The sequence below is a fragment of the Mus caroli genome, unplaced genomic scaffold, assembly GCF_978045245.1.
Source record: "Mus caroli unplaced genomic scaffold, Mus_caroli_1 scaffold_7, whole genome shotgun sequence".
In the NCBI taxonomy this organism is placed as follows: Eukaryota; Metazoa; Chordata; class Mammalia; order Rodentia; family Muridae; genus Mus; species Mus caroli.
In genome coordinates this window covers 98,317,195-98,461,373 of record NW_028227262.1, presented here as the reverse complement: position 1 = coordinate 98,461,373, position 144,179 = coordinate 98,317,195, and the positions used below count along the sequence as shown (strand labels likewise).

The 144,179-nt window shown below is 43.9% G+C and overlaps 1 protein-coding gene, 2 long non-coding RNA genes and 2 pseudogenes across 3 annotated transcripts; 2 read left to right on the top strand and 3 right to left on the bottom strand.

Annotated features, from left to right (window-relative positions):
* Positions 1-3,646, bottom strand: part of LOC110295603 (crooked neck-like protein 1 pseudogene) — a 6,941-nt pseudogene extending 3,295 nt beyond the window's left edge.
* A 35,710-nt stretch (positions 3,647-39,356) lies between these two features.
* On the bottom strand, positions 39,357-42,938 carry Npvf (neuropeptide VF precursor). Its single transcript, XM_021165817.3, has 3 exons — positions 42,718-42,938; positions 40,983-41,362; positions 39,357-39,408 (listed from the first exon to the last, which is right to left on the bottom strand). Exons 1-3 carry the CDS (start codon positions 42,853-42,855, stop codon positions 39,357-39,359), a joined length of 570 nt encoding a protein of 189 aa, XP_021021476.1. The 5' UTR covers positions 42,856-42,938.
* A 27,059-nt stretch (positions 42,939-69,997) lies between these two features.
* LOC147003985 (uncharacterized) lies at positions 69,998-118,177 on the top strand. The gene is made up of 3 exons (XR_015047521.1): positions 69,998-70,131; positions 71,155-71,290; positions 118,091-118,177. It is a non-coding gene; the product is annotated as an uncharacterized LOC147003985 (long non-coding RNA).
* Positions 118,178-126,920: 8,743 nt separating this feature from the next.
* LOC147003984 (uncharacterized) lies at positions 126,921-131,737 on the top strand. Its single transcript, XR_015047520.1, has 3 exons — positions 126,921-127,343; positions 129,884-129,932; positions 130,560-131,737. It is a non-coding gene; the product is annotated as an uncharacterized LOC147003984 (long non-coding RNA).
* Positions 131,738-135,330: 3,593 nt separating this feature from the next.
* Positions 135,331-138,567, bottom strand: LOC110295607 (aurora kinase A pseudogene; annotated as a pseudogene).
* Positions 138,568-144,179: the final 5,612 nt, after the last annotated feature.

Genomic DNA, 144,179 nt, shown 5'->3' with positions numbered 1-144,179 from the left:
TCTTGCTCTCCCTCTCTCTCTCTTGCTCTACCTCTGTCTCTCTCTATTGCTAGCTCCCCCTCTATCACTCTGTCTCTCTCTCTCTCTCTATTGCTAGCTCACCCTCTGTCTCTGTCTCTCTCCCTCTGTCTCTGTCTCTCTCCCTCTGTCTCTGTCTCTCTCCCTCTGTCTCGCTCTCTCTCCCTCTGTCTTGCTCTCTCTCCCTCTGTCTCGCTCTCTCCTTCTGTCTCGCTCTCTCCCTCTGTCTCCCTCTGTCTCTTTCTCCCTCTGTCTCTTTCTCCCTCTTTCCCTCTGTCTCTTTTGGTGTATTGCTCCCTCTACCTCTGAGTCTCTCTCTGTATTGCTCCCTCTCCCTCTGAGTCTCTCTCTGTATTGCTCACTCTGCTCTCTTTGTCTCTCCCTCTGTTTCTCTCTCTCCACCCTTTTCCCCCTCTCTCCCCTGTTCCCCCAATGTCTCTCTCTCTTCCTCTCTCCCTCTGTCTCTCTCCCTCTCCCCCTCTGTCTTTCTCTGTCTCTCTCCCTCTCCCCCTCTGTCTCTCTCCCTCTCCCCCTCTGTCTTTCTCTGTCTCTCTCCCTCTCCCCCTCTGTCTCTCTCCCTCTTCCCCTCTGTCTCTCTCCCTCTCCCCCTCTGTCTCTCTCCCTCTCCTCCTCTGTCTCTATCTCCATCTCTCTTCCTCTCACCTTCTGTCTGTCTCTGTCCCTGTCTGTTTCTCTCCCTCTCTCTGCCTCCTGTCTCTATCCATCTCTCTCCCTCCCTCTGCCTGTATCTGTCCGTCTCTCTCCCTCCCTCTGTCTCTCTCCCTCCCTCTGTCTCTCTCCCTCCCTCTGATTCTCTGTGTGAGTGTCTGTGTGTATGAGAGAGAAAAAGTGCACTCACAAGCAAACACACATGACAAACATCAATCAGAATTTACTAAGGCTTAAATAGCATTTGTTTAATTTTCTTTACTCCTTATAGATTGTTTAATATCAAGATGGGAATGATCTAGAGTTTTGTACAAATACCTTGATGGTACTTACATTTGGTTTTGAGAATTGTAGACTGCATATGGTTCAGCTTTGGGGAGATTCATCATGAGACCTGCTAAACTGGCCTTCTAGAACCTCCAATGTCCTGTAGTCCAGGACATCTTCCCTCAATAAACCTGTCAGATGGAACCAATCAGAAATTAAGACATCAGAGACTAGAACAATTGTCATGTCCTTCTTATGTCCTACCCAACTCTCATATTTTTCCCTACCCTTCCCTACTTACAAAATATCTCAACTCCCATATTCAGCAGGAAGAAGTTAACAAAGTTGTCATCCCAGTTCCTGGGATTGGGGGCTGAAGATGATTGTTCTAGTTGTCTTTCTGGGGAATTTAGAATGGCCCCAATATTAGTCCCCTATAGGTTTTAGGATTGATAAAAATCCTTAACCAATCTGTTGGTGGTCTTTTTGTCTTATTGACAGTGTCTTTTACCTTACAGAAGCTTTACAATTTTATAAGCTGGACTCCAGAAAATCAAATATCCCCATTAAAAAATGGGGTACAGAACTAAACAAAAAATTCTCAACTGAGGAAAACTGAATGGCTGAGAAGCAACTGAAAAAATGTTCAACATCCTTAATCATCAGGGAAATGGAAATCAACACAACCCTGAGATTCCACCTCACACCAGTCAGAATGGCTAAGAACAAAAATTCAGGTGAGAGCAGATGCTGGCAGGATGTGGAGAAAGAGGAACACTCCTTCATTGTTGGTGGGATTGCAAGCTGGTACAACCACTCTGGAAATCAGTCTGGTGGTAAATTAGAAACTTGGACATAGTACTACCAGAGGATCCAGCAAACTCGCCTTCAAAAGTTCTCCAGGATTCCAGCAGCATAAGCCTCTCTGCTTTGTCCTCACAGTGTCTCATGGATCTGTTGGCTTCTTGATAAATCTGTCTGCATTTCGCCACACTTCCTTCATTCCCAGAAGAGCACTCAAACTGAGCAAAACTGATCCACACCTTGACGTGCTGTGTTCTCTGAAGCAACCGTCGGTAAAGGTTCCGTGTTCTCTCGGGCTCTTCCTGCTCCATCTCAAAATCAATATAGGATTTCCAAAGTAGCTCTGGCATATCCAAGCGCGGCTGGCTGATGGCTAATTCATAGATTGCCTGAGCTCTCTCAACGTCACCAAGGATTGTCTCTAACTCTGCAAACTTGATCCACGAGGCACAATTTTCAGGTCCGAATTCCAGAAACTTCTCATAAAGCTTCCTGCATCTGTCAAACTCTCGAAGCTGCAGCTCCAGGGCTATGTAGGCTTTGAACAACTCGTTCTTTGGACATTTGCCTAGGGAAGTGCCCAAAGCTCTTCTGGCCAAAGGCAGCTTCTTCTGTCGTATTTCAAACTGGGCGTAATATAACCACATTTTGGCAAAGGTGAACTTTGTGTGAGGAATGAGCTGCAGAGACGCTTGATAGACGCGTCTCGTCCTCACGGGATCCTTGGCCTCCAGCTCTTCATAGAGCGCATAGTTAACCCAGAGGTAGATGTAGCGCTTCCAGTGCCTCTTCTCCAGCACCGGTGGCACACTGGCGATGGCTCTCTCATAGACTTCCCGCACGGTGTGGGCTTCTGCCTCACTTTCCACCAAGCGTAAGTAATCAAACCACGCGTCGTAATTGTGCGGATTCGCCTTCACTTCTTCTTCATAGTGGAACCGGCGTTTTCTCACTATGCTCTCTTCTACAGCCCTCCGGTCACCAAACTTCTTCTCAAAGATGGTGTAGTTTGTCAAGAGTTCTTGGGCCTCCTGTTTGGAAATCCTATCCAGGGCATATCTGTAGATAACTCGCACCCTTTCCAGTTCTTTCTGATTCTCCTCAAATTTTGCAAAGGCCACATAGAGGTGTTGGTCCATATGCTCCTCGCCGAAAAACTGCACGGCTCTCTCGTAGACTTTCCGCGCACGAGCAACACAAGCGTGCCGCTCTTCAAAGCATACTTGATCCAGTTCTTCACAGCAGGGTGCACGAGCACAAAGCGTTCATAAATGGTGCGGGCCCGCTCCACCTCTTGGTATCTCAGCTCCAAGTTGATGTACGAGTGCCAGGCCTGCTCCTCAGGCTGCCATTCCATCCAGCGCTCAAACACCTGACGAGCACCAGCGACGTTGCCCAACAGCTCCTCCATGTACGTGTACTTGTACCAGAGCTGCTTGACTCGGGGCAGAGTTGTGATGGCACGGTCCCAGATGTTTCGGGCATGGTTGACCTGGCGGTTCTTCATCTCCATCTCTGCATATTTCAGCCAGAGGGTAAGATTGCGGTAGTCCACATCTAAAGCACGCTCGTAGATGGATCGAGCCCTATCGAGCTCCTTCAGGCTTTCCTCCCATTGTGCGTATTTGATCCAGTTGCTGATCACAGTCCTCTTGTGTCTGAGGTTTTCTTCAAAGGCCTTTCTTCTCCGGAGTTTGTAATCATTGAATTCGTCTGCGTCTGTGATCTTCTGCTGAGGTGGAGGCGCGAGGAGCTCGAGTTCTCTCTCTTTCGCTTCCCTTAAGAGCTGCTCTGCAGTTATCTGCACCTCGGCCGCAGCTTTGTTTTTGACCTGGGCCACTTTAGGAAGGCGCTGCTCTTTCTTGGCCACGGTGGAAGACGCCATGACTGCAGCAGCAGGGGAACGCAGCAAGTCCCAGGATCTAGGCGTTGCTCACACAAACCAGGTGCTCCCAACTAGGCTGGTTGTTTCAGCTGGCTCCCTGTAGAAGTCCTTTCCAACAGCAGTGCTGGCAAGGAAATGCAAGCAGGTGAAGCACACTGAATGAAGTTCCCTTCCTCTGCTGGCCTTATATTGCTCTCCAGCAGAGGGCGTGGCCAGGATTAAGGGTGTGTCCCACCCACCACGCCTGGATCTGGGACTTGTTTGGTCCCAGGATGACCTTGAATTCGGATATCTCCTGGCCTTAATCTCCTTATCTGGCCTTAATCTGATAGTAAGGGTGTGTACGACTTTGCTTGGGCCTAATCTCCATACCCAGATCCAGATCTGAAACTTGTGTCTTTCAGCTAAAGATCTGGATCAAAGGGGACCCCTCCAACTCTGGACTGTGTAGGTCATCCCAGATAGATCCACGTTGACAACCAGGAATAGCCATTCCACTTCTGGATACAGGGAGGAAGTCCCCTGCCCCTCTTTCAGTCAATGTTCTGTCTGAAAATTCTTAATCACTGTTCCACAGGAGATTTCTGTCATGCCTGAGCTTGTTTCAAAGAATATTCCTGCTCTTTTGCCCTCTCAAGCTCTCTCTCTCTCTCTCCCTCCCTCTTTCTCTCTCTCAGTCTCTCTGTGCATGTGTGTGTGTGTTTGTGTGTAAGAGAGAGAAAAAGAGCACTCAAGGGTAAGCACACATGAAAAACATCAATAAGAACTTATTAAGGCTTAAATAGCATCTGTTAAATTTTTTTACATGTTATAAATTGTTTTGTATCAAGATGGGAATGATTTAGAGTTTTGTAGTTTTCAACTTCCTGTGGGAGAGAGGTCAAGCTAAAACTTTTTCTGGTTCCAAGCTAAAGGGTGTAATTATTTATGGAAAACGGCTTTGTGTTTGTGGTTGGTTTTTTTGTTGTTTGTTTTTTTTTTTTTGAGATTGGGTTTCTCTGTGTAGCCCTGACTGTCCTGGAACTCACTCTGTACAGTAAGCTGGCCTTAAACTCAGAAATTCACCTGCCTCAGACCCCCCAAGTGCTGGGATTAAAGACATGTGTCATCACTCCCAGCTTACATGTGTCATCACTCCCAGTGTTTTTAGATGAGGTGATTAGTCTCTGGACAGCTTCCAGAGTTTTGTGGTTCAGATATGACACAGTGAGACCTTATGAAGTACTAGATTCAATAAAATTCACCAAAAATGTAGATTCTTTGTGCCATCCTTCACATGGCATGAATGAAGACTTGGGATCAGTTATTCTTAAAATTGGGCCATAAAAACATTGTCATTTTTATACTCAAACAAGGGTCAGATTCATCATGAGACCTGCTAAACTGGCCTTCTAGAACTCCCAATGTCATGTAGTCCATCCAGGTCATCTTGCCTCATTAAACCTGTCAGATGGATCCAATCAGAACTTAGACATCAGAGACGAGAACAATTGTTGGCATGGCCTTCTTATGGCCTACCCAATTCTCCCATTTTCCCTACCCTGCCCTCCTTGAAAGATATCTCAACTCCCGTATTCAGCAGGAAGAAGTTTTCAAGAGTTGTCATCCCAGATCCTGGGCTTGGGGGCTGAAGGTGGTTGTTCTAGTTGTCTTTCTGGGGAATTTAGAATTGGCCAGAATGGATATTAGTCCCCTGTAAGTTTTAGGATTTGAAAAAATCCTTTCCTAATCTGTTGGTGGCCTTTTTGTCTTATTGACATGTCTTTTGCCTTACAGAAGATTTGCAATTTTAAAAGCTGGACTCCAGAAAATCAAATATCCCCATTAAAAGATGGGGTACAGAGCTAAATAAGAATTCTCAACTGAGGAAACCTGAATGGCTGAGAAGAACCTGAAAAAATGTTCAACATCCTTAATCATCAGGGAAATGGAAATCAACACATCCCTGAGATTGCACCTCATACCAGTCAGAATGGTTTAGAACAAAAATTCAGGTGACAGCAGATGCTGGCAAGGATGTGGAGAAAGAGGAACACTCCTCCATTGTTGGTGGGATTGCAAGCTTGTACAACCACTCTGGAAATCAGTGTGGTGGTTCCTCAGAAAATTGGACATAGTACTACAGGAGGATCCAGGAAATTCAGCTTCAAATATTCTCCAGGATTCCAGCAGCATAAGCCTCTCTTCTTTGTCCTCACATTGTCTCATGGATCTGTTGGCTTCTTGATAAATCTGTCTGCATTTCGCCACACTTCCTTCATTCCCAGAAGAGCACTCAAACTGAGCAAAACTGATCCACACCTTGACGTGCTGTGTTCTCTGAAGCAACCGTCGGTAAAGGTTCTGTGTTCTCTCGGGCTCTTCCTGCTCCATCTCAAAATCAATATAGGATTTCCAAAGTAGCTCTGGCATATCCAAGCGCGGCTGGCTGATGGCTAATTCATAGATTGCCCAAGCTCTCTCAACATCACCAAGGATTGTCTCTAACTCTGCAAACTTCATCGATGAGGGACAATTTTCAGTTCTGAATTCCAAAAAGTTTTCATAAAGCTTCCTGCGTCTTTCCCTAGGACAAATGCCAAAGAACAAGTTATTCAAAGTTACATAGAACAGGAGCTACAGCTTCGAGAATTTGACAGATACAAACTGCCAAATTCACACAGGAAGCTGACAAAGAACCTAAACTCAATCTTCTGGCAATGACCAAGCTTTGGTGGAAACCACAACAAGGAGAAGCTTGTCTAACTTTGTGACCTTGAACTGAGGACTGTGGTGATAGGAGTGCTTTCCCAGAGCCAGATTAATGGCTTCTGAGAACTTTATTGATTTTCTCTAGGCTTTTATTTTGTCCCATGTTAAAACACCTTCTCAGACCCCAAAACATTTTCTTAGGTCCTCACAACTAAAGCTTCAGTATTCTCAGACCATTCAATAACTTTGCACTGTTTTAAAAATCCAACTATCAGGAGACACAGGTGGTTGGTGACAGGTAGCAGTCACTGTAATGCAAGTTCCTTTAAAGGAAGTGGTATCTGTTTGGTGAGTTCACGGATTTTCTGAGCCTGGTAACAAGAGAAACTGTGTCTAGACGTAGTAGTAGTCCTAGCAGTACAAGTGCTGTGGCCCCAGTCTCATACAGGAGGAGAACAGAGGAGGCAGCTGAAGCCCTGGTTGCTGTGATTAAACTGAGGACCCTGGCCACTACCAACCTAACCTGAGAAGGCGGCCTTCCACCTGAACTTTCTTCTGTAGAATGTACAGATCACGTAGCTTCTGAATCCATTGATAAACAACACAAACTCACCAGCCATCTGGACAGTCACCCAGGGTCCTCTGATCATGAGGGGCAGAAGTCACAGGGCAGTGGTCGTCTTCAGCTACCAGCCACAGAAGATGGGACAGACTTTCCTGTGGAGCAGGAATTTTGAGAGATTGGCCTACCTTGTCTATGCAAAGCAGGGTATCAACTCTCCAGTGTCTTTTTTGTCCACAGTTTGGACAGTGTCCTGTCAGCATGCCACCTTTGCCACATTTAAAGCAAGTTCCAGGAGGATTTCTGATCCCTCAGTCTTCTCTGGAGATTAGGGATGCTGCCAGGAGCTGGCAAGTCTACCAGAAAATGCTTCTTATCAACCCCTTTAAATGCCATACTCTGCAGATCTCTCAAGCATTTGAGGACCATTATTATACTCATTGAAACTAAACTACTTGCTTTTCTATAGCCATTTGTTTTAGTCTTAACTTTGGAAACATACAGCAAGCTACCTAAATAAGGCTTTTGCATGACTACAAATATAGTCCTGAACACACGAAAGAACTTGGTCATTTAAAAGATGACTAACTTCCGTGTCATAACTATCCTTACTAGCTTACAATAATTCTGTAGCTTTCATAAGACTAGGACTTACCATTCCATCCCCGAGCTGAGAGTTGGTGGTAGAGTGTCTTCAGTCTGGCTGGAAGGAGAGAAAGGCCAGAGGAGGCAGGAGAGACGAGAGATGTCCACGTGGGTCACCTGGATGCAAGAGTTAGAGCCATGGGCAGTACACAAATGGGGAGAGTGAACCAGCAGCTGAAGAGACAGAATCGAAGTCACAAGTGATCCATACATATCTTGGAATGGTGAGATCAGCAGCTTGGTTAGGAGCAGACATTGTAGTGGGCATCAGGTGTGTGTGCTAAGTGCTTACAGCAGCTGGCCTTCTCCTTTGCCACCACCTACTCCTCCAGCTTCCCCCTTCTTGCTTCACCCCAGCAACTACCCTGTGCTCCTGCTAAGATCCTCACTTTGCAACAAACTTAACAGATAGGGCATTTACAGAGTTTATGGAGTGCTTGGAGTAAGGACAAAAGAAACAGCAAATGGGGGATTATTTTTTCAAGTTTCCTAGGACCCCAAGGACTTGGGGAGGACTGAACAAACAGGCAGAAACTATTCAGAGTGTCATCATGAGCAGAGGCCAGAGACTATAAAAGCTGGAGGAGACCTAGAACTTGGCACTGTGAGACCTCGAATTAAAGTGATTCTCCCTGAAAGGTAAATCTCCTAAAACATCCCCCCAAGCTTGTTTTCCCTGATCTCTAAAAATTCAGCCAGAAGAATGCTCTTTGTTCTATATAGCCAGCAAAAAGCTATATTTGTTTCAATACCTTACAATCAGAGATGCAATAATTGTAAAAAGACTTAGCCAGGTGCTTGCCTGGCTCCCTGTGCCAAGGGCGCCCCTCCCTCCAACAGCTAGAGAAGAGCAGTAGCCAAACTCCTCCCAACTCCTCCCAATTCCTCACGTTTTCTTTAAAAGTGAAAGAAGAAAAGCTGAACTCTCCATGAACTCTTCAGCTCAGGGTCCTCTTACCCCTCCCATCTGGAGATTGTTCCCGGAACACACCTGAACTTTTTACCCCAAGGTACCCCCTCCCAATTGGAAACTGCTTCAGGAACATTTTTTAGATAAGGGGTCTCCTGGAACAAACCTAGTCCTACCCCTCCTAACTGAGGACTGTTCCAAGAACATTTTTGAGATAGGGGCCTCCTGGTACTACCCCAGAATGTTCCAATAGATCGAGTACATTGCCAAAATATAGGACACGACCCCTTGGTTATGTAAAGCCCCTTGGCAAAGCCCCTTGGTGACGTAAAACTTGTACTTTTCCCCTTGCCCTTTTCTTATAAAAGCCTGTGAAAATTTGGGCTGGGTGCCGAATCTCCTCTGCACCTTGCTGGCTGCATGAGTTTCGACCCCAGATGTCTGGTATATGTGCTTTTTTTATGTGCTTTCTTGTCGTTGCTGTATTAAATCTTACTCTCTATACATCTTAAGTTCGGTCTCAGTGTCTTCTTGGGTGCGCGGCTGTCCCGAGGCTTGAGTGGGTGTCTCCCTTTGGGAGTTTTAGAGTCTTTCATTTGGTGCATTGGCCGGGAATCATCGCAACCACCCAGAAGTCCTGAACCCACTCAGAAGTAAGATTTTCTGTTCTGTCTTGGTCTGGTGTCTGTGTTGTCTGTGTTCTGTTTCTGGAGGCTAGGTAGGCCGTTCTGTATCTGGTGCGATCGCAGTTCTGGTTTTGCGTGACGCTCTGTGCTCAGTACGAGCACCAGAGACCACACTCCGGGAGGGAGTGCGGGGTGGATAAGAGCAGACGTGCCCAGGTGTCCACCGTCAGATCTGCCCCTGGGAGACGTCCCAGGTGAGATAGGGGAGGACCAAGGACGCTTGGTGGACCCCTCTGGAGACCAGGAAGGTCTCAATCTGTCGGCCTTGGAGAGGCCATCTGATTCTGTAAGTTGCCTGTGGGCGACGCGAGGTCGCTGCTGTTTTTGGTTTCTTTTTTTGTCTAAGTCTTGTGTCTGCTCTTGTTGTGTTTGCTATTATTCTAGAAATGGGACAATCTGCTGGGTGTGTAGGTGTGGAACTGCTGCATTTGTGTATTCTGAGATTGTGGGTTTATTCTGGCAGCTGCCACTGTGGACCGTAAGGACCCTAGTGGCTGTGAGAGGACGACTGTCTATGGCCTCACAGTCTGCACCCCAAAAAGATGTTCCAAGGGAGACCCTGGAAGGAGTGCCCAGGGTACAGAACAGTCAAAAAAGACCTGGCTGTTGCCTGGCAGAGTGAAAGAGAGAGAGAGTGTTCTCTCTGCCAGAGCGGGAGTGGATGTGGAGTTCCACCCCCGTCAGAAAAAGGGAGTCGATGTGGAATCCGACCCCGTCAGAAAGTGGCGTTTGGCTGGTTGTGTTTTGGTCACGTGACAAGACTGTGTGTGTGTGTGTGTGTGTGTGTGTTAACCCTTTGTCGACTGTAGACTTGGACTGACGTCAGGACAGAATTTGTCAGCAATGGTTTTAAAAAAAGGAAAAAAAAAAAAAAGAGAAAAAAAAACCACCAGGCTGGTCCTCCCCAGGCTGCTCAAAAGAGCTCTGAGATTGCAGAGCTGGGCTAAAAATTTCCGGCTTTGGCGGCGCAGTTGGGGCTTTGATAACAGCAGTGGCGCTGAGGTTCTGAGTTCTGCAGACACAGCAGCGGTAGAGGCTGTCTGTGCCCCGCAAGCGAGTTGTGAGATGCTGGTGGTGAGTGCGGCGGCCTGCCGGTCCCGGAGTGGCCGTGAAGCCTGCCACAGCTGGGGAGGGGCCGACTTCAGCCGCCGTCCCTCCTTTGGCCCCCCCAGAGTCTACCCGCACTCCCTTGTGCCTGCCTGGCTGCGTGCTCCCTCCCCAAAGACAGTGCAGAGAGCACCGGGTGTCTATCAGGTAGTTAAATAGTTAAATTGCTGCCTCTGCCTGTCAGTGTTTGTTTGCCACTCCCAGGAGTTTACGCCGGCGAGCAGCGGAGACTCGGCGCTGGGCTCTTCACATCAAAGGATCTGTTTTCAGCCTTTGCCTGCCTCCTGGGTGGGAGAAAGGCTCATTCTCCTGTCCCCTGTATCCTGTCTCTTGTAAACAGAAAAAATTGTGTTCATTTTGAGATATCAGTGGTCTGGTGCAGCCAGATGATGTGAGAGCTGCACTCCCTTCTCTGCCCCGTGTGTTTTCTCTTCTCAGGCATCGCCCTGAGCTGCTAGCAGTGAATCTGTTTTAAGCTCCGGTGAGGGAGATATACAAGGTAAGGAGCACCTACGAGTCTAACTGCCAGGCTCTGATGAAGGATAGAGGTCTGCAAAGAAGAACTGAGAGCAAAGCTTCAGCAGACTCAAAAGAAATAGGTTAACAGTAAAAAGAGGTAAACTATGAAAAAAGTTAAGTGACAGAATATAGATGTAATAATTAGATAACATTCAAAGTAAGCAAAGACAAGAAAGAGATATATATAGATAGAAAGAGAGACATTATATGAGATCTCCATTGCAGTTAAGAAATAGGAGCAAAGAGAGATAAATGACAAAGACTAGAACCTAGCAAAGTGACACTTGCTAATAATACTAGCACTTAGAAATGATCTGTAAAAAAAATGCTGGTCACAAAAGTCAGGGAGACTAGAAAACTTAGTACCTGGCAACAAAAGCAAGCTTTTGGCTAAAGATCAAAGTGTTTATTGTTAAAAAGAAGAAGAGCACTGGGTGAGAGACTGTCCTAACAAAAAAAAGAAGAGCCCCCCTCATGACCAAACCCTTCACCTGTTCGTGGCTAAAAATAAAGAGATAGCAGAAGGGGTGCTAACACAGAAGCTGAGTCCTTAAAAGAGACCGGTGGTTTACCTGTTGATGCAGCTAAAAAGAGACTGTGTTTCATATTTCTCCACTGACCAATGCAAAGCAAGTTTAAACGGTTCCTGGACACTGCAGGCCTTTGCAAACTGTGGATTCCAGGTTTTGCTGAATTGAAAAGATAAACAGCCCTTCGTATAAGAAATAAAGAACAACCTTGGATGGCCTTAGATGCTATTGAGACTGCCCTAATGTTGTCCCCAACTTTGGGACTCCTAAATGTGACTGAGAACAAAAGTATTGCCAAAGAGGTTCTTACTCAGAAATTGGGACCCTAAAAGACCAGTGGCACTTGAAAAAATTAGACCTGGTGACTGAGAGATGGCCTGCTTGTCTGCACATAGTGGCTTTTGGTCAGGGACACATGATCCAATTGTTTCCCTGACTGATGGACACATTATTAGAGCTTTTTGTTGACAGAACAAGTGACCTTCGCTTCCCCTGCTAACCTGCTGAGTCTTCACCTACTCATCACTGCTCTGACATTCTGGCAGAAGGAACTTCGGCTCAGAAGGCTGAACTCTTGGCACTAACCCAAGCCCTGCGGTTGGCTGAAGGCAGAGACATCAAAGACAAAGAAAAAATTCTGGCCCTCCTAGAAGCTCCTGAATGAACTGGGTGAGTTGGGGTACCGGGTATCGGCTAAGAAAGCTCAGCTATGTCGCACCGAGGTGACCTACCTAGGGTACACCCTCCGGGAAGGAAAGCGGTGGCTCACCGAAGTCAAGAAAAAGACTGTGATGCTGATCCCAACCCCCACCACCCCGCGCCAAGTACGTGAGTTTCTGGGGACGGTGGGCTTTTGCAGACTCTGAAAAGAAAAAGTCCCATTCACCTGGACTGAGGAACACCAAAAAGCCTTTGACAGCATAAAGGCAGCCTTGCTTGCAGCCCCCGCCCTGGCTTTGCCAGATTTGACTGAGCCTTTTACCCTATATGTTGATGAGCGGGCTGGAGTAGCCCGCGCGGTTTTGACTCAGACTCTGGGGCCCTGACAAGCTTACTCTGGGTCAGCATGTGACTATACCCACTACCAGAATTTGTTGCTGAATGATTGAGTGACTTTTGCTCCACCTGCCATCCTCAATCCTGCCACCTCCCCTTGGCGGATGACTCCACTCCTGTACATCAATGTGCTGATGTCCTGGCTGAAAAAACTGGAACAAGGAGAGATCTGACTGATCAGCCTTGGTGTGCCTGCCTGGTACACAGATGGCAGCAGCTTTGTCACAGGAGCAGCAGTAGTAGATAGAAAGCAGCTCATATCCATGGGGCCATCTACCAACAGAGGGGGCTACTTACCTCGGCAGGTAAAGATCAAATCAGGCCTTGGCCTGAAAGTTTAAACTGGTACACGGATGACAGTAGCCTCATGGTTAAAGGTAAGTGGAAGGCGGGGACAGCAGTGCAGCGGTGGACAAAAAAGCAAGTGATCTAGGCCAGCAGCCTCCCTAAAGGGACTTCAGCCCAGAAAGTTGACAACAAGAAAAGTCTACACTGACAGCAGGTATGCTTTTGCCACTGTATAGAACAATATACAGACAAAGAAAGCTGTTGACATCTGCAGAAAAAAACGTTCTCAATATGGATAAATGAGACTGCTCACATAGTCATCAAGAAGATTATTAGAGAAAATTTTTCCAAGAGTGCCAAAAGCAATAGTGTCAGATAATGTTGCCCAGGTAATTCAGGGTGTGGCCAAGTATTCAGAGGTCAAAAATTACATTGTGTGTATAGACCTCAGAGCTCAGGACAGATAAAATAAATTAGTTTAAAACTTTAAGACAGACCTTGATAAAATTAATCGTGGAGACTGGCATGGACTTGGTGTTCCTTCCCTATGCCCTATTTCTTGATTCAGTTTTACTCTGTTTAAGATCCTTTATGAAACTCCTATGCCCATTACTGTTTTAAATAATGTGTTTAAACCTATGTTGTTATAATAATGATCTGTATGTTAAGTTAAAAGGCTTGTAGGTGGTCTGGTCACAACTGAAAAGGATTGGACTGAGTACGCGGACGACATCGCGCCAGGGATCCCAACAGCTGAGACAGTGAGTGAGCTGAGTACCCCAAGGACATCTCACCAGTTCCAGCCAGAGATCTGATCTACGTGCACCTGCATCATGCCCAGACCCTCAAGCCTCGCTAAAAGGGCCCCTGCCTAGTTCTGTTTACTAATGCTTCTTATTCTGTTTTTGTTCCCATGTTAAAATAGAGTAAATGCAGTATCTGAAATTCTAAGATTAAAATTATTTACTAAAAGAAGGGGGGAATGAAAGAAGAAAAGCTGAACTCTCCATGAACTCTTCAGCTCAGGGTCCTCTTACCCCTCCCATCTGGAGATTGTTCCCGGAACACACCTGAACTTTTTACCCCAAGGTACCCCCTCCCAATTGGAAACTGCTTCAGGAACATTTTTTAGATAAGGGGTCTCCTGGAACAAACCTAGTCCTACCCCTCCTAACTGAGGACTGTTCCAAGAACATTTTTGAGATAGGGGCCTCCTGGTACTACCCCAGAATGTTCCAATAGATCGAGTACATTGCCAAAATATAGGACACGACCCCTTGGTTATGTAAAGCCCCTTGGCAAAGCCCCTTGGTGACGTAAAACTTGTACTTTTCCCCTTGCCCTTTTCTTATAAAAGCCTGTGAAAATTTGGGCTGGGTGCCGAATCTCCTCTGCACCTTGCTGGCTGCATGAGTTTCGACCCCAGATGTCTGGTATATGTGCTTTTTTTATGTGCTTTCTTGTCGTTGCTGTATTAAATCTTACTCTCTATACATCTTAAGTTCGGTCTCAGTGTCTTCTTGGGTGCGCGGCTGTCCCGAGGCTTGAGTGGGTGTCTCCCTTTGGGAGTTTTAGAGTCTTTCAAAAGCACTGTGCTGTTGCTGCTGGGGGTCTAACTCCCCTGCCCTGCACCATGGAAAGAGCTTGTCCTCAGCTAGCTGATAATAAAACCTCTTCCAGTTTGCATCAGGTGTGGTTATCTCTCTAGTCATTGGGGTGCTGGCCAGCTCATCCTGGGACTTGAGCAGAGACCCAGCTTTGGGGGTCTTACAATTCCAGGACTTTCAAATGAAGGCAAAGTTTGAAAACCGTGCTCAAAACCTAAAACCTCACACAAGGGAAGTGGTCAGAGGCAGGGGATCTGCTCGGCTTAGGGGGGCATTTCCTCTCACCTGTAGGCATAACTCACCAGTTGTCCATGATGGATGAGGTGCCCAGAGACCTGGGGAAGGCAAGGCCATTGCAGGCACAGATAAAGTAAAGGTTCTTAGTGTGGCTCAGTCTTGTTGAGTGGAGTGAGCAGTCACCAGGATAGTTCACCAGACAAAGGTACCTTGGCAGGTTGGAACCAAGGTGTGGGGGTGTAGTGGCTATTCCTGGTTGTCAACTTGACTATATTTGGAATGAACTACAATCCAGAATTGGAAGGCTCACCAGTGACCCTTATCTGGAGGCTTGGAGATCCTTATCTGGATCTTGGTATGGAGATCTTGAGCCATAGTGGCTATGGATTCCAGAAGATTAAATCTCCGAGTTTAAGGAGATTTAATCTGGGCTACACGTTTCATCTGGGATTAAAGGTGTGGTGGAACACACCTTTAATCTGGGCTACACCTTCTGCTGGAGACAATATAAGGACATTGGAAGAAGGGAGTTTAGCTCTTGCTCCTTTGCCTGCTTGCCGTGTGAGACTGAGTAACTGCTAGATCCTTGGACTTCCATTCACAGCTGCGACTGAACCATTGTTGGGAATTGGGCTGCCGACTGTAAGTTATCAATAAATTCTTTTACTATATAGAGACTATCCATAAGTTCTGTGACTCTAGAGAACCCTGACTAATACAGAATTTGGTACCAGAAGTGGGGTGGTTCTAGAGTAACAGAAGTACAAGGATGAATCTTTTAAAATACTGGAATTGGCTTGTTGAGCCACCAGCACTTTCAACTACTGAAACCTCTCCAGATTCTCTCCCTCCTGGGAGCTCAGAGAATTTTGAAGACCCATGGTTGAAAGTATATTTCAAACTTAAAGAAGCTAATGCCCTTGATTTTCTTAATGAATTAGGTGATTCAGTGCACAAAGCTTTCTACAAGATGGGGAAAAAATCAGAACATGATTTTACTGGCTGGCTGCTCTTAGTATCTGGGGAAAAAATGATGAATGAAAGGAAGGAGTTGTGTGATAAAATCGAACGGCTTCAGACACAAGTAAACGATCTAAAAGTTGCTAAGTGTGTCCTTGAAGAGAATCTTCTCTCTTGCAGCAATAGAGCTCAAGTTGCAGAAAATCAAACTGAAACCCTCATTGTAAGGTTGGCTGAACTACAGCGAAAATTTAAGTCTCAGCCTCAGAATGTGTCGACAGTTAAAGTAAGGGCACTAATTGGCAAAGAATGGGATCCTATAACTTGGGACGGGGATGTGTGGGAAGACCATGTTGAAGCTGAGAATTTTGAATCTTCAGATTCTCAAGGGTTTGCCCCACCTGAGGAAGTAGTACCCTCAGCCCCACCCCTTGAAATAATGCCTTCCCCACATGAGGAAATTAATTTTGCAGAGTCTGATAAACCAGCAATGACTTTCACTACTGATGTTTCTCAAGGCCCACCAATAGTTTCTTCTAGACCTGTAACCAGACTCAAAGCAAAACAGGCTCCTAGAGGGGAGGTAGAAAGTGTAGTCCATGAGGAAATTCGCTACACTACTAAGGAGCTTAATGAGTTTGCTAATTCATTCAAACAGCAACCTGGTGAATATGTGTGGGAATGGATTTTAAGGGTGTGGGATAAGGGTGGAAGGAACATAAAACTAGAGCAGGCTGAGTTTATTGACATGGGCCCTCTGAGTAGAGATTCTAGGTTTAATACGGAAGCTCGCATGGTTAAAAAAGGTGTCAAAAGTTTGTTTGAATGGTTGGCTGAGGTGTTTATCAAAAGATGGCCTACTGGAAATGACTTGGAGATGCCTGATATTCCATGGCTTAGTGTTGATGAAGGGATTTTAAGACTTAGGGAAATTGCAATGCTAGAGTGGATATATTGTGTAAAGCCTAATTGTCCACAATGGGAAGGTCCAGAAGATATGCCCTTCACCAGCTCTATAAGACGCAAATTGGTGAGAGGGGCACCAGCACATTTGAAGGGTTTTGTTCTTTCCCTTTTCCTTGTGCCAGATCTTAGCATTGGAGATGCTTCTGCTCAATTAGATGAATTAAATTCACTGGGTTTAGTTGGATTCCGAGGTAACAAGGGCCAGGTGGCAGCATTGAATCGCCGGAGACAAGGTGATCCTAGTTATTATAATGGACAGCGTAGGCAAAAGAATGTTTATAATGACAGACCCAGTAACGGTCAGCACAGGAAAGGTGAAATTTATAATGGCATGACTCGCTTGGACCTTTGGTACTGGCTAGTCATTCATGGTGTTTCCAGGAATGAAATACATAAGAAGCCTACTGCATATTTGTTTGATCTGTATAAACAAAAAAATTCTCAAACAAATGAAAGAAAGGCTACATTAGATCGTGGTAAACAGCAATCTCGGCCAGTGAATCAATTTCCAGACTTGAGCCAGTTTGCAGATCCGGAACCCCTTGAATGAAGGGGTGGCCAGGTTCCCCTGAGGAAGGATCCTGATAAGACACCCAAAGGTTTTGCTGTTACCCTTTCTCCAGTTCTTCCCCAGAGGGACCTACGGCCTTTTACAAGGGTAACTGTACACTGGGGAAAAGGAAATAATCAGACTTTTCGGGGTCTGCTGGATACTGGTTCTGAGTTGACACTGATCCCAGGAGATCCCAAGAAACATTGTGGCCCTCCAGTTAAAGTAGGGGCCTATGGAGGGCAGGTGATTAATGGAGTTTTGACTGATGTCCGACTTACAGTAGGTCCAGTAGGTCCCCGGACACATCCTGTGGTGATTTCCCCAGTTCCAGAATGTATAATTGGGATAGATATACTCAGAAACTGGCAGAATTCTCATATTGGTTCCCTGAACTGTAGAGTTAGGGCTATTATGGTTGGAAAGGCCAAATGGAAGCCTTTAGAGTTGCCTCTGCCAAAGAAAATAGTGAATCAAAAACAGTATCGCATTCCTGGAGGCATTGCAGAAATTACTGCCACTATCAAGGACTTGAAAGATGCAGGGGTGGTGGTTCCCACCACATCGCCATTTAACTCTCCTATCTGGCCAGTGCAGAAAACAGATGGATCATGGAGAATGACAGTTGATTATCGAAAACTAAATCAGGTAGTAACTCCAATTGCAGCTGCTGTACCAGATGTAGTTTCATTACTTGAGCAAATTAACACATCTCCTGGCACCTGGTATGCGGCTATTGATCTGGCAAATGCCTTCTTCTCAGTACCTGTCCATAAGGACCACCAGAAGCAATTTGCTTTCAGTTGGCAAGGCCAACAGTATACCTTCACAGTTTTGCCTCAAGGATATATTAACTCTCCTGCCCTGTGTCATAATTTAGTTAGAAGGGATCTTGATCGTTTGGATATTCCACAAAATATCACATTGGTGCACTATATTGATGACATTATGCTGATTGGACCAAGTGAGCGGGAAGTAGCAACCACTTTGAACTCATTGGTAACACATATGCGTATCAGAGGATGGGAAATAAATCCAACCAAAATTCAAGGACCATCTACCTCAGTGAAATTCTTAGGAGTCCAGTGGTGTGGGGCATGCAGAGATATTCCTTCTAAGGTGAAAGATAAGTTATTGCACCTGGCCCCTCCTACAACCAAGAAAGAAGCACAACGTTTAGTGGGGCTATTTGGATTCTGGAGACAACACATCCCTCACTTGGGTGTGTTACTTAGGCCTATTTATCAAGTGACTCGGAAAGCCGCTAGCTTTGTGTGGGGCCTGGAACAGGAGAAGGCTCTTCAACAGGTCCAGGCTGCTGTGCAGGCTGCTCTACCACTTGGACCATATGACCCAGCAGACCCGATGGTACTTGAGGTGTCTGTGGCTGATAGAGATGCTGTTTGGAGCCTCTGGCAGGCCCCTGTAGGTGAATCACAGAAAAGACCTTTGGGATTTTGGAGCAAAGCTCTACCATCATCTGCAGACAACTATTCTCCCTTTGAAAAACAGCTCTTGGCCTGCTATTGGGCCTTAGTGGAAACTGAACGTTTGACAATAGGACACCAAGTTACTATGCGACCTGAATTACCCATCATGAGCTGGGTACTATCAGACCCTGCAAGTCATAAAGTGGGACGCGCACAGCAGCAGTCTATTATCAAATGGAAGTGGTATATACGTGATCGGGCCAGAGCAGGTCCTGAAGGCACAAGCAAGTTACATGAAGAAGTTGCTCAAATGCCTATGGTTTCTACTCCTGTTACAATGCCATCTGCTGCCAAGCATGCGCCTATAGCCTCATGGGGTGTTCCCTATGATCAACTGACCGAAGAGGAAAAGACTAGGGCCTGGTTTACTGATGGCTCTGCACGTTATGCAGGCACCACCCAGAAGTGGACAACTGCAGCATTACAACCCCTTTCTGGGACAACTCTGAAAGACACAGGTGAAGGGAAATCTTCACAGTGGGCAGAACTTCGGGCAGTACACATGGTATTACAGTTTGTTTGCAAGAAGAAATGGCCAGATGTACGATTATTCACTGACTCATGGGCTGTAGCCAATGGATTGGCTGGATGGTCAGGGACTTGGAAAGATCACAATTGGAAAATTGGTGAAAAAGACATCTGGGGAAGAAGTATGTGGATAGATCTCTCCAAATGGGCAAAGGATGTGAAGATATTTGTGTCCCATATAAATGCTCACCAAAAGGTGACTTCAGTCGAGGAGGAGTTCAATAATCAAGTGGATAAGATGACCCGTTCTGTGGACAGTCAGCCTCTCTCCCCAGCCATCCCTGTCATTGCTCAATGGGCACATGAACAAAGTGGCCATGGTGGTCGAGATGGAGGTTATGCTTGGGCTCAGCAACACGGGCTTCCACTCACCAAGGCTGACCTGGCTACAGCTGCTGCTGATTGCCAGATCTGCCAACAGCAGAAACCAACACTGAGCCCCAGATATGGCACCATTCCTCGAGGTGACCAGCCAGCAACCTGGTGGCAGGTTGACTACATTGGACCACTTCCTTCATGGAAAGGACAGCGTTTTGTTCTTACTGGAGTAGATACTTATTCTGGTTATGGATTTGCCTTTCCTGCACGTAAGGCCTCTGCTAAAACCACCATTCATGGGCTGACAGAATGCCTTATCTATCGTCATGGTATTCCACACAGTATTGCTTCTGACCAAGGAACTCATTTCACAGCCAGAGAAGTACGACAGTGGGCCCACGATCATGGAATTCACTGGTCTTACCACATTCCCCATCATCCTGAAGCAGCTGGCCTGATAGAAAGATGGAATGGCCTTTTGAAGACACAGTTACAGCGCCAATTAGGTGGTAACAGCTTGGAAGGCTGGGGTAGAGTTCTTCAGAAGGCAGTATATGCTTTGAATCAGCGCTCCATATATGGTACAGTTTCACCCATAGCCAGGATTCATGGGTCCAGGAACCAAGGGGTGGAAAAGGGAATAGTTCCACTTACTATCACTCCTAGTGACCCTCTAGGAAAATTTTTGCTTCCTGTCCCCATAACTCTAGGTTCTGCTGGCCTAGAAGTTTTGGCTCCAGAGAGGGGAGTGCTCCTACCAGGAGCTACAACAAACATTCCATTGAACTGGAAGCTCAGACTTCCCCCTGGTCATTTTGGGCTTCTAATGCCCTTAAACCAACAGGCTAGAAAAGGAATAACCGTGTTAGGAGGAGTGATAGATCCAGATTACCATGGGGAAATTGGATTACCTCTTCACAATGGAGGTAAGCAAGATTATGTCTGGAGTGTAGGAGATCCCTTAGGACGTCTCCTAGTACTACCATGTCCTGTGATTAAAGTCAATGGGAAACTACAACAGCCTAATCCAAGCAGGATGACAAAGGACGCAGACCCATCAGGAATGAAGGTATGGGTCAATCCTCCAGGAAAAGAGCCAAGACCTGCTGAGGTGCTGGCCGAAGGCGAAGGAAATACAGAATGGGTAGTAGAGGAAGGTAGTTATAAATACCAATTAAGGCCACGTAACCAGTTGCAGAAACGAGGATTATAAAGTAATATGAATGCCCCATTGTAAATTTACAAATGCGTTTGCGATTGTACGAGGGATAGTTATATCATGTTAGGCGTATTCACAACCTTGTTATTGTTTCATGTGAACATGAGATATTATTTGTGTCAAGTTGACAAGGGGTGGATTGTAGTGGCTATTCCTGGTTGTCAACTTGACTATATTTGGAATGAACTACAATCCAGAATTGGAAGGCTCACCAGTGACCCTTATCTGGAGGCTTGGAGATCCTTATCTGGATCTTGGTATGGAGATCTTGAGCCATAGTGGCTATGGATTCCAGAAGATTAAATCTCCGAGTTTAAGGAGATTTAATCTGGGCTACACGTTTCATCTGGGATTAAAGGTGTGGTGGAACACACCTTTAATCTGGGCTACACCTTCTGCTGGAGACAATATAAGGACACTGGAAGAAGGGAGTCTAGCTCTTGCTCCTGGGCCTGCTTGCTGTGTGAGACTGAGTAACTGCTAGATCCTTGGACTTCCATTCACAGCTGCGACTGAACCATTGTTGGGAATTGGGCTGCCGACTGTAAGTTATCAATAAATTCTTTTACTATATAGAGACTATCCATAAGTTCTGTGACTCTAGAGAACCCTGACTAATACAGGGGGCATGACAGACAGACAGAAGAAGACACACACCCGGAGAGAGCTTGCTGGCTGGGACCTTTTAAAGGGTGTGTGAGCCTCATCCTGGAATTGTGCTACACTTGCTAGGTCGGGTGATATCCTAAGCTGCAGCAGCTGAGCTGATGAGAGGCAGGGCTGTGGAGCACCTCACTTACAATCCTGCTGAGCTCCAAGGTCGAGTCCCAGAGATTCTACACCTTCAGACCTGAGTCTCTGCTCCTCCTTCCCTGACAGTGAAATGGCGGAGTTTATCTTCCTGTCCCCCAAAGCTTGGTCGCTTCTGAACTTTCAGTCCTTACTGCAACCTTGACAGAAACTAATTTAAAAAACAAAACAGAACCCTGAGGTGGAGGTGCACACCTGAAATCATCACTTAGAAGGAGGAAGTACAGCACCAGACAGCTGAAGGCCACTCTCAGCTCCAGAGACTTTAGGGCAACCACGGACTCATTAAGACCATATCCAAAGAGAGTGGAGGATGTCAGCATAAAATGCGACCAGACTTAGGTCTGAGTTTGTTATTGAAAACAACAAAGTCCCCATCTGGACTTTTGTCTGTTATTGTGACAAAATGCCAGACAGAAATGGCTTCAGAGGGTAGTTCCCACCAGGGGAAGACACAGCGACTAGAAATGCTTTGTCTGCAGTGCAGAGAGCTTGTGGGCAGCTTATTCACATCTCAGGTACATTGGCAAGCAGGGAACAGGACTCAAGACAGGGTTGAGTATACTCACCTTCAAAGCCTGCTCTGGATGGTCTACATTTGCCAGATAGGCTCCATGTCCCCAAGGTTTCATAATGGCCCTAAACAGTGTCACCAGCCGAGGGCCAAAAACACTCAGACATACAACTTGGGGGATATTCATTGTGCATTTACCCCTAACTGCAGTCTTCTAGGACTGTCCGTGCTAAGTTTCTCTGTGTTGGGCCTTGGTCCCATTTAGTCATGGCTTGAGTGTTCCTGGGAAGAAACTGAGCCTGACAGTTGGGTGATGTCTATTTGACGAAGATTCATCATCGATCTATGCCTGTGCGTGGTGGTAACAGTGGGGAAGTTGCAGCAACTCTAGGTTAAAATGTATGTTAAATATAATAAATAAGTGGGGAAAATAATTCATAGCTGATTCAGGAAAGGACACTGGCATAAAGTTTCCTTTCAGGGGTGAGGCCATTCCAGGGCCTTCCTTGACCTGGGAGAGCATTAGAAAGCATCAGGGCCTGATGCAAGGAGCAGCTTCTCTTTAAAACCTAGAGAGTTCCTCCATTGGGGACCCTGTGCTCCATCCAATGGATGGCTGTGAGCATCCACTTCTGTATTTTCCAGGCACTGACAGAGGCTCCCAGGAGACAGCTGTATCAGTCTCCTGCCAGCTAGCTCTTGTTGGTATCTGCAATAGTGTCTGGTTTTGGTGGTTGTTTATGGGATGGATCCCCAGGTGGGGCAGTCTCTGAATCTTTGGTCCTTCAGTCTCTGCTTCACACTTTGCCTCTGTAACTCCTTCCATGGGTATTTTTTTTCCCCTTCTAAGAAGGTTTGAAGTATCCACACTTTGGTCTTCCTTCTTCTTGAGTTTCATGTGTTTTGTGAATTGTATTGGGTATTCTGAGCTTCTGGGCTCAGTGAGTGCATATCATGTGTGTTGTTTTGTGATCCGCTTATCTCACTCAGAATGATATCCTCCAGATCCATCCATTTGTCTAAGAATTTTATAAATTAAGGGGCTGAAGGGGTTTGCAGCCCCACAGGAGGAACAACAATATGAACTAACCAGTACCCCCAGAGCTCCCTGGGACTAAACTACCAACCAAAGAAAACACATGGTAGGACTCATGGCTCCAGCTGCATATGCAGCAAAGAATGGCCTGGTCAGTCATCAATAAGAGGAGAGGCCCTTGGTCCAGTGAAGGTTCTATGCCCCAATATAGAGGAATGCCAGGACCAGGAAGTGGGAGTGGGTGGCTTGGTGAGCAGGGGGTTTAGGGAGGGGATCGGAGTTTTTGGAGTGGAAACCAGGAAAGGGGATGACATTTGATATGTAAATAAAGAAAATATCTAATATAATAAAAAAAGGAAACCTAGAAAGGTGCATCATCATGAGTGAGAACAAAAGACAGCAATCAAGAAAGCCCCGCTATAGGAGGCTTGCGTGGATATGGGTGGGCAGGCACGGGCCAGAGCATCCTTGTCAGAGAAATCCCCAAACAAGGGAGATACTGGACTTGTATAGCCTTTCAGGGGAACTGGATAGTTTATACCAGGTGATTTAGTTCAACATAGCCCACGTGACAGCAAGCATAGGAGAGCTAGGTACTGGGTAGGACTGTAAATTAGGAGCTGTCAGAGCACAACACAGGACAGCGCTTTACTCTCTATTCAGAGATAGAATGGCAGAGGGTTATGGGTCTTGATTTGGTTTTTGTTTTTGGCTGTGGGATCTGGCTTCTTACAAGCTACGGCTATCTTAAAGAGATGGGCCTCTAATGATGTGGCTGTAACCCCCAGGTAGTATTAGATTTACGTTTTTAATTTAATTCAAGTGAATGTTGTTAGGGTTCAAACCTGAGACAAGCAGCTGAAGTGCCTTTTTAATGTATCCAAGCAGACACTGGCTGCCAGGTTCTCCCTGTAGTCCCTTAGTCCCTACCTGTTCCAGGGCCCTCCTTGTTGGCATGCCTGTCAGCTATCCTAAACTCTTGAGTCCGGGGGCCCTGGGGGTGCTCTTTCCAATACAATCAAACCATTTTGTTTCCTCGCCTTATGTACCTTTGTTCTCCTGGGTGCTGTACCTGGTTCCCCTTCCCTTCTCTCCCCTTTCCTTTCCCCATGTCTCTCATCTCAGTCAGGTCATGTCCACTGTGGACTCTCCCAGATGTCTCTGCCTATGGCGATGCTCTCCCACACATCTATAAAAACTTTCTCCCCCACCACACCTAGGGGCCATCATGTCCTTTCCCTTTTTATTTGTTTTTTCTTTTTCATTCAAATGTAAAGTGTAGAATTTTTTAATTATTTTCTTTCTTACTTTTTTCTTTCTTTTTATTTTGTTTTTGTTTTTTCGAGACAGGGTTACTCTGTGTAGCCCTGGCTGTCCTGGCACTCACTTTGTAGACCAGGCTGGCCTCAAACTCAAATCCGCCTTCCTCTGCCTCCCAAGTGCTGGGATAGAAGGCGTGCGCCACCACCGCCCGGCAATTATTTTCAACATTGAGATTTTTAAACTAAACTTTAGAGGAAAGGGATACCATCTCATCTTTTTGAAAAAAAAAAAAAAAAAAAAAAACCAAACAAACAAAAAACCAAACAAATAAAAAAACCAACCCTGTTCTTTGGAAATGCATTCCTGTAGTGACATTTTTGAGTTTTAGAATTTTGGTCTCTTTAGAAAAAAGAAATATTATAAGAGTGACTTTTGTTTTAATTCCAGGTGTGGCAGCTCTAATCCCATGTGGGGCAGCTTCGGCCTGTCTGCAACAGCTGACCATGATTTGCCTCCTGCTCTAGCAGAAGCGTGGTTTTGCCAGCCTAGGATAATTCCTGTGATGGTGTCGTGTTTGGAATTCTGAGAACTTTTCAGGGGGTACATAAATGTGAGGCCCCGAGAGGCGGGGTCAGTGGTGGTTGCTTGCTGCGAGTCAGTGGCCACAGCTAAAGAAGAAAGAAAGAGAATGACATTAGATTTAGGCATTTCCCTAATTCCTGAATCCCCTCTCTGCTTGTTTCTCTATCTAGTGTTAGTGGGAGAAATGGAGGCATAAAGGGTGGGAAAAGAACCACAAGTTAGCAGGGACCAGCTACACCTCTCTGAAAGGCTCTCAGGGACAATGTCAGGCTTGGCTCTGTATGTCTGACCAACACTTTTGATCCCTAGCACTTAACTCATCTGCCTCAGCTCACCAACACAAGTGACCTGCTTGTAGACAGTCACGGTGACTCCCTACTTAGAATGCCATCGATGGCATCAACACCCTGTACCCCCTTCCGCCTCAGGCAGTTTGATCTCTTTCTCACTTGCTAAATTTCCTACCCTAGCAGTCCTTCACGGATGGAAGTAAAATTTAGGTAAAATTCCCAGGTGTGGGATGTGAGGCTGCTTCGGACTGTCCGCAGCAGCTGACCGTGATTTGTCTCGTGCTCTAGCAGAAGCGTGGTTTTGCCAGCTGCAGATAATTTTTGTGTGATTGGTGTAATATTTGGAATTCTAAGAACTTTTCAGAGGATACATGAATGAAAAAAAGTATGCCTAGACTATTGTGTCTGGGTTGACAAAAATCCCAGATCATGATAAGACCATTTATCTTCACTTAAAGAATGTGCAGGACATATATAATAATTTAAAGCTTGAATTATAGTCCATAACCTTTCTTTTAAATCTTATAGAGACCTTTAACAAAGTGGCATTTCAAAAATGAATTAAGTTTTTGAGGGAACTTCTTGGCAGATAAGAAGATTTCTTAAAGAAATCTTAACTAAGAAAAGCTGGATCTTACTCTCTGCCTGGAAGATGTATTACCCTCTGTCAGTTCTCTTTAAAAATTTGCATTTAAAAACCTGAAACACTGTAGCTCATTGCTTTCAGGACATCTATCTACTCACTGGGAAGTCAACTAGTGAGCATGCATATTCTGCCTTTAAAATTACACTGCAAATGGATTAAATGGCTCGCCCCCTCGTTTTTTAATTCATTTAGATCGTTTTTTAAAATTCATTTAGTTTTCCTCAACCCCATTCCCTCTCTCATCCATGCCCTGCTTCCACTAAAACCCTTCTTTCTCCCCACCAAGTTTTACTCCTTCCAGGGTGTGACCCACTGGGTTTAATTAGAGCTGTTTGCATGAGTGTGGCTAGGAGGAAATTCACTGGAGCACAGGGTAACTTGTCAGTGCCCACACTACTGAAGAAAGCTCTCCCAGCAACTGCCCACGGCCAGGAATCCCTTACTGAGTGTCGGGGCCTCCTGAGTCACTTTGAGCGACTTTTTTTTTTTTTTTACTTTCTTTTTTTTTTTTTTAATTAGATATTTTTCTCATTTACATTTCCAATGCTATCCCAAAAGTCCTCCCATGCTCTCTAAAGAGATTCTTTTTCTCTCTCTCTTGAGGAGCTGTCTTAACCGATTTTCTATTATTATATCTGGATATAGTAAACTGGCTAGTTTTGTTTGCTTGTTTTTGAGACATGGTTTCTTTTTCCAGTCTTGGCTGTCCTGGAACTCTCCATGTAGAACAGCCTCCTTCAAACTCACAGCCTTCACCTGCCTCCACCTCCTGAGTGCTGGAATCAAAGGCATCTGCCACTATGCGCAGCTGACTAGCTAATTTTTAAAAACAGAAAGAGCCTAATTTACATGATTCAAATATAAGAGATCATGTAATGTCTTTTCCTATATCTGGCCAGTTTGATTTGCCAAAATATCTTTGAAGCTTATCGATGTTTTGGCTTATGATACTTTCTCAATATTTTTTTAGGGCTGAAATTTTCACCATATATGTATCAAGTTGATTAATTTATGTCATTGATATAAACATATGTATGGCTTATGTTATGTGTGTAATACTATACAATATGTAGTATATCTAACACAATATATTAATTATATATTAGCATATTTATTATATTATTAACATTTGTTATATTATATGTGTTATATATATATACATTCATATACAATACATATTATATTTCCCACTTTAACACATAACATAAGTCAGTCATACATATATTTATATTAGTAATATAAATTAACCAACTGTGGTACTGACCATACAATGTATATTACACACACACACATGCAGTGAACATGGGAGTACAGATATCATATCATTGGGGATAGTGTTTTAATCCTTCAATAATGCCCACAGGATGGACTGCTGGGTCACAGGGTAGCTCTACTTCTTTAGAAATCTCCATACTGTTTAACATACTGGCAATGACACACCTCCTCCGTTGAAGGCCACACCTCTTAATACTTCCCAAACAGTTCTACCAGTCCAGGAGCAAGCATTCAAATATATGAGCCTACGGGGAACATTCTCATCCAAACCACGGCACACTGAGTCAGAGTCAGCCCCCTTCCCTTACTTTGCTTTTATTACAGCTACAGAGGAGAGAATAAGCTAAGACCCCATCGTGGCTCATTCCCGTGATGCCAGCATTGGAGAGGTAGAGGTAAGACGTAGTGTCTAAAGGCCAGCTTGAGCTATGGAAGATCCTACCTCAAACAACAAGACCAGCACTTGTGGAGAAGGAGAGGATGAAGGACTGGGCACATGTTGAAGTCTGTCTGTGATGAGGGCCCTCTAAGATGCTGGCTAACACTGCATCCGGTGAACAGGCATAGTCTGTCACAGCAGTCCAGGAGGAGATGTCCTTTCTACTCCTGCCTTGATCTGGTGTTAATTAATGGCATTTAGGAAAGTCATTTAGCTTGATGTCGTAGAGGCATTCTATGCCAGAATTGTCAGCTTGGCCACAAGACCTGCCTTAAAGGGAGGCCTAGGTGCCTGGTACCAACTATGATGCAAATCCTCCCATCTCTACACTCGGTTGAGAATTTGGATGGGTAGGTATTTTATTAAAAGGAGGACAATTCTTTTCTTCAGAAGAGTTGTTGGTGTGGTCAGAACATAGGATGCTAGTTTTCCCCCTGACTGGGGATTCTTAGTACAGGGGAAAGAGATGCTGGTAATTGCCTTTGGATAATAGACACAGATTGTGGTGGGGACAGAATTACGCTCAACCCTCCCCTGCTTCATATGGTGAAGTTCTAACCCCAAGTGCAACTTATATCTAGAGACAGGGTCTCAGGAAGAACTTGGGTTAAATGGATGAGGAATCTGATCCTATAGGAAAGAAAGAATTAGCGCTAGAGAGGAAGGAGCTGTCTTACAATGCGTAAGCACCAAGGACAGGATATGTCAATTACAGTGAGAAAAGAAGGCAGCTATGGGCAAGCCAGCAAGAGACCCCCTCCTCCCCCCAGAGCTGAGCCATCCTGGCAACCTCTTCCCAGACTCCAGTTGCTCCAACCGTAAAATATATATTTCTTTTGTTCAAAGCACCAGTCTCTTGTGACTGGGTGTCATGGTGCCATATTGTCCCAGGAGACCAATGCCTATGAAACTGCTTAGAAAACCAGATATCAGTAGTCTTCAAACTCACACTCTCTCTCTCTCTCTCTCTCTCTCTCTCTCTCTCTCTCTCTCTCTCTCTCTCTCTCCCTCCCTCTCTCCCTCTAAATCATCATTTCTTTTTGTGTGTGAGAGCACATGTGTATCATGATATGCACATGGAGGGCAGAGGACAGCCTGCAGGAGTCGGTTCTCCCCTTTCACCATGTGAATCTCAGGGGTCAAACTCAGGCTTATGTGGTAGCTACTTTTACCCCCAGCCATTTTGCCAGCCCCTCTCCTTATTGTTGTTAGCATCTGTTAACCATGTAAGTGATGGGCCTGATTAGGACCTTTTCCAACACATCTGTACTTTGAACATTTTGTGTTAGTGTAAAAGCCCTGCTTTTAGCAGCTGATTGCTCTAAAATTAGAGGAGACAGTGCCACGCTGTCCCACCCCCAGCCTTTCCATATCATCACTCTGTGTTCTCTAGTGTGAGTGTGAGTGTCAGCCATAGACCTAGGAAGTGGAGAGAGAATTGTTCTGTTAAGGAAAACACTTTAGAACTGAAGTGATTTAGGGTGGTGGATAAAGCCGTGCAAGTTAAGATCTGTAATGAGGTTCGCTTGGCAAATGAGAGCCTCATGTGTCAGAGAAGTCACCAACATCAGTGATGGATAGCTCCTGCCTCCTGACAGCCCTCTTCCTCCATCAGCCTGCTACCATGGGCTTCTTGCTGTCCAGTGATGTAGGGCATGGCCAAGACTGACAGGGAGGGAAGGAGCAAGGAGCAGTTGTTAAAATGTCACCCCATTCAGATGGAAGTCCAAGAGGGACCATTTACCATGATGTGTTTTAGTTAAGGAGAGAGAAAAAGTGAAGAGTTTGTATCTTTGAATCAAAGTAGCACTTTAGTTACTGAAATGGGAATGGCTTCCTTGAATGGGAAACATGTTAATCTGGTCACCAAGATACATAAGAAGAAACCAAGAACATGTTTGCCACATCAGAGCTATCATTAACTCATGGTACCGCAAGTTCATGTAACAAAGATTCCAGGGTCAATAGCTGAGCATTTATAGCTCTGTAAACTCAGTGAAACCCAGTTGTAGGGGAAACAGCACCTTTGCATTGCAGTGCAGACATTGTAACATAGAAAGGACCTTGCTTGTGCTCAGAGGCTGCTAGCCTGAGTTATGCAACCCACCTTTCCTGGAGGATTTGTTAGACTCGAGGGATGGTTACTTCCACCATCAGTGAAGTGTTGAGTCAAGGAGACTATATACTCATTTAAAGTTAAACAACCCTTTGTATGTGCAGTGTGCTGTACAGAACACAGGACGACCTGGAGGACCTTTCTTTGTAGTGGAGACTCATTTTGGCTTGAGTGGTAATATACAAACGTGAAACATTTCCGCCCCCTAGTGGTTAAAAGTAATTTTGCAATGTTGGCTCTATTTAACACTTTACACTATTAACTTTGGAAGTGAAAATCTCATGATGCACTGTCATAGCTAATTTCTTTTATTGCATATTTTACAAAGGAAGAACAATAGATTCTGCTTTATTAACCACAATGTACCAGTGCCTAAAAATCTGGGCAAGAAGTAAAATCAATTTTGGGATAGTTTTCCTTCAGGATTAAAATAATATTTTTCTATTTCTTCAAAGAAAATGTTAATTTGACATCAACCTGGTTATAATTTAGTTCTGTTCTTGATTCTAGTAGTGGTTTTCCTGTTTGGCTCCTTTCATATTTTAGTTCCTATATTGAAGATGAGGATATGGGTAATATTCTCGCTATTTCCTTAGATATATTCAGGAATATGTGCATCACATTCATGTTATGTTATGAGAGGAAAATGCTTCTATGAGGAACTTTTTTGTTGGTTGTCTTTGGACATATTTTGGGGTAATCATTAGTGTAGATTTTTCTGACATCAAGTGCAAAGTTTTCAGTTTTAATTGACTTTAATATGAAGCAGACAGGAAGTAATGTAATGAGTTAGGTTGTAATGAGTTATAGCGTGAATGAGTTCTCAAGTTCAAGAGAAAAGCATTGCCAAACAGCACACCAGCAAGCACAGCTTTTCATTTATGAGAAGTAAACTACTCAGTCTGTTTTCAAGGCTGTCCTTAAATGTCTCCTCATATCTGACAGGCTCACAGAAAGCTGTGCTCACCCAGGCATGCCTAGGTGCTCCATGAGCTTGGGACCCAGGTCAGTTGAGACTGCTAAGAACCAAGACTGAGTAAAAGAAGGGGAGGAAATAGCATAGCGTCCTCTGAGATGTGCTAACGACATTGTAGAAGAATGGTTAGGTGACAAGTTTTGTTTGTTTGTTTGTTTGTTTGTTTTTGGTGTTTGGAGACAGGGTTTCTCTGTGTAGCCCTGGCTGTCCTGGAACTCACTCTGTAGACCAGGCTGGCCAGGTCTACAGAGTGAGCTGTCACCTGCTTCTGCCTCCCAAGTGCTGGGATTAAAGGCGTGTGCCACCACTGCTTGGCCAGGTGACAAGTTTTAACATTTCTGGGTAACAGAAGGCACTGTAGTAGCGCCCAGACCTCTGGAAAACAGCTAGCTTTGTTGTTTCCCTGGGATGGTTTTTGTTTGCGTAATTAAGGCAAAACTTCAGGTGTGCTTACATTGTATCAGCATGTGTATAATGAATAGAATCAGATGCCAGAAATAGCCTACTGAATCAGATGCCAGAAATAGACTACTGAAGTATATTTAATTGAATTGTAAACTTACAGAAGATTAAGATGGACTGTGGATTTTTTTATCATAATAAAAATTTGTTTCAAAAGGCAAGCAATATCTCCCTAACTTAAAAAGCACAGCAGTGAGTAAAATATGCAACGTCTAACAAACATTCCAGAGACTGAGTTAATTGGTAAATGGGAAGGTCACAGAGATTGGGAATAGTGAAGACGGCCTGAAGCTTGCTGGGTAATGTTTCCTAACTGAATCCTGTTGAGCATATGGCTACAGACATCCACCTGGGGGGAGGGGTGGAGGTGTCTACTCCATGCTGGTGGGTCAGGGCGCACTGCTGATTTATTTTGATTGCTTACTGACTTGTTCCATATCCCGAATAAGATCTGTAACAGACTGCAAATCGCCCAGGGACTGTATGACCTCTGTAGGTAGAGATCACCTCTGGTCACTGCTCCCCAATTCTGCTTGTCAGAAATCACCGAGATTTCCTGAACCTCTCTGGCCCAGCTCCACTGCTGAAGCAGAATGGGAGGTTGGTCTTCATCAACAGGAGCAGTGTGGGAGCTGGGGAGATAGTTTAGTTGGTAAAGCGCTGCCTTGCGGACTTGAGGTTCATGGTGGTTCCGGGGCTTAGCCTACTTGAGTTTCTTTGAAAAAAAATGAGAAAGAAAGAAAACAAAAAATAAACAAAACCCTGAACACCTAAGGCCTTTATTTGCATTTGCACATGTGCACATTTATGCATGCATTCACACTTACACATTGCATGTGTGTGAGTGCACGTGTGTGTGTGCACGTGCTCGCATGTGCATAAATGCTTGTGTGTACAGACAGACATGCATCCTGAAGCACTTTTACTGCTGGAGAAGAAAAGGTATTAGTTGTCCTTAATGATCCGAGATGACAATGGTCCCGTCTGCCTCTGAGATGCTGGAGCCCTTACCTCTCATTCCTGAAGAGGTGGGTTCTCCTTTCTTTCTCTGCAGGTAGATGCCTCAGGGAAGAGATAAAGTAATACTTTCCCAGAATCTATATTATGCCTATCTCCCCCTCCCTTCCTCCCTCCTCCTCTGCTGCGTCTCTTCTTTCCCCTCTCCCACTTCCCTTCCTTCCTTCCACATCCGTGTGTGGTAGTCTAAAACACTAAGGGTTTAATCTTGGGATCCTCTCTCTCTATATATTTTTTATCATTGGTGCTTAATTGAGCGGGTGTTTCCTGCATGCTCAGTATGCTGCAGCGCTGGATGTTAGGAGCTGGGGGGAGGCCATTGCTGGTGGACAGGGCAGTGGATTGAGGCGAGTGTTACCTTTAAGACAGATTAATGTCAGTTAAACTGGTTCGTTGGCTCCTGTTTCTTCTAAGCCAGGTTCTCATGAATAGAAATCATTGTAACAGAATAGTAGTAAATGTTGAAACATACATAATCCCTACAGCAACAAATTGTCACAAATTTTAGGAATTTTAGGAATTATTCAATTGCATTACGTGGCTCCTAGTCAGGCATTATTTGGACTTCCAGGTAACATTTGGTTGTGTCAAGAGACATGGGTCCATTGGCACATAACAGGTAAAACTATAGATAGAAATTACGCGTACTGCCAAACAATGGGCGATGAGCCAATAGTCCCCAGCCCAAACTCATTGGCTCATTGCTGTCTAGTGAACAGTTAAAATGTGATACGTATTTTATATACCAAGGAAGTGAGCTTGTAGAGGTTGCCCTTCTGATAGCCACATGCTTGCCTTTTTCTTTCACAGTAATAATGTTAGGACCATTTCTAGGAGTGGAAAGAAACATTATGTCCTTGTCCTGGTTGCAGATCAGGGTGGCTATTTGCATGAAAGAAAGAGGAAATCACTGGTTAGTGTTTGAAGAGCAGTTTGTTTTGTTTTATTTTTTTTTTCAAATAGAGGATTCCTTTGCCAGGGCTCTGTTTCTACTCTCAGAAAGAGACCCAGTAGCTTATTAAGACCCCAGAGGAGGGAAAGATGGCAGGAGACTGGGTCCCTATTGGCTGTTGACTGAATTTTCACACCGGTTCAGAACTGCCCCCCCCCCCATTTTTATGTGAGAAGAAAGAAGCCTTTCTTGGTTGGGACAATGCTATTTAGGTTTTCTGTTGTATGCATCTGCATCCGAATTTGAGCAGGCATTTTGACAGGCAGAAAACAGGCATTCCTGGTGAAGAAATCGACGAGGACTCAGGTGCAGAAAATAGCATGAGGTTTGGTTCATTCATTATGCAGTGAGAAAAATTCCTAATTTCCAAAGGAGAGGAACCGTGTCATGGCCCAGGCAGATCTTTAAGAAGGAGAAAAGAGAGAGGGGTCCACGGAGCCAGAGCACTTACCTCCAGCTATTTCATTTCTCTGGTCACAGTTAGGTGAGCACCGACCTTTCATTTCTTTCATAAGAAATTGCTCCAGAGTCAGGACACTTTTTCCCTTTTTCGTATATTTCAAGGTCATTGTCAGAGCGTGATGTATGACATGTGGTGCTGAGACCACGTGACAGTCACTTCCATGAAAATCATCGCTGTATCAGAGCAGCCCAATCCCCAGCTTTTCATAATGCCTCTGTCCTCTGCCCTGCCTCGAAGACCTGCTGGGATGTAGGGTGGCACCAATCCAGGTAGGTTACAGGGAAGGTAAATGCTGCAAGAAAGTTCTCTCTCTCTCTCTCTCTCTCTCTCTCTCTCTCTCTCTCTCTCTCAATCTCTCTCTCTCTCTCTCTCAATCTCTCTCTCTCTCTCTCTCTCTTTCTCTGTATCTCTCTTTCTATATTTTTTTCTACTGTAAAAAGATATTGCTTGGGGCCAGTGAGAAACATCAATCATCTATTAATTGAAATAGATGCTCACTTAAAATTATACTAGAATAAATCTGTTGCTGTGATTCTTAAACTTTTTGACATCAAAATCTCTTCTGATGGGCCTGGAGGGACGACTTAGCAGCTATGAGCACTTGTTCTTGCAGAAGGCCTGGGTTATTCTGACCTCCACAAGCAGCAGGAAGCATATACACGGAAATAATCCAAAAAATTCAAAATCTCGAATTGAGTTTTCCCAATACTTCTGAACTCTTCAGGCAAACCTCTGGTCTGGTTGATGCTTCAGAGTAAACTTCCTCCTGGCAGCTCTTGGTGCGCTTTGCCAGGACCACTCCCTCTGGGATGCAGGCCAACCCAAAAATCTAATCGTTGTAAAATGCCCAACACAGGAAGGACATGGTTGGAAGTTAGTTATACGGAGTCTGGATCCCTCCTCATTGGGATACATAAAAGGAGAGGGTTTGGGTTTGTTAAAAGTTCTTTGAACAGAGTATTTACCTTGCTATCAGTTCCCCCTACCCAAGCCCGAGGGCCTTTCATTAATTGAGAAAATGTCCTTTGTGTGGTTTAGTGAAAGAAGGCACCAGATGCTGAAGGCAAGAGAGGCAGGGCAGAGTTAGCTTGAAATCATGCCTAGGCGGGAAGGCTGAGCATGGCCATACCTGTGTTTCAGAAGAGAGGGCTTTTTCCTACTTAGGGGCCCCCAGAGGAGAAACGGGTGTGCACAGAATGGGAATCCACGCTCCAGGACTCTGCCCAGGACATCAGGGAAGGTATTATGGGGACACTGGGGTTGCAGGCAAAGGGCTAGCCTTTGTTTTTAGAGTCTCTCCAACCTGCTGAGAACTATCTTCTGCCCTGCCTCTCATCCGGAGTCTCTTCCCTGCCAGTGGAATCCAAGGGAGCAGCCAGGCTGAGAGAGAGCACAGAGGCTGGACAGAAACTCCTAGTTCACCCACACTGTGGTCTCCAAAGTCACTCCCCACCCAGGATGGCAGGGTACAGGGTAGAGCGAATGGGCTAATGGACTCTGAATGCCAATTGAAATATGATTACAACAGGACCAAGGCTTTGTGTGTGCATATGCACAGTTTTCCAATTTTTGAGTCTCTTTTTTTATTATACACAGAAAAATTATAGTTGAGTATATTTATGGGGTACAATGATGTGCTATTATTTTTTAAAATAAGGTTGGAAGTATTAAATCAAGTTAATTAAGTGTGATGTATTTTTTACTTAGAAAGCACAGAGCGGGGAGGCTGGAGAGATGGCTCAGTAGTTAAGAGCACTTGCTATTCTTCTGAGAAGCCAGGTTCAATTCTCAGGAGCTACATGGTGGCTCAAAACAGTAACTCCACTTCTGAGGGATCTGATGCCCTCTTCTGGCCTCTGTCAGTGCCAGGTATATATGTGGCACACAGACATACATGTAGGCAAAGCATACATACACATAAAATAAATAAATTAAAAATAGCAACAATAATGAAAGACAATGATCTGATTTTTTTTTTAAGTCTATAGCATCTGGTAAGCTTTCAGCCATGGACAAGGAAAGATTTCTGTAATTCCCTTCTCTACCCTCTTTCTTGATGTAGTCACATGGAAGACTATGTACCTAGCGCATGCCAGCCCCTGGGTTTATTTTTCAGTATCACAAAATAATAATTTAAAAATAAAAGAGTATACATAGCTGAATTATCAAGATTGAGCCGGATTTTATGAAGGCATTTTCTCAATTATGGTTCCCTCCTTTCAGACAACTCTACCTGTGTCAAGTTGGCACACAACTCTCCAGGGCGATGGATTAATTCACTGATGAGGGTAGTACCCCATGATTCAATCACTGCTCAAGCATGAGTTTGCGGGGCACATTTCATATCCTAACCACAATCACACACAGTGTTGGGACCTTCCTGGGCAGGAGTGAGTGACTGAATTGTAAGACAGAGAGCTAAAGAGGCAATCACAAACAAGTCTTGGGTCTGTGTGACCTAAGGTCACGCAAACTCACCCAGAGTCCTAGTAATACTTCTTTCACCCTTTGCGGGTGGTACTCCCAGTCACCTATGAACTTCCTCGTAGTCTCACATCTCCATGCTGTCACAATGGGGACCTAGCCTCCAACCCAGGAGCCCTTGAGGATTACAGTTAAGTCACCTCCAAACTTTAGCATCAAGCCTGGGACCCTGTCAGACTACACAGGTCATAGGTTTGGGAAGCCACTCTCAGGTAAGCAACAAAGGCCTGCTGGTGAGAGAGCTGGCAGTGGGCCTGCCCCTTAGCTCTCTGGAAGCCAACTGCTGTGGTCTGGGTAGTTTAAGCTTATTCATGGGCTGGATGCTTGGCACTAGTTTTGGGGTGTTGTAGGAAGTAATAGGGGTCATGACCTTCCAAGGGGCAGGTTTTACTCTCGATTACTCTAACAAAAGACCCCCAACTCGGTTTCTTATTTTAAAAAAGAGATGGTTTAACTCACAGTTTTGGAGGTTCAGGAGAACAATTCTGTAATTTGCTCCATGCTGGTGAGGCTCCAGGGAAGATGATAGCACTGGGGCAGTTTAGGTTTGATTTGTTGCTATGGATTATAATGCTAGAATTCTGTATCATGAGGTCTAGGCCTTACAAGCAAATTCTCCTAGTTGTAAAGTTTTGTCATGCAAACCTTGTTCCTTAATTAAAAACTCTTGGTTAAATAAAATTGGCTACAGTCAATTACTGGAGGGATTAGTGGTAGGTGAGTTTTGAGTTACCTGATTGGGGGTGGAGTAGAGAAAGGAGAGAGAACAGGAGGGAGAGGAAGAAGCCACCTTGAGGGGAGATGAACCATGAGCACATGGCCAGGAGAAACAGCAAGTATGTGGGGTACACTGCTGGGAAGGTAACCGGGTCAGCAGTTAGAAAAGTAGATTAGGGGTTACCCCCCAGTAACTGTCAAAGCCACATAAAATAACCATAGTCCAAGTCTCATTTATTTGTAAGCTAGTCAGGGATACGTTTAAATTGGTTGTACTACAGATATGCAAAGGACAGTAAAGCCATCCTGAGACTATATGTCTATCCCAGAGCAGAAGTTAAACAACAGGAAAGATGAGGTAGTAGAGTGTTTAGTTTCAGACCCCGGGACAAGGGACTGAGGGATGCTGGGAGAACCTGGAGGCCAGGTCTGCTTTGGTGGGTAAATTATGCACCTCAGTCCCTTGTCCCAAGTCCCAAATCAGCCAATCAGAAAAACTTAGGGAGTGAATTGTTGGCACAGCTGCAAGGGATTAAAAGGCAATGTTCTCAGAACGTTCTGGCTCTAGTAGATCTCACAGGCTGCTGTGTAGCAGAGAGAACAGGGGACTTTGGTCTCTTCCACATCAGTGCTCTTGGACTACTGGTGTGTTTATCAGGAGATTATAAGACTTCCAGGTAGTTCCTTGGGATGCCTAAGCTCTATGGTGGCCTTTCCTGTTCTTGCATGACTTATGTGACCAGTGTAGCCTGTCTCGTTTATGCCCCAAGTCTTTACTGGAAAGGTGGGCGAGCCTTTCTTCCAGGCAACAGGAGGGTACAGAGAGAATGTGGGAGAGGGAGTTGGGAAATGCACACATGTAAGCCCCCAGGGCAGTGACCCAGGCAGTGTGAAATTCTGTCCCGCTTCCTGACTGTGAGAAATGGCAACCTCATACAGACTGTATGAGCATCTCTTACTCTGAATTCCCATCATCCTTTGCCCACCTGGTCACTCTGGAGAAGGGGACAGACTGTTTTCTAGATTTCTAGCGGCTTTCCTCTCCCACCACACCTGCATTGAGGTTTTCAGGCAGAGGAAAGAGCTGAATGCCTATTCTCACTGTGGATCTTCCCCACCCACCAGCCAGCCAGCTGTGAGGGACGGAACAATTTGCCTTCGCCATGAGGGTGGTGCCTTCACCCGGACTTGACAAAGTTTTTTAATATCAAGAAGTGACCAAAGAAGTTATGGAGTCTGTCCAGGGTATCGTTAATGAATCTCTGCCCAGCAGGAGTGGGAGAGTCACAAGGCCCAGCGGAGGCTGATGGGGGTTGGGGGGAAGAAAATCATTTTCTGTGGGTCCCCTGCGGAGAAGAAGCTGTCCAGTGAGCGTGTTACAGTGACGAAGAGCTTCATATTCTTAGGACTGAGGTCGGATCACCGTGCGTTTTAGTTCGGTTCTGCTGCATGTATAGATTGTTAGTTGAGGAGTGGGCAGACAGTTTTCCATCAGATCAAAGCCTTGAAGTTTTAAACGAGGAGCAGAGGGATACACGGAGGTGAGTTTTTGACTATGGACACAAGATAAAGGCCTCAGCTCACAGTGGTCTCCCTTTCATCACGCTATGACCTCGGGGTTCCCTTTGTCTTGGACAGTTACACCAAGAGGTGTCTAGTCTGTCACAGAATCACTGAAAGTGACCTGGGGAAGAGAAATAATGTGAAAACATGTTCACAAGGGACGACATCACCTTGGTCCACTTACATGTCTATCAACCTTTATCTTGTTATCTGTTAGGTCACCCTATGATTTAAATTTTTAAGCAATCATAACTGCATATGGTTGTGTGTTTTGTGTGTGTGTGTGTGCACACACTGAGAGACAGACAGACAGACAGACAGACTCAGGAAGAATCTCCATGTAGTAAAGAGATGTGTTTTTATACAAACATTTTGTGATTTCTTTTTCTTTTTTCCTCCTCCTCCTCCTCCTCCTCCTCCTCCTCCTCCTCCTCCTCTTTCTCCTTCTTCTTCCAATAGGACTTTCTCTATGGCAAGAGAAGTGAAGGTAGACTCAACATCCTCTTAGCCATGTTGCTGAAAATGCAACCCAGGGTTGATGTCAAAAGGCACCAGGCTGTTTGATGATCAGACACTGAAGACCTAAGGGCATTATGCTACACTACAAGGATGGGAGAAATGCAGAAAGGACTCAAGGTGCTGGGAAGTTGCTCTGCCCAGGTAGGTCCTGCCCAGGCCTCATAACTTCATGAGACAGCAGGAGCTGGCCTAGTCTGACTGCATTTCTGTACCTTTGGAAGGTTTTTCCCAAGCTCTGTCCCTGTCATCTCAGCAGCTGGAGGTGGAGCTGGGCACTGGGGAGTAAGTGCCAGGCTCAGGTGGCTTCTCCAGACCTAGTGAACAGGAGGAAGTGCTCAATGCTGGATTGGGGTGTAGGGAGGAAGGGGCATACATTTCATAATGTGTAGTCTTGTAGCTTCAGTCTCTCTTCTTCCTCCTTCTCTATCCCTCCCTCCCTCCTTCCCTCCCTCCCTCCCTCCCTCCTTCCCTCCCTCCATCCTTCCTTCCCCCTCCCTCTCATTAACCAGAGACTTCTTTATTTACAATACTGTTTTATTCTGACAAAAGTTTCTTCAAGTCTACATTACAAGCATCCTTGATCCTGTTTAACAACCACCAACATAACTTAAACTGACAGGAATAATGGCACTCATCGATGCTCTTCCTTGTCAACACCACAGAGCTGCTCAGACCACAGGTCACAGCTCCGTAGCCTCTTGAAGTCGGGCTCGAGGTTTCCTATTTTTCTGGTTTCCTTTCTGCATCATCTGTTTCCACAAACGTTCGTCTCCTTAAATGTAACAGGACAGTGTTCTCATCTATGGGAGCACTAGCAAGCAAAAGGACATCAAAATACAGCCCACGCGCAGTGTAGACGTACACGCCCTTGGCTCAGCCGCTGGGAGACAGAGGCAGGTGGATCTCTGTGAGTCTGAGCCAAGCCTGGTTTACATAGAAAGTTCCAGGACAGTCAGAAGTACATTGTGAGATGATATCACAAAAAGAATAAAATATAATATAAAAAAATAAAAACATCATCCTTGCGATTAATCAGTTATACTTTAGCTGACTTGGGTTGCAGCTGAGATGAAAGATTCTGGTGGGTTCTGAATTTGTTCCGGACACTAACCATTGACTTAGTTGTACAAGCCTACCCCATATTATATTTTATATGCCCCAGGGCCTCAGCAAAAAACACCTGCAACTCTCCATCACCTAATGACTAAGGCCCCAAGCCGTGTCTGGACCCCTTTTGTCTGCATTTTGCTCACCTTCTGCCCTCTGCCCTTTCCTGATCTCTTCACGTGTTCCTGCTCCTGCAGAGGACCCTCTCCTCCCCATGGCTCAGCTTCTCCAGGGCCTTCGCTCTTCCTCAGCCTTTAGTCTGGAAATGACCTGTCTCCTCCCCACAATCCCTTCATGTTCAGAGTCCACCCACCCTCCAAGGGAATATCTCTGGGTTCCCTCCCACGGATGCACCCACCTCCACAGGATCTTATTAGTCCCTTATAACATTCACCGATTCTCTCAAATATGCAGGAGTTACTATGGGGCAGTCACAGGCCTAGGCCCTAAGAGTAGGGCAGTAGATAAAATGAAGGGGCTTACAGAAATGAAGGTCTATTAAAGGGAACGTAGCCTAAACATATAAGTCAGAGGGTCCCAAGTTCTCGGAAACACTAAGCCAGGTGTATTCTGAGACAGCTTCTCTGATACTGTCACAGACTCTGCAACTCTACGTCCTTCAGCCCCTTCCCAAAGTCAGGAATTTTACTTTCCTTAAGATATGGTCTCTATTAGAAATAATATCTTCTAATCTTATGTAGCAACTGATACTATGATTTATAGGTACTGGATAGTAAGTGCTTTTTAGTTAATACAAGGAATGACTGTAGGAGGGTTTGTGTATAAAAGGAGGCACTGAAAACTTTCGTTTAGAAATTGAGCAGGAACGGAATCCACCTACCTGGCATGCATGAGACCCACATTCATCTCCCTCGCCACCCCAAAATATTCTTGGAGGGAAGTCCCTGCATTTGCCATCTGATTGAGATGGTTGTGTCATCTAAACCAGAGAACTATTCTCTCTCGTGGGACTTTTATTTTAGAGAGATGAAACATTGCACAATATGTCATAGCTGAAATCTGCAATCTTGTCATTGCATGGACTTGATGGTATGGTTGCTTGTGGCTTGGCCTTATTGCTCCCATCTTTGAAGAGCTCTGAATGTACAGGGTTTGTTTACATGGGATGTTGCCTTTGTCCTTGTGAGAGGCTAGCTTTCTTAGCCGTCCACTTGGACAGTGCGGGATACAAGGTTTTAATTCTCTGCCCGTGCAGCTGACCAGCTTTCCCACACTTACCTCGGTTGCTTTCCACCAGGACTCTGAACTTCTTGATGCTGGCAGATCATGGCATAGAGCATCTCGCTGGAGCCCAGTGAGTGCAGGGGTTTCTGTGGCAAACCAGCCGGTGTCTTGGGGATGCTTCTGGCTGTTGTTCTCCCAAACCTTTGGGGCAGGCTGGGGAAATGGCTCCTGGTCCCTGCCTCCATGTTGACCCGTGCTGCGGGGCTTCTTTTCTCGTCCATGGTCCTTCCAAATCTCAGGGGCAGGTTGGCTGCTGAGTGGGGCACTTTGTTGGCAGGGGCTGGACTCATCTTAATAACATTCTTTGGCCCCCAATCTTTTAGTTCTTGAAAACTGACACTTCTTTCCTTTTCCCCTTTTGGGATTCCTCTCAGCTATAATTAGAAACAAGAATTAAAATAATTTATTATTATTACAAGCCATAGATTTAAACCCTAAATTAACTTAAATCTAGACTTTAATCTGCAGACTTGCTCTGGCTATAAACAAAGTTTGTGTTTCTATATGCAGAATTTTAAAATAAATAATCTGTATTAAGCTTCTTAAAGCAATCTAGTTTCTCTGTCCCTTGACTATTATAAGACAACTATAAAATATTAATAAAAAATATATAGTGAGTGCAGCAGTATGTTTAAGCAGCAGGAATATAATGAAGTATTGAAATAAGGCAAAAGTTTATTTTATTGCGGTTATTCTCTTTCAGGTTTTTGATTCATATTGTTTATGAAGTATTTTTATATGCTTATATTACGACTCTAGAGAAAGCGTCCATTCCCCTGTGTGCTTATGTTTTACCCCTTTAAAGCCCCTCAGACCTGGATCTCGCCTGGTCTGGGGATGGGCCTGGGCTGCCCCATCCAGTTGCTTGCTTTATTCCCTTATATTTAGCGTTTCACTCTAAAAACATGTTTCAAACAACCAGTTGCACTTTAATTAGACTACAAATCACATTTTCAGTGAAGAGCCAAAGTCCAACAATCCGACTTTATAGGAGCCACCTAAAGTGCAGTGAATAGTTAGATTTGGTTCCACCCTAAACACTGGACCACATGCAAAAAGATAATTAATTCTTTTCTGATTATAATCTGACTGATACATACTAAGCAGAAAATTTCAGAACATATGAACACTAAGGATAAACATAACTTGGAGTTTTCTGCACTTCCCTGATGTAGGGATGAGCATTTTACCAGGATTTAAAGATAACTCAATCCTTGCCAGCTTGTAATTGCTATGGAGAAAATAAAAATACCGACTTTGTGCATCCAGATGTTATTTCTATGTGTCTTTATTGCAGGCATGCACTCTGAGTCAACTGATATGTACCGTTCACCTTCCCCTTGCTAAATACTACACACTGAGTGGGGTGTACTTGTCATTGAGACATCAGGCTAGTTGCCGTTGTGCTGAATTTTACAAAGTTACATCATATGTTGTCACAGAAAAGCTAAACTATGACAGAAAACCAAAATCCAAACTAAAGCAAAGCATAAAATTGCTTATTGCTTACTCTTTACAAAAGCATTAGATTCAAGATAAATAATCTATGTGCACACGTGAGCATGTGTATTGATCATCAGTTGTATTGGCGTGTGTATGTATAGAATGCCAGTTGTTAGTGTGTATGTATAGGATGTCAGTTATGTTAGCGTGTAGATTTAGAATGTCAGTTATATTTGCGTGTGTACGTATAGAATATCTGTTGTAATAGGGAGACTTTGAAACTTACCTGGGAGTATTTTCCGTCACCTTCTTTGCTGTGAAAATGAGGCATCATGAACTCATCTGTACAGAAGGTGTTTGATGTTAGGAAGCTTGAAGTTGCCACAGTCAATAAAATGAATCGTTTTAATGAAATAATTTCCATTTTGTCTAAGTCTAAATTAGGTTAATATGTTCAGCCGGGTGTCTATGAGTCTGCAAGAAGGGAACTCTTGGTGGTTTTATACTGTAACAGATAAATGACACATATTTTAAGTAGTAATAATAATTAGAGTGTGTAACTAAAATATGCACACAAGGAATGTGCTTAATTCATTCTGGGGAGACAGCAATGTTTGTGTTTGCAAATCTATTGACTTTGAAAAGAATTTTCCTCATTATGAAGTCTCCCCTAATTAGATAAGATTGGGAAAACAGTCATTAAGATTCTAAACAAACAGGATGTTTTATTTCTCAGAGCTTAAACAAGAAATCTTTTGTTTTTGGTGCTTTTGTTAGTTTTTGAGGGAAGCTTAAAAAGGAAAGAAAATATTCTATACACGCTAGCTGGGCTTTAAAAAATTCAGATACAAGGGTTAGGCATAGTCTTTTCAAAATGTCAAACGAAATTAGGAACGTGAAAAAAAAAGTAAGTCACATAGTACCCTCAATGAAATGCCATGAATTAATTGTTTTTGTAAAATGTTGTTCAGTTATTACAAAGCTCCAAGAGTAAATGTCAGCTGTCATGTGGAGGATGAGCTGCAGAGAAAATGTTCAGTAGGTGTTTCGGGAGGCTGTGCAGCCTCCTTGTTATTTGCCCTAAGGGTCTAATTTGGCAAATATGTATAAATCACTAGGATTTTATTTCTATAAAGACGCCACGTCCTACCTTCCTGTTCAAAGTCCTTAAGTTAAGAAATCTAGCAGGGGATGAGTTAGTCACACCATAGTGCTCAGTTTGTGGCTCCCAGAGCCCATATTATTTAGGTAATCTTACTTTGCCACAGGCATACTGACATCATGGCATTAAAAGAGGATTTATAGAAATAAATGTGTATTTACTGAAATAGCACAGTGAGTCTCTTTTGGAGAAGCTGACTGGTATTCTTAAAGACCTGCCTTATCACTAGACCCACTGTTCCAGAGAGGCCACTACTGGTCACACCTGACCTTCTGCCTTCCCAGGAGAACTAGACCTTACATGGAGATCCATCAACCTCCACACAGAGGTTATAGGAGGGGACTTGACAAAAATGTCTGCAGTTATTCTGCACTCTCGCCAACCTCTGTATGTAACCTGAGGCATGGGATGGCAGAAGTGAAGACCTTTCCCTGTTCCGAAGATGTCTACAGTAAGCCAGGAAGTTGAGAAGAGCAGTAGGTAGATAAACTCTCCATGGTCACTTGCCCGTGACCTCTCTTAAGGCAGTTGACTTCGTAGGGCTTCATTTGTTTTGGTCTGTGGTAGCCAAGAATCCCCACAGTAGGAGGCAATTAATTCAATTCATAGTCTTGTGTTAATTTTGTAATGCTGTTATTGGATTATTTGGGTTTAATTTCCCTTAGGATTCAATACACTTCTCTTCCAAATTGTTCTTTTGTAAACTGCTGATGGAACTTCTCTTTTTGTGGTCAGTAGGTCCAAACTTTTGAGAAATGGATGAAGCAAGGGGCAAGTTTGTTGACCAAGCTCACACCCTGGAAAAAGTGGAAAGCACCAGATGGGGTTTCTAAAACTTGGTTTGTGTCTAGTCCTCTCCAAAGAATGTGGCGCTCTAAGCAGGTCTCTGGTTTCAGCTACACATGAGTTACTGGCACACACGTTAGAGGTTAATCGAGGTGACATCCTGAGGAGCTTGTGTAACTCACTACCCTTCTGCTCCACCAGGTTAGGTTTCAATGTTTGGAGTGCAATTATAATAGTGTGCCAGTACCTTATGCACAACTGAAACCGGTGACCTGGTTAATGCACCACATTCCTTGAAAAGGACTAGACACAAATCCAATTTTAGAAACCCCATCTGGTGCCTTCCACCTTTTCTAGGGCGTGAACTTGGCCAACAAGGCTTGCCTCTATTAAAATGGAAGTTGGCTGTTTTTCCACCATAGTTTTTGTTCAGCATCAAGAATTTTAACAGAGAGAGAACCACACTATCGGATATACCTTTAGTGAAATGTACCACTGCATATATACATATAGATTTCGTACTCTGGGGATTTCTTGATAATATATACAGACACATTTAGTTTTTTTTTCTTGCTAGCTTGTATTATTCAGGTACATGTTTCACTTTTAAGTTCTATTTAATTTTTTAAAAAAATTGTGTGTGTGTGTGTGTGTGTGTGTGTGTGTTCATGTCACAGCCCATGTATGGAGGTCAGACGACAGCATGGCTGCAGTTCAGGTCTTGGGGAATCACTCAGGTAACAAGTGCCTTTACCTTCTAACTCACTTCACCCACCCCAGAGGCTTAATTTTAAAGGGGAAAATGCATGTGCTAGGGGTGAGGCAGAACATGGTGAGAGAGAGAGCAAACTGTCTCATCATATTGGAGAAGATGTAAATGGCAGAGAAATTTGTCACCATCCCCGGGGCAGTGTTTGTCCACACGGCAAGCCTGAGACAGTCTGGGTGTAGGTGAAAAAACTGGGATATCTGTGAGACTCCTGGGAATTTTCCACTGGGCATCATGGTATCCCTCACATGCACCAATGGCAGCCGTGGTTGTGAAAGCTAAGGAGCAGATGACCCTGGAGCCAGAGTCTTTCCAGTGCCAGGTGCCTCCTTCAAAAGAAAGAGCGTAACTGGGTTGGTGCCATGGCCTCACACCGTGTGCTGGAAGATAGATGGGAGCTAAGCCACAGTTAGTAACTTGTACCTTCATTACCACCCACCCAGCAATCTGAGCCAGACTCTCCCATGACAGCCCTGGCTACTCCCTTCCATTTGTTCCCACATCCTACTGTACAGCTTGCGCTGTCGTCTCTAGGTTTGAGCATTGTACTCAATAGTGGGCAATGTTTTAAGTATTCACTGCCTGCCAAGAACACTTGGAAGTACTTTGTGAATCCTGGTCAAATGTTCTGCCACTGAACTCTGCTGTCAATCCGCTAGGCTTGCTCTGTTGCAGTAATCATACACCTTGAGAAGAAGATCACTCTGCTCCAGTGGATCTTGCTGAGTTGATGGGAATCTGTTCTATTCAGACAAAAGGCTCGGTGCAGCCCCAAGGATGGCTTCCTGACAGTGCTGCAGGGGCTCCCATGGGGTGGCGAAGGCTCTTTGCTTACTATCTCTCTATGCCTATACTTTCTGCTCCTGGCAAGTAGTAGTCAATGGAGACCAAATAATTCCTACCAGGGGAATTGAAGTGACCTGAGTTTAAAGGGGCTGATCTAGCTGGGCTTCTAGTAAAGTGTTTGGATAAGAAGTTGTTCGTGTGCCGTGGGTTGGACACATTTTAAACCCTATGTTGAAGGAGCATCTTACTTTACTCATAGCTCATGCTTCCTGAGGCTATGAGAGATGTCTGTTCTAGGGTGGCCAATTTTAACACCCAAAGGAACCTGGGAGTGGAGCTCTGTTCCTAACCCCCAATCTTGCCATCTCATTCTGGGCCATTTGCCTTTCTCCAATGTTTATTTCTTCCTACCTAAGCAAAATCCAATTGCTGAGTTACACAGAAGAGCTTATGGGTATTAGACTCCTATTTTGTGTTTCATGTTTCCAAAGTATTTTGCAAATCTGTTAACTTTTGGCCCCTTTAGAGCAGGATGGGAGGTGGTGTTATGCTATGTCTCATTTTAATGTTATATATGGCAGAGAGAGGAAAAAATACCTGCCTTTGTTCCAAAGCACCATATACAAACTGTATAAAATTATTATTTAAATATGTAAAGGTACTCCCTTTGCTTTGAGATTTATGAGTCTCTTGTTATAATGAGCTTGTCATATGTTGATGGCAAGACTGTATTTATTTCTCAGCTTTCTCTATGACAGATGCCAGTGCCAGACCCCGGCAGGTGCTAAGGCGAGTGTGAGACCAAGATTATTTCTCCATGTAGTGAGAAATGTCAAAATTCAACTCTATTTGAAGTAACCTAAAGAATCAATTTGTACGATGCAAGAATAGACATTAAATATTTATAAAAATTAATTCACGTGATTTATTCTAGGAGCCTGAATAATGGGCTGAATGCCCATGTTGGAAGGAGATTTTTTTTTTTGAAGAGCAATATATTGAATAAACCTCCAGTATTAGATCTTCCAAGTAGTGGAATGTAAAAAATTTAAAACAATTTGCAAGGCTGATTAGGAGGCAGCCACCGCAGCTCTCCTAGTTGAGCTTTGACATTTTTTTCAGTGTTTCATTTTATTGACATTTTTTTCCTCTTGGGAAGAATGTGTGATTTTTACTGGCTTGGCATGGGGTTCTGGTGCCTCTTGCCAAAGACTCAAGAAAATTCAGGGTTTTTACCATGAGGGACGAAGACCAGATGTTTAGTTAAAATAACCCGTAGCTTTTACACAAATATAGGAAATAGCAGTTGTACTAGAATTATTTTTAGCCTGTTTTGCTTTATATATATGCAAGCAGCCATCTCATTCCAACTTGAGTGGGATCACATGTAATTTAATATTTTTTATCTATCGGTATACATGTGCATGTGTGTGCATTTACATGCCACGGGGTATGTGTTAAGGTCAGAGGACAACTTAGAGGAGTTGGTTCTCGCCTTCTTCCTAGAGTTCTGGGGATCAAACTGAGTTACTCAGGCTAGTAAAATGAGTGCCTTTAACCGCTGACCTGTTTGCCAGTCCTTAAAAATGTTAGCGTATACCTTTTCAACATTTTGTTTAATTTATTCTTGTGGTCTTTAGAAGTGCTCTGCTTTAAATGCAGAATGTTCCTTTAAAGCAGTGATTTGTTTTCATAAAAAGATGTGGCTTTGAATACTGTAGGAAAGACCCTTGCCTGAGCCGTAGGGTACCCTTTCTCACTGGCTTAGCCAGACTGTCTCTGAGAAGAGAGTTTGTTGCTTAAACCTACAGTGATACGAGCTGCAGAGGACGTTTGAAAGCACAACTGGCTTCCGGTCTCAAACATGGATGCAAGGGCAAATGAGTAGCTAATGTGAAGGGGCATCATGACTAACGCAGACTTCCTAGATGCTCTTTCCTCTGGAAGGCTTGGGATTTCTCTTCCTAGTCTGGTCCTATTCTTCCTGTTCTTCTGAGTGGTGGGGTAGGAGTTTCTGTAAAGGTCCCCAGCAGCCATGCTTCTCTAGGCTCTGTTGCTCAGAAGTGGATCTGGCGTTGGCCACTGTGGGTCCACACTCTGGAGTTTTGGCTCTCTTTTGCCTTCTGCCAGCATTTTGGTTTTGGTCATTGCACCTGACTCTCCACTCTGCCTATGAGAATCCTGTGGAAACCTCATGGCTCCTTCTGTCACTTGAGCCATAGTGACTAGACTTCAACAAGGAGGAAGGTTTTGCTGATCCCATCTGTGTTACTTCCACAAGACGAGTTCATGATGTGCCAGGAGCCACAGCAGGGCAGATCTGTTGGTTGAAAGTCAGGCAGTTCCATGATAAATAAATAAAATGACAATTCCAAACAAATAAACAAGCAAAAACCCAGAAAAATTCAATCAAAATGATTTTGGATGTGCATGTAGCACTTCTAAAATGTACTGTGACTCTGGCATAAATTCAATTAAAAGTTCCCCCCTCACCACCCCCGACAATCCTCTGGATCTAGGCTGGATCCAGATTTTGTATTAACTGAGATTAGATGTCTGAAATAAATGTCAATATAATCCTCATTAAATATACCTAATAGGTTTAGTTCCATACTGGGTTTTAAATTGGCAAGACTAAGAGAGTTGCTATTTCCCTCTTGAGAGGGTGTAATAGAAAGAAAAATAAACTGGAAAAGGTTTTAGTTCAGAGCGTATTTAGGTACATGGCCAGCTCTATGGAGTCTCTTACAAATCCAGATGTGACTGACTCAGAGCATCTTTAGAATGGTGGGCCTTGGCTGACGGACAGAGAGACAGAGACAGCTGATCTGGGAGCATCCAAAGTGATGTAGATGCTAAGTGAACTATCCATCCACACTTCATCTTCCAACCTCTTGACTTAGAGCAGTTGGAGTACTTCCTATGTCTTCATAGACTTCAGGTTGATTTGTTTATTCTTATCCCTCCAAAATCCCTTCACATATAATTTATTCTGTTCCAGGACAGAGAGACTCAGGGAAGCCCTACTATGCAGCCCAGGTGTGACAGAGTGAGGAAAGACGGAGAGATATCACTGGAGGTTCATGTCGGAGCTTCTGGCTTGTTGAGCACTTTGCAATTCTTACAAACGTTTTGTGGTTAAAAGTTTCTTATTGGCACCGCTGAGGAATGAAGCTCTTCTTTTCCTGACAGTTTATCCATGTGTCCTGGATTACATTTTACAGAGATTTCAAGCAAAACCAAGAGTTTATTATAAAGACCCTGGGATGCCTTATGAATGGGACTGGGGACTGTAGAATACCTGGAGCCAAGGATTCAAATCACTCTCAGGTCTTTCTCTTAAAGTCACATTTCTACCCTAACATCTGTCTACTTTCTAGATTTAAAAGAAAATACCTATCCATTTTTTTCCAACATTTCATAAGTTTACATATTCGCAGTTTTGGCTACCTCATTCCAAACTGCCCTAACTTTCTCAAGTCCAGATTCAAGACATGAAGGAAGGACTCTGATCTGCCCAGTGTAGATAAATTATCCAGTTCTGAATGACCTTGTGTCTGGGTGGGGCTGCGAGAGAAGTGGGCTGGGTGGTACTGCCCGTGCCGGGGAGGCAGTCTGACTGGACACAAGTTCGTCAGCTAGATGGCATAAAAGTAAAAGACAAATCTCTTCTCCCTGACTCCAGTTCTCCAGTCAGAGAAAAGCAATTTCTCCCCACTGTCTCGGTGACAACTGTGCCAGAGGCAGAAGTAAACAGTTGCTGGTGTCATGTTCCTTTGTTTCACTGTAGAGGTGCTGAGAAAGTCCCTCTAGCCCAGCTGCGTGGTAAAGGTAGATAGTGCTTTTTCTGGGCAATTTGGGTCTTTGTTTCAGCAAAGCAGGTGTTCTTGTGTGATATTTTTGTAGCTCACATGGGGCTTTGGTGGTAAAAACAAAACAAAAAAACAAGTTTTCGATTCTTCCTCCCCAAGGGTGGCAGAGGGCACAGTTCCCAGCTCTTTCTCCATATATCCATCACGAGCAGGGCCTGTAAGGCTCTCTCTCTCTCCTGGCAGGTGGAAATCCTGGCTCAGGCCGTTCTCTCTGGCATTTGGAGGCGCTCCTGTCTCCAGCATTATGTTCACACCAGATCCGCAGCACGGACCTGAGGATTTCAAGACCAGATGGTTTGATCCCTAAATGGTCTTAAACTCTTTTCAACGTGGGCCTCTTTCCAAAATGTTTTCCACCCTTGCCTTTGCAGTGGTGATACTGGCTTTTCTCATTTCTGCCTATTGAGCTGATTAAGGTCAAGTCATTTTATGAAGCAGTAATTTTGTGAAATCTTGCTTTTTTTTTTTTTTTGAACAAGAGGGTTACATTTTCTATGAAGTTGGCAGACTTGACAGTCTGTGCCCAGCACTTGGGTAGTCTTCCTCACAGACACAATCCAAAACATCCTGCCGTGTACAATGAGCTGTGTGGAGATCACAAAGGAGTCCTTATTTTGGAGATAGTAAAAGTAACAGTCTTGTGTGTAATCCCACATATAAGCACATGTAGACTCTTTGGTAGTTAGCTTTATTGCTCTCTGTCAGTTTTTGACAGCATTTACCCTAAATAAGGAGTAGCAATAATGGTATAGTCTAGTTTAGTCCTACAAGCATATCTGTCTGCTCTAAAATATTTGCTTCCAGTGACAGAGAGTATTTTAGAAGTGTTCATTAGAACAATTTGATAACTGTGTATCCATTATTAATAACCCAAGACAGGGAATTACATGTTACGTGACTCATGTGACCAATAAGGAAGGCTCCATTTCCATAATTATAAAGAATTCATATCACATCCATTTTACTATTCTATATCATTTGACCCATTTATGGCTCATTTTGAAAGAGTGAGATTTAAAAATTTATAAAGTTTTTTTGAATGAAAAATCTGTCAGGTGATATCTCCCTGAGTGTCTACCCGTTATTGCTCCACCAGGCTCTTTTGACCACTTTGAAGAAATTGGCAGAGAAAGTTTGGGGGTGCTCTGAGGCAGGCAGACCTTCTCCCTCAGGAGGGAACCTGAGCAGAGGGTGCATATTTTGCCTCTGGGGTGAAGCTGATGTGAGCCGGCCACATTCTGGAGTGGGACAGAGCTGTGAGGTGGGGAGGGGGCAGCCACACAGAGCCCACCTGCTGTCTGCCCAGTGGCCCCATCAGCTTCTCCATGACCCATATGGAGAGGGCATTAGCACATGCTCAGCATGGCTGGTTGCATCCTCAGCCCAGTAAGATCCTGGTCCATGTGGGTTATTGGCTGTGCTGCTGCTGCTGCTGCTGCTACTGTGATCATGCCCACAATCTTTTAGAGATAATGAATGTGGCCATGGATGGCTAGAGGAAGAGTCGGGTTGCACGCCGGCTGCAAGGCTGGTGGAGTCTGTGCCAGAGAGGAAACGGCTGAGTGATTTCCGACCTAGTCTTTTCTCATGCCCAAATCTCAGGTGTGTTGAATTTGGAGAGGAACAGATTATTTTCTTTGCATCCGAGAACCTGGGCAACAGTGTTGTTTGTGCGTGGCAGTCAGTACCCGCCGGCATGACCTCTGTCTGCTTTGATCGCATGGCATCACTGCCTCTTTCTCCTCTGGGCATGCCTGGGACAGCAGTTGCTAGAGTGATTTTGATGAAATGTGACATTTGTAGACTGTGGCCACCGACCAAAGAATCTGAGCTATGGAATCCAACACTTTACGAGCTACAAAATAAAAGCTGGCCAGCATTTATTGCTTGTTCGAGCAGCTTGAGCCAAGTTTCCTAAGCCTGCAGAGTAGACTCCTTAGTGCTGCTAATTTTACTATCAGCAAACAAAGGGGAAAGGAGAAGATGATATCGAACAGCTGAACGATGGCATTGGTGAGGGGAATACAACATGGTCATCTGAAGGGAGGATGAGTGGGTTTTTCTCTTTCTTCACTTAAAAAATATGGAGAAGAGGTAGAATGTAGAAAAAGTTCTAAGCAGGGACTATTCCCTGGCAGTGACTTACACGTTAAGGTAGCCACTAGGCCGTGTTAGAAATTCTCTAGGGATATGTCCAGAATGATGGATACAACTTTAATATTAATAGAGGATTCATCATGATAATGTAAGTCATAGATTAAAGATCCCATCATCAATTGACTAGCTCTTCTCCAGCCTATTATACAGGTAGCACATGTTTTAAATAGTACCATGTAATAGTTCTGAAGTCTTCCTTTGTCTGTAAGGCTGGCGTTCTGCTCACAGCAACAGTGATGAGCTGACTCATTTGTCTCTCTCTGCTGTCTAGGCTTTCTGCATTTCCCTCCCTTTTTATTAATATTTAGTGATTCTTAAAATACGCTCAAATAGTACCTTTTGACAATTATAAAAGAAGTTTTGCTCAGCATCGAATAATTTATATTCATGAAGTGGGTGCGAGGAGAAGAATTGGTGATTCATTTATTGGTTGTTCTACAAAGAAGGTAATAGTTTCCAAGTTCCCACTTGGTATAATAATTTAGTACTTAATCAGCAGTTGCATGCGAGTGTATGGCTCCCTTGTCTTAGTCTGAGGTTTCTGGCCTTGGAAACTTGGACAGAAGCAGAGTGGTTGCGTAGTCTCAGGGGTCTTTGAAGACAATGAGAACCCTTTTGGAAAGTTAACATTGGTATTAGTAAATACAACGCAGCAAGGTGTGTCTATTCCTTTCTTACAGAGAGGCCACAACATACATTAATGAAGATTGTGATCACAATCTTCATTAATGTATCTTATCTAAGTCTAAGACACACATGAACATAGGTCCATAAATGCAAACCATCCCCCTGCCCAAGAGCCAGACAGCAGGTATATACTCAGGAAAGTGGACCTTCCCATCAATTGCTTCCTAATGTGTTATAGTCCTCTTGGCTAGGCTATTCTATATATTATTCAATTTCATCTCTCTGTCATGCAGTATCTACCACAAACTTTAGGTGCACCAGTTTATGTATTTCATTTGCATGAATTACGTGAGACTTAAGGGTCCTGTTATAAAGAAAGCTGTTTGTCAAGGAGGCCCCAGAGGTACCCAGAGAAGTGCAAGCATTGGGTTACTTTTAGCCACCCACCATAACTAAATGAAAAAGGCCCACCTTCTGAAAACACCATACACATAAGCTGCAGGACATAGAGAAGTCAGTTTGGAACTGACCTGGATACTCCCTGTTTTGGGAGATTGAACTCAGGTTATTAATTTGGTGGCAAGTGCTTTACACACTGAGTCATTTTGTCACTTTTTATTTGGAGGGGGAGAGAGTAAATCTTTGTTTATATTCAGATCATGAAATTATATATATATATATATATATATAATATGTGTGTATATATATATATATACATATATATATATATATATATATATAATCTTCAATCTATTTTATGGTGGTGGATATTTTTGTTGCCTATAACCTACAAAGTACACATGGATTACTGTAAGAACATAACGCTCCCTGCTAAGTAAATGAAGGAAGGCATGAGAGAATGAGTGGGTCTGGACCTTAGGCAGAAAGGTTATCTTTGCAGTGTTGTTGATATGTAATGAATGAACCCTTTCAAGTTAAGCACTTTTTCCTTCAGAGTGACTAATTTCCATGGAGTTGATTGAATTGAGATTGACTCAGTGTCAAATGGCTAATCATTTACTGTGACAAAAGTTCAAGATTGGCTGTTATTCCGTCTATTTCCTCTTGTATGAGCATGAATAGAGTGTGTGTGTGTGTGTGTGTGTGTGTGTGCGCGCGCGCGCGCGCATGTGCACACACAGGCACACAAGATTCTAGCACCCATTCATAACATAGACATTTTTCTTATCTATATTCACTAACCAGCCCATAATTCTGAACATACCCTGTCTCCAACATCTGTGAGTGAAAACCTGGAATTTATAAACCTTTCTGCCTTTCGTTAAAAACCTGGCATTGTAGAACTATAGGCTTGACTGTATTATGCTTTTAGCTCCTTAGTTTGTAATTCTTTTTACCCTGATGCATTCATTGTAGGTTCGGTTAGGGCTTTTACTATGTTTAGGCATTGTTTCTTTTCTTGCATCCTCTTTTCTTTCTCTCCCCCTTTCTAGCCCATCTCCTTCTTTAATTGGTAAGACTTCTATAAAATGTACTAGAATAAAGGCGACCTTGCTGCTGGCTTGTTGTATTCCTGGTGTATGCTCACAGAATGGCTGGTGTTAACAAGGGACCATTATTTTATGCATTTGGGGGGTGTAAATGTGGGATCATGTAAGAGGCAGGCCACCATGGAGGCTTGGCTAGAAAGCTATATTAACAGCATTTTTTTTTTTCTGCATTGCCCTGTTCTTTAATGAAGGCTCACAAACTCACCACCAAGTAAAGAATATGTTAATATGCTCAAGAACCATGCATTCCCTGGTGGCAAATTGAGTGGGGCCGAGCTATCTCTTCTCATGGTGTTGGAATTTGAAAAGATGCCAGCTTAGAAGTCAGTTAGAAAGCTTGCTGCAGGCTTGGGGGCAGGAACACCCATTATTCCCCCTTCCTTCCCTGCTTGGTTATTAAGTAATGAAAATGAATACTACAGCCCAGTGGCACTATGATTACTCCTGCATCAGAAGGTCTAAAACAGAAAACAGGTCAATGATATCAGTACCTGGAAGGGTGAGTACACACACTGTAATGGAAAAAGCACGGAAATTGAATAACAGAGATGTGTGCCTTCTAGTTCCTGGCTTCCGTGCAATCTTTGGAAAGTCAGGTAGCCCATACTCTCTCCATGCAAAATCATTTGAGACTGCAGGACAATGCCTAAGGGTTTCCTACCTCCAACCCTCCATATCAGGGACAAGACAAGAATCTGAGGGAGATGGAGAAAAGAATAAAGGAAATATGTATGGCCATGATTGATTAAAGTGGCCCAACTCAGGTACCCCTAAGCTTCTGCTTCCTTAAGTCTGTGGGACAATTGACTGGATCTAGAAGTTTCTGTTCCTCATTGTGGGTAGAAGTCAATATTTGGCTGATAACAATAAGAACTGACATACTTAAGTGTGCCACAGAGCCAGAAGATTGGAGCCATACAGTTGTGGCGCTCGCTGGGAAGGTTCACCCTAGGAAACCAAGCACAGCATGGAGTGTCAGACTTTCATCTGTAGATGGGCTAATTCTATCAGAGCATGACAGAATTGTTGGCTTAGCACCTAGTGGTTCCTGGGAGTCCAAACTCAAAAAGCCAAGAGGATGAGAAGGAATTTCCCATTCTCAAGCAGCCCTGATGTTTGAGTTCCAAAAGTGTTCCAGAAACAGAGCATGTGGACTTGGACCCTTGACCACCAGAGTTTTCCCTGTCGCCCATCTCAGGGTAAGCTTGGGGACAGTCAGCTGTGGAATGTCAGCTGAGCAGCAGCTTTCTCAGAGCCTCGCATCGCTGCACCATTCCCCAGAAAGCAGTTCTGGGAGGCCAGTCTTATTTTTACAGATGGCGTATCTGAGAAAGGGATTATTTAGTGATTGGAGCATTTTTGTTTTATGTGCCTCTGAAGGCAAGATATGTTTTGTCTTCGATCAAGTCTTAAAACAATATTTGTCCTGGCATCTTCCCAATTTTCTTTCCACATGGAAACTCTGATATTTTTAAGGGTAGTCATGAACTCATTCCTAGGTATGCACATTATATGGAGATCTTAGGAAAACTTTGAAGGAGAAGGAATAGAGAATGATACTTGTTTTATGTACCAGACGTTGCGATCCATTCTGCTGCTGGGCTTTTCTTGATTAGCAAGATGGAACAGAATATGTTAGTTATGCTGCTTTGAAATGGACAGAATATTGGAAACAGTGTGGAAGATGAGGACTTGAAAAGAATGTTCTCATGACAGCATTGTGAGTGCAAGGCTACCTTAGAGGTATGTACAGTACCAACAATACTTTTGGATTAGGTGCAGTCTTCAATTATGCATTTGGTTTGGGGTAATAAAAGACATGATTTTCAATAATGTTTGGAATTTAAATATCCTGCACCCCCCCTTTCAGGAGCACACTTCCCAATGCAAGAGTCCCATTCTTGTCCATTAAAAATTAAATGCTTTTACAGTGAATTATTAAAAGTGCTAGGTTGGCTGCAAATCATCAAAGGTACCATAAACCATTATGCAAGCAAGCAAGCAAGCAAGCAAGCAAGCAAGCGAGAAGTCTGATTAAATCTAAGCCATCAGAGGCGTATGCATCCCTCAATATCCATTGCTTTTGAAACTACAAAAGCAACTATAAAATGCTACATTAAGTTACTTTAAAAACTCTTCCAGGGTTTTTAAAATTCAACAGTGTCTTGCCTTTTCAATTAAGTACAAACTAGGAACCTTCTACCACCAAGCTCTGGCATACCATTTCTGAGGAGTCGTTCCCACTCTAGCTAAATCTGCAGCGAAATTAACCTCATTTTTCCAAATGATATTGCAAACCTAATGGAACCAAGGCATGCAAGTAGAATTTGCTGGAAATCGGGTTATGAAGTCCTGTTCTTTCCCCAGATGTCTACTATCATTTGATCACAATGAAAAACATATGATAGGTTTTTCAAAACCATGTTGAAATGTTAGAAGCAGTTAAGTATGCCTAAAGAATAAAAAGATAATCTATCATTTTGGTTCAAATAAGATGGTGCTATTATTTGGATCTGATTCGAGTGTGTCCCCAAGAATGCGTGTGTTGGAATCATGGTACCCTATGTTGTGACACTGGGAAGTGGCAAAAACTTTATGAGGATGGCCTTTGTGCAAGATAACTGGGTGGTGGTGGCTCTGCCCTCGGGTGGAGTTAGTGCTGTTCTTCTGGGACCCTGGTTAGTTCTCATAAGAGAGCAAGACTTGGTGCTTCTCGTCCTCCAGGTTCTGTTACCATGTGATGCCTCTTGCTTATTACGATACTTCCTCCCATCATTGTATACCATGAGCCCCTCACCAGAGACTGAACAGATGGGATTGCTCAGTTGTGGATTTTTCTCTCTGGCAGCTAAATAAATATTTTAAATACATATATTATCCAGGCATAGGCATTTTTTATTGCAATGGAAAATGGATTGGTGAACTATATGAAATATAAAATTTCTATCACAGTGCCTGGTACAGAGGCAATACTAAGTGAGCACCTCTTCTTGCTGACTCCATCTTTTTAATGAATAAATACAACAGTTAATGAAAAAAGAGACCACGGATTTGAAAAAGAGAAAGGAGGAGCATATGGGAATGTTTGAAGGGGATAGGGTAGAGGAGAATTCGTATAATTCTGATTTCAAAAAATAAAAGAAAAATAATTGAAATATAAGGTAAAATCAAATTGAGACTATGAACTTTGGCTAGTAAGGATACGGTGATAGTGAAAATGTGGCTTTCTAGTAGAGGAAGGGCTAGCTTCACAGAGACAAAAAAACTCCCTGAGATCTGAGCGCCAATGGCCATGCCCAGGTAGTGGAGGAGGAGTATATGTGTGGAGGACAGGGAAAAAGGAGGATTTCCCATTGTCTTCTCTGTTAACAAATGAGTTGAATTGAATTAAGTTAAGGGCTGAGGGTACCAACGAGTAGAGCTAAGCAAACCAGCACAGTGGGTCGTGGCCAACATTCATTCTCTGATGTCAGAAGGCAGAAGGAAGGATCTTATAAGGACAAAGGCAAGTATCTATGGCCCCAGCTGATAGGTGACACATCTGTGACTCTTGAGAGAGAAGGTACAATCTATGTTAGCCATGGAGACTTGGATATGCGTCAAGAGCTTTACAAGAACCAAGAGCATCATCGGAGATGAGATGAACACATTGAAGCCATCCATGGGCAGGCAGGATGCTGCTCAGAAAGAAAAGCCAATCAGAAGCCTCACCTAACAGGGCATGGGTAGTGAACCACACACTTGGGCGTGGCCACAACTCAATTTGTGTCTTGGGAGCCTGGGTGCTTTGCTTGAGGACAGGGTCTTGAAGGGTCTGAAAAACAGCTCAGTAGATCTACAGCATAGTTGAACTTATAGAGAGGTAGAGGAAAGGAGAGCCTGTGCCTTGTCCTGGCTGGATACCTCAAGGCATGGGAGAAAAGAAACACTGACGTCCCTCAGACACTTATGGTGGTTAGGGTCAACTGCCAAAGTGTCAGAACCTAGAGTCACTCAGAAGGCAGTCCTTTTGGGCATGGCAGTGGGGGTTATCTTCATTCATTGATGTGTTAAGAGAGCCACCTGAATTGTGGGCTGGACCATTCTGTGGGCAGGACATCCTGGACTGCACTGATGGAGAAAGGGAGCTGAGAAGTAGCTTGTGATGATCTCTTTCTGTTTCCCGAATGTGGATGCTATGAGATGAGCTCCTACTGCCTCAACTTCCCCACCGAGATGGACTGTGCCTTGGACCTTGAGCCAAAATAAACTCCTGAGGTTGTGTTTGTCAGGGTATTTGAGTAGATCATCAGAAAGGAGAGGAAGGCAGTGCTACCATCTAGGGGAGGGCTTGGAAGGTAAGGTCAAAGGTTACAGATTAGCTTTTCTTCCTGCCATGCGCCCCTGCCCCCAGCCCCACATATTTTCTTTTGCTAGCGTCTGACCTCTCTTCTCCCAAATGGGAAGCAGCAGGGACTGGAGACTTGATGTAGACCCTAACTCAGTTAGATTCTGTAGTGATTGAATTTAACACAAATCACTGATTTGGACGCAGTTAGGAATAGGGAACGCTTGACTGAGGAGACATCTGGGCTAGTTGTTACAATGTCGTTGAGGTTTCTGTGACTCAGTGCATGACCTTGAATGCTGTGAATGCCTGCAGATAAGTAGTTGGAGGGATTTTCCCATTCAGGACAATCATACACCTTCTCTGAGGCAGGCCCAACAGAAACACAGGCAAAGCCAGAGGGAAAGGGCAGCTTGAGTTAAGGGCATAGTGACTGCCAGTTCATCATACAGAATGGCCTTTTCCTGGTCCACACATGTTTTATAAGGGAGCTTGGTCACTTCACGTGGCTGTCTCAAAAGAGAGTTTGTCTTGGCCTCCCCTGGAGGATGAACAAGACAAAGAGTGAACCGATCATGTGGACCTTTTGGAAATTTAAGGTTCACTCTGGCTATTAGTGGGCATGAAATGTTCTTCTCCCATTAGCGAAGCCAGGTCAGATGGGCTATACATCTCCCAGAGGGGGCATCCTGGGAACAAGGGTCCTGGGGCATGATTGACCCTGAACTGTTTTGACAAGCACCCACTCCCCAGCACAGCAACTTTACTCTGATATGCAGATTCAGTCACTTCTCTTGCTGGTGCATAAGCTGTGCCAGATAGAAAATCCGCAGAGACTGAACGTGTGATTAAAGAGATAGTTGTCTGAAAACTAAACCTAAGGAATGGTGCTCCAAGTCAAGTTCAACCAGTCTCACTCTGGACTAACAGGGCCCTTTCAGGGCCTGTGAGTAGAATAGACATTTTTGACATTGACATTGACATTGAATTGCCTCCAGCTCAGTAAAGGGGCAGGTACATGGGGACATTACCCATGTGACAACTGGCAATGATACTGGAGACCAGAAGAGCAGCTTAAAGCCTTTTGCCTGTATCATTATGGTCTGCAGACTGACCTGTGGTTTTGGAAGAGGGAGTAATATCCCCGTCCTAATTCCCAGAACCATGACTACATTGTTTTACATGGTAAAAGGGAATTTGCAGATTTGGTTAAGGATATTAATATGGGCAGGGGCTCCTGGCTTAGCTGGGCAGTTCTGGTACAATCCCAGTGTCTGTGCAAGTGGAAAACAGGAGATGAGAACAAGGCTGTACGGGTGGAAATAGAAGCCAAAGGAGAAAGAAGAGGCTTGGAGGGTACAGAAAGAGGTCGTGTGTGTGTGTGTGTGTGTGTGTGTGTGTGTGTGTGTGCATGCACATGTGTACCAACCTCAGCTTTTTATCTGGGTTTTGGAGATTTGAACTCAGGTCTTCATTCTTGTACGTAAAGTGCCACTGAGAAGTATTTAGAAGAATATCATAGTGGAAGCCTAGGTTGCCTTGCAGCAGAAATATTGGTATTAAAGAGTGCCCGTGATAGTTGTGAAAGAATTGCTAAACCTCTATGATTTAAGAAAGTTCCTCAAGCATCATACATAGACAGCTACTAAAAGCACAGACGCTAGAATCAGGTCCTATGAGAATGCAGAAGACAGTAAGGAGAACATGACTGGAAGGCAGAAGAGACACGAACAGTAGAAGACAGTTTAGCAATGAAGGCAGAGTTGAGGGCACAATCTTATTTCTTCCTGCTGCTAATAATATGGTGTGAAAGGAAGCAGACCTATTGAAGGAAGAACTATTTAAAAGAAGAATTAGGACTCGAGGAGTTGGGAAATCCATATTTCAAAAGACACCAAAATTCTGTTTACTGTCTAGAAAGTATGCCTAAAGACAAACCATGGGTGTGTCTGGATTACTTTTTGTTATTGGTTTAGAAATACATAAAAACTGGAGTATGTAATCACACACAAATACACACACATACATACACACATACATATACACATACATATACCACACACACACACAGAGAGAGAGAGAGAGAGAGAGAGAGAGAGAGAGAGAGAGAGAGAGAGAGAACACTCTATGATGAGATTAGATGATGAGACCCAGGGATCCCTTAAGCCACATATGCAGAAACCAGGAATAGAGGTAGGGGAACTATCGGGAACTATCAGTAAAGGACCCTCTTGTCTTGTGGCATGGATCTCTATGAGACACACAGGCAGCCTGCAGGGGTTCTGAGAATGTTGTAAGAGTATAAACGTTGTCAGCTTGGACCCAAAGGAAGAGATAAGAATCAAGGAACAGTATTCACAGTCTAACAAGACTACTCACTCCCATACATGACACACTTCAAGGGACAGAAAGAATGCTTTTAAAGGCCATATCTGATCCAGCAACATTGCTGCCATGGATTCTGAAATTGCTTAGGAGCAACCTCTCTTTCCATCTCTCATTTTCTTTCTACAAGATATTTTTGTACACAGAGAGGAAAAAAAAGTAACTGCTGCGGAGAAGCCTTGCTCCTTAATGAAAGGATCAGCTGCCGTTACCTGTGAGGAGCAATGGGGGCTGTTTGCTGCCCAGTGGTGGGATAATGAGAGGGACTCACCGCTTCTGTGGGATTTCTGTAAAGAAAAGAAAATCTCTTGAATCCAATCTTGAGGAAACATGAGACAAAGATAAATTGAGAGATAAACTACAACATAATTGGCCTGTGTGTTTCTAGGTGTTAAGGCCATGAAAGACTGCGGCATCCTGAGATATTTACCAAGATAAAGATAAGAAAAGGAAATACGTGAGATATTTACCAAGATAAAGATAAGAAAAGGAAATACGTGAATTTGGGTTCAATTTCTTTTCTCTTTCCCTGCTTCCCTCCTTTCCCCATTTCTCCCCCTCCTTTTCCTTCCCTTCTCTCTTTCCCTCCCTCCCTTCCTGTCCCTCTCTGTCTCTTCCTTCCTTCCTTCCTTCCTTCCTTCCTTCCTTCCTTCCTTCCTTCCTTCCTTCCTTCCTTCCTTCCTCCTTTCCTCCCTCCCTTCCTCCCTCCCTCCCTCCCTCCTTTCTTCTTTCCTACCTTCCTTCCTTCTCTCTCTTTCTTTCTAGGACCTTATGAGGTTCAAGCTGCTCTCAAACTCGCTATGTAGTAGAGAATGACCTTGGGCTGCTGATCTCCCCCTGCCTCCAATTCCCAAGTGTTGGGATTGCAAGTGTACACCACTATGCCTGGTCAACTTTTAAACAATAGCAGTGTTTTTATCTCTTAAGGCAGCTGCCCAATGTCTTGCTTACTGCCCTTCATATATGAAGCTATAAGTGGGTTTCTATTGAGTGGATGAGGCAAGTTAAATAATATCTGGGTTTAGGGAGCAGGACAGGGGGAAAGATGAATGAAACTTTCATTACCTAGTTCACAAAACAAAGCCAAACTTAGGGCTCTGCCAAGTTTGACTAAGGCATTTGATGAAAAGCTTTACTATAGAAAGAATGAACTAATTCAGACAAACAATCAAATGTGACAGTCTGTAGGTCACCTCCAAAGGTGCAATCGCCAGGGTGTCGCCAGTGATCTCACTTGTGTTTCCTGCAGCAATCAGTGTGAGAAGATAGAAAACAGCTGAACTCATGAAGGTTTATAAAGCAGAAACAAGGTCCAGGATGTGGGAGTAGTTTTGAAGCATCTGCAAAATCTGCTTAAATAAACCTGATTTCCTACCTGTCTGGAGGGAATCTGAGTGGAAAGGTCCAGAGATTTGGTTCTCTTGGAGACACACCCTCTCCTACCTATGGAAGAAGTTTCCAACTGCTCCGAGCCAGCCCAAGTAGGTGGACTCCTGTCTAAGGCTCCCAGAGACAACAAGATGCACAACAGACCAAGCACACTAGTAAGCTACCAAATGTCCTCAGGCTTGTTCTGCACATTCAAATACACACAGCTGCTGCTGCTGCTGCTGCTGCTCCTGCTGCATCTTATTTGATAGCAGACCCAGTCCTTAGATTTCCCCCACTGGCTTGGGATAAAGAACACATGCACTGTATTTCAACTAGCATTTTCCAGAATTCAAGGGTTTTCTAAGACTAAGAACCAATAAAATCCAGCTATACCACTTTCAGGTGTATACCCAAAAGGCACTTCGTCCTACCACAAAGACACTTGCTCAACCATGGTCACTGCTGCTCTATTTATAAAAGCCAGAAATTGGAAACAACTTAGATTTCCCTCAACAGAAGAAAGGATAAAGAAAATGTGGTACATGTATACAGTGGGGTATTACCCAGCCATTAAAAAAATGACTTCATAAAAAATTGCAGGCAAATGGATGGATCTAGAAAAACTTCTGAGCTTCCCAGATCCAGGAAGACAAATATGATCAGTGCCTTGTTCAGCTATCATCAGAGAAGCTTCCTCCTGCAGCAGATGGGAACACATACAGAGAACCACAGCCAGATGTTACAGGGGTAGAGAAAGGGAGAGGGAGGGGGAGGGGGAGAGGGAGGGGGATACACACACACACAGAGAAGGAGAGAGATGGAGAGAGACAGAGACAGAGAGACAAAGACAGAGACACACCTTGGCATATTCAGCTGGGATGGCTCTATCAAATTCCTCTCATTAGTGCTCAGGGAACCCCATGGAAGAGAAAACAGAAGAATGTAAGAGCCAGAGGGGATGGAGGACACCATGAAAACAAGGCCCTCTGAATCAACGTGAACGTAGCTCATACAGGCTCACAGAGACTAAAGCAGTGTGCACAGGGCCTGTACAGGTCTTCACCCGAGTCCTCTGCATATATATAACAGTTTCTGGTTTAGGTTTGTACAGGAATCTCAGTGTATGAAAGAGTCAGTCTCCGATTCCCGTGCTTTATCGTAGGCTCTTTTCCTTCTGGTTGTCTTGTCTAACCTTGCTAGAAGAGTTTTGTTTCATCCTATATTTTATTTTATTATTATCTCTTAGAAGTCTGTTCTTTTTTTTTTTTTTCTAATGAGGGGCAGTAAGGGATCAGATCCAGAAGGAGGTGGGGAAGAAGTAGGAGGAGTAGAGGGAAGAGAAGCCATAGTTAGGATGTGTTATGTTGAGAAGATATTTTTAATAAAAGAAAAAATAATATGCCCTGAATTCACACAGAAGGGCTAACTGTTGGATCTCTTGCCATGTTCTGATGTAACCAAATGGTTAAGAATTGAGTTAAATACAGAATACTTAGAAAATCTACTTGAGTGTATTGCCACACGACCTGTAGGGATCCTTGTCCTTTTGTCTGGAGGAACTGGTCATGACTTTGACGGTCCACTCTCATCTTTCTAACCCCTCTCATTATCCATGCTAGAATCTGGCTTAGTGGGATGCAGACTGGATTGCAGTGCCACCACCTCATGAATGGCACTGCTAGCTGCATCTCCTAGGCAGGCAGATAACAAGATGGCAGAGACATAGCAATAGCACTGGACTGCACAGATAAGGGCCAGGAAACACAGGCTGTAAGCTTTGCTCAGAGAACATCTAGGCATCTTGTGTCATCCCTAGTGGATGCTTTTAACCTCAAAATAGACACCTGGGAAAAACTACCCAGAAGGAGATATGAACTTAGGAAAAAAGATCCAGAGAACTTCAAGGGATAGGAGCAGGCAAAGTGGACATATCTTAAGGACCGGGATATATATATATATATATATATATATATATATATATATATATAATCTCATACATACTCAGGGCATCTTAAAGCTCATTTGGTTTCCTGTTTGGTGTCCTGTACTGAGGTCTCAGATCTGGTCTCATCTCTGCCACACAAAAGTCTCTTGTTCTCAGAGCTGTCGCCTTTCTGTAAAACACTGGGATGGGATGCCCTAGATGACCACATAAGTATATGTGGTCTGGTTAGTGTGAGCATTTTAGTCAGGATTTCTATTGCTCAGATCAAGTAACACAACCAAAACAACTTGTGGAGGAAAGGGCTTATTTTACTTTATAGCTTATAAGTCTATCACCAGCAGGGGTTGGGGCGTGGGAGCCATAGCAAGAACTCAGGGCAGGAACCAGAGCAGAAGCCATGGAGGAACACTGCTGACTGGTTTGCTCCTCATGGCTTGATCAGCTTGCTTTCTTATGGCACCCAGGCCCACCAGCCCAAGAGTGGCACCGCCCATAGGGAGCTGGGCTTTCGCACATCACTATATATATATATATATATATATATATATATATATATATATATATATATAAATTAACGGCAGGCTCATCCGCAGGCCAAGCTGGTAAGGACATTTTCTGAACTACAATTTCCTGTTCCCAAATGGTTCCAGCTTGGGTCCAGTTGACAAAAACAAAACAAAGCAAAGCAAAGCAAAACAATCCAACCCCCTAAAACCCAACCATAACCACCACCACCACCACCACAACAACAACAAAACCAAAACCAACTAGCCAGCACACTGTTCATTTTCTGTTGTGAAGTAGGAGAGCATGCAGGATGAGACATAGGCAGGACCTTCTCTGCGAGCCCTGAACACCTTCAGTCATCCGAGGACAACTTTGGAGATGAATGTGGGGCTAATTAAATCATTTCAGAAATAAAACTGTATAGAACTTGACCTCCTAGTAATAACAAGATGGTTGGATCTGACTGGATGATGAAGAAGGCTGAGTGTCCTCATCTCAATGGTCCTAGAACATGGTCCTTACCTCAGCCCAAAATGCAGAAAGACCCATTTTGATCCCTCGGTGTGGATCAGCAAGTACATTAAACTGATTAATGGTTGACTAAGCTATAGTAAATCCCCAGGAAAATCAGGCATAGAGGAGATACATTTTGTTGTGCTGGAGAGCAGAGGGAAAGATATGATGTTCTCAGGGCTCACAAGGGCAAGATGAGCCATGCTGGACATTTCAAGAGGGCCCAGGGGCAGCATGGGGGTACTGCCACGCCCTCGGGAGCATGGGTTTTGGAGTTTTAGTGTAATAAGCACAATGGCAGAAAACATCTAGCTCTTCTTTGATTCTGTGTAAGGCAGGCACAGCAAAGAAGAGCCAGAAGCACCAGAAGGGAGGCTCTCATCTGTGGGATGGATAAGAATGGCTCCAAGTATATACCACACATTCTAACTTCTAGATCTTGCCCACAGGGTTCTGATTGTCCATCTGTATTGCAGCCTGAATTCTGCATTTTCAAAGCATGCTGGGTGATTCTACTGCAGGCAATTTGTGGATGACGTTTTCACTTATTTAATTTTCTTTATTTTTATTGTTTTGTGTGCATTTGGTATAGGCCTTTGTGCACCCGGGTGTGCTCATCATATATAAATCTGTGGAGGCCAGAGGTCAAAGTTGGGTAGCTGTCTCAGTTACTCTCCACCTTAGTTTCTGAGGCAGTGTCTCTCACCAAACCTCACTGTTTGTTTTGACTAGAGTGGCTGGCCAGCAAGCCCCTGTTTGCTGGATTTCATCCCGCAGTACTGGAGTTACAGTTTATGTGAGATATACGGCGATCAGAGCTTGGGTCCTAATGCTTCCAGCTCTGATGCATTGTATGTCGGATGATATCCTACCTTTCCGTGTGAAAGGTGAGCACTCACCATTCGATGCATTGTTTCAGTAGTGTTTAGTTCTTCCCTACCACTGGCTATTTTGCACTTCATGTATTATTGCCCCTGGGAATGAGCCAGGCTGCCCGATCTGGAAGCAATGAATACTTGGCATTCCTGCCTGCTGCTGCAGAAGTGGGTTTCCCTGCTACAGCTCTATATAACCTTTGGGTTGAGAAAGCCATAAGAACCCCCCTTCGGCATTTCCCCAAAGAAACACTGTTCAAATAATTTGCAACACGGGGCGGATTGTGTGGCACTTAAGGTCTTCTTCGTGTGTATGGAAGAGAGCAAAAGGTCTAGGATATCCAGGAATGAGCGGAAAGCCACATTTCCAATATATCCATTACAGAATGACAAGAGCTGGCAAAACCTGAGTTATGGGGTCATAACTCCACGTCACGATTCTGGCAGTAGCATAAGGCACTTGAACCCTTCCTTGGTAGTTTATGAAAACGTCACCCTCTCTATCCTCACCCCACCTTCTGCCATAGAAGATTAATAGCTCCATAAATTACAATCATATTAAAATGTATGTATTATATCTCAATACAAGCTTTTCATATAGGTATGAAAATGCCCTTGACTTAAACCCCCTGAGTGGCGTGTCTTGCTTTTTACGCTAATGCAAATTAATTCCAGAGAAGATGTTAGTTTTGTAAAAATAAAAAGGCCCTGTAGATGGGGCAAAGCTTTACAAAAGGTCACAGTGGACCTTGAGCCTGGCTACTCTGGGCTAGGAAACAATCAAAAGCAGGCACGAGAAACAAGCATATGGAAACAAAACCAAACACAGATACACAAAAACAGGAGAAAGATGGCTATTTGGGAACAGACAGGAAAGAACTGAGGCTAAAGTTGAGCAGGCTGTCATGGCTGTGCTGTGGGGGGAGGGGAGGGTCCTGAATGCCTGAGTCAGTTGGTCTTAGGTGTTAAGATCAATACTGGAAAACTTGAACATTCAGGAAAGCTGGATCACGACTTGAAGATGGCCCACGTTTGATATTTGAAGGGATAAACTACTGAAGCTTTCTGTGTAGAAGATGAAGATGAAATTGATACCTAGCGGGGAGATGGGTATTTAGGAGCCTCTAGGGCAGGGGTTCTCAACCTGTGTGTCGTGACCCCTCAAGAGTTGAAAGAGCCCATCACAGGGGCTACCTAAGTCTTCTGAGAACCTGCCTTGTCTTTCTGCTTCCCAGGACTCAAACCTGTTCTGTCCATATTGTACTTCAGGGACTGAGCCAAGGTCAGCGGCACTTAAGGATCTGGACTCAGGACTCATCATCTACAAGGATGTATGCTGAGTCTTTGTCCTTTAGCTCACTCTTCATTATCTGGGTTTGAAAAACAGAATTGAGAATCTTTCCCAGAAAGAGCAGCTACATCAGTTTGAACCATCACAGCCGCCAAATTGTACTTAGGAAGACAAAGGTGGGGGGAGAGCAGTTGCAAGGGAGGGAGGGAAAACAAACAGGAGGAGAAGAAAAGGATGGAGTGGGACAGAGGACAAGACCAGCAATGCAAACCTGGTCAAGCTTCTGGTGGGCCGTCGGAGCAGTCCCTCACTACTTCCACCAGGGGGCAGACTCTACTCACCAAAACAGCCCAAACCGGTCAGAAGCTGCAGGGAGCATTGAGGATTCAGAATGACTGTTCTCCTTCATTCCTGCTGGCCTCCTCTATCCATCAGGTCCTTTTGATACTGTCTCATCCCTGGAAATAGGACTAGGTGGATTCAAGGGGAAAACCAAAACCTGACTTTGCTCAAATTTATAGAATATAGAATTACAGCCTTGCCTTACTGTTCTAAATGCAGAGGTTTTCCCTCTGTACTGCAAGGCTATCACATACACACATCATAGTCACATTGTTGTTCTAGGAGTTTCTGAATGGTGGGGAACATTTTTCTAGTGTTGTCTCGGGTCTTTTCTGTTTTTGTTTCTGTAGCACTTTTAATACAAGGTGAGAGAGTGCATGAAGGTGTGTGTGTGTGTGTGTTCAAAGAATTCGTAAACTCTCAGCTTCTGTGTTAGAGGAATATTGCTATTTGGAGAGTAGTTGAAAATAGCCAAATTACCGTAGATTGTTCTATGGTGCTTAAAATGTAATCTCTGCAAGTGGCTCGTTGCTTCTGAGCACAAGATGACTGACTTGGTAAAAAGGGAAAGTCTGAACTGGGATGCTGGAGGGATCTATTTCTTTCATCCTCCAAGTCATTAAATAGTATTATTTCTGAGAAGAACGTTCCTGGTGCCCACGCTGTTTTCTTTCTGGTAGAATTTGTCCTATTTTTGAACCCAATAGAAACAGCCGCCTTGAAAAGCACGTGTGCCTTTTAGACTAGAATACTAGTGAACGAAAGTGGCCTCTCCGAAAGGTGGAAACACCCAACGAGAAGCCAATAGGGTCTCTGAGATAAAGATCCCAGCCCAAGACGAAAAGGGATGCGGAACGAGACGATGGGCTGAGGGAAACGCAGATTTACTCTTCTAAAACTCGACAAGCAAACATGGGCACAGCAAAGCTATTGAGCAATGGATGGATATTAGACTCCATTAGCCTGGGGCTTTGCAGTGAGCTGTAGGTAGCAAGAAAAGTCAGTTTATGTTGAGTAACCTTGGACAATAGCTTTATTCACACTGTCTGCTAAGTTTGGTAACAGGGGAAGACATGGAGTGAAGCTGCTGCTCTGTAGAAGGGTCATGGGGCCTATCAACCCCTGCCTTTAAGTATAACAAGCCAAGCATTACCTCTGTTTAAGACATCTCACATCACTTTTATGATGCACCATTGGGCTAATTTAGCCCTCAGTCTCCTTAATGCCTGTGATGTATTGTGGTGACTCAGAGATGATTATTTCCGGGTGTGGGACTTTCTCCTGCACCATCTCATAAGCTGCATGCCGATGTCATGAAGCTATTGTACAGAAAGAAGGAAGGAAGGAAGGAAGGAAGGAAGGGAGAGAGGGAAGGGGGGCGGGGTAGAGGGAAGAAGAGAGGAGGGAGGGAGGGAGAAAGAAAAGAAGGGAGAAAGGAAGAAAGAGGAAGAAAGAGAAAAAAAGAAGAAAGGAAGAAAGAAAGAAAAAAGAGAGAAAAAAGAAAGAAAGAGAAAAGAAAGACAGGCCTTCAAAACTCTGATTCCTTCAGAGCAGGAGGACGGACTATAAAGAATGATTTACTATTCGTCTCTGCCTTGCAGCCGTGGAAACTTGGAAGAAGATCAAACATCCTCTCCAATTGGGCCACCACCTTTCCGTGTATGACAGTGTTTTTAAATGAAATCTCTGTCAGTCTTTGTCAGGCCTGTTCATTTGTACCTTACAGAAATCATGTTTCAGAATAGTCTGGAACCCAGACGGAGAAGGCTTTGGGATGAAGAAATATGCGGGGCATCTGGAGTTTCCTCTGATAGTTGATGTGATCTCTTCTCTGAAAATCATAGGCTTTGACCCAAACTGTGATGTTCCCTCTCAGTTAATAGGTGTTAGGAGAGAAAGTCAGATAGTCACAGAGGGGCTGACAAAACTCCCGAAGTCTAAATTTGCAGCGAAAGCAGCACCAAGCCTTCTTCGGCTTTCTCTTATTTGACTCCATCCCCTGAGAGACTTTAGGGTTTAGTACTCCATTTTATCGTTCATTCTTACTAACCTTCAAATCTCAATGCACGTTTAGAAAAAAAAAAAAGGAAGGAAGGAAGAAGAAAACCAAAAGTAATTACTTGGGGAACGCAAAGGCCATATCTATATATGAGATCAAACATTTCCCCCGTCTTCCCTTGCTATTCACCTCTAAATAACCACTCTTCCTTAGGCGGCTTTCCACTCGCTTTTGTGACAGACAAACAGCAGGGGTTGCCTTCAGGCTAATTAGCAGGGCTATTCTAGGATCCTGCAGAGAGCAGGGCTAAGTGGCTTGCTATTTCCAACTTTAGTTTCAAGGGAAGCTGAGCCCTCTGGGAGAAGCAGGGTTGTGCTGACTTCTCAGCTCACGAGTTAGCCTGGCCTTAGGCTCCTTCTTCCTTCACTGAACGGAGGACTGGGATACGCAGAAAATGACTTCTAAGACCCTGAGGGTAGGTGGCTTTAGGTGTGCAGTTTTGCAACACATGAGACTACTTCTCCCCCTGGCCAGAAACATAACCACAAGGGTAAAAGATTTCCAAACAAATGGCAGCAGGGGTGAGGATGACAGTACGGAGTGAAAATAGGGACTTACCTCCCTCTCAGAAATAAAGGAACAGCAGAATGCAATCTGGTCTGTGAGACTAGGAGAGCAAGAGGTCTGTGAGACTAGGAGAGCAAGAGGTCTGTGAGACTAGGAGAGCAGGTCAGTGAGACTAGGAGAGCAAGAGTCCGGGTCACCCAGTCTTAAGCATCTGCCACTGTTTTCAAGACTCTGTACTTTGGCTTAAGTATCACCTGACTATCCCTCTAGACTCCTCTCTGCTGTGTTGTCATTATGATAGCCTCCCAGAGAACTTACAAGATGCCCAGACTGGAGACAGGCAGAGTTTATTGCAGAAGAGAGGATAACACACTCTTGATAGGTGAGCTTGGGTAATGACCACAGGGACATTGCAGACCAAAACACTCCCAAGGGCTAGTAAGGGACTGTGGCCCAAGGGACCATTGTTCTAACCTACAATCTAAAGGCTTTAGAGTATTTCTAGAGTCTATAGAACAGACTGTCCAGGAGCTGAGTAGACAAATTTGGTTGGGTCTTTGTCTTTGTTCTTCTTTCCAGGAAGCCTCTGGCTGCACAGTAATCTTATCTTTACTGGGTAGAACTTCTGGGCTGCTCAGAATGTCATGTATCCACCTAGAGACAGACATATCATTTAGACCATGTTCTTTGGACCAGCAGCAGAATCCTGTCGTTTCAGTCCTTGGCTACTAGGGAGGGGTCCAGTGTCAATGGACTCCAGCCTGCAGACACTGAGTTCCGCACCTAATGAGGAGGGGAAACCTCGTCTAATGAAAGGCAGCTACCCATTTAGACTTCAGTTGTCTCCTTTTCTTCAAGGGTTAAAGGTTGCTCCTAAGTCTCAATCCTTAGCACCTCTCCATTATATCTGTTTCACATGTTCATTCTTCAGATATGTCATCAACATGGCTTCCAGACACTCGGGACCTCACAGCAGCCTGTAGAAGATGTGAGATCAAGTCTGAGCTTTGTGGCCTCTTAAAGTCAGGGGCAGAGTTAGTGTCACCTTCATCTGTTTTTGCTGCCAGGTATATGGGGAAGTGACTGGGGCACCCACACTCTAAATATCCAACACACACTCTTTATCTATCCACACTAAGAAAGCCATTGCTGCGGGACCAATATGGTACCGCCATTGTCTTGTGGTGTGACGTTAACCTTTAAGAAAACTGCTGTTGCTGCTTCTGGCCTACTCCCCTGTGACTACTTTAAACCTACAGTTGATTCTCTCAGTGGACTTTGGTTTTAGCCTTTGTCTCACTTTGGGGCTTCCCAAAGGTTCTAGCTTATATTTCTCACTCCCTTAAGTGTGTGTCCCAAGACCTGTTTTGGCTTCACCATGGGCACTTGTAGAATCTACTCTCTGTCTTTATAGTAGACATGGCTCTAGTGGGGACCTTTGCCATCCAAAACACTGTTCATCATGCCTGGTCAGGTAGACCTGGTCGCCTCTGGCCTTTCTTTGACTATTTTGACTTTGAGCTGGTCTTGAGCAGGTCCTGACTGGAAGTGACTTGTTGAACTATAAAGAACATCCCAGTTTTGTGTCTTGATTGATCCTTAGCCAGAATGCTGATTTAGAAGTCTGTGAATGTGGGTCTAGAAGAACAGAGGCCACGGGCTTCTAAATGACACTATCCCACATGTGTGCTTTCATGTGTATGAAAAGTATTCTCCTTGTGACATATTATACACTAGCAGTCATGATTTCCTGGAGATGAATTTAACTTTTAACAGTTCAGAAAAGGTTTGCTGTAAAATATGTTAACAGCCAGAGAAAATGGTTGTCTTTCCCATCTTTCAACACTATTACAGCCACAAAATGCCTTTCCCTACCAACTACTACGTGTTATTTTCCATGATGTGATGTTGCTACAGTTCATTTATCCACTCACCCCTTCATCATTCACAAGCATTTGAGAACTAACTAGGCTCTTTGGAAGGTATCAGGACCTCAGTGTTGAATAAGACTTCAGCCCTCATGAGAGGCTCGGTGAATAAATAAGGAATCCATGAACGATGGGACAGATGCATCTGGGACATCCATCTGAGGCTCAGAGGGGATGTTATCCTGTGGGCTAGGAGCCCGCATGGATTCACTGGGAAGAGAGCTCCTGCACTGACTCTTACAGAGAAGGCAGGAAGTCATCAGATGGGGAGCATATCCCAGGAGGAGCGTGCTGGACAACAGCATAGAGACGTCTTGGAGGGTTTGCAGAGGGGTAATTCAGTATAGTAGACACAGACTGAAGGGCAGGAGAGAAGGGGGGGAGAAAGAGAGAGGGAGAGGGGGGAGACTGAGATGGGGAGAGAGAGAGAGAGAGAGAGAGAGAGAGAGAGAGAAGGCGTAATATTGGGGTGGGTAAGTATAGCACAGCATGCAAGTTTTCAAAATCTTGAATTTGCTTGTGATTCTTGAGTTTACTGTGATTAGATCTGCACGTTAGAAGGCTGTTCTGGTCCTGGTAGAAGTATTACCTGGGAAAGGGTGCTGTCGAGGAGGGAGGAAGGTAGAGCCTAGGCACCACAGTAATCTAGATTTGGGATGGCAAGAGCTTAAACCAGGGCAACCAAGGGTAGGCTGGGAGAGTAGAGAACAGCTTTAAAATGCACTAAAAGACAAAGATTTTGAATAAATGCCTGCTTTTAGTTTTGGGTGGCTCAATATTTGGGAAATCACTAACCAGGCTGGAGATAGTTTGACAAATACTGTTCTGTATTCCACATCCAGGTTAAGATGTCTATCTGGTATGTGAATACAGAGGGCAAGAGAAGTGTGCAGTTGCCCCTAGTTGCTGGGTTGTGCTGGTGACCACAGAGGTGGAATGTTTCCTAGCACTCCTGCTGGCTCCTGACTCCTATAATCTCTCTTTTCCTTTTCCACGGTGTCTCCTGGGCCTTGGAGTGGGTGAGGTGAATCACAATTTTTAATAATAAGGAGGAACTGGTACTAGGCAGAGAAGTCAAGGGCAGATCCCAAGGGCTTTTTTTCTGTTCAGTATATTGTGAAAAATCTTCCTATAAAATGATACATCGCACACGTGGAAACAGCAATCTGAAACTACATATCCATGTTTGACAATTAAATTAACCTTGTGAAGTAAGCAGGGGGAATATTATTTTCTCTGTTTTATTCACAAAGAGACAGGGTTGAAAAGAACCTAATTCACTTATTTAAACTCTAAAATTAAAAAAAAAAGTAACAGAAATGAGGCTAATATTTGCATTTTGAGTCACACTTCAGGCTTCTTCTCATTCATAAGCCAACAATAGGGTGGCAGTTCTATACGGGCTGAGTCATCATGGTAGGAAGTTGCAGCAAATCTTAATTAAGGGCACATCTGAGTCAGAGTAAACACAAAACATTGGATTGAGTTATGAATGGCTGCTGAAAGGAATTGCATGGCTTTCTAGATATCATTAACAATTAATTAATCGCTGCCATGTAAATAACTTAATGATACAAACATGAATAAAGGAGAAAGGAATTCACAAACAAAGGCAAGAGTGTGTGATTCTACACATTAGACAACAGGATAAACTACCCATCAGGTCCGCGAGGTAAGATGACCTCGTGAAGATGACGTGTGAGCTAAGGGCAGAGAGGGTCTCTCCTTAGGATGTGCAAGTCTGTGACGCACACACCTGAAATGTTACTGACTCCTCTCTGTGTTGAATAGAGGGATAGCAGCCCATGGATGGGTCCGTGTAGGCTGCCTATCCCAAGAAAGCAGTGGAGGGCTCTTGTCTCGTGTGCACATGCCCTTCACTCCCACAGAAACAGTGATGCTGAACTGTAGCAAATAGCTCAAGAGCAAGTGTGACAGAGGATATGGCACTGTGATGAAGCCAATTTTGTTTATTTAACTAATTAATCTTATTTTTATACATTTTAGTTAAAATATAATTGCATAAAAAGAGGTAAACTCTTCCCTTTCTTTCCTCAAGTCCCTCCTAAGTCCCCTCCCTACGACTTCTTTTGTGCTTTCCCTTTGATAGTCTTTTCCTCAATCCTCGTTTGTTATACACGCACACGCACACGCACACACACACACACACACATATATATTAGGAGGCTCATATCTGGGACAGGTTAACTCCCCAACCTCCCCCACCCTACCCCACCTCCCACCAGCAGTCACTTGCTTGTAGTAACTCATCCTGGGGTGTGACCTTGTGAGATATCCCCCCTTCTGCATTAGTAAGTCTATTGATATTGCTGTTATTCAGTTCTTTCTTATGTATCCATTTATATGATAGACTGTTTCACAGCAGACTCTGGTATTTTGACTCTTAAAAATCTTTCCGTTTCCTCTTTTACAATGTCCCTTGAGCCATAGGTGGTGTTGTGATATATATCTGTTGGAGGCTGGGCTCCTCAATCTGTTGATCTGTGTGTTGGGTCCACTTGTGGCTTTCTGTGACGGTTTCCATTTGTTGTAAAGGGGCTTCTTGGATGAGGAGTGGTAGCTATACTTATCTGTGGGTGTGGGCAAGGAAAGTGGTGGTAGTGGATTCTCTTCTAAGATCCATGACCTCAGTAGCCTAAGGAAGCTGGCTAGATGTCTAGTACCAGGCATGGTTCCCTCCTGTCAGGTGGACCTGGAGTCCAATAGGAGTGCTGTTGGTTACCACACACGTGAGTGCCACTTGCTGCATCTTTGTAGCTATCCTGTGCTGCATCTTTGTAGCTATCCTGCCGGTCGGTCGGTCATTGTTCTGTTTCATAGGTGTTGCTGCTGTGTGTGTGTGATTGCTATTTGCTTTCCTCCTTGGGAGCTGGCATAATATCTTCTGGCACCATGGAAGCCAGACCACAGCGAGGAAGGAGGCTTTTAGGTGAGATTTCAGTTCAAATGGTATAGGTCCTGCCTGTCTTCTAAGTGTGTGGTGTCTTCTGCAATAGGGGCTCATGATCAACCTCTGAGAGGCTGAATAGAAAACTTTCATCTGGACCAAAAGGCAGTAAGTTGGTTAATGTTACTCACCTTCTGTCTTTGTTCCTTTGTTTGTTTTGTTTTGTTTTAACAATCTCAGACAAAAAAAAAAAAAAATCCAAACCAAAAGAATCCCAACCACAGTTACTAGAGCACAGCCACGCCCATTTATCAATATATTGTCCACAGCTGTGTTTGTGACTCAAGGGCAGAGTTGAGTGATTGTTCAAAGACTGTATGGCTAAGGAATACATACTTGTTTATTATCTGGTCCTTTTGCAAATCCAGGATCTATACAGAAAGAATCTGGGTGCGCTAAGCTCCATTCTGAGCTCCAAGCACTGAAATTTATCAAGGAAGAAAGATCAAAAGGGAGAAGTTTGGAGGAAACTGATGGCTACGATGAAAGAAATCAAAATTAAGTATCATTGAAGGTGACAAGGAGACAGAGACATTTTAACCTGGAAAAGAGAAACCCCAGAGGTGCAGGAGGCATAGGGCATGCAAGGTTCTAAACTACATTTAAAGGATTGAAGCTGAGTGGAAAGATTTGTTGACCCAGTGAGGACTATCAGTAACAACTCCAGAAAAGTCATGGATGTACTGTGTAAGAACAAATGAAAAGAATGTAATGGGTTGGCTTAGGAGAACGAGTTTCCCAGTGAAGGTATTCATGGCAGGGCTAGAAGATTCCTCCCTGGGGAAACTCTCTGAATGAGTCAGGAGCCAGCATGGTCATGACTTGGGGTGCACTTCATACTTTCCAGCATCTCTTTGTCCACATAACTTGTAGTCCTTCTTATATCCTTACAAGTCCCAGATTATGACGAAGGAAATAATTTTCCCCTGTGGCTAACGTTCTGGCTAGGTGAGGCTTCCCAAGGGAGCAAGGAAGCAATTCACAGCCCTGAGATCTACACAAGCAGAGGTCCTGGTTTTTACGTTCCAGTCCCCATCTGCACTGACCACACTACTGGGTGGAGACCCATAAGGACGCCAGATTCTCCACTCACAGTTTTCAGACTCCACAGACCTGAATAGCAGCTATGTGGCCCAAGGTTTATCCACCCACCACCTTCAAGCTGGGGGTTGTCACATTCTCAGGTCTCTCTTGTATGTTGAGGTCTACTCATAGCCACTGGAGTGGGGCTACCTTTCCCTGTGTGCTTCATTGTCTAATATAAGCCTTCTGCCTCCGTACTCTTTGGCTCCACAGCATCTGCAATCCCCACTCTATAACAGTCTTTCAGGGTTGCCTTTCACCCCAGGGCTGGATCAGCTTCAGTCTACGTGTCTTGGCTAGCTACTATTCCCCGTTCTCAGGTCTCCAAGGTAGTTCATTTTAAATAACAGAAATCACCCTGCAAAGTGCCCCAGGTACTGCCCTCTGAGTCACATGAAGCGATGCAATCTGATTTCTCTTTGCTGTGACCTGTCTACAAGAGGAATCGCTGTCTCTCCACCATTTCTATTTTGAATTTAAAGCTCATGAAGACTTCTAGCATTGTCCTGAGGGCAGGACCACCCGACACCTCACCTACGGGTGACTTAGCTTAGGTTTCAATGGGACTTTTGCTTCCCCTCCAATCCCACTGCCCAGCTGGGGAGGCCTGCAGTGGCTGCTAACCCTGTCAGTTTCCAAGACATGGCTTGTCTGATATATGTATTTTCTCCCTTTGTCACTTTCATTTGTTCAGTCACTACCTTCATCAGTTTTGAAACCCTTCTTTTTCCTCTGTGGAGTAATGGATTTTATCTTATTGACTCTTGTCCTTACCCAGGTCACACAGAGGCAACTTCTTGTCTGCCCTGTTACCCTGTAGTTACTGTCTCTATGTTATCCGTGAGATTCTGATCACAAACTGATTTGGGGATGGGGGATTCCTGAACTATATACATGTGCACGAGTACACACATGCACGCGCACACACACACACACACACACACACACACACACACACACACACGCGCGCACGCACATACATGCAGTTACTATATATAGTTATATATAGCTATATCCAACATGCTGCTTCCATTTGTATGTCCCTTCGCACAGCTTCACTGTAACTGACTCATTAAAAAAGAACAAGCCCTTGCATCCTTAAACAAGGCCTAGTCTTGCAGTAAGGCATACATTTTATTTAAGGAGCAAACAAAATTGCAGGTGACGGATTTGACGTTTTTACATCACAAATTTGTTTTAATTTTTTTCCTTTCTTCCTTTCCTCCCTTTACTTCCCATTTTTCATCTTGAACCAGTTGTATAAGTTACACTTGACTGGTGGTCAAAATAGCTGACTGAAATTGTTAGTGTTTTCAGAGCACATTTCCTCTCATCCTCTCCGAGAGAGGCTGCCAAATGGCTGTGTTCTCCAGACGCGAGATCATTCCGGTTAGCGCTCACCTTAATGATGTGGGGAGCGAAGGCATACTGACTTTCCCAAAATGAACAGCACACTCTCAGGAGAGAGTTCAGAGTTCTGGGCCATTTTCTTAACTAAAATGCTGATTCCATTAAACTGGTCGTTTCAGCGACTTTTGCTCTTCGTATGAGGGAAACGTGCCTCCTGCTGCTGCATAATGACTCTCCCTCTGATCCTGGGGGCCCCTGGGAAAGGGGGTTGTCACATGCTGACTTGGCAGGCAGCCTCTGCTTCTTCCTCTTTCTTCCATGACTGCCCTCCTTCTGGGTCCCCCATGTACCCCGTTATATTGGCAGGATCTGCTGTTTCCATGGGTACAACCAGAGTCCCATGGCTTCTGAGAGACAGCCTGTGAGAAGCCAAGGAGTCATCTGGCAGAGCTGGGAGACACGGCCTTTTCTTTGTATCCTGTGAATGGCACATCACCAAAACTGCCGTGTTCCAGATCCTCAAAACATGTGGTGAATCTGCTCATATCAGTTGGCTGAGGCACCAAACGGGGTGCCCCCAACTGAGTGGCCCAAACACCAAACATTTATGATCTCAGTTCTGGAGGCCCAAGTTTAAAGACCAGAATTCTGTCCTCCCAGGGCTTGTGCGGGGGACTTTGTCTATTCTCTTGTTTCCGTCCTTGTGGCTTCCTGGCAATCTTCATTATTCTTTGGCTTGCAGAGCACCACCCTGATGCCTACCCTGGTCTTCACCTGCATTCAAATCCTCCTTCTGTATAAGGATACCAGTATAGCATCATCTCAACTCCATCTGCAACTAAATCAGGGCACATTCTGAGCTCCTGGGTTCTTCCACATCTCTTCTTGCTGTTGGGAGGGAGCACAAGTCGCCCTACAATGCCACTCTTCCTAGGTTCTTTGTAATAAATTGTTTACAAGATTGTCAATGGGCCTAAAATGACTCTCTTAGAGGAAACCAGTAATTAGGTACTAAGTATTGTTAAGGACTAGTGCACTCTGGTTTACATGGGGATTTGCATGGATAGACTCTTTGGCAAGGATTTCAGGCCTTGTTCCCATTGTCTCCGGAAGGTGGGGCTGCTCCTCGCCTTTTCCTCTTAGGAAGGCATGAGTGTTGTAAGGAGGCTGGTTTTTGAGCAAAGTAAGAGAGAGGTACCCTCTGTGCTCATCATCTGTCCGAGAAGAGGACAAGTGTTGCCTTTTGTCCTCACGTCGCCCTTTTGAGTCTTCTGATTACTCGGTTTCCAGTTTGATTTCTAACCTACCTGGGCAGTGGGGGTAGAGTCACCAAACACAGAAAGGGCTGTTGGATCTTCTATTTGGAGCAGACACTGGTTCAGCATTTCGAGGTTGTTCCCTGGACACATGCCTCGGGTCCCAGAGAGGCAAGATGGCGGCCTGAGATTTCCGCATTTAGTTAGATCCTTCCTTTACAGTCCTTTACAAAGCCGGACTTAAGTCAGCAGAGATCTTTGTGTGCCACTGGTCCACTCCTTCTGCTTTTCCTTTCTGTTCTTAATTCATTAGAAATTTCTTTCTTGTTTGTCCACTTATTCTACTGGGCCAGAGAACCTAGCAGTTGAGGCCAAGGGTATATGGTCTCTCCTTTGTGTTTGGAAACCTGGACTGTTGACTCAAACTTTAGCATACATGGAAAATCACCTAGGGAATTGTAAAGACAAAGACTGCTAGGCTTTCCTTCAGGCTCTGGTTCAGTAGTCAGGATAAAGGCTAAAGCTCACATCTCTGGTAAGCTTCTAGTTGGTGCTGATGCTGCTGAACTAAGGGCCACACGTTTGATACCCACTGACTGAGAACTGTTGGTGTGGGGTATAGTGAGTGCACAATGTACATTTTGGGATGTGTGGTGATGGTGAGGAAAATGATCTGTGATCCTGGGCGATCACAAGAAGAAGAAAACATGTGGTTGCGTATCTACTCCTTCTGCTTCTCCAAGGTGCTGAATATAATGTGGCCTTCCTTACTGAGAGCATTGTGGAAACTGCTACATCTCTCACACCTCTCTCAGACCTTCCACAATCACTCTGAGACTTGTTAGGAGAGTAGGTTCAGGGCTGGTGTTGTGATTTAAATGAGAAATCAATCCCTCAGAGGCCTATGTATTTAACAGTTGGTAGCACTGTTTGGAGAAGTAATGGAAGTTTTAGGACATTGGGAGCCCTGCTGGAGAACCTAAGTCACTGAGGCAGGCTTTGAGAGTTTATAGTCTCACCCCACTTCTAGTTCTCTCTCTCTCTCTCCTTCCTGGGTGCAGGGGAAATGTGATCAGCCGAGTCCCTGCTCCTGCAGTCACACCATCTCTACCAGATAGACTCCTCTAGTCTCGGGATCCATCACCCCAAGTCGCCTTTCCTCCTTAAATTGCTTCTGCCCTTGATATTTCATCATGCAATAGAAAAGTACAGACAGGGTTAGTGTGGGAGCTGAGGCGGTAAATCCAGAGTTTCCCTAACTGCTATTTTGTGACAATAATTTTCAGAACTCTGTTGTCTTACTGTCAAAGGGAGCTGGGAAGGCTGGCACTGTCTTTGACTCACATGGGTCTTGCCATGTAAATCCAGCCCCTCTAAGAGGACAGCTGTCATCTTAAATATTTTCCCATTCTAACAAAATAAATCTTAAGTCATTTAAAACCATAAGCACAGAAAAAAAAAAAACAAATTAGTAGCTGTTGGGATGTTTTCATTTACTTATGTAAATGTCAATTAAATGTAAACAATACTGCCACCCTCCATGTAAGGCAGCTCTAGAACACTGCCTTGGGGTTACCCGAGGAGGTGACCCCTTCTAGCTTTAAGGGGAGCTCAGTGGGATCATGAAGAAATTTGTAGTGAAAATAGCGGGGAAATAAACTTTCTCAGCCAGGCTCTGGGGACACAGTGCGGGACCTCAGGGAGTGAGTGCTCTTGTCCATTCACCTTGACCGGCTGCCTGCAGGACACCAGGCTTCAGTCTGCAACAGAGAACAGGAAGACAGTCTCTCTCTCTCACACCAGGATCACAAGGATCCCTGTTTGCATATCCTTGGTCTCATTGATAAAAGAATTTAAAACTGACTCATAAGGAAACACAAGGACAATTTTATTAGCGGTTGAGGAAAAAGGAAACCTAACCGCACCCCTCCCCCAAACCAACCAAACATCCTGGGCAGGCAAGCCAGAGGTCTCAGCAGCTGTCAGAAGCAGAGAGGAAGCAAGCAGGAAAATTCCGCCTTCTGAGTTAGATAGAGGTTGGGATAGCAGGCAGAGTCAGCAGTGTAAGGCAGGGAGCAGAGATGTGTTGGTTCGGAGTCTTCAGGAAGAGCAGTGGGGGTGTTGGGGAGACAGAGTACACTTGGGGTGTCAAGGCAAGTGGGCCTAGGAATTTGGCCAGTGGGAGCTAGAGAGAGGGATCGAGAAAATAGTAAAATTCCTGAAGCCCCTCTGCTTCTCAGAAAGCTGGGAAAAGGAGAGGGCGGGGTAGGCCAATCACAGCAGGGATGGAAATAACTGCATTGTGTGGAGAAGCACGGACCTGACCTAGTAGATATGAAAAGAGAATAAGCTAATAGGAAGAGAAAGCGGGGGGGGGGGGGGCAGGAAACCCGGGAGGGATGGAAACATCGCTTACACGCGATCTGAAGCCTTTTGGATTTTTGAGTCATGAAAGTCACTCATCCAAATATTCAGTAATAGAAAGTAAAGAAAATCTTTCCTTGTGTTTGAGCTGAGTCCGTCAGCATTTCTGGGACTCCTTGCTGTGGTTTGAGTATGGGTTGCCCACTCCCCAGCTCAGGCTGGAGGTCAGTTCCCATTGGGGGATCTTAAGAGAGATGTGGTGTTTAGGAAAGAAGGCAATAGGAGCAGGTAAGGTCATGAGGGTGGATAATACAAAGTGAGTCCTGGAAGAACAGTGCGAACAGGAGAGACACGCGTGTGCACACATTCTCTTGCCTTTTGTCATGTGATTCCTGTGACCCTGTGATACCTAGAGACTTTATCAGCAAGAATGACATCATTGAAATTCAGCCCCTGAATCTTGAACCTCCAAAATTATAAGCCCAACTAAACTTCTCTTCTTTATAGTTTATCCATGTGTCATTAGTAATAGAAATGGACCAATATGTTCTACCAGTCACTTGAAAATTGATGTTGTTTCTCTGCTGCAGAGGAAAGAGTATGGAACCAGTGGGCAACATGCTGACCGAATCATGGGGTTCTTGAGAGTACAGTGGGGCTGGATTTGGAAGTCAGGAAGGGTCAACTGGTTCTCAAACGGGAGTCTTGGAAAGAAGGAGGCTGTCTGACTCATGAAGGATAGAGAGGTTGGCAAGGACAGTGTGCTGGCAGTCTTACTTTCTGAAAGTTGAGTGGCTTCATTTTAACCTCAGGTAGTGGAGCAGGAGGTAGAGTCCAAGGTCACATATGTATAGCCAGATCTTCCCTGAAGTTACACTCTTTGTTGCCTTGGCACATTCAATGATTGTTTTCTAAGATAATGACTGATAGAAAGAAATACAGCAAATTCAGTTGATGAGAAACAACTTAAAAGCTAATGGGGGGTGGAGGAGCCATGAACAGGTGGCACTCTACTTTGCCAGGAATCTTCAATGACAGTTGGGATGTTAATTTGTTTTCAAAATGAAAGAGAAGTGTAGAGCTTATTTGCATGCAAAAACACAGCACTGCATAGAAGATGGAGATATCACATAAAGAGATCCAGTTTGGGCTGGTCAGATGGAACACTTTTTATGGGCTTGACAGATGACTGAGCAGCCAAAATTTATACCAACTCATAGATTGTATTAACGTAGTGAGGTTTTCATGAAAGTTAAGAACTATGACTATCTGGAGGAAAAGGACCACGTGACGTAACCAGCTCGCCTGCTCTGGTGGTTGATTTTGGGTGTCAGCTTGACTAGATTAAAGAGTGAAGTGGATGCTTTCTAATAAACCCAAAGCTATTGCCAGAGAAAAGGGTCAGTTCCCATTGACTAAGAGGGGGTATTTTTTTGTTGTGCATGCATGTGTGTGTGTGCATGTGTGTGTTGTGTTTTGTCTGGTAACGTAATCACACAGTGAAATTGTCTGATGCTGCTTTTCTGTGAAGTTGTTTGTGGTAACGAGGAGAATTTCAAGGCCTAGTTAGTCAAGCTTGGTCAGCCCCTGAGGTGTCAGGGGTGGCTTTCATCTTTCTCAGTATACCTTCATTTAAAGCGAAAGGTCAAGGATGAAGACTGCATCTTCGGAATCCTCATTGTGCGCATCTCTACTACTCTTTGTGCCATGCTTGCAATTAAGCAATGCGCCTGTTGGCTGCGGCTGCTAAAAGTAAACTGCTGTAACGACCCTCAGCTTCTCATGTTATCCGCCCCCCCCCTTCTTTGTTTTAGCTGGATAACCTGCTGTGTGAATTCTGAGCTAAAGCAGCTACTGCTATTTTGTCTGGTTACAGTTTTTACATGGGTTACAAGACCATGTGTTTCCATATAGTTTTATCATATATTTTTCATTTATACAGGTTATATACATAGAGAAATCAACCTCAACTGGCCAGGAAACTCCTACTGGCTAGTTGACCCAATACCAGAGGCTGCAGTGTGGGCTGGCTGCTGGAAGACAGAATATATCAGTGGTCTTATCCATCACTGGACCCATGTGCTACAATATTGATCTGCTTGACATGATGTATATGCTCATGCAATAGTGGTTTGATAGTTATGGGGAGATCTAATTGCTTTTTGCTTGAGTGTGAGGGTTGTCCCACAGGGGGCATTTCATGCCTGGAACTGAAACTCTGGTCAAAAGCTCATGTTTTGGAAGACCATAGGCCCTGGTAGGAAACCTGCTATTGGTATGGTCATATCAAACTGCCTTTGAAAATATGTGTTTATAATCACAGCGTTGTGTTCTCAACCTTGGTCAGAGGAGCTTCTTTTGTTCAGTGGGTAATGGTTAACTCAGAGAATGAGCACTGTCAAAATGCCAAGAGTAAGTAACCATGAGGACTCATCTGTTGACGGCTCATCTATATCCACCTCCCTCATCCATGGTTCAGGGAATATCTCAGAAGAGTGGATGGAGTGACTGTGAGAACTGATGGATAGGGAGGAGAGCTGGACATGATATGGCTGTTGTCCACACCAACTTACAAGAGATATAGTTACCCACACACAACTTGTATAATACCAAGCCAATAAATGTTCAACAGAAGTCTTATTCCCTCACTGAGGAATTATACTGACAATAGATGGTTACTAAGGGAGGGAAACTGTCCTAGTTTGTTTTCTATTGCTGTGATAGACACCACGAGCAATGTGAAGAGGAAAGGGTTTATTTGGCTTATAAGTCCCAATCATAGGCTATCATTGGAGGAAACCAAGGCAGAAACTCAAGAAAGGTGTAAACAGGAGCTGAAGCACATACCACGGAGGAATGCTGCTTACTGGCTTGCTCCTCATGGCTTGCTCAGCATTCTTTCTTACACAATTCAGTACTACCTGCCCAGGGAGACATCTCCTATAGTAGACTGGCTCCTCCCACACCAATCATCAATCATGAAAATGCCTCACAGATGTGCCCAGGGGTCAAACAGGTGGAGGCAGTTCCCTAGTTGAGGTTTCCTCTTCCCAGGTGATCACAGTATGTGTCAAGTTGACAAACTAACCAGCATAGTCACTTTCCTTTGGGGACATGGTTACTAGTGGATCACTCATGTTTCAGTGGAAGTCCCTAGACTCACACATGTATGTCAGCACTACTAATTGGGCTGACGGTGTTACCAATAACAGAAAGGAGAACATGAGGTTGGGAGGGACGTGGAGTTGGAGTAGGGGCACTCTGGATTTAGAGGAAGGTGACGAAGATGGATATGATCCCATGTATAAGATTTTAAAAGAATAAATAAAAATATTAAAAATACAGTTATAAGGCAAGAACGAATTTGAAACCTGTACTATGGTTAACAGCTCCAGACCATACTGTAAAATGAATATTCTTAGGTCCTTCCATTTCTCAAGTAGTTTGGAAGGCTTGAGTACTGATGATGAGTAATTCTAATGCACAATTCAATAGTCTCAGATTGGCTAAGTGATGTCTAAGACTTCTATTGATTGTAGAACCCTTTTAGAGACTTTCTGATGCATGTCGAGAAGAACTCAAGTCCACTGGAGTGACAGGATTCAGACTGACAAAGTTTGTGCCCAGAAAATTAATGAAATATTGACTTTATCTGTGTCAAATGTCCTACATGGTTTCACCCAGGGGAAAAAGTGATGCAATAGAGAGAACAGAGATGTTGGAAGCCCATGTTTCAGTCCCAGCTGTGCCGCTCTTTAGTGGCTATGAGAGCAGATGTGGTCTTCCCAGGTTTTAGTTGCCTCCTCTGTGGAACCATCACAGTCACACATGCTTGACCTCACAGTTCCCAGGTCACTAGAGATGGTGCTTATTAATGGAAGAAAAGCTGCCAGCTCAATGCTGTGCACATCTAAGGAGGTGAGCTTCCTTACTTTTTTGGGAAAGCTTGCAACCTGCTCAGCTTTGGGATCTTTTTACTCCAGGGCAAACTGATCGTTTCGTGTGGCATATAAAAGCAAGTGGGGCATAGTGGGGACTAGAGACTATAGAGTCAAATTGTTCCTTATAAGCTGTGTGGAGGCAATTAGGGAGGGAGACAGAAAAAAGAACAGCCAGGAAGAAGGCAAAGGTCCGGGATATACTGGGGTAAGTGGGGAGGGGACACTTAGTGTGATTATCATCAACAGCGGTGTGCAGTATGCAATTTACTTTTACTTACAGTGTAGTAATACAATTCTCAACTGAGGACTTTCAGTAAAGCTTTTCTCAAATGCAAGAGCTTTGCTTTCCTCTTGCTTGAAATGAAGTTTGGAATAAGACTGGGTTAAGAATGCAGACATGGGGTTGGTGAGATGGCTCAGTGGGTAAGAGCACCCGACTGCTCTTCCGAAGGTCTGGAGTTCAAATCCCAGCAACCACATGGTGGCTCACAACCATCTGTAACGAGATCTGGCGCCCTCTTCTGGAGTGTCTGAAGACAGCTGCAGTGTACTTACATATAATAAATAAATAAAATCTTTAAAAAAAAAAAAAAGAATGCAGACATGGGAAGAGCAGGTAGAAATGAAGGAAACTTAAACCAAGGCCGGAAAATCAGATAGACATGATTATAAGATGGCCTGGTGAGATGGTTCAGCCATTAAAGCCTAGGCTCACAACCTAAACATCAAGAAATGACCATAAGAACTTAAGTTCCCACAGCAACAGGAGACTGTGAGCAGGTCTTCCACAGACTAAGATGCTAAAGTGGATCTAGCTTACCAGACCTGAATGGGACGAGATTGACAAGTGAGTAGGCAATATAAAGGCCAGGGGGAAAACACACAGCATCGCAGTGCACATTGCTACTATAATTTGGGCAGTTCTGGTCTGACAGGTTGTGTCATTGTGGTAAAATATCTGATGTAAACAACCTGTGGAAGAAGGAAGGGTTTGTATTGGATCATGTTTCAGTCCAAGATGGGCCAGATCAACTGCTGTGGACTCCAGGCAAGGGAAATGTCAAAGTGCTGGGCCCATGGGGCAGAGAAAGGACTTTGCTCACAGCATCCAGGAGCAGAGGGTAAGGGGAAAGGTGGGAATATACCCTCAGACCTGCACCCTTAAGCTAGGATACACTTTGCACACTTCCTCCAGCCAGGATACACCTTGCACACTCACATCTCCCCTACCCCAAATACTTCCTCCAGTTCCATTAAGGGATTAAGCTATTGGTTAAGGCAGAGCCCTCAGGGTTTAATCAGTGCCCAGAGGTGTGCTTCGGCTCCTAGTGAGCCTCTCAATCCAAGCAAGTCCATCATGAAGATTAGCCAGATTAGACTCAAGAGATAAAACTCTTTGGCTTCTAACCCAAAGACAAAACAAAACAAACAAAAACCAAATCAAATAAAAACAAAAGCAACAGGTTCTCAATAGAGTTTACTTTGAGGAGATTTAATGAGTCAAGATGCAAGCACGGACATCCATTTTGCCATATCAAACAGACCATCAGCTTGAAGTGGCTCTTTGATATTTGGAACTATGTAGAGATGGGTTACACGCAGTAAAACCAGTCTACAGTGTTTCCTGTTGCTAAATGTCCATAAACTGGGCTGATGATTCAATCCTCAGGCACACAGAAAACTGTCATGTTCCCAAAGTTGTTCTTAAAACTAGAGTTGAGTCTTTTCTCTGGTACTGAAATGAGGGAAAGAGAGGGGTCCAGAGAGAGCATTCAGGGGCCTTTGTGCTGAGAGAGCACACAGGGGTCTTTCTTTGTTCTGTCTGTCTTTGAAAACTTCCAGTCAAAGGTAAGACTTTCCCTGCCAGTGACTTGTGTTTCTGCTATTCAGAGTGTGGTACAACAGGGTGGTAGCATGAAGATCCCTGGGGTCACTGGACCTGCATTTGAACGATTCCCAGGTGACTTGTGTGCACACGGACATTTGAATAGCTCTTTCCTTGGAAGTGGTTAGCAAATCTATTTCTTAGATGGCATGAGACCACACCTATAACAATAGGTAAGGTAAGGGGATATCCTTATTGCCATGGGTTTAGTTGAAAAGTCTTTGTGAATTAAGCAGCTTAGAGATATAGGGACCTGTCGACTTGTGGTCCATAAAAACTATTATGAGGCTTATTGGGGCTCTCAAATATATTTTTTCATTGAGAGAGACTAGAACACAGGAGAACTGTCTACCAGGAAGACATATATAGCTGACATCCTTGACAGGTTTTTAATGTTAATGGAGAGATTTCAAAAATAATTTAAACAAACAAGCAAACAAACCCAAGTCATCTCACTGCTGTGTTCCTAGTGAAGGACTCTGTGTGTGTGTGTGTGTGCGTGCGTGTGCGTGAGTGTGCATGTGTGTGTGTGTGTGCCTGTGTCTGCATGAGTGTGTGTGCCTGTGCGTGTGTGTGTGCATGTGTGTGTGTGTGCCTGTGTGTGCATGAGTGTGTGTGCGTGTGTGTGTGTGCATGTGTGTGTGTGTGTGGTACGAGGATATCATTAGCTTCTGAGGTCAGAAACAATATTTTCTGTTTCTTCTGCATCATGTTAAAATTCCTGGCAGACTGGGTCTCTCATTGAGCGAGCGCTCGATAAATGTCAGAGACGGTGATTTGCACCACACTCGTAATATTTTTAATGTGACTCATTCTGACGAACACTCTACTTCTTATGCTAGCTCTCATATACCTCGAAACCAAATGGTCTGCTGCCGAGAGCACAGAATCCTGGGCTCTGGCTAAGTGTGATTGGATATTGATTTCTGAGTCCCATGAACATTAGCAATGCAGAAACTGTTGGCTACTGGATCGTTACAAACCGTGGCGCTGACACCGGCAGACGTCCAACAGTCACAGTTCGTGGTAAAATTCTGGAGAGGCTATAAAATCCAGACTATGAGTTTGACTCTCACATGTGTGTGGCCTTGACCCGCTCCTCCATATACTAACTCTGTCTTGCCCTAACCACCTCTTTTCCACACATACTCTTTTAGTCCCAAAGGGAACTCTCCACCCAGTGGTGGAGAGAAATATTTAGTGTATCTTGATTGCTGGGGAAATTTTCCAAGTCAGGCACATGAAGCAAGGGATCTCTGTGGTGAGGGTGATGCCAAGGAAATGTGGGTAATTAAAACAAAACAAAACAAAACCTTGAGTAAGTCATGAGTGAATAAGAAGGGCACATTCACATAGTCAGACGTTGGGGATAAATTGAAATGGCCATAAGCACTTTTTTTTTCCCTCCAAAATTTGTCCTTTTAGTTAGAGTCTCTGTCCTTTCTCCTTGAATCTGGGCTACTGCTGTATCTGCAGGGATCAAAGGAATATGGTGCAAGTGGTGTTTGCCAAAGACTGTAGCTTCTACTTTCTACTGTGGCCTTTTCCGTCAGAATCTGTCATATGGAGAAATTACATATGTCCTATGGTTGGCTGCCCTGGCTGAGTTTCCAGAAGATGGCAAGAATGAACTGGACAACTGGATGTGCCATCTTGGATGTCCAACCTGAAACGCAAAAGTCATGATGCAATGTAACCTTGCGGTTGTTTATCCATCCATCATTGCTTTTGCTCTGAAACAAACACACAAAGAAACAAGCCAACAAAAGGTTTTCAATGATGGTAGCCACTGTCTGAGCACAAATGTGGAGGAGAATTTGGGAACCTTGGGCAGTAGACTAGGTACTTCATAGATCATAAGAGGAAGCAGTGCATTGAAAGTATTGAAAGTAATTTAAGTCTCTTTCCTTTGGGGTGGATTCTTATTTAGTAATGGGTAACTGTAATACAGGTTCCCCACTAAGAGTCCCCATTAAGGTCATGTGATAGCTATGAATAGTCATTCTTAATCTCACAGCAGCTAACAAGACTCCATGCTCCATGTCATCAGCAAACCCGTGTAATCTCATAAAGGTGCACACTTTGAAAGGCATCTTCTTTAAAAATAATGTTTGAAAATGGCCAACCTGGAGAGGATGTGGGGAAAAGGGAACCTATTGGTTCATTCGCTACTGGTGAGATCGCAAACCTGTGAGATCGGCTACTCTGCAAATCAGAGTGGAGAATCCCCCAAAAGTCGTAAATCTGCAGTGTGATGGGCTCTACCACTGCTCATCACATCCCTAAAGGACTCGGCATCCTCCTCTGCAGATGTGTACTTGCTCAGTCACGCTCGTTGCTGCTCTCCTCACACTAGCTAAGACACAGGAGTAACCTGTATTGCTTAGGTTTGAGCTGCTTGAATAAAACACTGTGACCACAAGCAGCTTTGAGAAGGAGGGGCTTATTTTACATTTCCACATCACAGTCCATTCTTGAAGGAAGTGGGGCAGGAACTAATGCATAAACCATGGGAAGACACTGCTTACTCCTCATGGCTTGTTAAGCCTGCCTTCTTATACAATAACCCGAGACCACCTGCCCAGAGGTGGCACCGTGCACAATGAACTGGACACTCATGAACCAGTCACTAATTAATCAGGTACATTGTCTCAATTGGGATTCCCTCTTCCCACATGGCTCTAGCTCTTGTACCAGGTTGACTTAAAACTAGCCAGCCCAACTGAGCCTTTGCCAACTTGATACACAAACACATCACTATTCAACTAAAAACTCTTCCTTTTCATTCATTCCCAAGGTCTCATATTAATATTACAACAGAGAACATAGAGCCCTTTAGAAGTCCCATAGTCTTTAGAACTTCAAACACTCCGAAAGTTTAATTTCTTTAAAACATCTCAAACATCATTCAAAGTTCAAAGTTTCTGTAAAATTTCCAGTTTCTCTAAAATCTCAAGGTCTTTCAGTTGTAGGCTCCTGAAAAAAAATTAAAGAAAAGAAAGAAAAACTAAATGCTTGTTACTCCAGGAACCAGGGCAGTCACAGTTCAAATAAAGCAAAACCAAACTGAACAACTCCAGCAGAATAAATAACTCAATGTCCAATGACTGGGATCCACTCATGATCTTCTGGGCTCCAAAAGGCTTGGGCAGTTGAACTCTGATTGTATCATACATAACGGGGGTGTGGGGGTGGCGTGGGGTGTGGCTTATGTCAAGATTTGGTACTAAAACTCAAGGATAATTCTGAATTTCTGCATATGACTATATCTTAGCTCCAGATTCCCAGCCCTGGCTGCACAGCAGACTCACCTGAGGAGTCTTCACAAATAAAATGGACCATGCCCTGGTCTTACTACAGATTAATTAAATAAAAATGGCTGAGGTCAGTGTCTTCACACTGGTATCTTAAAAATTCTCTGGCGATTTACAGGCACAGTGAAGGCTGAGAAGCCTATCCAGTGGTTTTATTGGCTCTTATTGTGTCTGGGAGCAGAGGATTCTATTTCCTAATGGGATGTGTGCCTTGCCTTGTTGGTTTAAGGCACAGCTCAAATATATGTATAAAATTGGATCTCAGTAAATATTTATGAGTTGGATAGAAAGAAACACAAATGAATTCTGAGAAAGCCATTCTGCTTTTTCCTAGCTTCTCTTTGGACACTGGCTTAGCTTTCTGTGTGTAATTGTGGTGGTGTGTTCTCAATTTACAGTTCTCCATTAAAACCCTCCTTCCACCATGACTCGGCACAGCTGTCCTAGATGTTTCCACTTCTGATCTCTTTCTGGTATTTTCTTTCTTGTTTATCTGAACCATCATTAGAAAGGGCTCAAAAGTTTTTCTATTTTGAAGGCAGCACTGGTCACCGGAGTGCAGAATGATGCTTTACAGCGCGCTGTGGACTAAAAACACACTGAGAATACCGAGAAGGAAAGGCTGCCCGCTTCTTTGCCTACTGACAAAGGCGTAGCTATTTTCTCGTCTAATATGATAAATATTCCAAAAACAAGCTGTGATCCATGGAACCCCACAGCACTCTTGGCAGAGTTTCCGTGGCATCTATGCTGAGACCGCATTTGATGGAAATCATACCTAGCAAAAGAGCCGGTGGGTAACTGTTTAGGGTTTTAGGGCCTTCACTGAAATGTTATTAACTGTGACTTTTCAGTAATTTGAAGACTGACTTCTGAGAGATCCATCAATTCTGTCATTTCCCGTTTGTTTTTGTTTTTTTTTTTTTTTTTGCATACAGTATCCTGCCTTTTTTTTTTTTTTTAACATGTTCGTTATTGGTTTTTCCTTGAAACACAAAAAGCCCCACCGCCCACCCCCACTTTAGAAATCAGAATTTTAAGTGGTTCCCAGAAGGGTCCCAAGGCTTGCCTGGAATCACAGAATTCCCCGCAGAAACTCAAATCTCTCTTAGCACTAATTCAAGAGGGAGTTACGATCCTGTGATGGACTCATGACATTTCTTATTAGGGATATAAAAGGTCAGATTTTAATACCTTTTTGTGATATATGCATCTGGCCCAAGATCAGGCAGTTTTGAATGATGGAATTTAAATTGTAATTTAGTGACGGGGTAAGGGGTGAGAAATTACAGAGTTGTGGCAGGGCCTGAGGTGGGCTCTGGCTCCTGCGCCTGCGCCTGCAGGGGGTCCGCCGGTTAATGCTGTTGCTTGAAGAGTTGCTGCAGGGGCAACAGAGGAGGCTCCTCTCAGCTGATGGCTGGGTGGACACCTGACTTCCCGCTCCTTCAGAAGACTGAAGACAACTGCCAAGTTACAAAACCCTCAGCTGTAACAGGCCCGCAAGTTCACAAGGTTTTATCCATCACTTCCCGATTTTGCCCAACTCTCTCAAAACTCTTAATTTGCTTACTCAAAAAGTAAAATTATTCTCAGGCACATGGAGATCCTCACCCAGTCGGACGATTGAGACCAAATAGGGTGAGAATTCCCCCTTTCCTAATCTAAGAAAAAAAAATCACACCTCTCTCTTCTTATACACGAACCAAAGAATTGATCCAGCTAGCAGATGGGAGCTCATGCAAGCTATTAAACGCAGACTGTGAGGCAAGAAGAGTCAGTGTTCGCACTCTGACTTCTCCGCACTTCATCCCCTCACCTTTAAGTGGTCCCCTAGCCTCAGTTTTCTTCACTATAAATTGCCTCGCTAATAAGTTGCTTTGCGGCTAAGGGAGAGAACTGCAGCCTCTCTCACATTGCTCTATTATTGCATGGTTTGAGGGCGTGCTAATTCATGGGTAGTGGTTCTGATAAATCCCCTGCATCATAAATTCTTGCTGGCCAGTCAGTGTGGGCAAATGAGGGAACTTGTCTCATCACCATCACCTCCACCATCCCCATAATCATCATCACCATCATCATCATCGCCACACCCCCCATTCCCATCATCAGCATCATCACAACATGGAGATTAATACAGGAAAAGCAATGATGTTAACAACGCCTGGCTTCCACATCCATATCCACCACCACCATCAAAAAGAAGACAAGGAAAAAGACTTCAGTTCAACTTACAATATAGTTAGAACTGAAAGGTCTTTGAGTGTTTTCCCCTGGCTTCCATTTTATCCCATGGTGCCACAAAGGTTCACTGTTAAGAAGTACCTGTCAGACTGGCTTGATGAAAATCTCTGGGCCGTGTGCTCCTTTTGGACCAAGAGCTGCGTGCTGCATTTTTTTTTCTTTTTTCTTTTTTCTTTTTGAGTTTTTCAAGACAGGGTTTCTCTGTATAGCTCTGGGGCTGTCCTGGAACTCACTTTGTAGACCAGGCTGGCCTCGAACTCAGCAATCCGTCTGCCTCTGCCTCCTGAGTGCTGGGATTAAAGGAGTGTGCCACCACGCCAGGCTATGTGCCTGCATTTTTAATAGGCTCTCGACCCACACTGACTGCCACTGCTCTGAGGAGGGAAGCTTTGGGTGGGGCCAGCGAGAACCTCTTCCCACCGTTTCCTCTGGTGTGCTCCTGATAGATCCTCTACTCATTTGACACCTCTCACAAGTGAAACTGTTTAAAACAATCTAAAAAATGTAAAGACATATACAGTATCTTCATTTGGCAAGAATACATCCAAGGTAGAATAGAGTATAATTTATGGCTTGCAGCTGAGATTCCTGGAGGCTTTAGCAAAGCTCTCTTCTTCTTCACTGTCCTCCTCCTAGGCCCGTTTTCCTTTAGTCTGAAATTCTGGGCGATCAATACAAGAGTTAACTTTCTAATTCAATTAAGGCTTCCCTAGCTTACTTATCACTGATATTGATTTCTTCTTACGCTTTTGTAAAGCCTCGGAGTCTGCAAACCCACTCATTAAAGTGAGCCAGAAGTGGCAGTGTATGTATGCCTGTACTCTCAGCACTTGGGAGGTGGAGGCAGGAGGATCAGGGGTTCAAGGTCATCCTCAGCTATGCAGCAAGGTTGCAGCCAGCCCAGCTGATATAAGACCTGGTCTCAAATAAAGAAACAAACAAACAAACAAACAAACAAGATTAATATTGACCGTGGTAAACAGGGCATTTGAATTGCAAATATTTGGAATACGAGGCAAATATTCAGAATATAGAAGATTAACTATATGACTAATGATTTAAGTGAAATTCCAGTGTTCATAGCCAATCTGTGGAGAGGAGGATTTTCTAAGTTTTCTCTATGCACCCTAAAATGTAGAAAAACAAATCAAAAATTGATCGGCATCCTGGCTGCTCTAGTTTGGCCAGTTACAATTTAATTTAATGGACTAAAATACAATGTGCCTAACCCTAACAGGTGGTAAGCCAGGCTGGGTTCTTATGATAAGAGCTACATGCTCAGGAGCAGTAGCCACAACTGGGAAGGAAGAATCAGAAACAAGTGGGTGACCTGACCACATTGACATGGGGGCCACAGTCTGAACAAATGACTTTGCTCCCCTGGCCTGAAAAGGTCCATAGTAAACTGTTTGGCTTCATCTCTACAGGACATTGTAGATAGTGACCCAGTGTCTTAGTCAAGGTTTTCATTGGTATGAAGAGACACCATGACCAAGGCAACTCTTATAAAGGAAAATATCAATTGGGGTTTGCTTACAGGTTCAGAGGTTGAATCCATTATCAACATGGTGAGAAGTGTGGCATTGTCCAGACAGGCATGGCACTGGAGGAGCTGAGAGTTTTACATTTGTTCCAAAGGCAAGCAGGAGAAGACTGGCTCTTCTGCACTGGACAGAGTTTCAAAGTCTACCTCCACAGTGACACACTTACTCCAAGGCCACACCTCCAAATAGTGCCACTCTCTGGGCCAAGCATATTCAAACCACCACACCCAGTAACAGATACCTCTGCAAGAAGTCACCAGTTTCTCCATGTCCCATCAATTGTTCCAGGGTCTTATGGCTCAGGGTTGTTGGGTGTGTATCTTAGTGCAGCTCTTTTGACTGGGTGGCAAAAATGTCAGGGATAAAAGAATTATTTTTCTTATCTATAACAAAAAGACTATCAACTATTATCTACTTTTATGTATATGAGGGGTTTGCCTGTACGTGTGTCAGAGGATGTCAGAAGAGGAGTGTGATTCCCTAGATTGTTTTGAGCTGTCACGTGGGTTCTGGGAACTTAACCCAGGTTCTCTTTAAGGGCAGCAAGTGCTCTGAACCCGAGTTCTAGCCTTCATACAACAGTGAGACTAGCAAGCTGAAATCATGTGCATGTATTTAGCACAAGTTCTTTGTGACAGAGGCGCCTTCAGAAATGGGGACCTGAACAGGAAGCTTATGTCTTTCTTGACAGAGTTTGATGGTAACAAGGACAATTGAAGAGAGATAATTGGACAAAGGGGGTGTAGTCTAATCGTGGTAGACAGTGGAGGGCAGTGACATCTTCTTCACTGGCTATCGATAGGGACACATTGGGTGGTACCCACCATCTAAATGCTATGGCGACAATTCAGCAGAGTAGAAGGTATGACTTGCTCACCTAGAGAAGAGTGCTGTCTCAAGTCGAAGCTATGTGAGAAGCTTTGTTCTCCCAGGAGTGCAGGGCAGCTCCAGTAGGCTCATGTCTGTGCCTTCAGGAAGTCGGGGCTGGGAGGAGAAAATGGAAAATGTGGAATTGCCATCTAGTTCTTGAAAGGACAGGGGACTGGTTTAAAACAAAACAAAACAAAACAAAACAAAAATGCTAGGCAAGCACCCAGAGCCCCCAAATCAACCTAAAGCATATAAAATTAAGCTCTTTATTCTTACCAAAAGTGTTCTGGGACCCAAGATCTGTTGTGAAGCTCTTCCTGGCCTGAAGGACCTGTTATCCCAATCTTCTCTGCTTGGGAACATTCTAGTGCTTGACTCTTCTGACCTAAGCCCAAAACACTGAAAAGTTGGCATCCACTTCTATAGTTCTAGAAACATCTATGTGGAGTCACAGCCTGGCACATTATTTTTGCCACATCCCTGCTTTATTGGAAGGGAAGGAGGAGATACATCTGTCAGATTGTATGAAAGCTGATTTCTCAAGAATGAGTTTACATTTGAGGGTATAGGGCCCAGTTCCAGGACTGGACATTTGCTATTTGGGCAGAATTCAGGCTTGGCTCTGGGATTTTGTTTAAATGTCATTGGAAAAAATAGATCCCTCTACTAATAGTAAAGAGAGTTTAAAAAGCACTTTAGCATTTACTAAGTGTGTGTTTCTAGTTTCTAATATCCCTGTGATGAATAGTTTTAGTGCAATAGATCTGAAAACCAAGGCCTTTGAGAGAGACACTTCTCTGGCCTATTCACCTGTGCTGGAAAGACAACTAAATTAGATTGTATGTAAAGCATTAGACTGTGGGCTGTCCTATAGTAAGTCCCAATCAGTGAAGCCACCCACCACCACCCTCATCTTGCTTGTCATTAATGACCACCTGACAGGGTTTGTGCTATAGCCCAGACTTCTGATTCCATATTGCTGGCACAAATGTCTCGAATAAGAGCATGTTCTTCCTACAAGATTTTTTTTTCCTGTAGAATTTTTGTTGTTGTTGTTGGGCTATAATCCAGAGGGATTATGGGAGCCATCAGTGTGTTACACAGCATTGCAACCTGCAACTCTTGGACCACTTGGCTGATGGGGTTTGATGTGACTGGGCAACACATATCTTGGAGGTCAACAGAAAATAAGAAAAGGGATGTCCTTCATGGTAGAGGCCCGAGATTAAGTAGGAGCAAAGGCAGCAGGCTCTGGGAAGGTAATGTCACCGTAGCAGAAGTGTTTGAGAAATGTGCAAAGTAAAGGTTTTCCTGGATATTCAGTGGACAGAGACAGACCTCTTCAAAGACCCTTCAAAGGAGGTAGCAGTTACATATATCTGTTCTGCTCAAGGGCCACACTTGGATTTTGGCTTGGACTCCTAGATTTTGATCAGGCTTGGGATAAGGAGCGAAGCTGGTGCGGAGGATGTGTTAATTTCCAGGTGGTCCTCATGTTGCTCCCACTGCTAACCAAAAGGATAAGAATGTTCCCTCCCTTGAGCTGTGGTCTCTAGTTATTCTACAGATACTTGGGGAAAGCACAGAATGCAGGATAGGAGAGAGCAGCTACTCTGACCAACAGGACAATTAGCAATCAAGGTTCTACACATTGCCTTCCCAGAGCCTTCTGCCTTTGCTCCTACCTAATCTCAGTCCTCTACCTCTACCACGAAGGACATCCCTTTTCTTATTTTCTGTTGACCTACAAGATATGTGTTTTCCAGCCACATCAAACCCCATCAGCCAAGTGGTCCAAGAATTGGAGGTTGCAATGGAACCTCTGAGTCTTAGAAGAGTAAGAGACGAGAAAAAGAGACAGCGGAATGTCAGCCAACAGAGACAGGAAAGCAAAACTTATCTGTGAAAGGGGTGTTGAGGCAGGTCCCCAAGTAGAGTCAGATAGCAAGGAACTTCAGCGTGATTAGCCAATCTTGAGGTTCAAAGCCTTCCGATAGAACAGGGTCAACTAAAGCAACTGACTTTCCACCCTTGTTTAAAATTAAAGTTTTACCATTGTATGTAAAGAGTCGAGCTCTAGACACATGTGTTCAGTGGCAGAGGCTGAACTCAGGGGCAGGAGCCTTGGACTGTAGGACACAGCCTAGTACAGTAGCAAGTTAGCTGGACGTGAAGTCAGGGTTAACAGAATAAAAGAAGTCCTACCACCCCTGAGTTTGTGACTCCCAAATATGTAAAGTGAGGGAAAATTGTTCAAGGCTCTCCAGTGGCTTTAGTAGTTATTTACTATTTATTTCTAAATCCTGAATTGTTTTGATGGGAATCTTATTAAATTCTCCCACAACTGACAAAACTGGTTGTAGAAGGACAGAATGGGGGGCCACTGTGCCTCCAAGTTGGTCTTACAGTCTCCCAGTGTGGAGGAATCAGCTGTGTGGCTCTCTAGTCCATAGAGCACAGGACTTGGAAGTCATGGTCTTCACTGCTAACATGCCTCCACTCTAATGAGCATTTAGTTGAGCTAGTGTCCAATGCTCTTCACTCTTAAAAACTTGATGTTTGTAAAGCCATCACTGCTCCAGGGAAAAGAGCGCAGCATGTGTGCTCAGAGGGCTCGGAGGGCCTGCAGCTCCATGGTGCTGAGATTTACATCAAGGAAAGACCCTGATTGGGCTCAGAGTCATCAAGGGAGTCTCCATGGCAGCACTCTAAATTTGTGGTCTGTGCTCACAACTCCTAGGTGATTTACTACACAGAGTAAGGACTTGCTCTAGAAATCAGGAATTTTCTAGTTTGTGGAGGTCAAAGTTTATAGGCCAGAGAGATTGAATCCATATCCTATATGCTACTAAAAATAAGAAAAAATAAAAACAAGTGATTTTTCTTTTCTATTAGGACACTGATCAACAGATGTGTTTCAATAGTAGATATTTAGCACAAACAGCCAAGTTTTTACTCAGACTTTCTCTGGAGCATAGTACCAGTTCTTAGTTCCTATAATGTAATGCCAATGGAAAGAAAGATGGCCATACTTAAAACACATATGGAAAACTGCTTTCTGCAAAGAGATGGAGTATTTTAAGTTAGTGTTGTAAATGGTGGTGGGGCATGGGGGAGGGGTGATCTCCAGCCGGGGAGACAACAACGAGTCCAGTTTCTTTGTTTCTGATGCTTTTTGCAGATGTGACTTCTTGGTTTTGACATCAGATGTTCCTATGATGGTTTGATTTATAGGGCGGCTAATTCTGAGCATGGGGAAATCAGGACGGAAATTTTGGAGTATCAATCACAGCCTTCATCTGCTTCCCTGTCTGACATGGCTATAATTTGTGGGCTCTACATGTAAATTAGCCATTTTCTTTTTCAACAAGGAAGCTAGAAAAAGTATGCTCTCACTAACCCCTTCTCTCTCTCTCTCTCTCTCTCTCTCTCTCTCTCTCTCTCTCTCTCTCTCTCTCTCTCTGTAAACAACATCCATATTTGCTTTAAGGAGAAATGGTGGGGTTACAGGGACAGGCTTTGTCCTCTGTTATTTATGACCAGGTTTTGACAACCATGTTTAGGCTCAGAGCTAAGACAGATGCCTCAATATTTGGAAGAACCTAGAAACAAGAATAAATAATACATAAATAGTTAGATTCTAGTTGAAAACCCTAGGTATCATTTTGGTGTTTTACATTGTTTTCCTTGGGTTTGGGATACACTGAGTTTTGGGGGGACATTACACAGAGAATAAGAATTGTGTGCAAATGGGTGGGAGGGTAGATTGAACCTTCATGCTCCCCCCTCCTCCTCTGAGACCCACTGGTCCAGCACTAGCTTGGAATTGATATAACCACAAATAGTCAAGGCCACTGATGAGACACTTGTGGAGAGAATGTCTTGAGAGTCACTCCTCAATTTTGGGTGACTCAGCTGGGGCTGAGTTTTACTAACAAGTTTTTCTTCTTCCATCACTATAGTCTGTCTAGAGTCTCACCATAATGAGAAGAACCTTAAGATCTGGGGGACTCTGGGGGATATTCTTCTTCAATACCTTCATTTCAATGAGAATGACAAAATCTGTGTTCATATGCTGCTGTTCTATTTTTGGTAGTCTGATTTTTCAAGTCACTGCCTTGTGGGCTGATCTTGGAAGTCAGAAAGCTACCTGACTAGACAGATAGAATCTGAAGATGATTTAGAATTGAGTCTCATCCTATTGTGCGGCCTTATTTCATTTATTAAATCTTAATGACTCCCCTTCCTGCATCTGTACAATGAGGACAAAATAGCTCTTACCTACTCGGGTCAGGTTGAGGGTTGTGAATGTGCCAGGTAAACATTTATACAGGTGCTGGAAACATCATCTTAGTTATCTGTAGATAATGTGTCTGTGGGAAATCCAGGTCTCCTACTCTTTTCTATGCAGCTTTGTAAGGTCTGGTTATTTTTCATCTTTGCCTAAGATCATTACTATGTATATTCATAGTATACTGAACAGCAGGTGTGGAGCACTTAAAGCCACAGTCTTGATCCTGCCACTTGTTTTAAATTGCCCTTTGTCACTTAAGCTTACTGACTTTCTACCACTTATATAACCTCTGTGACCTAGAGTCTTCTCGTTTGCCAGAGGTGGGTGATGGTAACTGAATATGATAAGAGAAGATTTGTGTAAAGTGGCTTTCCTAGTGCTTGGTGGTTGCTAAGGTCTCATCTAGTTTGGGTATCACTGTTAAACTTTGATGAAATCAATGTTTGCTTAGGCACAGCCTGCCATTTTTAGTAGAACACACTTGTACCTGTTTATGTGGAGTCTATACTGTCTGTTGTTCTCCAGTTGAATAGTTGTGACAAGAGTGTGGTACATATAGAGAGAGAGCCTAAATCGCTGAGTGATCCTGTCCCAAAGACCTACTTAGAGTTATAGACTCAGTTGAACTCTAATTTCTGTTGGTGGCCAGAGGCAGCCTCGTCACAGATAACGTCATCAGGTTGCATAGTTTTCCTCCTGTCTAGGAGGGACGGGCAAAGGAACATGCTTTTGGCCTAGGGAGATGACCCAGTGGTTAAGAGCACACACTGCTCCTCTGCGCACAGGGCTGATGGGTACACGCTCTTGGGTGATTGACGTGGTGTGCTTTTCGTGTGTGGCCAAGAGGCTTTCAGCCTCTTCGGGCTTTAACTGACTACCTCAGCTCCCTCCAGTCCTTGCACTCTGCAATTATCATTTGTAAAAGTGGAATAGATGTTGGAAAAAACCCACAGAGAGTAGCAGTCACATGAGAGTGAGGCCTGTTCTGTGTTGGCATTCTTAGAGTTTCATTAAGATGCCGAGAAGGGTTGGCACAGTGGTCTCCCACTGCTGACATTTTAAGACCATAGCTGAATATAAAAATGTGAGAACGCAGATTATCCTAAAAATGGCATTTTTATGATAAAAGTAATCTATTGAAAAAATCATGGAATGGTTATAGCTGCTTGACAATGTTAACAATATAATGATGTGTTAAAATGCTAGAGGAAGGGTTATGTCAGGGTTTGATCTTTTTATAAGTTGCTGCTGTATAAAAACGTCAAATAAGAGTAATCTTATACTTGACATTTTTCACTCGGTTTTCACTCTCAAAATAGTTTTGTGAGTCCTAGTTAGACTTTTGCTCACACTCTGGCTTTTCCTGTCTCCAAATAGTTTCTACGCCCACCCACGCCACTATGTTATATGGCCACTATGTCCTTCTGGTTAATATTTTCTTTTAAAAGAGTTTTGAGGAAAATGACCTTTCCTATAGACCCGTGTGTGTGTGTGTGTGTGTGTGTGTGTGTGTTGTTGTTGTTGTTGTTCCTGTACTTGCTCTCTCTATGCATGATCATTTTGTTCATGTGTGTGCCACATGCATGCTTGTATGGTTAGGTGGCCTTCTTTGCAGATACTTGCATAGGGAAATGAAGTTGCACGGAGAGAAATGAGCACATATATTTAAAAACGTATATGCTGCCTTGGTCGTGAGTGCTCTGAAACCATGGAAGATCATCCGGCCTCCGTCCCAGCAGCTTCCTCCTTCACTCCCGGCAGCTCTTCTTTCTCTTCACTAATTCTGTCCTTCCTTTCTACCTGAGCAAATGGAGAGGCTCACCCTTCTGCCTGCATTTGTACCCAACACCTCCACGAGGCTTCACTTCTTTAAGCCGGGAAAACTGCCTGCTTTTTGTGGGTTTGGTTTTGTTGGTCTAATGCTTTCACTGGCTAAAGCTTCATTGTTCTCATGTCCCCCAAGAGACCGTATGCCAGGTTCCCCCCTTCCTTGTCTCTGTCTGTCTCTCTGTCTCTGACTCTCTCTGTCTCTCTCTGTCTCTGTCTCTGTCTCTGTCTCTGTCTCTCTCTCTCTCTCTCTCTCTGAAACAGAGTCTCCCTATGTAGCTTATGTCTGTCTGAAGCTATTTGGCTTCCTCAGTGTTGTGGCTCCAGAAGTTCACCACAGCCCCACGATGCCTGGGGCTCACGCTTCTGTTTGACTTGTATCTTGTCCACATCTAGTTCTGACACTACCCTCAGCCATCCAGTCCCCAGGTCCTTGCAGGCTAGCTCCGGTTTTTCATCAAGCCCAGGGTTCGTCTTTCAAATGGTAGAGTGAGCTTTTAACTCACAGAAATGGGCTGCCTGTCCACGATCTTTTTGTCCTTCTGAGATTTTTCCAAATATACGACCTTCTTCTGGAATTTCTCCTCTTCAGAGCCCCCATCTTGGCCACCATTCTTCATACCGAAGTAGCCTCCTGCTTTGTGACGCTTTTCTCATGACCCCCACTCCTGTGGTTGTGCCCTAGGCTTCTCATTCTTCAGCTTTGTAAGGAGAGACAATAACTTCCTGCCCCCAGCACAGAAGTGTATGGGGCGAGTGCTGTTCCTTTACTAAGGGGTGGCGCGTGGGGAGGGTGGGGTGGGAACGCTCTGCTCATCCCTTGTGTCCCCCAGTGTGTGCAGAAGAAAGTCCACCAGGTCAGTGCTTCTTTGGGAAATGCCATCTCTGTGACCTTACACACACACACACACACACACACACACACACACACACACACACACATTTTTGCAAAGACTTTGGTAGTTGTACAACGTTTGGAGAATTTTCTTGTCAGCAGGTTCCAAACGAGAACTTGCATTGCTATTCTTACAAAGTAACAAGAAGCTCTGGGCTATAAAACCGTTTCAAATTGTTTTTTTTTTTTCTTTCTTCTACAGAAGGGATTTGCATGCTGACTCATTCCTCCTATATTTATAACCTATCGCCAAGCCCCTGCTAAGGCAAGATTTCTAATAAAGCTATGGAAATTGCATGCACCGCAATGGGGCTGAATACATTTACATTTGTAGTATCTTAACATTTTCAAATTTATTGCAGATTACCTTGTTTGTGCATGTCTGTGCTTTAATGGTTTTTTATAGCAGAAAATAGCGGTTTATGATTGTATCCCCAGTAGAAATTTATTATGAATCCACCATATGGAGTGCTGCATAAAACTGAGCTTGTAACGGGTGGTTTTAATATTGCTTAGCAAGACCTATTGTACTTTATTGAAAATTAGTGATAATAGGAGTGTCAAAGATGGCGACTTTGGCTTATGGGGACAGTCTTTATTTTATGCTTAAATTATCACAAAGACTTTTAGGTTTTCAGATGAAAATGATCTATCGTTTGATATAAAGATATCCCATCATTGCTCATCCCTGTCCTGCTCCCAGTCCCCCTCGTAGCAGCATCTTTGAAAACCAGGGCTGAGGCAGGGGGATGGCCACACCAGTCCTCTGCACCAGACTGTCTTTCCATGACACCAGTTCTTGGAATTCGCCACTAGTCGTGGCCACGGAGGTTGCGGCAGAAGTACTTGAGTATTTTTCTCCTCTTGTCTCTTTTGCTTTCTTTCCTCAGTATGTATTGGAAATCGTACTTAAAGGGTTTTAAAGTGCTTACTTCCACTCGTGGTTTTGGTTCCGGGACAGTATAAAGGTGAGGATGAAACAAAGCTCAGATTTACACCGACCATGCGTCATATAAGAATGCCCTAAGGTAACTTAGACATTCATTCTGGAAGATTCCATTTGGGACAGGTTCTTGAACTGCTGAGTTGGGTGAGCGCATACCTAAAGATACTTCTGTTTTTCTTGAAAACATCATGGGGTTAAAAAGTATGTTATTTAACTTTTCCACAAAGAGCCTAAGATGATGATTCTATGGTCAGGCAAGCCTCCAAAAGCCACAATTAATAATGTTAAACAGTGGAAACACCACTCGTGGCACATTGCCTATCCCAGAGCTTCTTCTGGTTTCCACGCACGGACCCTCAGGACAGACTGCCATCGCAGGCCTGGCCACAATGGGGAACCAGAAAGGAGACGAACCATCTAAGATGGTCAAGAGTTTACTGCTGTGTTGTGTGAGGCGCACAGCCATGTCTAGTGCTTTGGACATTTATCATGGCTGTGAACATCTGCCGGTGCTGAAAGGTTTATTATGCAGACTACATGTGTTATTGTTATAAATATGAAAATTTCGCAATAAGCTTTATAAATGTAAATCACTGTAGAAAAGAGAGCCTTAAAAGTCAGCTCTTTACTGTGTCCCAGGCTTTCTGTGGAGACCTCCTGAGTGCTGCTGGGACTTTTGGAGCTCGGAGAGTTTTGGGTTTGTAACTCTGGCTGTGTCAATTTTCCTTGTCTTGCGTTCTAGGACCAATTTTAGCACTTTTGCCACAAACAGCAAATGGTTCATTAAAAATTCAAAGTACATGTGTGAAGCACATTTTTATACTTCATGCACCGCTGTTTGAATTTTTGAGGGACTCAACATTTTAAATATTCATGCCCATGAAGAAGTTCCGAGTGCTGAAATGTCTTTGAAGTGTGACTTTTCTGCACTGGATGTCTTTCTTACCTCTCTGGCTGTTGCCTCCGAATCTCAAATTCCAAGCCTTGCTTTCTACAAGGGAGAGAATTTGGTTGATTGTGTTTTGGCCATCACAGAATTGGGATTTACGAAAGCTAAGTTTATTTTCTTATGTTTTTGGTTGTGAGACTAATCTTTAACAGCTAAGCCATCTCTCCAGCCCTAAAGTTTATTTTCTATAGTTCATGCTAAAAATTTAATAACAATAATTAAAACAAAACACTGAAAAAAAAACATGTCAAGACAGAGCTTCAGGGACTGCCTGGTAGGACTTAACCATGCCTGGAAACTTACTTCTCTACCCTCTTGTTTTGATACTGACAGTATTGGTTTTTTTTTTTTTTTTTTTTTTCGAGACAGGGTTTCTCTGTGTAGCCCTGGCTGTCCTGGAACTCACTTTGTAGACCAGGCTGGCCTCGAACTCAGAAATCCGCCTGCCTCTGTCTCCCAAGTGCTGGGATTAAAGGCGTGCGCCACCACGCCCAGCTGACAGTATTGTATTGATACTTCTAAGTGAATTCTCCGAAGCCTGTGGTCAAAGCAGAACAGTCAGCCTTCAGAAGCAGACCTGTTGGCCAATTCTCCACTTTCATTGGTAAACTAAAGAGCAAGCCTGGACTCCGAGGAGAGCATGCAAGACTGGATCTCAGAGGTAGGACACCAGGGCTATGTCCTAGCCTCAAGAGGACCATAGCTCTTCTTAAGGCAAATAAATTTTCTTTATATAGAAATAAAACTGGTCTCTATCCATCATCTTTCTCCATTTCTAGTTATGAGCTACTTAAATTTATTCCTTTCGATTCATTTTCACAAGAATGAAAGGTTCCAAGTGAGCAGCATTATTTTCCAAACGAGGCACACAGGCACCCTAGAAGAAATTAATCAATGCAGAAACAACCGGGAAGCTCTGAGACAATGGAGTGACGGCAAGGAGCATCATAAAGCAAACCGGAGAGTTTGCTGACAGATTGTACGTCAAGACCAAAAGAAGTGCTTTATATGAAAAATTGCTAGAAGACACCCAGACTTTAAAAAGTACATTGAAGCGATTGACATAATAGCAATTCAAATGTCTTCCCTCCCACCCACCCACCCACCCCCAGTTTTAGCACTGCAGTGATCCTTTAAAACTGGCTGTTGGTATAAAAAAAAAAAAGACAAACTATAAACAGAATAGATGTATGAGTAATGAGAAGCCCACTGTAAATTATGCTTTTTTTAACTTGTTTATGTATTCATTCAGATGTTTAAACACTGGTCAAACATATTCTTTATTATGTATCTGCCTGAAAACATTATCTATCTATCTATCTATCTATCTATCTATCTATCTATCTATCATCTATCTATCTATCTATCTATCTATCTATCTATCTATCTATCTACCTATCTACCTATCTATCTACCTACCTACCATCTTTCTATTTATTGTCCTGTAACAGAACAACCAATTTTTCAGTTGAATAAATCAACTATTTTCATTTCCTTTGCATCTATATAGGTTGGCCGGGATAAGAACCTGTTCTAATAATAGCAAACACATTGATTCTTTGGATCGCCAGTTGTGGCACAGGCCGACAACTCTGAGCAGCAGTTCTCTTGTGGGAAGAGGAATACACTAGACCCACTTCTGTGGCTTCTCAGTTTCCCGCCTCTATTCCCCTCTTTCCAGACAAAACCATACAGTATCTCAGAAGGGGCCCAGAAAGTCTGGCAGGTTGTGTGGGCTTGGGTCAGGTGATGCCATGGAAATGCTCATCTCTATAAAATGCTCATACTTAGGGGCTCCCACTGACTACAGAGCTCAGTGTTTAAACCACAAGCTCAACTACAAAAAGATCATTTCCTTTCCCATCTTCTCTCTTATTGCATTAGCACCAAATTATACGAACAGGTTTAGTAATGAAAAGTTAATTTAATTAATTGAGAAACTACTATTTCCAAGAATATCCTAAAACTAAAGCCATGAGATAGTAAAACCTTTTATGTTTTCTATGTACACCTAGGTACACAAAACAGAAGAACGTTCCAGAAACATTATTTTTATTATCACTGACTAATAAATCCAGTGGGTATTTTATCCACTGTCTATTTTCATAGCTGCTGTAGCGACTTTTATCTGTTATACAGCGAGCTAGTCTAGAGTTCAGCGTGTGATAAATCTTTGGAAATTCACACCAGCTTGGTGTCAAAAGCTTTTGAAGATAATTTCCAAATACCTTTTGATCTTTGCCTATAGCTACAGAGCTACAGATGGGTTTTGTTTCACTTAGATTCTTTCTTCTTTGTTAAAAAAAAGAACCTTTTATTTATGTCATGTGTCTGTTTGTCAGAGCATTACCACATGTATGTAGTGTTCGTGAAGGCCAAAAGACAGTATTGGGACCTTTGGGGCAAGAGTTACAGGCAGTTGTGAGCTACCTGACAACTTTGGTGCTGGCAACCAAAGCAAGGTCCACTGCAAGAGCAGCAAGGGACTCAACCCTGAGCACTGCCCAGTCCTTTACTTATTCTTATATAATCCACAAAGAATTATTCCTGAGCTCAAATTTTGTATATTTTTCTATAGCTTTCCCATAGGAACAAGAAGGAAATGTATTTAATAATATATCATGCAGTTTTATAGATTCATGGTTATAGTTTTGTTTTTGTTTTGATTTTTGAGACAGAGTTTCTCTGTGTAGCTCTGGCTGTCTTGGAACTCACTATGCAGATCAGGCTGGCCTGCAGCCCAGGGATCAGCCTGCCTCTGCCTTCCAGCTGCTGGGATTAAAGGTGTGCGCCACCATGCTCAACTCATGATAGTTTTTACTTAAGCCCTTCCTATATTGTTCTAATAATTTGTTATTCACGGGCATCTTATTCAGCTTGTCTTGTAAATGCAACAGGCAGCATGTTTTATTATCTGTTCATTCTAATTATTAATTTAATCTACACTAAGATTTAGCATTCAGTTTAAGATTTCAAACCCTGTCACAGAGGTTTGGATAGCAAAACATATATTTGATAGTAAAATGAGATTCGGGACTTAGTTGTGGTCTTCATTTGAAGAGAACATAACATCATATTACTATATAAATTGTCAGAACTGTACTGAGCTCAGAGAGTATACCTAGTTTGCTATATAGTTTGTTTTGTGTGTCCCCTTGTATCTCATTAATAAGCCTATGAAACATTGTATCTAGTTTTTGAATGTACAAACTGAGAACCAGAGAGATGAAGGTACTCGTTCAAGCTTACAGAGCTTCTAAGTGGATAATTCTTGACATATTGTTCTCTTTATTAAAGATCATTAGTATAGTCACAGTTTATTGAGTATTTTCTAGATGGCAATGATTTAAGCTTTTTTTTTTTTTTTTTTTTTTTTTTTTTTGCATATGGGGATATTTCACACAGGCATCAGAGGAAATAGTATACATATTTCCCCCACAGGACATGGAAGATTCCCAAGGTTAAGCAAACGTTTCAAAGTTGCACATCTGGTTATCGACTGCATAGGGCTTGAGCATTCCAGCATTCAAATGCAAAGCATTTTTCTTTGTTTGTCTCACAAGGGAGAGCCTAGTGCATTCCCACAGGGCAGAACTTTTAGAACAACTTAGGAGTTTTCATTACACTCTTGAAGAACAGCATTTTTCTCCATCTTTCTTCAGTTTTCTCCCTGAACTTATTAAATCACAATAAATTCCAAAGCAAAGCATCTAAAATAGGAACACTATTTTTATGAAGGCTGAAATATTATATAGGAGGCAGGCTTAGTCTGAAGCCCTGAGTCTGAAGATGAAATATAGGTCTTTATGGTTGTCTTCAAATGATATTATTTAATGTCCCCTGAGCACTAGGTGTAGGGGTTGTATTGTAGATGTATTATTGAGGTGGGCTCCCCACAGTTAGTTGTTCTCTGCATTTGGCTTTCTGTAAAGGTCTTTTCTGAAATTGAAAAAAAAAAGTGTCTTTGGTAAAGGATGGACGATAACTTTATCTGTAGGTTTGAGCACAGGTACTTAGAGTGGCTGGAGAGATGGCTCAGTGGTTAAGAGCACTGACTGCTCTTCCAGAGGTCCTGAGTTCAAATCCCAGCAACCACATGGTGGCTTAAAACCATCTGTAATGAGATCTGATGCCCTCTTCTGGTTCGTCTGAAGAGAGCAACAGTGTACTCACATACATAAAATAAATAAATCTTTAAAAAAAAAAAGGATGCAGTTAGAGATCACACTGGTTTAGGGAAGCAGCAGTAGTATGCTCTTCTCTAGGGTCTACGGCCTCAGCAGCCAGAAGTAGTTGGTTAGGACTAGGCATGGATTTCCTTCTATTGAGAGGGCCTTAAGTCCAATTAGACAGCTGATGGCTACTCCCAGGATCTAATGCTACCATTACATCTCCTGGGATATCTTGCTCTGCTGGTTATTGTGGTTTGTAGCTGTCACTATTGATGGCTTTTCTTCCTTGGCAGTTTTCACAGCTCCTTGTGGTACTAGGAGAGCTAGCCCTTGTGAGGAAGATTCCAGGATAGTCCCAGCTCAATTCCTCCAAGTCCTGTGCCTGGAGAAACTTACCTGAAGTTTCTGGGAGGTAACCAAAGGGAATAGCTTATAATGTTTTGGGAGGTCTCCCGGAGTCTCCTGACTGAAAGAATTTCCTGACAGCGGGGGCTTTGCTAGACAGTCTATGTCTTTTGGGGAGGAGCATTGTCTCTTCAAGTGGGGGAACTACAATTTCATATATATCTCACATACCACATGCGTGTGCGCACGTGCACACACACATGTAATTTTAAGTTAAAATAATATGATTCCCTTTGATTTGTTTAAATATCCAACTACTAGCATATATATAAACTTTCACTGCTTGGTAGGTATACCTTCTTCAGGCTTCTGTAGAAACCTGTATTGATAGGTGACTGGGCAGCAATTGCTATTCATAGCGATTAAGCATGCATCGAAGTGAATTCAGAACGAAGGGTTGGCTTTGTTTATCTGCTTTCTTTCCATTTCTAAATACTGAGCCAAAATCAAGACACTGGGCATGAGAGTTTATGGAAGTCTGATCCTTCTGTCCAAGATTTGCTTGGCCAGCCCTTGAAAGCCTGAAGCATTTAATATGTATCAGTCAAAACACACAGGAACCCTGGGAAAGGTGGAAGTCTGCCTGCACAGCTGCTCTGCAGAAGCGGGTGGAGTTGGTATCACATGACGGGGTTCTCATCCTAGCTGAATGCTGGTTAAGCGTGGCCGTCCTTCTTCAGGGAGGTTCTTCTGGTCTGTGGCAGCTTGAAGATGTGGGAATACCACATTACTTACATTCCTCTGACTTTTGTTCTGACTTTTATTTACTCTGGCTTTGTCTAGGACCAGAGCTGTCAACAGCTTCCTTTTTTATGTTCATCTTCTTCCCTAGCCAAGGATGGATCATGATGGATTTCAACTCCCAAGTGCCTGTGTTTGGCTGGGAAATAGCAATAGGCTATGGTTTAGCTACCCCCAAAGCCTCATTTTAGGGATGCGAAGCAAAATATTATCTGGGTCCTTCTCTTAGAATTTCCTGGCTCCTAGTGGTTTTGGGTCATGGACAGAGACTGGCATCCCATTCAGGCTGTTTTCTGAAGTGGGAAGTTGATGATTTTGCTATCATCACTGTCAGTAATGTGGCATTCTGGGTACTCTCCCACTCAAATGTCAAAGCATTGGGTTCTTGTTTCTCATGCTCTGAGTGCTTCTGAGACGTTGGATAATACCACATCATCTAAAGACTCAGGGGGAAGGGTCATCTGAACAGAGGGAAGAACCCAGTGGTCTGGACAGGGTATGTACTTAGCACAGCAATGACACAGCATTTCTGCTTCACAGATCCCAGTGAGCAACATCAGCGCATGGGAGCTCTGTGTTCATCGAACACAGAACCCATTGCTGACTTGGCAAAGGAGGTCGTTCATTGTTGAAGAATTAAATGCGTCAACAAGTTCATATAGGGTTTCAGTTAATAAGATTTCCATTGAAATACTTTGTATGACATCCACTCATACATGCAGATCCTGTTGAGGGGTGGGGGAGAATGGGCAGGCAAACAGCCACAGTTTTGAAAACAAACTCCAGAAGCAGACATCCTGGCTTCATACCCTGGACTTGCTACTTACAGCCCTTCAATCTTAGGTACATTCCCTGCCTGAATTTGTCCACTCACAAAATGAAAACAAGATGTGTGTTACAAGATCGTTTTGAAAAACAAACAAACAAAGGAACCTCTTGGCAATCAGAATTCCCTTAGCAACCACTGTCCTTATCATGGATGCACCATGCCTGTTTGTGCATTTACTAATGCCTAAGGAATGGCCCCTCCCTGGCAATAGTTGATCAGACACTGAAACAGTGAAAATGCACATCTCACAGTGATCCCATACACAATGGTGTGGAATCTGTCATATGTCATCAGTGACTTTGAGATGCCAATGGGAGAGTCTGGGGCTATCCTAGAAGACAAGGCTCTGTGCTTCCGTAGTCAAGGAGCTTCAGAGAGTAGTGTCTCCTCCCCATCAAATGCTGATAGAATCCCTCCTGCCTCTTCCCCTGACTGTTGCCCCTAAGTCACATCCTGGTCTCCCCTCCCACTGCTCTTCTCCCCAGCATCAGCTTCACCCAACTGAGCTCCTCAGTAAACCATGCTCTTTTGCTGCTCTCTGTCTTTGTGCATGTATATCTTTCATCTTTTATTATGTGTAATTTCTCAGTTGGGTAAAAATAACATTTTGCTTTTCTTCTGCTGCTTCTGAATGGTGGATCATTTTCCACTAGAATCAGGGCCCTCTCACAACCTTGGTCTAACCTCCTCTACCCATCTTCTACTTCACATGACTTCTGGCCTCCTGATTTCCTGTCTCATTCCTGCCCTTCATCCTGACTCTTAACTCTGAGAGAGGAGGGTGGTGATACCCAGAATCTGAGAGTGTGTACTATGAAATTCAAATTCACAGAATATTATAAATAGACTTGAAATCTAGCCCATTGCATGTATATGTACCTAGCCAAACAAGCTGGAAATAATCAGCATGAGCCCCAACAGCGCTTGGCATACATGAAAAAGCACTTATGGGTTTAACATATGGAGAAAGAGGTAAACATGGTTCACTTTTAAGATGGAATGCACCGTATCTATCAAATAAAAAATGCTTATTTTCCAAACTGTGGAGTTAAAATCGTTTGGGCTATCAGAAAAAAAAAGTCTAGCAAAAGAATAGCACAATTGAATGCCAGAACTGTGTCATTGCCCTTGAATACAATGACCTACAACACTGGTGCTGTTTCTGATTGTACCAGATCCTCCAGAAGGCACAGGAAGCCATCACCGAATCAAGACATGCAGGCAGCTGCTGCTCCAGCCACATGAGAACACTCGGAGGCAAGATGACGGGGAGAATCTCACACTGCCTTTGGAAATTGTTCCCTGTCTGAAAGCCACCAGGATTGTGAGCCATTCGGGTGGTCTCCAACTTTCCCTAGACCCTAAGAGACTTCCTGATGTGACTAAGAATTTATAAGAAGCCCAGATGCTGCGTTTCTCTGGAAAAATGGTCACAGTCTGTGATGCCCAGATAACCCCATTTAACATCTCAGCTTCTCATCTAGTGTGGGACCCAGGGAGGCACTAATTAACAGTATGACCTTGGGGAAGTCACAGTCACTGGGCTGAATGATAGCCAGGCCTCTTTCCAACTCTAGACAGCCTGGGATTCCCTTCGCAAATATCTTCTTGTACCTCCAAACTCTGCCCTCATTGGCTCTTCTCGGAAAATTCCTCATAGTGTGCTTAACAGACTGTTAAATTACTTTAATTAAAGTGTCAAAGGATAAGAATTGAGGATTACTGAGAGCTGCCACCCAACCCTCCCCCAGGTAGCTGGGGAGGGCTTCTGTCAGGGAGGGTCAGATATGCAGGACAGATCTATCATAGTGTAATAGTGAGGTGATAGATCATGGTGGCTTTAGAGACAGAAAGAAGTTAAAACTGGATGGCAGGTTTTGACAGACTGTCCAGAAATCTTCATAAAATTCAGGGCTTCAAATAGAGTTGGCATTTGGTCCTGATGTTGGACCTTCAGAGAGATGCTTAGGTAACCTCCTGTTTCTAGAATACTTCCAGATTTGGGGGAAAATATCTCAGATGTGCTTTTTTCTTTTTTTCTTTTTTCTTTTTTGACTTGGATGACATTTTGTGTGGAAAAAAGTCCTTCAAACATAATTGGGTCAGGGCTTTTATTTTCATTAGTTAGATACCCATGGGAATAGGAGGGGAAGAGAAAAGTATGAAGACCATATCTCAGCACATTTGCAAGAATGCATAGCACATCAGGTTGGAATATACATTGTAGGTGTTATCTACCAAGAATGGAGTGGATCACTTCCCAGTGTTTTCTTCTCTCCAGATCCTCCCAACCTAGGGGAATCGTGTGTGAAAGTATTTGATTGTTAGGCCAACGCCGGCCTTAGAAGCACATTTTAGTTTTGTTGGTCTTCTTATCTATGATGTAGTATAAGTTCCTATTTCACATAATTCTTACTAGCCAGTGACTAGGGCTTTGACCAGGACATGGCTTTGGGAAGTCATGTAAGTCTCCAAGTTCAGCTCAGACATCTGAACTGGGAGCTCTGTTTAAAATGCAAATGACCTTAAGAGAAGTCAGAACAAACACGGTCCTTCATTTACATCTTTGCAGGGATCATTTGCCTGTTTTGTTCTGAGGTGCTCTGAATCTAGAAATTGTCTAAGGAATGGATACAGGCATGGGAAACGGATAACACAAGCATTTGCTCCACTCAAGATTTGGCTACAGGGAAGTTTGGGCTTCGATTGTGTACATTCTGGCTTCCTTAAAGATTCTGTTTCAGATTTTCAGACCATCATCGCTCATAGATTCATCATTATCCAGCAGTCCTGGCTTTTATGATGATGGTTCACAGAGACTCTTGTTACTTTTCTTATTGATGAGTTGAATGATACCTAAGCACAAACAACTTGAAGAAGGAAGGCTTGATTTCAGTTTATAATGCAAAGGGACACATCCCACAATGGAAAGAAAGGACAGTGGCTGGTCACATTGTATCCACAGCGAGGAAGCAAAGACTGGAGGGGAAATGGGATCAAAGAAATGCCAAGTTTTCCTCTTCCTAATGGTCCATCCTCTCATTAGTCACTAATGACCTTCTTCTTCTAGCTAAGTCCCATCTCAAGGTCCACCTCTTGCTGGGGACCAACTGCTCAAACACAGAAGGCTATGGGGTTTATAGTTCACATTCCCATCACAACAGAGACCTTTCTTCCTTGTGAGGGAAAAAAGCTCCTGGTTCAGGGAGTGATCTACGGCCATGCAGAGGACTGTGTACCATTAATTCTAATTTGAACGCTTCTTGTCCCATCTCCATCTCTACTTCTAGGCAGTCAGCAGGCATTGCTGAATATCAATCTTGTTTTTTTAACTAATAGATAACTAGCTTCTCTGAAGAGATGAGTTTGTTATAAACATCGACACATTTTTAGGATGATCCCTTATAGTGAAGGCTCTCAAGGCTGAACACACTTTTACACGTGCCCAGAGCTCGGTCAAGGCAGAGATCTTTGAGCATGGAACTGGTTTCTGATTACCTCATTATGATTATGGGGCAGGGGGCTGGGAATATGCAGTTCTAACAAGTTCCCAGGTGGGGTCAAAGCTGCTGGTTCAGGGACCACACTTGGAGAACTGCGGCCCTACAGGGAAGTGTGCACTGTTAATTGTATATTTAAGTCACTTGGCTCACTTAAATACAGAGTGGTTAGTTCCCAGTCCCAGGGAGTTTACATGACTTGATTTGGGGTAGGGGTAGCCTATTCATTGGTGTGGGTGTATACCCCCCTCTCTGTTACACACACACACTCACAGAGAGACAGAGACAGAGACAGAGAGAGAGAGAGACAGAGACAGAGAGAGAGAGAGAGAGAGAGACAGAGAGAGAGAGAGGGAGACCCCTTTTAGACATAGAGGGTCATGATTCTGTTGTAATATATGGAAGAAGGGGTATTTCTTGTATGTGTCCAAGATGTCTCAAGGGGAGACTATAAAAGGGAAGGTAAAAACAGGCACTTCATTTCTTGCCCTCAAACTTCCCTCTCTTCAGACTATATTCTGGTGAGGGTGACTAAATCCACTTAATAAGAAAAAAAAAAAAATCCTGGGCACCTTTGTGACACCAGGAAGAAAACTCTGTTGTAGGAGTGAGGATAGCTTGGCTCACTTAGTCACAGGGTGGTGAGACGTAAAGTATTCCTACCGGGCTATAGCCCCGTGGATTTTCCTTCGGCTGTTCAGCTTGAGGTGGCACTCCCATACTTTGTAACTATAGAAATGGGGATGGGGGCTTCATGCCAGGCTGCTTGTCATGGTAACTGCCAGGTAAGAGTTGAGGATTTTGTCCACACAGGGCAAGTAGCTCTGTCAGGGGGAGGTTGAGCCATAAAACTGTGGGCTTATCCTGAGAAAGGGGGGCGGGGGGCAAGCTTACCTTTTGTCAAGCCTTCCCACAGAGGCTGTGTGGAGATGAAAGTTTAACCAGCAGCGGCCTTCACTTTATTTGATAAAGTGTAGTTTGCTTTCTGCTTGAGATTTTTATTGACCATAATAATTCTAATTGAAATAAACATTTTGATTACAGCTCTGTTCCACAACTGCTTAATAGGGAACTAAAATAACTTTCAATAATCATTTTGTCCAAATGGGATTCATTTAGCCTGACAGTTATTCCAGGCATTTATTGGCACGCGGCAGGCTGGGAGTGTTTCCGAGCATAATTACGGGAACATTTTACACTGGGGTTAACCTTACCAAAATGACAGACTGAAAACTTGTGTAAAGCAGCAAATGAAACCCATAATCTGGCATGCGAACCTCGTAAACGAATCCCCTCTCTCCACTGCTTCTGATGCCCACGGCTCTAGTTAAAATTAAAAGGACTTTTCTGTTGAAACTGACAGTCTGGCTAGAGGAGCCCACTTTAATGAGGGTACACTGCAAACTTGAGGCTTGTGAGCTAAGGGGAACTTTACAGTCACTCAGTATATTTGCAGCCTGCTCAAGGAACCTGAGTTCTGGGTGGCCTGATGTCTTGCCAAAAGTTAAGGTCCCATCTTCAGCCACGAGGAGGACCTGTTCTTTTTTTTCTCTTTAGATCAGCAGTCAGGGAGTTGAGGAGCTCGCTGCTTGAGGTCCTGATTCTTCTCACTCTCCATTTACAGACGAGTTACCACTGTCGGGTTTATCTTCTTTCCTGGAAGCTTTCTCCAGTCTGTTGTAAACGTGGAAGGCATTTTGTTAATGGGTGAGGACAGGAGAAGGGCGTGGAAGGATGCCTCTCAGTTTTTGTTTTCTTAAAGTCGTGAGGCATAGCATAAGCAGAAGCGATTTAGCAAAGATAAGCAAAGTAGACCGTCTAAAGAGGGTCTGGAACAGGCCAGGGAGCAACCCAAGAGGGTTGTGTGTTGTGGCAAAGGAGTTTTTATGACTATTAGGTGGGTAGCTCACTATGAGGTATGGGTACTCTTTTTCCCTCTCAAATCATGGTGAAATTGATCTCTCTTTAAATATTCTTCCCATGACTCCCACGAATGAGGGGTGGTGTCACAAGCACAATGCACATGACATTATAATAACATCAGGTCTTTTGAGGATACTGACCTGTCATTAGGACACAGATATAGGAAAACTCCCTGATGTGTTGTTAGTGTCTGATATAGTAGGAGTGACCTAAGTGTAGTTTCAAGGATGCTTTTAACTACAAAGGACATTTTGAGTTTTAGGAGCCCCAGCTGCAAGGCGCAAGTGTTGGTTTTCTTGGTTACATCACAGCTAAGTCTTGGCCTATCCAGTGTCATTTTGGCACTCGAAATTGGAAACCAGCATGCTCATGGGTGTGATTCATAGACACTCTGGCTCTCTGGAAGGATATTGACTATCCCTGTCACATCCATGATGATGCTTCCTTGTGGCCAGCAGAGGTGTGTTCACTTTGGTGGGCTTAAATTGCTTCTTCTGGATGAACTGGGAGGCATCCTTCTAGAAGATCAAGGATAACCTTAAATCCAACACAATTTAAGCAAAATTGTTCTTGAGACGTGTGCTGCTTTTCCTCATCAAATGCTCTTGCTGGAATTTGTTCTGAAGCAGGAACCTTATGCTATTAGGATCACATGCTCCTGGCTGATGTCAGTGACCCCCTGGGATGCTGAGAAAGCTATAGTAGTTTGCTGCAGCAGCTGTGCTGCATTGTTGTTCACGCGCATGCTGGTTTCCAGTGTCAGGCATTAGAGTCATGCCGGGTAGGCAGACTTAAGTATGAGGTAATCAAGGGAGCCAAGAGTTGTGTCTTGCAGATGGGCTTCTAATTGTCAGAGTGTCCAATGTGTTTAAGCCTTGAAGCTCTAGCTAGGTCACCCTGGGCCGCCACCATCATTCTCGGCATAGCCTGTGCTGTTCTTGCCAAGATAGGGGTTGGGACTAACATCTGATAGATACGTGGGCGACAGCCACCACTTCCAAGTTGTCGCCATTATCACACATTCCAGGGTAATGTTCTGTCCTGAAGGTGCTTGATGCTTCTATGGCACAGGGATCCACATCTATAGACTTTTTTTCTTCTCAGGACTTTCTAGTCTCCCAACCCCCTGTACTTTCTTTGGTCTTTGAGCAGATTTGTCTGGGTTTTCAGCTACTTAAAGGCAACTCAACTAATAAGTGGACACTTGGTACTTTTACACTGATACCCAGGGAAGGGTGAGAAGAAAAAGTATAGACCTGAGTTGGGAGATTAGAAGGATGCTGTAGCTTGCCTTGCAAGTGATTTCTGTCATCTGGAGCAAGGACCATTGCAGTCTTGGGGAACACAATGGCTCCCAGTCTTGTTGACGACATGCTGTGTGCATATGTATTTCACACACCCACCCACTGAGAAAGAGGTAAAGTTATTGATCTTCCTGCTGAGTTACAGCTCTACAGCTTTTTTGAATGTGGTAAGTAACCATGTATCTAATTTCATGTTTGATATGGGCAAATCAGTTAGCTTCACCATGGTAAGAAATTTCTTACTGGTCTATATTATAACCTTTATTTTGCAAAGCATCAGATTTTGTCTAAGGAAAGCTTAATATGTTAGAATTCCAGATGACTTAAATGTTATTTACCTCAACCTCCTTGTCAATAAATCATCTTGGTGGACATGGCCAAGTTATATATGCACATAAAGGATGTATTTCCATAGGCACTGGGTCCCCTATACAAATCAGGCAGAAGAGTTTGCATGTGATACGCTATCGGTCATTGTCCCTCTGCTCAGTGTTAAAATCGTCTATTAGCATTCTTGCTTGTGTAAGCCTGAATGGGGAATCAACTCTTTTTGTATTACTGCCTTCCCAAGCTGTGTTAAAAGCTAACAGGCAGTATATAGTAACCTTTTTATAAAAGTCTTCCAAGACGACCCCTTTCAATAACCCTCTGTATACTCCCGACATCCAGAGCAGAACATCAAGCCCTTATACTGTAGCTGAGAAAGTCAAATAGCAAGTCTCTCCAGGGGAAATGGTCAGAGCAGGGATTGAAGACATTACCTACCATCTGCAAAATCAATGTGTTTGTTTGTGCTGTTCTAATTAGAAATCCTGTCCTTTTTTTTTTTTTTTTTTGACAATTTTCTTGTCGATGTCTTTTTTGTGAACATAAATTTGACAGAACTGGAGCAAACAGAAAATGGAGGAACTTATTACAACCCATATTTATGGGAACGTATACTTCTGTAAATTTGCAGATGGCTGGAGTGGAAGGAAAATCTTCTGTATGTTCTGGGGGGTAGATGTTATGAGCCCCGTAGAAGATAATTTGGATCAAAGTTGTCTTGCCAATGTCCAACTCTCAAGTGTTTGGATGAAGAGACTACTGATTTTGTTTTGAAAAATGATGGTAGTGGCTCTTGTTACAATGTTAGTATAGCAGCTCTCGTTGCTTGCAGGATATGAGCACCTTCATTGTGATTGGTGCAGACAATGACTCCTTTTGCTTGTACTGGGATGCCAAGGACTCCCCCTGAGTCTCAGACTGCAGTCTGAAGGTGGCTGTTAATCAGCTCTGCAGTGCCACATTCCAGTGTTTCCTGACTGACACCTTTTCTCTGTGCCTTCTCCCTTCTAGGCACTTACTAGGCCAGATCCTGCCTAGCCTCTGAGATCAGAGATGGCAGCATGCTTCAGTGTGGTATGACCATAGACTGTTTACCTGCCTTTACTCCCAGCGGTAAGCACCAGCTTCTTTTCCAGATATTTGTGTTCTATTCTGCATATCCTTTGCTCTTTCAGAAGGAATGATGAATGACAATCCACTTTCAGTGGCAATGAAGCTATATAATAAATGTCTGCATTGCTGTAGCTTCTTCTCTGGGTGTCTGTGAGCCACTTGTGACCTCAGTGTGAGTGGACTCTGCTCCCAGAGGTGGCTCTTGTGGATTTGGTATGAGTGATGTTTCCAGAGGTGGCTCTTGGCTTTGACTTGGTTGAACACCATTGCTCTCTTTTCTTCCTCATGGTCCACCGGTGTTTTTTATTTGTTTGTTTGTTTTGTTTTGTTTTGTTTTTTTGTTTTATAGAGACTCTTCCTGCTTTCTACCCCTGATACCACAATTATGCATGATAGTGCCCTTTAAATTCATACATTGAAGTCTAAACACCTACTTCTTCAAATGTAACTTGACTTTGAGATGAGGTTGTTGCAGATACAGTTGAGATCATAATGGAGTATGGGAGGTTTACTGGTGTCTTATGAAAAGGGGGGGTTAGATATTGAGGCAGACTGGTAAGTAGATAGCTAGGTAAAAATTGCAGTTATGCTACCACAGATGAGGAGGTGTTAAAGTTAGAAGAGTGGCCTGGAAAAGATTCTTTCCTGGGATCTTTAGAGGAAATATGGCCCTCTGAGCCCTTGGGTTTGGGCTGAAAGATGATAAGCTATGGTATTTTGTTGTGGTGGTGTGCTAAGATAGTCTCATAATTCTTCTTCCTCTTAACACTCATGCACATTCACATACATGCACACACCCTCACACATGCACACACTCACACAGATGCACACACACTAACTCACACACACATACTCACACACACATACTCACACACCCATACACACATGCACACACACTAACTCAAACTAACTCTCTCTCTCTCTCTCTCTCTCTCTCTCACACACACACACACACACACACACAGAGACACACACACAGAGAGACACACACACACACACCTTTAGCTTTCCTGCGTTCCTTTATAGGAAGACATTCATTCATAACAACTTAGGTCAATGTCAGATGTCTAGGCTATAAGTAGTCTACCCCAAGTGTGGGGTCCTGTATTACATTTAGTCCACACCTTAGGATATAAACCCAGTGATCTCTCCCAAAGGGCAGCTGCTTCCACCCTGGGCAGTCTGAACTCTGTGGAAGTCAGGGTCCTACCAAGCAGCCTTGTATTTCTTTCTCAAACACATTTGTGTGTTAGCATGGCCTTCAGTATCCCTACGATGTAGATGTTTCTGGTCTGTGACAGGTCAGGGAGCAGACAGAGGGGAGTTTAAGATGGCGTTGGCATATGGGATAAAGACAGTCAGTCCCCACGTGTTCAGAAGGCTGATAACTCTGCTGACATCCTGCCCTGTCTACATTGCTGGCATTGAGCTCCAGCCTACTCAGAAAGTGATTGGCAGCAGGTACTGCGTTTTATAGCTTCCTTTCCTTTTGCCCTAAAGCATTTCCTCAAAATACATCTTCAGAGGCTAGAAAGGAACCTCAAGCCATTTATGACTGTTTGCACATTGTCCAAACCCAAGAGACTCTGCAGGCCCCTCTGGATGATCTGGGGGAAGGATCTCTGCTCAGAGGGCACGTGTTTTGTGCACAACAGCTCTTGGAAGGACTGCTGCCCAGAGAACGACATTTGTCCCCGAGAGTAAACTCTAAATTACATCACAAATTAACATTTTAAAATTAAAGCTGGCATTTCTGACCTGCCTCCTGGCAGCCATGATCAGGCTGAAAAGTGACATCATTTACGACACTAGCAGTTAAGAAGCCCAGTGTCTGAGGTCGTAAAACACTTTCCAGGCCTGATTTAATATCGATTTTGCTGTCAGGCTAACTTTACTTTAATATTTAAACAAATGTTTAATGTTTAAACAATCCGATTTTCCTCTTTTCATTTTTCTGTGGCTTTAACCCACTGTTATCTATGTTGTAACAATCTCCCCTTGGGCCAACTTTCACACTCTCCTGACCTATCTGAAGCAATATTCTCTGAGTTATTATCTCAATGTATATTATGTAGCTAAGCCTTTCTCTTTCTTTCAGGGGAGATGAGCATTATGCTGTGTGCTGTAATTCCCACTGTACAGATGTTATGATATTAAGCTGTTACAGCATGAATCTGCTGTTAGATCCAGAGGACTAGGGACTGTTATAGTGTTGGTCTGTTGTTAGATCCAGGGGACCAAAGCTGTTACAGGGTGGGTCTACTGTTAGATCATGGGAACCAGAGGCTATCGTACAAGCAACTGTTTTCTCACACGAAGACTTAAACTGATCAGTGCACATAGCCAGTAACTTTGGGGAAGTGAAGAAGAACTGGGAAGGCATATTCACAACCATCTGTACTTTTGAACTAAGGCAACCTATTTATTTATAAATAAATTTATATATTTGTCTTTTCTCTTTCTTCCCTTTCTTCCCTTTCTTCCCTCTCTCTCTCTCTCCCTCCTTCCCTCCCTCCCTCCCTCCCTCCCTCCCTCCCTCCCTTAATTTCTTTCTTTCCTTGTTGCTTCCTTCCTTCCTTCCTTCCTTCCTTCCTTCCTTCCTTCCTTCCTTCCTTGTAGCCACCCACGGCCACACAAAATGGGTTCCTGAGTTGGAGGCTGGAGCTGTAGGGGAGGAAACTGCAAGAGAAGAAATGAGACCAAGACAGATTCTGATCAAGGCCCAATGTTTACTAAGAGTCTGTGCTTATAAAAGGGAAAAGCCCATTCCCTGCTGATCAACTCTCTCTCAGGAAGGCAGGTTCAGCCTCTCAGCAGGTAGCAGTGACTTGGAGAAGAACAGTGCAGGTGACAGAACAACAGAACCATCTAGGTCAAAAGGCTCCACCCTAGGTGATCTCATTCACAGTGGCAGCATAGGTCTGGTTCAGCTTGCTCAAGGTTGGGGGTGGATACCCTTCCTTCCTTCCTTCCTTCCTTCCTTCCTTCCTTCCTTCCTTCCTTCCTTCCTTCCTTCTCTCCTTCCTTCCTTCTCTCCTTCCTTCCTTCTCCCCTTCCCTCCTTCCCTCCTTCCCTCCCTCCCTCCCTCCTCCCTTCCTCCCTTCCTCCCTTCCTCCCTTCCTCCCTTCCTTTTTCCTTTCCTTATATACAGACCCTCATGTAGCCAAAGATGGCCTTCAGCTCTTTAAATTCTTTTTGGTCTTTATTTATTCATTGAGAATTCCATACCGTATGTATATGTTTTTTTTTTTTTTTTATCACATTCTTCCCCTCTCCTGGCTCCCTCACATCCTCTCCCACCTCCCTGCACACTCCACTCCATGTTCTTTCTCTCTTAACAAAAATCCAAAACAAAACAAAGCATAGAAAACAAGCCGACACGATGGAATACGATCTGTGTTGACCACTCCCCCTTCTTCAAGTGGAGCTCCCTCTGGAGTGTGGTACTGAAGTCTTGGTCCTCCTCGTTCTACCTCCCAACCTCCAGACTGCAGGTCTGTTCCAACCCGCCTGGGATCCTCTTGCTTGTACATTGAAGGGGCTTGTGCTTAAACAGAGGAAGGTGCCCTTGTCAGAGATTGATTTATATAATTAAGATGGAAGCAGCTCATATTTGGAGACAAAATGATGGCGCTAACAGGAATCAAATGTGCGAATGTCAAAAGGAACATCAAATTTAAAACATGTTTGAAGCCACTTTCCCGGCACTCTTTATAGCACCCAATCCACATGAGTAAATCACGTGCTTCCCACAGCCCTCTCACAGGGCGTGGAACACTCAGCAGGCAGGGGCAGTGCTTTGTTTGACCAGGAAACCCCTCCCCAGCTTAGGCATCCTACCATTACTTTTGGAGGTTTGTGGATTTCCTCATCCTCCATTAGTGGTGATGGAAGGGCAGACTTCTTGTGCTCTATACACCATGGGGGTATGGCATCACCTGCCAGTCTATCCTCATTTCCAGCTGATTGGTCTTCTACGGTATTATTTACACACACACACACACACACACACACACACACACACACACACACACACCTACTGCAGTGGATCCTCATTTCCATCTGATTGGTTTTCCAAAATAATAATCTGAATTGCCACTTAAAAATAATACCTGGACAGAAAGTGAGCTTGGAATTCTGAGGCTCAAATGGTTTTTCTGCTGTCGAGATTCCCAGTTTGCTTCACCTGGTATTCTCATTCAGGGGCATTGGAAACACCTAAGCAAATCCTGGGCTTTTTAGTGACTCCAAAAATTGCAATCACTTTCCTTTTTGAGTGTTCTATACAGAACCACCAAGTCCCAAACTATGAGAGCAAGGGATGCTTTGTTACAAAAGCAGACGATTGCTTTATGAAGCTAGGTTTGAACTATAGTTCAAGGTTTTTTGTTTGTTTGTTTGTTTTTTAATGCTACCCTCTAGGGATCCTTTGTGTCCCACTTTTGATGTTGGGGAGTTATTTCTACATGTTTGTGGAAGCAAAAGTAACATGTTTAGCCTAGTATGACAGTCTTCTTAAAATAATTTTTCGTTTCATAAGACAATGATCAAGTAATAACCTTGCCCCTTTAGTCACAGCCTGTGGCTACAAGAAGGAGGGAAGAGGAGGAGCGGGAGGAGGAATGGGGAGGGGAAGAGGAGAGGGATTGGCTAGAACTGATTATTCTAACTAGACAAACAGCAGCATACTTTTTTCTGTCACTCTCAGAACGTCATTTCGCAAGGAGGAGTTCTAAACTACCCAGAGTACCATCTTGTGAGAGTGGGTGGGAAGTCTTAGTAAACTGCAGACCCTTAATCCTTCCCTTCCTACAACTGAGAGATGAAAATCCCAGGGTTCGAGGTCTTCAGTTCTTAAACGCCAGGAGCTTAAGATCCACTGCAGTAGGGGTGCGAGTGTGTGTGTGTGGTATGCATGTGTGCAAATGTGCTTGCCTCTGTAATATACTCATGTCTGCATGTGTGAATGCCAGATATCAATGTCAGATCCCTTTGGTGGGGGGATCCAGAAGGTTAAAGACAGGGTTCTCTGTGTAGCCTTGGCTGTCCTGGAACTCTCTCTGAGAGTGGACCAGGCTGGCCTTGAACTCAGAGATCTACCTGCTTCTGTTTCCCACGTGCTGGGATTAAAGGTCTGCGCTACCACTGTAGGACAGATGTCTTTCTCTATTACTCTTTTACTGTCCACCTCATTTTTAGGTCAAGGTCTTTCACTGTACCTGGAGCTGCTTGATTTGGCTAGACTATCAGACTGAGGAGCCCTTAGATCTCTGTTACACCTCCAACCAGCACTGTGATCACAGATGCATGCCACCAAGCCTGGCTTGGGTTCAGGATCCAAGTTCAGGTCCTTGTTCTTGCACAACAAGAACTTTACCCTATGAACATCTCTCTACCTTATCCCAGCCACCCAAGGTATGACAAGCAGTGACTTCTGATGAAAAGAAACCGCAAAAAACAGAGACAAGGTCTCTTTTGACTGATGTTGTCATCGTACCTCAGAGATATCAGTGGCAAATGGACCAACAGTGAGCTGTGTTTTCCAAATGGGATTTCAAACCAATGAGGTTCTCTACCTGTGCCGATTCTCTCTCTTTGCCACACCCTAGATCATGGCATTGTTTGTATCTTTGTCTGACCCTCCTCTAGCTTAAGTCCTTTACCCCATCTTTCTTGTTGGCTTTCATCATAGTAAGCCAATGATTCCCAGTTCTCCCCAAACTGCTAAGCTGAAGGGAAGCTATATGCAACGCCAGTATCAGGACACAAAGCACAGCATAGACAATGTCCACTGTGTCCATGTGTTCACTGTGAAATCCTGATGAGAATAATCTCCTTGACCCAGGCTGAGTGTGCTGGGGAGGCAAAGAGATAGAAGAAGGGAGAATTAGAAAGCACATTGGAAGTGGGGTGTTGCTTTGCAATGCCTTGGCTGCTAGGTTAGGTTTACATCCTTGGAGAATTTGCTTGCTGAGGACAAATGGCTTATAATTGGTAAATGGGTGTTGGCCACGAGGGAATCACTTTCTGTCCCCTTTTGATGGCCAAATGTCACCTCATGCTTAAATTAAAAATGCTACCTGGGGCTGGTGCTCTGTCCCAGATAGCCCTGGAGCCGAGTGCTGATTGATGCCAGGCTGGGCTTACTGGCACTATTAAAGCACCCTGAGATGGCCAGGCAAGTGGAAATAAAGGTGTAATGATTGAATTATATATTCTCTTTCTATGATTGAAAATAATATCAGACAACTGACTCCAGAGCCAGACAGATTACATAAGCACGAGTTAAGTGGTAGAATAAAAATGAGTGATTTTCCTCCTTGACTTAAACGCAGCTCTAAGTAGTCTGCCCTTGAATCCAGCAGAAAGCAATTTCCTCCTCCCCAGTAACAGCTAGGGGGCATTGCAAATGCAAATTGGGTTAGCTTTGCATTTTTAATATTCCACACACCCATAACTCACTGCTGAGATTTTAGAGATGTTATTTCTACCACTTGGGCACATTTGAATTATTTTGCACCTCTGAACTTTTGCATTAACTTTAACATTGGTGCTTAAGATATATGCTTTAATCTATCAAGAGGCCTTCCCTCATAGAATCCGTGGTCGTTGTGATTGGGGTTCCCAACAGTTCAGGACAGACTGTCACTTAGGGTGTCATGTTCTCATTCAAAGGCGAGCTTGTTGAAATAACTCCTGCTAATAGGAAGAGTCACAAACTTCAACCACTGCTGTGTGGAGCCATCCTATGAACAAGTCTGGGCTGGGCATCCTCCGGGGCCAGGGAAGTGGGCAGAAAGCTCCCCAAGGCTCCACAGTGTGTGGAGAATGCATCACCTGTTGATCATTAGTAATCTAATTTCTTCTTTTTGAAAAATCTGCTTTTGTAATTCATAACAGGATTAAGTTTATTTTATTGTCAATAGATGAGACTGGGGAATGGCAGAAATAAGGACTCAGCATGTTTCTTCTTGTGACACACACACACATATGATATATATGATATATATAATATATATATATATGTGTGTATATATATATATATATGATAAAAGGCTTCATATTCCCCATACTTGGAGACCTGTTTGACCTCAGGGAAGCTGTAACTAGTGGAGTCAGTGAATTTTGCTAACTACTACTGATGAATGTTTTCCCTACCAGAAGATTACGTATGTTATTCCATTATGAAGCTTCTTTTTGGGGGCAGAGGCTGCATTCATACTCTCAGCAATTTGTGTGTGTGTGTGTGTGTGTGTGTGTGTGTGTGAGAGAGAGAGAGAGAGAGAGAGAGAGAGAGAGAGAGAGAGAGAGAGAAAGAGAAAGAGAGAAAGAGAGAGAGAGAGAGATCAGGTTCGCATTATTGATCTTACCTATACAGAACATTGTTGTAAACACTGCCTGACCTGCAGTCCTTTCTTGCCACTTCCTCTCTCCTCCATTCATTCTGGGTTTTGGTGTGGAAGGCCTCTCAGGCCTCTTCTCTTCTGGAATGTTGGCACCTATGGTTTGATATGGCTACTGACTTCCTCCTGAGGATTCATCTGGAGAGCATGGGGCTCAGCCTGGTGATCCTGAGAGGTGATAGGGCCCAAGAGAAGGTAATCACATTATTGCAAGTGCTGTGCACGAAGGGACTGATGCAGGCTTTGCGGTGTTAGTTCTTGGAGAGGTGAGTTGTACAAAGTGAGGCTGCTCACACACTCAGTCCTTCTCTTCATGGCTGTTTCCTTCTCTGCTTCTGCACCATGTTGTGATGTACTCAAAGGGGCCCTCACCAGGGGTCAAACATATGACTCTGTCTGATCTTGGACTTCTACTCTTCAAAACATTGTCTTTATAACGTGCCCAACTTCATATATATTTTGTTATAGTGGCAGAAAATAAACCAATACAGTATTGTTGAGGGAATTTCCTCAGCTTAGCATCTCCTGCTCGGAGTGTGTTTGTGTGTATACATACATACATACACACACATATATTCATATATGTAGATATACTCATATATACACATGTACACATAAATGTATATGCACATATACACGTATGTATATATGCATATATACACATATATGTATACATATAGATGTACACACACACACAAATATTCAACCCATAGTTTTTCAGTAACAATGGGGCATGGGCAGGAGACACAGACCTCTCCTAAAATAGAACCAGGCCCCTTGACTTTGTCACAGAAGAAAATTTCAAGATGAGCCAGTGTGAAGCGGAGATGGATAATTTTATAAGGAGGAGGGGATTGTTTAACACAGAGTTGAGCACAGAGGTGATCAGAAAGAAAGGCACTCAGGAAAATAATATCTCACACTCAATGGCTATGAACTTCTCATGGGAGATACATACGCAGTAGCTGTATGTATAGTTTTGATGGTTCTCAAATTGTACCTCAAAGGTGGCTAAAGAGTTTTCCTGTGACCTTTTTAGTAGTGAGATAACCTTGGAGGTATCTTGATGGGATTGAAACATAAGAGAAAGCCAGAAGTCACAAGGGTCACCTTAAGGTCAAAGCCATTGAAGGACAGACTGTAAGGTTTCCTGTGAGACTCCTGGGAAATTGCAGGTTTATAGCTGAGAAAGAAGAAAGGCTATGTACAATTAGGTTTTAGGTATGATATGCTGTTATCTTAAAATTCTCATCTGAAGCATTTTCATGTAAAAGGAAAACTGTCTTTGTGTGGACAAACCATAGAACCAATTATGTAATTATATTAATTGTGCTGGAATTCTAGACTCCTAGATGATGTGGACCTTCAACCAGAGTCCAGAGTGAGGGGTCCATTTCCTTTCTGCTCTGCCTCAGTTCCAGACGGTCTCTGCCGTTTCTCTGGTAACCTCTTTCCAGATCTGAAGTCAAGTACCACATTGCACACAGTGTAGCTATTTGTGTGTTACTTTATTTGTTTTGTGTTTTGAGACAGGGTCCCACTATGTAGCCCTGGCTAGACTGCAACCCTTCATGTAGACCAGGATGACTTTCTACCACTACCCCCTGAATCATCACGTCTGGCACATTCCTTTGTTCAACGCAATTCACTGAGTGTCTCTACATCAATCACAATTCTGAATGTCACAGGTACACTAGTAAATTGTAGCGCACGCGGACCATGCCACCAGAGGAACCGTCACGGAACAGGTGAGGTTAAGCATGTCCAAACCCTGGAAACCTCAAAGATTAGAATCTCCTTCTGAGACAGGCAGGAGTAGTGCTTCCATGCCTGCCTAGGAGCTGGTAACCAGGCGACCTCCAACCAGGCGAAGTTCGTCACTACCCGGTACCCGGAAAGCCTCTCAGTTCTAAGGAGGCATCACAACACCTTAGCTTTCAGCCAATAACCGTTTTCCTCCCTGGCTATTCTCATGCTCATTCCCCCAAAACTATATAACCTTTGGTTCACCCCAAAGGAAGTGAATGCGTTCAAACCCACACCGAATAAAGAAATATGAGCAAGCTACGATCATCTCAGAGAGTTGTTTCATGAAAGACCCTCGGAGAAGGCCTTGCCTCCCCCAACCCCCACTCGCTCCCAACCCGATTCCCCCCTCCTGGCCTGGTGGGCAGCAGTGTCTAATGCCCCCGAGAGAAGAGGCACTCCGTGGACCCCATCTGATCTGGACTCCACCTTCTCTGAGCTGTTGGACCCCAAGAGGAGAGGCAGAACCCGGCACCACAATAAATGACAACAGCTAATCAGGAAGTGTATTATGCAGTGTGTTAAAAGATAATAAGTACCACAGCCACAGTCGGGTGAATGGGACTATTGGGGAAGGAGAAGTGTGGACAAAGACTTGAAGGAAGGGAAGCAGCTAGCCACACAGGTGTTCACCTCTAAGGCTTTACAAGCAGAAGGAACAGCCATGCCAAGGCCCCCACATTGGCCATTCAGAAACACCAAGGAAGCCAGTGTGTCTGGAACAGGTAAAAGGGCAAAAGGTGCAATGTATTAGATAGACGGTAGGCTCCTGAGATCACAGCAAAGTCTTTGACTTCTATAATATTTTTTCTCATCAAAGACAAATTATACGAAACACTAAGCCCTTGGATGACCTGTGCTACCTAACATATTTAAATGATACAATTAGTATAAAGTTATAATTATAATTTGTATATTAGTATATAATTAGTATAATTATATACTAATATATAATATACTACATATACTATATACTATACTAATATATAATATGTACTACTAACAATATAAATATAATTATACTTTGTATACTAATTATAATTATATTTTGTGTACTAATTATGACTAATTATAATTAGTATACAAATTCTATATAAAGCACTTGTTGAAGGTTCAGAACAATTGCTCTTCTTAACAGTATAAAACCCTTTGAGCAACATCCCTTGTGTTCCATTTTCTGCAGCCTTGCCAACTTTAACCCCATAGGCAATGCACTTACCATGACCCATGTCTACATTTACCAGTTCCACATTGGATATTTTTTCTTGTGTATCATGCCATAGATAAGTGTCTTAGTTAGGGTTTTACTGCTGTGAACAGACACCATGACTAAGGTAACTCTTATAAGGACAACATTTAATTGGGACTGGCTTACAGATTCAGAGGTTCAGTCCGGTATCATCAAAGTGGGAGCATGGCAGTGTCCAAGCAGGCATGGTGCAGGAGGAGCTTAGTGCTCTACATTTTCATCTGAAGGCTGCTAGGAGAAGACTGATTCCAGGCAGCTCAGAGAAGGTGGAGTCCAGAAAAGGTGGGATCCATCAGCTTAGAGAAGATGGAGTCTGGATCAGATCAGGTGAGGTCCACAGTGTGACTCTACCCTTGGGGTGTTAGACACTGCTGCCTACCAGGTCAGGAGGGGGGAAGTGTGTTGGGAGTGAGTTGGGGTTGGGGGGGAGAAGGCCTTCTCTGAGGATCGTAGTGTTATGGTCCTTTTAACCCACACCCACTCTTACTCCAAGGCCACACCCACTCCTACTCCAACAAGGCCACACCTCCTAATAGTGCCACTCCCTGGAGCAAGCATATACAGAACATCACAGTAAGGGAGAACATTTTTTAGATAGCTGAAAAAATAAATCCAATTATTGTGTGCACTCAAGATACTACCCAGAGCTTCCAGGGACTAAACCACCAACCAAAGCATACACATGGAGGAACCCATGGCTCCAGCTACCTATGTAGCAGAGGATGGCCTTAACCTGCATCAGTGGGAGGGGAGGCCCTTGGTCCTGTGGAGGCTCCATGCCCCAGTGTAGGGGACGCTAGAGTGGTGAGGCAGGAGTGGGTAGGAAGGTAGGGAGCACCTTCATAGAGGCAAAGGGGAGGGGGAATGGGATGGGGGATTGCGGAAGGGAAACTGGGAAGGGGGACAACATTTGAAATGTAAATAAATAAAATAACCAGTAATAAAAGAACATTAAAATAAAAAAGGGGGTGCAGATTGTCTCAATGATGAGATTTCCTGCTTTTCTAGAGGACCCATGCTTGGTTCCCAGCACCCACATAGGGCAACTCACAACTTCCTGGAACTTCAGCTCCAAGGGATTGGATGCCTCCATCCTCCATGGGCACACACATGCGCATACCCCCACACAAACACAAACACACATATAATTAATTAAAAATAATTATTTTATATTTTAAAATGTGTTGCCCAGGCTAGCCTTGAACTTGTGATTTCCTTTCTCTTCCTCTTCAGCATATTCTACTGGCCCGTACCACACAACTGGTGGTGATGCTTTAAAAAGGTATATCATTTAAATATCTATGCACTACGAAGAGATGAAGGAATTAAACAAGACAAACTAAAAAGGAGCTCAAAAGTATACAAGATTACTTTGTTTAAATCTTTATTAGTGATAAGAAATTCATGACAGCTGGAAGACCGAGGACCTGTATTCTTGAGACAATAAAGCTTAAAAGAGTAAGCACAGAGATGTATTACAATATAAGTTCAGTGCTTTAGCTCATCAGACACATAATTCGGTGAAGGGGTTGAGACAGGTACTGCTGTCACCATACTTCAGAGGTTGCAAGACTTTGGTGGTGAGCAGAGGTAGGAATTGAACCTAAGTCGCCTTTAAAAAGCACTTCCTGTGTTGAGTCATCGATACTCAACTCATGTAGAATGAAGGGTTGAGACCCTCAGTTCTCAATTAAATCCAAACGCTATGCTTCATGCCACACATTGTGAGTGTTCCTCATGTGGCTCCCACTGCTAACCAAAAGGACAAGAATGTTCCATCCCTTGAGCTGTGGTCTCCAGTTATTCTACAGATACTTGGGGAAAGTAGGGAATGCAGGATAGGAGAGAACAGCTACTCTGACCAACAAAATGCAATTAGTAATCAATGTTCTACGCATTGCCTTCCCAGAGCCTTCTGCCTTTGCTCCTACTTAATCTCAGTCCTCCCAGACCATGGATTCATGTCTACGTCAACTCCTAGAAGATGCTGAAGGATGGATACACGGAGAGCAGGCAGGGAAAAGACAGGGAAAAGCCCAACCTCATTTAGCACTGGAAAGGCCACATGGTGAAATACCCTTGGCAGCAAGCATGCTGGGGTTGCCTTTGTCACTGGCTTCAGGTCTTCCATGCCAAGACCTTATTCAAGGGCCACCATGGCTATGCCACTTTCAAATGCATTCTCCTGTCAGCACAGAGATGAAAACAGAGTCCTGGATGCCAGAGAACAGCCATCTCTTCTTTTCCTCCTAAGTTCCTGCATCCCTTTGGAAACTGGGAGCATGCTTTCCTGACTCCAGATGGAAATTACTTGTTTGTGCTGAAGCTGGGTCCCAGTCACGTGAGCTTGAAAAAAGCCAAAGCCGTCCCTGGGGCTCCTCTGTGATGGGAAAGAACAGTGAAGGTGTGGAGGTTGGAATGAGAGAGTTGTGTTTTCCTCAGAGAAATTAAAAGTCTGTGTCCTGAGAATGCAATTTTGCTTAGCAGAATAGAGAACCCGGGGAGCGTTTCAGGAGCAAATTATTTTGGACCACAGGGAGGGCTTAGGGGAATGGTGTCTTTCCTCTAGCAAAGTGTTCAGGAGAGGAGACCCTTCTCTGAACCCTTTGGCATATTTGATCCAGAGTCAACCAGCACTGAGTCCTGGGGTAAGGAATGACACTATCTAATAGCCCTGTGCTGAGACTGTTGTCCCTGTCACATAGATGGCCGTTCTGCTGGCATAGGCAGAATTAAGATAGTTCTCCTGAGATTACTATCCATCCAGGACCTCACAAACACAGAGGTTACTGTCAGTCTCTGATACTACTATCACTTTTTCCAAGTAATGTAGTCCTGCTTTCCAGGGCACAGAAGTTGTCAACTGGACTGGAGACTGTATTTCAACCCCTATAGCTCCCTAAGTTAAGTACTTTGAATTACAAACAATCCCCCCAACTGTTCATTTGGCCATCTTGCAAGGGAAAGACATGTTATATTAAAGGTAAAACTTGACTAGTAGTCCCTTATTCTATAACCTGTATTTTTAGTGATAAAAATAAATTGTTGATTAAATAAACAACAAACATAAGCAATGAAAGCGATCCAAACAACACCTATAGAACCAAAGCTCTCTAATCTACAAAGTACTCAGAGATCATTTGAAGACCATCAGAGCCTTCAGTCTTGAGATGTCACTATTACTCACGATGTTAAAAGTTGTCATTCCAGTGAATTGTTTAGGATGGGATAAAACAACTTTTGCCTTCTGCTCTCATCTGAGAACCACGTGTGAACTACTCAGAAGCCCATGTGTTGCTGTCCATTAAGGATCTCGATGTATTTGGCTAAGGAGAGACTTAAGTGCCAGGCATAATGCATGATGACATCATTATACCTTGACAAATAGAAATTATATCAGGCATTCCTCCTCCCTTTTCATTACCAAGGATGATTTATTTTAGTGGCTTTCAATTCACAAACCTATGGATTGTCTGTAAAGTTAAAACCCTTTTAAATTTGCAACATGCAGTCGGGGTGGTTAATAGCATTCATGAGCCATGCTATATAATGTTATTGGTGCCACTCTCTCCGTAAAGGTGCATTATAAACAGGAGCTGGAAATTTATAGCAAGTGAATTTGTGAGCCGCATATGCCTGGTCTCGTTTCCCAACCAGCCATAATGCTAAGTTATCATAAGTGACGTGACACGTGACCCTGTTCCATTTCATCTTCATCAAATGTGGAATGATATTGGAAGGCCTTGGAATGGAAACTTACAGAGTCAATAGAATTGTTTGTATCATGAAAAATAAGCACAGCCCCTCCCGTCACCTTTGTTCGTCCAGCAAATGCTGTGTGTGTGTCTCTAGGAGTTGATTATTTTTAGTGCATGTGCCCTACAATGCCTGGGGATTTCCATGAAATTTTCTGTTATTACCCAAGATTCCATCTCCCTCGCTTACCCCATGCACTGGAGCTTATGAGTTAGATAGAATGTGTAAAAAGAGGAGCCTGTGTATGTTTACACAATAATTTCCCAGTTTCGATTACAATTACAAAATAAGCCTTGGAGTTTGGGGCTGAGATCTGAGTCAATTACCACTGGAGATTAAAAATATGGTCTATTTTGTTTATCTAGGATCCAAATTGGAAGACTAAATGCTTGCATGTGTGTGTGTGTGTATGTGTGTGTGTATGTCTATGTATGTATGTTTGTGGATGTGTGTGCGTATCGGAATACTAGCTTATGAGGAGTATGAGGAGATGAGATGGGGGTAGGAGAGAAGATGGAATTTGGAGGATAAATTAAGGTTTACCTAAATACAAAAGTAGGCTGAAGAGGAAGTCAGTCTCTTTGTGTTGAAAACAGGAGGGCATGAGATTAAGGCAGCTGAAGGAAAAGACAGGCTCGGAAGTGAGGGGACAGTGATACTGAGCAGCATCTTTGGCAGGTTTTAGAGGAAGGGCAGACTGACAATGAGAGCTAAGAAGCTGGAGCAAGGGGTGTGGGGGGTGGGTGGGGGCGGGGGCGTGGCTGAAGAAGGCTTTCGGGTACAGTGAGAAAAACCAGGTATGGAGTGGATAGGTAGGGTGAGCCTGCACTAGTGAACCTCCCAGGGTGCTCAGCATGTAGGAAGCTGTGTGGAACTGTTGTCAGATGAATCATAATTTAAGGTAGGGTAGAGTCCAGAGCTGAGGGTGTTTGTGGCCCTTTTCTTACTCTCTCTGTTTCAAGTGGCTTGTTAGACAGCCCTCAAGAAAACCAGCAAGCAATCCCAAACCCGACCCATATACTCTGCACTTGAAGTCCTGTCTTGAAGCAGAGGTGTTTAATGTTGTAAATAGAGACCCATTAGCAAGCCTGTCATGCCAGGACTTCCTCTGATAAGCTGCCTAAACCCCTGTGACACAGGATTTCCCAAGCCACTTCCCCTATTCCCTGTACCTTATCAATGCGCCCTGTTCCTGGGAAGACCGCCATCCAGGCAATGCCAGTGCTATTTGACATTTATGGAGCGCATCTTAGTTTTCAAGCACTATATAATTCTACACTACTGCATTTAGTGTACAACCTCTTCACATCTTCCTGCCCTTGACCCCTGTACCTCTTAGGCCAGCACAGTGTCGCTCTTTGGAGCATCCTTGAGTCTTACTGTTAAGAAAAGTAGACAATCGAAAAGCCGTATGAGACATTTACAGATTAGCTAATAAAAAGTTAAGCTCTAGAAGAAACGATTAGAGTGCCCCTTGACTTAAACTATAAAGGATCAAGGGCCTGGGAGAGCAACAAGTATCAGGCACTCAACGACCAGGAGAAAGGGTTAAAGAAATTAGTTTGAAAGGCCTGATATCTAATTAGCAGACTATTAGCAGAAGAAAAGCCAAAGCCACTGGGGGAGTTGGTGGCTCACTTAATCCCAGCAGAGGCAGAGGCAGGATTTCTGAGTTCAAGGCCAGCCTGGTCTAAAGAGTGAGTTTCAGGACAGCCAGGGCTACACAGAGAATCCCTGTCTCAAAAAACAAAACAAACAAAAAAAAAAGTAAAAGAAAGAAAGAAAGAAGGAAAGGAAGGAAGGAAGAAAAGCCAAAGCCACTACTTCTAAAGCACCCATCTGATCCAAACTTCAGGGCTTTAATCGTGGAGAAAGATTTTGGATGTTTTCCTTTCATTTTTTAACTTCTTTTTGGGTTGAGGAGAGTGAAACATGGAAAGGACATGGCATAGGAGAGGCAGGTTCTAGGCCACAGAACTCCATGAGCAGACCTGAATCACAAGACAGGAAGTGTGAGCTGTAATACTGACCTGCGGCTTGGGAATTTCTGGGTCTTCAAAATTCACTTCAAAATAATGGAACGCTCTACTCAAAGTTCTAAAGTTGTGGAACGTTCTGCCTTGCCCTCCTGGGCAGCTGGGTCCAGAAACAATTGTTTATTTGAGCCTTGTCCTGTGGTGGTGTGCCAATGGCAAGATCCTGAAGTTTGGCTCTGTGCTCTCAGGACGGCACTTGGCCCAGGGAGATTTCTGGAGAAAGGGTAGTTGAACTAGGTTGAACACTCAGACATCCCAAATTTTTTTTTTGTTATACATATAGTTATATATTTAACAAGTTTGCATACATGACAGAACTCTGACACTAGAAGCAGCCTTTCACATCCAGAAACACCTGCGTCAGGTCCCAAGACAGAGGTGGAACCGTGGTTCTCCATCCACGTGGTTGAGGATCCAAATCCCACATGGGATTCAGAAGGCTGAAAACAGGAGGGCCCTGAATGGGTGCCACTTAAGGAAAACAAAGTCTAAACAAATCTTTATTATAACACTTAAAAGATTACATATCCATTCCAACAGCTTTTCCAGGCCTGGTGACCCAATAAGTTACACATGCATTCAGGCTCTTGAAGGCTATACAAAGGTGAACACTGGTAACTTTCCCACAGTGAGACACCCACAAGGACACCTTGGGGCATAGGCAGGGTCAGGGGAACCAGTTGCTCAGCAAGGTACCCTGAGGGCAGCGATGAGGGTCTGAGCGGCTTCAATGGGGCGTTTCTCACAGTTGCATAGAACCATGGCTCCAGATTCCCTAAGATGATGTGTAATTGGCTCTTTGCTTTTGTGGCCAGTTGGAGATTTTGAGGAATTAGCTGTGATCCAAGGGTGCTCAAGGACTTCTGCCTTTGGCCTGAGTTGCATTTTTTACAGTCTTGAAATGAGGTCCCTGGCTCCCTCCATCACTACATCAGGGAATTTGGATTCAAGCCATGATATCCTTCTGTGGGTCTCCTGGTAAGTGTGTGCCTTCCGAGTGAGGCATCCCTGCTAGGAACTCATAGCAGAGAACACGGAGGCTCCAGAGGTCCACCTTCTCATCATGCATCCGGCCTTCAGTCATCTCCGGGGCAGGTAGTCCAGGGTGCCACAGTGTGGTTCTCCTGGAAGATGGAGCTTGTACAGACCATCCGAAGTCTGAGATCTTCAACTCTCTGTTTGACCCAAGAAACAGGTTCTCTGGCCTAATGTCTCTGTGGATGATTCTCTTTGACGGTAAGACAGAGCATTTGCCAACTCAGTAAGTAGCTGTTCTCTGCCTGTCAACTTGGAGAGTTTTTGAAGTGCTCTATAGACTGTTCCAAGGGACTCATATTCTAGAATTAGATAAACTCTGGTGACATCATGGAAATACCCATAAAGCCTGAGGATGTTGGGGTGCCCAAGGTGGGACTGGATCACCACTTCCCTTCATAGCTGGTTCTCCACACGTGCCTTCTCCAGCAGCGTTTTAAACAGCACCTTCAGAGCCAAGATGAACTTGCTTTGTATCTTCCTTGTCAGACATTTCCAAACCTCCCTTTTCCTAGTGGGCAGACAACGTCAAAATCTTCCAAAGTCCACTGCCTTTTTTACGGAGTCTTCAGTGTTCTGTATGGATGTCTGATCCTTTTCAGAATTACTTCCTGAGGCTGCAGGCTGTGGGGGCTCACCCTTCTGGGGCTTACTGAGCAGGAAGACAGGTCAAGGGAGGCTAGCAGCTGGCAACTGCCTTAGCACCAGCTTCTGACCTGTGATAAGTTTCTGTGCTTGTGGAGGGACACACTGGGAGTTGGAGGGACACAGGACCCTCTGGGCCTGGCCACTGCTAGCCAATCCTAGGTTCCGAGAAGGAATCTTCTCAGTCACCAAGACTCATTTCAGACCGAAGGGAACTGTGGTGTTAACAGGTCTGGCAACAGAACCTGCTTCTGACCAAAGCCTCCAAGTGATCCCAGTCAAACTTTCCAATTTTTGAGTGAGATTAAAGAAGATCTTAGAGTTTTGATTCTCTACACTTTCAAGAACAGAATCTAAACCAAAGGCCTCAGCTGTCTGTGGTGGTAAACATGTGGAGGACAGGAATGCTGTGGGTCAGATGGGAAGAGCTTACTTCAAGTTTATGAAGAGCAACGGATGTAGCTTGCAAAATCCAAAAAATGGCAGCAGGTGATTTTTATGTGCCACTACTTTCCAAAGAAACTAAAATGACTACAGTGTTGATATCTGGTGTTACGGGTTTCTTTCATCTCCCAAAGACATTGAGATCCTAATCCCTTGTACCTGTGAAGGTGGCCCTGCTTAGAAATGGAATCTTTATAGGTGGAAAAGTAAAGCCGGAGCCATCAGGATTGGTGTCAATCAAATACCTGGTGTTCTTATGAAGATGGAAAATTTGGGCACCTAGGGAAGCTGAGAGAATGCCATGGGAAAACTGAAATTAGGTAGCCAAAGACATGCAATGGATGGCCAGCCTATAAAACTGCCAGAAGCCAGGAAAAAACGATGGTCCTTCCCAGTCATCAGACTCAACCAACGTTGTCCACACTAGGCCTACGACACAGCCCTCCAGCCTCCAGAACTGCGGTATAGTCCATTCCATGGTCTAAGGCACCCAGTATGTGTTACTTAGTCAGGCAGCTCTGCTCACCAACAGCATGGAGAGCTGAACCGTGCTTTGCCCTCCTCAGCTGTCTAACCCCTGGCGTATGCTTTGGATGTGGGCACTTCTTTTCTCCACGTGTCAGAGGTTTGTAGAACATGTCCTACAGGAACCCTCCCTCTACCCTGCACCCACAAGGAGCCGGGTATTTTCCAAGAAAGTGACAGATTTTTATCTTCCAGATGATCTTTGACATCTCTTTGCCATCTTCCCATTTAGAAACAGGCACCAGCATGAGTGTTGACACAGGGTACCAGTTTGATGCTCCATCTTTGGGCAACATTTTGGAGATGCAGGGGCATCTGTAAGCAATGAGTGGCTACATGTCATTATTAATTTTCTTCCTGGAAAATGACTTTAGGGTACCAAATACCTCTCTTCATCTCTTAATGAATAAGAAATGCAATTACCCTTTTATCTATTCAGGAATAAAACCAAGCATTGTGTCAAAACTGGACTCAGGCAAAGAAGTCATGGCCATAAGGGAGTAGCTGTAGACTAGGTTCCTTCTTTATATATTTATGTACAACTATTATATTTTTCTCCTGTAAAACTTCCCAGAGACAAGATGTCAAAGCAAAGTTTATTTGCAGTTTCTCAGCAACACCCCCACCCCTTGATCCCATTCTCGTGAGACGCTCTCTTTGTGCATCTTCAGGCTGCCAGATGTTTGTTACCTCCCGCTCAAACTCTAATTCATTGCTGTCAGGCTTTGGGCTTTAGCAGCTGGAGCCCTGAAAGCATTGAGAAATCTCTTTGGTTCATTAGGCAAATCTTCAAGGCCACATACAGCTCTGGCCCAGTTAAAATGTTCATCTCTTTAAGAAGGCGCTTCATCACGCTAACCCTGGCCACACAGAGAAATTGATGCTTGCCCCTTGGCTATTGATTAAGCTTCCACTGGCAGCCCAGCCTACATGGGTGGCTCAGTGGGACAGGCCACAGGCTGCCTTTTCACATGTGTGCCCCCCATTTGCTCACTGCAGTCTAGGGCCCAGAACCTCAAGAATGAGGCTCATTACAGACAAGCCTGGATACTCATACCTTCTCTCTCTTAACTATTTCCCTGCTTTGTTGCCTAATCATGCCACAAAAGAACGGCCAGGGCCTGGGTTATTTATGCATTGCCTTGGTGTGTACTGGCTCTGCATGTGCTCAGTATTAGGCTCTTCTGTTTTGTTTTGGCAAACCTGACCATAAGCTAAAGCATGGCTCATGTGTAATTTTAAGCCCAGGGAGACCATTAGTGACCTAGATGATCAGCAGATATCACACCGTCTTTCTTACCCACACATCCCGTTTTGGTTCAGGTCGGCAATCAGCTGCCCAACTCTCTTCCTAAGTGAGGAATGGTCACATGATACATTGTCAATGGATGAGATGAAAGCAAAAGTCTCCGGGTGAGAACGGTTTTCTAAAATAAAATGTCTGAGTTGGCAATTAATCTTTTCCTCCTTCCTCATGCTTTGAGTGTGCTTCCAGAGCAGCACTGAGTGATAAAGCCAGTGCCGATGGAGATATGTAGGGTTGGTTAGTCTCTTTGTCAGCTTGACAGAAACTAGAAACACTCGGGAAGACCACCCTCAGTTGAGGAACTGCCTCCATCAGCCTGGCCCGTGGGTATGTCTGCAGAACACTTTGTCATTTGCTAAGTGATGTAGGAGGACCAGTCCACTGTGACCTATATGATCCTCAGGCAGGGCCGTGTAGCAAGAGTAGCTGAGCAAGCCCAGAAGCAGCACTCCTTCATGGACCTCTGCTTCAGTTCTTGTCTCCAGGTTCCTGCTCTGCGTTCCTGTCCTAACTCTCCTCAGTGATGAGCTGTTACCTAGAAGTATAATGGCAAACATACCTGTTTCCCCCCAAGTTGGTCAGTATTTTATTAAAGCAACAGAAAGCAAATGAGACCATGTATGTGTTCAGTAGCTCTGTGTAGCTAGTGAGCACTTGAAATGTTTCTGCTCTGACTCAGAAGCTGAACCCTTGGTCTTGGGCAGTTATTTCTTTTATTGCTGCATTCTGCGTGGCTTTGTGCTGGAAACCCAACTGGGATAGCAATGGAAGGAAGAAAAACAGATGCACAGGTATATGTAGAGACAGGCTGGGATCCTGTGGGCTGTGCTTGTTCTACATTGGAGAGCATAGGAAGGCGTGAGAGCCCTCTCATGACAGACAATGATCAGGAGCCCCATGAGACAGGCTAGGGTCAGCAGCCACTGGGCAATGCTAACAGCTTGTCACTTAAGGGAAACAGGCCCCATCCAGCTATGCCTCTGTTGATGGAGCAGTGGAGATGTACATGATCACACAAGATAATCTGAACCAAACCTCAGACTCCAGGTGGAATCCTTGGCAGCCAGTTCTGCCAGCCAGCAGAGAGTACAAGACTTTCCTTCAGTGAAGGATCTGCTGCCGTTTGATTTTGGAATTTTTTTTCCTTATGCTAATGTTTTCATATGTCCTAACTTAAAACTTTAATAGACATAACAACTACAAATATTTATGGGGTATGGTGTGATATATTGATACACATATATACTGTGTAACTAACAGTTAAAGAAAGATAGTAAGTGTAGGGCTGGGGACATGGTTCCACCACTAATGCCTAAAGCTCACATCCCACATGCTGAGATAATAGGAATGTGCTTAGCTTTTCATGTTGGAGTGTTTGTCCATCCACATACAATGTATCATTGAAGGTGAACAGTTTGAATCCAAGCCCTGCTGATAAGGTCTTGGTGAGCTCAAGCTGGGTGGCTAGTTCCTCTGTACCTCCACCCCACCCCCTTCCCTTTTCATCTTCTTCCTCTCTAAGGAAAGAATGACAGGACAGCTGTGAGGACTACACACTCAGTGAGAGACCAGCAGAGGTTACCAGTGTTTGTTTCTTTGTTTCCTGTTGCTATGAAAAACATCAAGGCCAGAAGCAACTTGGGGAGGGAAAGACTTGTTTCTTCTTTACTTCCACAACCACAGTCCATCTCTGAGAGAAGTCAAGGCAGGAACCTGGAGGCAGGAACAGAAACAGAGGCCAGGGATCAACGCTGCTTATAGGAATCCTCAGCTTGCTTTCTTACACAGCCCAGAAACATCTGCCCAGACATGGCACTGCTCACAGTGACCCTGGCCTCCCACATCCATCACCATTCAAGACAATGCCCCACAGACAGCTCACAGGCCAATCTGATGGAGGCACTTTCCTTAGATGGGTTCATTCTTCCAAGGTGTCTTTAGTTCAGGCCAAGTTGACAAAAACTAACCAGTGCAGTCTCAGTTCCTTTCTGTCCTCTCTCCTAGTGCTAGGGATGGGACCCAGAGTCTTGTACGTGCTAGACAGATGCTATACCCATAACCTGTATCTCCAGCCTCTAGATAGTCCTTCGTAAGGGGGAAACATCTTAGTATCTGTTACTTTGGCTAGATAAGGATGACAGGGATTTTTTGTTTGTTTTTGTTTTTGTTGTTGTTGTCGTTTAGCCATTTTAATGTTTAAAGCATTTAAAGAGGATGGGTAGATTGTTGAAGAACCAGGCTGATAATGATCTTGTGAGATCATTTTGTTGACCCTTTCAGTGCCAGGGACTCTGGACCTTAAAGCTTTAAGAGGCTGAGTGGTCACCCAGCACAACTTGCCCCAGTGATTCTATAGAATGTACCAGGGTACCGAATTCTCTTCTTAAGTGATGCCTCTTTCTCAAAGATACTTATCCACGCTCTGTGGATATTTGGAAATACATGGAAGTCAAGAGCACTGGGATAATCTTTTGAGAATACTTAAGGAGAAAGGGGAGGCAAGAGGAGTGTGTTTGAATGAGAAATGCCCTCGATAGGCTCAGGTATTTGAACATTTGATCCCCAGTTGGCAGTGCTGTTTGGGAAGGTTTAGAAGGTATAGCTGTGCTAGAGAAAGTGTGTTTCTAAGGATTGTTTTGAGCTTTTGTAGTATTTATTGCTCTAATTCCAGTTCCCTTTCTCTCATTCATGATTCTGTTGATGATGTGAGCTCTCAGTTCCCTGCTCCTGCTGCTGAGGCTGCTACCCTCTGTTGTGCTTGCTTCCAAGGATGGCTACACCCCTTTGAAATGTTAAATCAAAATAAACTCTGTCTTCTATAATTTGCATTGGTCCTGTTAGTTTATCACAGCCACAGACACAAATTAACTAATACAGTTCTTTATCTGGTGGTAAGTTTCCATGAAGGGATAGCAGCAAGCTGCAGGCTCACCACTCACTGTTTATTACAATGTGGCTTTGGGGAAGTTACTTAAGATGTTCCCATCTTGTGTAGATTTCAAGGTGAGGGGTTCTCGGGCTGATTTCAAACCTGGGCCCAAGTATTAGATGAGGTCATCCACACTGAAACACTAACACATTGTTCTAACTGAGCAATTTTTTTCTCATGTTTCTAATAAACATGGATTAAGCTTCACTCTCTAGTGAATTTAGACCTGTCCAAAATGTTGTTCCTGGAAATACCTAAGACTATTAGAGAACTCTGAAGGGTCCCTCTTGGATGTATCCCTTTTGGCCTCTCAACTCTAGGAATTACTATAATCTTAACTTCATCTATAGAAATACAGTGTCCGAACTTTTGTACAAATTGCTTTTTTATTTTTATTTTTATTTTATTTTATTTTATTTTTTGTATTTTGAGAGTTTTAAGCCAAAACTACTTGGTCTCTCAAGGGAGCTTTGCTGCTTAGGAATGTTCTTTTGGGAAGTTGCTAATGATGGGCTCTGGCTGAAGCACATGAAGAGCTGGTGGTTTTTAGACAACACGAGAGGGAAAGCTTTCTGAGAAACAATGGTCACATCAGAGCTTCTGGCTGCCAGAGTCCTCTCATGTGTTTAGTCACAAGTGTGACAATGACATCATCAAATAATCTCTTTCAAATTAGCTGGCTGAAAGCAGCCATAATTGAATTCAAGGGTTCCAGACTTGGGAGGGTGTGAACTTTTGAGACTGCACAAATGTGTTGGGAAAGTGAGGTCTGAAGGCAGCAGATCACTTCTGTGTCTGGTTCACATCTTTGCTGCAAGTCACCTCGAATGACTTTGGCTATATGTCAGAATAGGATCAATGCAAGACCGTACTCACAGGTACACGGTGCAGACAAATACGTACACTGTATGTAAGCTTAAATGATGCTTCCAGCCATAATAAAACCATGCTTGTGTGTGAGAGACATATGTACAATTAGAACTAAGCTATCTGCTATGGTTAAGGCCTGCTTTAGTTGTAGGTAAATAATTGGGTCCCAAACTGCTTTTAGGATGAAAACTTTCTCTCTCTCTGCAATCAATAATTATTTTAATGGAGGAATAAAAAATAGACAAAGTAATGAGTTACCAGAGTCAAGTGGGAAATAGAAGTAACATCGAGACTCAGATACCGTTCCACAACGGTATCTTTCTGCTGCTTTCTGAGCCCAGAGGGAATACTTAAGTCGTTTTTCCAAATTCTTCATTTAGCATCCGAGAAAAATCATTAATCTGTTGTAAGAAATGATGCCGTAGCAATGTGGCTTTCATCTCTTTTCTTTCCTTCCTTCCTTCCTTCCTTCCTTCCTTCCTTCCTCCCTCTCTCTCTCTCTCTCTCTCTCTTTCTGTCTTTCTTTCTTTCTCTCTTTTTAAAATATTTCCTCTATCTTTGTAGGTCTGACCATTCAATCAAGAAGGTTTATTTAGTGGCAAACTTGCCACTAAAGACAAGGTTTTAAAAATCTCCTTCCTTGTATTAACATTATGATTAGAACTGGTCTAATATTTTTTTGTGATACTCTAGAAACATGTTATTTTCAAGATAACTTTCCATTAACCTACTCAGTCAGCACCCTTGGCCCATAGTTTGGGAACCATGACCTTAAAAGAAGTAAGAACAAAATCAGTTTGTGGATCAGTTGATGCCTTTCTTGGTTTCTGAAAAGTGACACCTGTCTCTTAGGCTTGCCGGCCCCCTCATCGGCTGTCCCTAGGTGCTCACTATTTGGTGAGGGACTAAGTTCCCAAAATCTTGCAGAGGAAAAGGCAGTTCCTCATCTGTCTCTTCACCTCCCTGTCTACTGGTGATGGCTGAGCAGGAGGCATTGCCATGAGGAAGAGGAAGTAGAGCCAGCAACACTGCAGGGAGGATGGTAGGAAATGGGCAGACCTTGGGATTAAGTGTGCAGGGAGGATGGCAGGAAACGGGCAGACCTCGGGACTAAGTGCTTCTTACCCTCCTCTTCAGGCCCCTCTCTCTACAGATTAAAGAAAAGTCCTTGAAGCTCTTCCAATCCAGTGGCTAAGTCTAGTGAAAGTTCATCACAAGTGCCGCATAGACTGGATTATGTAGACCAAAGGTCAAATCCTTTCACCTGACCATAGGTACCAATGTCAGCGTCACAAGGCCTGAAAAATGAAGCATGCACTCTGCAGCGCTGGCTCTGCGGAGTGACCGATTCTTTCTATGAAGTGTGCCTTTAAACTATCGTGCCACCCATGTAACGTACCGGAAGCATCATTCGTACTCAAGGGTTCATTCGCCTGTTTCTCAACATCTCAGTATTTTTTCAGGATCTCATTTTTAAATAAAGCAAAGTGCCACTACGAACGTTTATCTCTTTCACTGCTCTGTTTCCTGTGAAACCTAGTGTTGCCATGTGGAAATCATTTCCTGGGACCCTGGAACATTTTCACGAAGGCCCAGATATTTGTTAGAGTACCTAGTATGTGCTGATCACGTTGTCTGGCACTGAGGTAATGATTCTGAGGAAGATATTCTTCTGTTCTCTCAGGGTGTGTAAGGAAGCTTATTCACATGTCTCGATAGCTTTTTGAGGTTGCTGTCATGGCCACTTTAGAGAGGAAGGGTGAGTTAGCTCGTGGTGCAGCAGCAGCTGTGCTGGATCAAGAAGCACATTAGTTTACCCGACTCAGAGCTCCCAGTTCTTTTGTTTAATGTAGCATTTTTATTAATTCCTTGAGAACCTTTTACACACATACAATGTATTTTGATCACATTTACCCTTCAACTGCTTCTAGATCCACTCCCTGCTTTTCCACCCCTGCCCCAACTTTGAGTCCTCTTTTTAAA

Bases quoted from the DNA above. Each gene is read 5' to 3' on its own strand.
- Npvf (XM_021165817.3), bottom strand. From the start codon at position 42,855: ATGGAAATTATTTCATTAAAACGATTCATTTTATTGACTGTGGCAACT. The intron at 41,363-42,717 runs GTAAGTTTCAAA...TTCTAATTATAG, and splicing joins GTGACGGAAAATACTCCCAG to CTGAGAGGAATCCCAAAAGG. The intron at 39,409-40,982 runs GTAAGTGTGGGA...GTTACATTTAAG, and splicing joins CCTGGTGGAAAGCAACCGAG to GAGACGAACGTTTGTGGAAA.